This window comes from Dermacentor andersoni, chromosome 1 (genome assembly GCF_023375885.2).
Source record: "Dermacentor andersoni chromosome 1, qqDerAnde1_hic_scaffold, whole genome shotgun sequence".
Lineage (NCBI taxonomy): Eukaryota > Metazoa > Arthropoda > Arachnida > Ixodida > Ixodidae > Dermacentor > Dermacentor andersoni.
The window spans coordinates 114,651,562-114,795,740 of record NC_092814.1 but is presented as its reverse complement, the minus strand read 5'-3'; the positions used below and the strand labels follow the sequence as shown (position 1 = coordinate 114,795,740).

At 44.9% G+C, this 144,179-nt stretch overlaps 1 protein-coding gene and 1 long non-coding RNA gene across 2 annotated transcripts; both read right to left on the bottom strand.

The window, feature by feature from the left end:
* Positions 1 to 23,400: 23,400 nt before the first annotated feature.
* On the bottom strand, positions 23,401 to 26,860 carry LOC140215240 (uncharacterized). Its single transcript, XR_011892187.1, has 2 exons — positions 26,569 to 26,860; positions 23,401 to 26,386 (listed from the first exon to the last, which is right to left on the bottom strand). It is a non-coding gene; the product is annotated as an uncharacterized lncRNA (long non-coding RNA).
* A 17,934-nt stretch (positions 26,861 to 44,794) lies between these two features.
* Positions 44,795 to 123,916, bottom strand: LOC126545701 (F-box only protein 31-like). The gene is made up of 9 exons (XM_050193655.3): positions 123,746 to 123,916; positions 107,885 to 107,941; positions 104,842 to 104,918; positions 103,354 to 103,530; positions 102,057 to 102,128; positions 98,173 to 98,282; positions 89,025 to 89,184; positions 80,607 to 80,830; positions 44,795 to 47,516 (listed from the first exon to the last, which is right to left on the bottom strand). The coding sequence occupies exons 1-9, from the start codon at positions 123,885 to 123,887 to the stop codon at positions 47,360 to 47,362; spliced, it is 1,176 nt and encodes a 391-aa protein (XP_050049612.1). The 5' UTR covers positions 123,888 to 123,916; the 3' UTR covers positions 44,795 to 47,359.
* Between the last annotated feature and the right edge of the window lie 20,263 nt (positions 123,917 to 144,179).

Sequence of the window (144,179 nt, the reverse complement as noted above, 5' to 3'; positions counted from 1 at the left end):
GTGTGCAAGAGACCCACCTAACTTCCAAGCACACTAACTTCCTCCGACAATACATGACTTTCCGGAAAGACCGCGAGGATGATATCGCATCATCTGGTGGTGTAGCCATCATTGCTGATAGAAGTTTAGCGTGTACGAATTTGAAGCTCCAAACGGCCCTTGAGGCCGTGGCCGTTCGAGCCGTACTTTTGAATAAACTCATCACCATCTGCTCTTTGTATATACCACCACATAATCAGCTTCACAGACGCGACTTTGAATCACTAATAGATGAGCTCCCAGAGCCCTGTCTGATTCTCGGTGATATTAATGCACACAGTAGTTTGTGGGGCGATTCACGCTGTGATGCGCGAGGTCGTGTCATTGAACAGGTGCTTTTTTCCTCTGGAACATGACTCTTGAATACGAAGGAGCCCACATATTTTAACCTGGCCAACAAGTCATACTCTGCCATAAACCTTAGCACTTTATCGCCGACGCTTTTACCCTATTTTAAATGGAACGTGCTTAACAACCCGTATGGGAGTGACTATTTCCCAATAATCCTAACTACGCCGAAACAAGATCAACTTCCCCCGCAGGTCCCTCGGTGGAAGGTTGACTCAGCCGATTGGGAACGGTACCGAACTCTTACACACATGACTTGGACTGAGATGTCTGGTATAACCGTAGATGATGCTGTTGCATATTTTACAGCTTTTATACTTGATGCCGCCTATAAATGTATTACTCAAGCGAGCGGCATGGGTTCCAAGCGGCGTGTTCCCTGGTGGAACGATGCATGTAGGCAAGCACGGAGGAACCAGAACAAGGCGTGGGCGATGCTTCGCGATTCTCCAACAGCAGAAAATCTGGAAAACTTTAAACATGTCAAATCCCAGGCAAGGAGAACGCGCCGAAAAGCAAGACGAGAGAGTTGGGCGAAGTTTATATCAAGCATCTACTAGTAAACAGATGAGAGAAAACTCTTGAATAGAATGAAGAAAGTTAATGGGCAACAAACGTATTCCCTGCCTTTAGTAAATAGCCACGGAGAAAGCCTGGAAGGTCAAGCCAATTTTTTTGGTGCACATTTCGAACATATATCCAGCTCCTCACACTACTCCGAAACCTTCCTAAAGTACAAAACACGAATAGAGAAGCAAAAGTTAGAAAGGAAATGTGGAAAAAGTGCGGCGTACAACGAACCATTCTGCATAGCAGAACTGCAGGTAGCATTGAACTGTTGTAATACATGCGCCCCAGGTTCAGACTGCGTAATATATGAGATGTTAAAACAACTACCATCCGAAACACAGAAAACCCTCCTTTCCCTTTACAACGTTATATGGTTTTCCGGCGAGATCCCTTCTGTTTGGAAGGGATCTTATATTATAATTCCAATTCTGAAGCACGGGAAGGATCCTTCCTCGGTATCAAGTTACAGACCTATAGCGCTAACAAGCTGCCTCTGCAAACTATTCGAAAAAATGATTAACAGTCGCCTACTACACTTACTCGAGTCAAACAAATTGCTCGACCCATACCAGTGCGGGTTTCGGGAGGGTCGATCTACCAGTGACCATCTTATACGTATCGAGGTACGTATACGTGAAGCTTTTGTCTATAAGCAGTTTTTCTTATCTGTATTCCTGATATGGAGAAATATTATACTACGTGGCGGTTCGGGATATTGAGAGACCTCTCACACTTAGGTACACGTGGTAATATGTTCAATGTTATCGAAAGTTATCTGTCTAATCGCTCATTCCGTGTTCGTGTGGGCAATGTTTTGTCACGGAAATTTGTACAGGAAACTGGAGTGCCGCAGGGCGGGGTTCTCAGCTGCACGCTCTTTATAGTAAAAATGAATTGTCTTCGTCTACACATACCACATAACATCTTCTATTCAACATATGTTGACGATGTGCAGATAGGATTTCAATCAAGTTCTGTCGCAATCTGTGAGCGACAGGTCCAGCTTGGTCTTAACAAGTCTTGAGCTCACGCAAGAGCTCCACACCGGGTTCTGACAGAATCATGTATGAAATGATCAAAAACCTACACAATGACACCAAAGTTACACTACTCACAATTTTCAGCACCATTTGGGCTGCAGGATACCTTCCAACTGCATGGAAAGAAGCAATTGTGGTCCCTGTTTTGAAGCAGGGGAAAGACCCATCCATGGCGGCAAGCTATCGCGCGATAGCTCTTACAAGCTGCCTGTGTAAGCTTTTTGAAAAAATGATTAATCGCAGACTCATACATTTCCTTGAATTTAACAATGTACTTGATCCCTATCAGTGTGGCTTCAGAGAAGGCCGGTCGACAACAGATCACCTTGTACGCATTGAAGGATATATTCGGGACGCATCTGTACATAAACAGTTCTTCTTATCAATATTCCTTGACATGGAGAAGGCATATGACACAACATGGCGCTACGGCATTTTGCGAGACTTGTCGGGAATGGGCATCTATGGAAATATGCTGAAAATAATCGAAAGCTGTTTGTTGAATCGCATCTTCCGCGTGAAAATCGGCAACGTATTGTCGCGACCTTTCACACAAGAAACAGGTGTACCTCAGGGAGGCGTACTTAGCTGTACGCTCTTCATCGTGAAGATGAACACGCTTCGTGATTCTCTACCACCTGCCATTTTTTATTCTGTCTACGTGGACAATATTCAAATCGGCTTCAAATCCTGTAACCTCGCAGTGTGCGAGAGACAGGTGCAGCAGGGCTTGAACAAGGTTTAAAAGTGGGCAGACAAAAACGGATTTAAAATCAACCCTCATAAAAGTTCTTGTGTTCTTTTTACTAGAAAGAGAGGCCTGGTTCCAGATCCTTGTGTTCAACTGTGTGGACATCAAATACCTATCAACAAAGAACGCAAATTTCTAGGTATTATACTTGACTCCAAGCTTACTTTTATACAACACATTAAATATATTAAAGAAAAATGTCTAAGGACAATGAACTTACTTAAAATTCTATCCCACTCAACATGGGGTAGCGACAGGAAGTGTCTCATGCATGTTTCTAAGAGCCTAATTCGATCACGATTGGACTATGGTGCCGTCGTATATAACTCTGCCGCTCCGAGCGCACTAAAGATCCTAGATCCTGTCCACCATCTAGGTATCCGCTTCGCCACTGGCGCTTTCAGTACAAGCCCGATTGAAAGCTTGTACGCGGAATCAAATGAATGATCCCTCAATCTACAGAGAACTTACATCAGCCTTACATATTTCCTGAAAATACACTCCAATCATCAGCATCCATGTTTTAACACTGTTAACGATATGACGTGTACTACACTTCTCCATAATCGTCCCCCTGTAAGACAGCCTTTCTCGCTTCGTGTGAGGGAGCTTAGTGATGAAATACATGTACCACTCCTCGAGCTTCGCCTAATGCATCCAACCAAGTTGTTACCACCTTGGGAGTGGCAAGTCATAGAATGTGAGATATCCTTTTTTAGAAGTAACAAAACACGCACCAGAGATCGAAATCCGAACGCATTTCCTAGAACTCCAGCACAAGCACTCCTGCGCAGAGTTCTACACAGACGCTTCGAAGACTAATGCCGGGGTGTCCTATGCTGCCGTCGGCCCATCCTTCTCATAATACGATGTACTACATCCGGAAACAAGTATACTTACGGCCGAGACCTACGCATTACTGTCTGCTGTGAAGCATATAAGAAAATCAGAACTTCAAAAGTCAGCGATCCCTAAGTGTCATGAAGGCCCTGATGTCACTCTATACACACAAGAACCCAGTACTTAATGAACTATATTCCGTCTTGTGTAAAGCGTACATATCTAACCAGCATACCATATGCTGGGTGCCTGGCCATAGGAGCATCGAGGGTAACGTTCTGGCGGACGAGACGGCCACGTCAATCGCATCGCAAACTGTTAACCCTACCGCTGAGGTGCCTGTCACAGATCTGAGGCCTTTCTTGCGAAGGAGGCTGCGAGACCACTGGCAACACATGTGGGATGCGGAAACGGATAGTAAGCTCCACCTGAAAAAACCACAGTTAGGATTCTGGCCCTCTACTACAATACCGCGCCGAACAGATGTCCTATTCTGTCGTCTCAGAATAGGACACACATTTGGCACCCATAATTTTCTACTCACTGGAAATGACCCTCCAACCTGTGGTAGATGCAGGGAGAGGCTGACAGTCCTCCACGTCCTCCTGGAGTGTCGGGCAACCGAATCTGAGAGAATGAGACATTTTTCCTTAGCCTACAGGCAGCACATTCCTCTTCATCCTGTAATGTTTCTCGGTCCAGAACCGCTTTTTAATACAGACACAGTCCTAGGTTTCCTCAGAGATGTGGCCTTACATGTTATTAGTCCCATGCATTCGTAGCGCTTCCTCTCTTTAGAGGATGCCGCTGGGATAGTTGTACTGTATAGCACATGCCTCCAGGCCCTTGTGTTTCAAGGGCTCTAAGGAGGCAGTAGTGCTCTAGCATATCTTATAACCTGATATATTTTTACACATTGTATTATTTTTTCTTAAATGCATCCTAATGTCCACAGCAGACGTCATATGTCATCGCCATAATTTTATTATGCAGATTTTACGCACCTCAGCGCGACTATTTTTAAGGCCCCTTTACAGCCACGTCACACCAATTTCATAGAACTCATAATTACACTGCGAACTCATCACCAAGGACATGGCGCTCTTTGGCCATACCTGGCCCTTGCGCCATTAAACATCAATCATCAATCAATCCATGGTCTTAACAAGGTCTCCAAATGGGCTGATGAGGACGGGTTCAGACTGAACCCACAAAAAAGCACCTGTGTCATTTTCTCTAGAAAAAGAGGCCCGCACCCTGATCCTGAAGTTGTGTTGCATGGTGAGCGTCTGCCTGTAAACAGGGAACATACATATTTAGGCATAATTTTAGACTCGAAATTAACCTTTGTACAGCACATAATGTATCTTAAAAGCAAATGTATGAAAACAATGAATATCTTAAAGGTGCTGTCACGCACAACCTGGGGCAGTGATAGAAAATGCCTCATGAACTTGTATAAAAACCTCATACGCACACGACTAGACTATGGAGCCATAGTTTACCAGTCGGCTACTCCAACTGCTCTAAAGATGCTAGACCTTGTCCACCACTTAGGAATTCGCCTGTCCCCAGGCGCCTTTAGAACAAGCCCAGTGGAAAGCCTGTACGTTGAATCGGATGAGTGGTCACTTCATCTGCAGAGAACGTATTCGTCTTTCATGTATTTTCTTACAGTGAACGGAAACAGTCAGCACCCCGCGTATTACACTATAAACGATTTGCCCAGTTGTCAACTTTTTCGCAACCGGCCCACAGTGGCACAGCCTTTCTCACTGCGTGTTAGAGACATAGCTGAAGAAACAAGGGTTCCACTGCTTGAATACCGCCTTATGCCCCCCTGCTACACGGCCCCCTCCGTGGCAGTGGCAACCTATACACTGTGATATACATCTTTCGTAGCTGTTACAAAGCGCGCACCTATCGCGCATATAGGAATGTATTTCCTCGAATTACAGCACAAATACTCCTCTCCTGAATTTTTTACAGACGCATCGAAGTGTAATTCTGGCGTATCTTACGCAGCAGTCGGTCCATCATTTTCGGATGCCGGTGTTCTGCACCCTAACACAAGTATTTTCACAGCAGAGGCCTACGCGATATTGGCCGCCGTTAAACACATTAAAGAATTTAATACCCCAAAGGCAGGTATATACACAGACGCTTTGAGCGTCGTAAACGCTTTGAAAACTGTCAAGAAATATCAAAACCCTGTAATTCTATCTCTTTACTCAGCATTACTAACCCCCTATGCGTCCAAGCAGCATATCGTGGTATGCTGGGTACCGGGGCGCCGAGAGATAGACGGAAACGTGTTGGCTGACCAGCTAGCCACATCCGTCCACACGAACGCTTCCAACACTTCCACGACTGTGCTTGTAATGGACCTCAAGCCCTCAATAAGAAAAAAGCTAAGGGCTTTCTGGCAGCGCTTGTGGGACAAAGAAACAGAAAATAAACTACATGTTATCAAGCCGCATCTTGGCAACTGGCCGCCGGTATCAAAGAACCGCCATACAGAAGTAACACTTTGCAGACTTAGGATAGGACACACATACAGCACACACGCATACCTCTTGTCCAGTGGCGATCCATCCACGCGGGATAAATGTGGTGAGCCACTTACCGTGCTTCACATACTGCTGCAATGCACTGAATTAGACGCTCATAGGAAAAAGCATTTTCCGTTACCACACCGGCAACAAATTCTACTTCATCCTCTAATGATCATAGGCCTCTCGATCTAACCTCTTTTTAAATATCAATCCTTGTTCGAAGTTTTAAAAGATGTATATAGTTGTCATGTTATAGCACCAGGAAATCCGTAGCACGGCCTCTTAACTGAGGTTTCTGCTGCGGTAGATGCATTAAAAGAAAGCACCTGCCTTTGAGCCTTTGGGCTCAAAGGCCTCCAGGAGGCATAGATACTATTTCCATATTCTTGCATTTTAGCCCCATGATCACTTATCACGCGTACTATATCCATAGACCACTACATGTATCACTATCATAACTTTATACTATATATTACTTTACGCTTCCATGATACTGATTGATTTCAGGCCACTTTACAGCCATGTCACATCCCACCATCGCAACTCACAAATCAGCGCTTAACACAACATTATCAGTCATGGCGTTCTTTGGCCATACCTGGCCCTTGCGCCACTAAACAACACACATCCATCCATCCATGACAATACGAGGCCACATGTGGCAGTCAGAACCGCCGACAAGCTCCGGTAATTTCACTGGGAGAGTCTGGACGAAGTACCATACAGTTCGGACCTCACCCCTAGTGATTTCCACTGCCCCGATCCGCTGAAGAAGCTCCTGGCAGGACAGCGATTCACGTGCAACGATGAAGCCAAGACAGCAGTTCGACGGTGGTTCCACAGTCAGCCGGACAAACTCTACCACAGGGGCATCTCAAATTTAGTGCTGCGATGGGACAAATGTCTGAACCGGTGTGGGGACTACGTGGAAAAAAAGTGTAGAGTACGTAGAAAAGTACGTATACTTGTAATTACCTGTATGTACCTTATTTTGGCTAATAAAAAATATGGGGCAAAGACTTTCTGATTCCCCCTATGGTTTGTATCTCGTACCTGTGGTTTGACCGTGTAAAGAAAAGAAAGGAAAGAAATATCGACAAAAAGGCAACTATGACTGACTCAGGCGGCAAGAGGAAACAAGGTCGGCCTGAGAACAGGTGATAAGACAATGTAGAAAGATTTCAACACAAAGATTTCAACACAAACAAGCAGAAGTCGGAGTGCGTGACTTGTACAGCTAAGTGGAAAAAAACTCGTCAAAAACAGCAACCGTATAAAAAAATGGGATGTATCTGACAATAAAAGACCTTCTTCAAGAGCACCTCTTGTGCTCCTGAACCGCCGTGCTGCGTCACAGAACGATTGCAGCCCGAGTCGCGCTTGGCATCGCTGCGTGCGTATTATAATCAGATAAAATCAACGAATCAATTGAGGCCAGTTATTTCTGTTTACAGGGCTATATTAAATTAGGGGGTTTTACGTGCCAAAACCACTTTCTGATTATGAGGCACGCCGTAGTGGAAAACTCCGGAAATTTTGACCACCTGGGGTTCTTTAACAGGGCTATATTGAAATGTTAGAACCTGGAACTGGACTTTTATGAAGGTTTTCTGCAACGTTTCAAAATAAACGTGCGCATGTGTAACTAATATTAATGGAGTTAATTAATTTAATTCGTTTTATTATTGAATGGATAGCGCTGAATTTTATTGCAGATGATGTCCGCTTGTGTAGATAGAGTAACTTTTGCGGGCTTTTTTTTTTTTTTTTGTAAGTGTTCGAAGGAATCTGTGAATCAACGTTTTTCCTGTACAGATACCTCAATAATCTACCAGCCAATTTACTTTCTTCCATTTTTCTCAGTCGTTCTTCAGACTCAATTTTACTGCGAGCTTCCCTCACTTCAAAACTAGTCGAGCCCATATCACCCTGCACAGCTGAGTAGCGCTACCGCCATCTGGTGAGGCTGAAATGAACTCGCTTCGGCGCAGCCGTGTCCGCGGAGATGCGGCAGCCGCCACGCCCCTTTCAAACGTGTTCTAAGGGCCCCCGTAGAGAGGCTAGGCGCTTTGACGACCAGCGAAGTTAAGTTTCGGCTTGCTGAAGTAAAATTATAGAAATATTAGTAAAGCGCTACATGTGGTTATCTATGTGAAGCTGAGCTTTAATAAATGGGTAATGAAATATCATGCAACTAGATGCGATGCGTACAATTGCGTTCATTTTCATCCTGTGCAACGTGTAATCTCAGGCAACGTGTATGTTTATGCACCGAACAGGTCACAACATGAACCACATGCAATGTTTATGTTTATGCTCTCTGCTTACAAGTTGGGCCGAAATGCTCCCACCACATCAGGTGGATGCACAGTGTGAGACGCCGACGCAGCGATGGCACGAGGACGAAGGCGATGTGTGATATTTGTAGAAGACACGTGCGTAAATACAATCAAGAATTATATACCCTTTGACCACAGTGACACACACCCATTTTGGAGGATTGGCTCAGAATGGACACGTACCCAACGGAAGTCGTACGCAGTAGTCCAAGAAATGGGTAGCACATACATGAGTAAATTTAAGAAAAATCGAAAATTCCGTTGAACATCATGCTTCATTCCATTAAGAGGTCTGTTTCTTAAGAAATACCTATGAGCTTACATTTTATGTACACGGTTTACATAATAAATTATTGTTTCACTACGCGGACCAGAGGTGCGTGGTACCATACTTTGTCGGCCAGCAGGCAGTGCTACCTAAGTTGGGTTTTTTGCCTGATGGGCTGGCGTACCGTCAGGTGAGAAACCGACGCCCCACGCTAAACACCAGGACTCTAGGCAAAGAAAACTTGGTTTTGAAAAACAAGCATAATTACGACTGAAGCAGCTCTTGTAGGCCTCCCACATCTCTTGCTCTCTGTAGTGAGCCTCTATCTAAGCTGCGAACCTTCCATCGCCGAACATATATCCCTTCAGAGAGGATTCCATTGACGCTATTGACTGCGTGTGTTTGCATATACCAGTGCGGCATGCAACACCCGGCTTACACCGTAGTGCATATAGCAGTGAATCGAACAAGGCGCACAAAATGTTTTTAAGAAATGAATCTGTTCCCACTAGGCCGACTCGCAGTTATGCTTCATAGATTAGAGGGCAGGCTTTAACAGAGGTCGTTGAACTGAAAGCGCAGTAGCACTTACTTGCACAGCCTATACAGGGTGTCCCAGCTAACTTTAGCCAGGCTTTAAAAATATGCGAATGCGACGTAGCTGGACAGAACCAAGGTAATGTTGTTTGCCGTCGCTTGGAGATACTCAAGCACGTATCGGGCAACAGAAAGCTGTATCGGGGGTTTTTCATGGCGCTCTACAATTTTCTCATTGAAATTTTCATCTAATTATAACATTTGAGAAGTTGATTACATAATTAAGACTAATTACATAATTAGGCGGAATGAAAAAAGTAGTTTGAGTATCTCCAAGCGACGGCAAACAACATTTCCTTGGTTTTCTGTCCAGCTACGTGGCATTCGCATATTTTTAAATTCTGGCTAATGTTATAGCTGGGATACCCTGTATACTAATGCGATGATAAATTCCCTCCATGCTGAATAAACTCTCCCTTCTGACAAAGGCCTGTCGTCCAATTGGTTGAGCATGACCGAGAGCGATTGTCACTGTACTGTGGGAACTAGCACAGAACATAACGTATTGTTTCCTCGTCCCAGCAGTAGTCACAGGCTGCTGTGTCGTCTATCCATATGCGGAAAGCGTAGGCACTGGTAAACGCAACGCTTTTCTCTTTTTTTCATTTTGGCCAGATAGAAATATGGCCGCCGCGGTCGGGGATCGAACCCACGTCTCGAGCTCAGCAGCGCAACGCCATAGCCACTAAGCCACCACGCTGGGTGACCGCGTCGCGTCTCTTCGGGGAAGTCTTGATGGGAAACGAAGGCTTACAGCAGGATCCAGGAAATATAATCGGGCATGCCTGAAAAGCGCTTCCTTCAATTTCCAACGTGGTGCATTGGGGTGCAAATATGCGGACCTTCCTTGCAGCGTCTGTCCTAGAATGCCGGACTGAAATGTGGTGGCATTGGCATGGCATGGCATTAAATGTGGTCTTCTGCATGGGCTAAACGATGCAGCTCGACTGGCTCTCAGAGAAGTTGCGTCGCATTGAGATAGACCAGGCGGTAGGCGAAGGAGCAATCAAGGGTCAAGGGAGTACAAGCGTATTGACAAAATGTATTTTGTTGCACTGTATTTATTACTTTAAATTATTATCAATTTGGTATTTGTGCAATATTACTGTGGCATGAAATCGAGGGCTTGACAACAGCTCATTTGGTTGGGAACTAACTTTGCATAAGAAAGACACTGACTACAGTCAAAGTGAAAATTTTGCGGTGGTTGTTGCCTTTCCTGTGCTTTTGTAAGGGCACGTAAAATCAACCTTCCAGGATTGTAAACATGGTAAGTAGAGCTAACTGTAGCACCTGCGAAGCTGAAACAAGCGTGGACACTGAATGTCTGCGCCGCAACTACAGCTTGCACGTCACAGTCTATGTCGGGGCTGCGTCGACTTTTAGGCGCTGATGAATGCGGTTTCCCTCTTGGGAGACACCCAAGGAATTCCCTTGGCCGTGTTGAGATGTAACAAATGTGCACAACCTCAACTTTCGATATACATGTCGTCCAGGTGTGGTGATTTCCAGTCGGTGCTTTAGACCTTGGTTATGTCCCTCTCTGCTTCCTCCTGAGTTTGCTGAGGCAAATGCATTTACGGTGTATCCGCACAAGTCTAGGTTCAGGAAGGCCTGCAATTTCACACATGCCATCATTGCCGATAGCTTATAGTTCCTGCATTTGGCGTTTGTTGAACGCATGAAAATTATATCCATTTGCGGCTTCTTTAATTGAGCCACTTATTGAGGGAGTGGTCGCAAGTTAGTGACGCTCTTGGTGCTTTAATATAGGTGTAACGGAGAACAGAGAGAGAGAAAAAAAAAACGTTCGTGCTGACAATTCCGCGTTTTTAACATACAAGATGGCAGTCATTGAAACAAAGTAAAATAAATGGACATATGGAGCCTCTGCAAATCTTAGGACGTGTGTGATGAGGGCAAGTTAATTTTTCAGATAGGAGACATGCGATCTCCAGGAGAGGTCGCGATCTATTATTACTCCTATAAGGTGGTGAGTCTGCTCGCAGGCGATTACTTGTCTATTAATTGTCTATTATTAACCGCAGAGCACAACTTCAGACCTCGTGCTCGAAGATAATCTGACGTTAATGTGGCCACTTTCTGGAGTCTGGCACGGATTTAGGGACGCGAGATTCCAAGTGCTCAAATACAGATATCGTTTGCGTAGATCAACACATAAATGGGTTACCGAAGGGAATCAACAAGGTCGATGAGCGCCAGGCTAAAGAGCGTGAGGCTCAAGACTCCATATTGAATGAATGAATGAATGAATGAATGAATTGCAGGGTTTTACTTGCCAAAACCACGATTTGATTATGAGGCACGCCGTAGAGGGGACCTCCGGATTAATTCTGACCAGGAGGGGGTCTTTAACGTGCCCCAAATGCACAGGACCATTGGCGTTTTTGCATTTCACCCCCATCGAAATGCGGCCGCCGCGGCCGGGATTCGATCCCGCGACCTCGTGTTTAGCAGCCCGACACTATAGCCACTAAGCCACCGCGGCGGGTAAGACTTCACATTGTACACCATGGCAGGCATCATGTCGTGTCGTCATACCATCTTCTGTTTGCACAAGGGACCTCTCGTTCAAATAGCTGAATATGCATCTAAAAAGAAGGCCACCAAGCAAACACACCCCAAGGCGTCAATGTTGTCGTAAGCGCCTTTAGCCCAAAAGAACGTCCATGCGGACAAGCTTTCTAGTTTATTTTTTCCTTGCTGACCGGAATAAAGATCAATAACGTTGTCTATACATGAACATCCTCGTCGAAATCCTGCCATAGTGCTAGGGCTTGCAGGTCCAAGCGATGAGAAACGTCTGCACACTGCCAGCGCCATTTGCAAATCCTCGATAAAAAACAGATTGTCCGTACGAAAATCTCGCAAGACTGGATCTTCACACATATCAAGTAAGGTGAACGAGGACAGTTGGCTGGTAACCTTTTAACATAAGGCTTCGTCTACCAGCGTTACGTCAATCTCTGCACGAGCACAGAGGAGGGGAGGGATGTTGCTTGCTGCAGGCGGACCCAGCCTTGCAAAAGTTGGCGGCAATTGCTCCGCCTGAAGGCAACTTATCAACCGCGATACGGTCTGAAACACTTCTCGCTACAACTAAAGACACCAGGTTCCAAAAACAAGTTGACTCGGATCCTCATACATTGCGCGTTTTCAGAACCACGGCGACCCATGCATACGGCTCACCATCACTTCCCAACCCTGTATTGGTTCACCATTCACTTCCCAACCCCGTATTCAGGGAGGATCTTTAGGAGGAGCCGAAGCACCTCCCTCCTAAATACCCTATGTCCTCGCGGGAACAAAATGTCACTTGCACTGGAGTGTGGTGCCGTCTTGCGCTTGAGTTCATCTATTAATTTCTTACGTTCTGCTTCAAATTCAGGACACTTTAGTGCATAATGTTCAATGGCACAAGAGCTTGACAATGTACGCACGACTATGATGGGCCAAGTCTTATTTTGCACCGCCAAGTTGGAGTTTGCGCTGACCCTGTGCGGATGCGATACAGGAGAGCGCCATCAGTTATGTTAGGCCCTTTGTTACACAAGGTTGATGAAGGGGAGACTACAACGAACGGAAGTGGCTTAAGAGCGCCTTCTTGCGTCGCTTTGTGTGTTCTAGGGAGCCTTCTTCGTTGGCTTGAATTGCAGCGCTTTACGCGCAAGACTGTCAGCGGTCTCGTTGCCTGCTTCGCCGATATGGGAAGGTACCCATTGGAACGCGAAGGTAAGTCCTATTTTCTGTAATTCTTTAACAGCATGTAATGCACGCTGACTGCACTTCTCGGGGGAGACCCGTGCAGTAATAGTTGCAGCATAGTCTTGCTGTCTGAAAAAAATAACTACAGGCTGAGGCTGATAGGAATTCAGTTTCCGCAAGGCTGCTGCAATGGCGACACTCTCACATGCCGTAGAAGACACTACGTGGTCAAGTCTAGCAGCCTACGTGACATTGAGGGTCGGTAACAGAGCCGTCGGTGTACAACTGCAGCTGTCTGTCATACATTCTGTCGAAGTGTCCTACCACCAAAGATTTTACCTCTGCTACACGTGCACGTGGCTTGGTGCGAATATGCTGAATGGTAATTTGACACTCAACACACTTAATTCATGTACTTGGCCTGCAATTTGCTAAAAAATTAGACCGTCAGAAACTACTGTGGTCATATGAGAGTGTGTACCACCGTGGTGGAAAGCCAGAGATAAGGGTTTGCACTGTTCTGATTATGTTCGAAGACCGTGCACACCACAGGCACCGACTACGGGGAGGCTCCGGGGCCTGAGCCCTCCTGGTTCCCGGGGGAAGGGGAGGCAGAGCCCCCTCCAGGGCGATGACAAAGCCAACCCACCCCTTAATGTCTCATTACCAGATTTATGTCACCGACATCATTTGAGGTTTCTTTTGAGTTGCCTCTATCTTTTCACTTCAAATTTTATTGTGACTAGAAGCTTACTGCATCATTATTGGCGCGGACGTGCACGGCTTTTAATTCATGTTTTCGTTTCATTTCTGCAAATCCTGACAATAGGAGGACAAGCACATTAGAAGCACCAGCGGCGGCTACCTCACCCGTATTTTCTAACTTCAACGTTGTTTTTTTAGTTTCCACTGTAAACACCATGCACAACACAATATATTTAAATATATACGCAGGACAAAGTTTATTATATTTAAAGACAAGGAGATAGTCAACTAACAATTGTTTCTAATGGTATGAATGGCCTATATGCCTAGAGAATGCATATGTTGCTGTATGTTCACCTCGCTTCAAATTGTTTTGCGTGCTTTCAAAGCGCAGCAGGCACCCGTTCCTGCGGCGAGCGTCGGCGGCGGCGTAACCGAGCGAACGAGCACAGCGAAAGATGAAAGAGCGAACGCGGAGCGAGAAATGAAAGACGCGAGCCACGAACGGCGGAGACCAATGAGAGCGGCCTCTCCAGTGATGTGCCCGCGGGAAACTGGTATCATGCGGACCCTCCCGACCGCTCGATGCGTGCTCGTATGTGGTCTCAGCCGGACCGCTCGTTTCGTACTAACGTCTGCTCGCGGCAGCTTTCGCTCGCGCTTGTTTGGTTTGCTTGGTTTCGTCTCGTTCGCGCTTGTTTCGATTGTCATGGTTTGAGATTGTTGTGTAACCCGATTGTATGCGTGTCTAAAATTGTGTAGTACTTCCTGGAAGCCATGCGGAAACAGCGATTACACTGGAACCTTCGACGAGTCATGTTTAAAAGCCGACGAGCTTGACCCGCAGATCAGATTTTGACGATCGCCGACTCTGCTACATGTCTCTCTAATTCTTTGCCTCAGTATATCGCTAAATGAAAACACGCATAGGGCTGCGCTCAAATTTCGCGTTAGGGAGTATCGTCGGTGAATTTTTTGGCCCTGAAAAAAACTTGCTGACTTCAGTGACCCCTTGGCAGTCTTTTATCAACGGCGTGTGAAATGCACGTAAGTGATATGTGCCTCGGTATTGCTTCTCTTTCCAATAAGCAATGCTAACGACTCATGAATAAAGAAAAGAAAAAAAAACTAATAATTTAGAACATTTATTAGGGATGGAAACATCGCCACGCATTTGCATGCAGAGGTAATAAAATAGCCGGATTCACTCGAAATCAGAATCAATAGCAGTCATGCTCAGCAGCGCTTATACTCGGTCTCAGGAAAGGAAAATGAAAGAGAGAGAGAGAAGATCATATATATACATACATATACAGTCTAGCCCGGTTATAACGAAGTCGGCGGGAATCGGAAATCACTTCGCTATATCCGCTATTTCATTATATGTGGACTATAAAAAAATGCTAACATGGGCATACCGATTTATTGCCGCTGAAAGAAGTGGTCCAGCGTCCCCTGAACACGTTTCGCGAGTGCGAACTTCAGGATTGCGGCTTCCATACCATCCAACTTCGAACCAAAGATCTGGTCGAACTCCGGACTCCCGAGGTACATCCGTAGCGTGTCAACAGCTGCGATGGCCGCTGCGGAGGTGACCGGCGTAGGGGCACAACTAGCATCGTCGCATTCGCTGTCGGAGGCGCTGTCCGCCAAGGTCTCTTCCATGACACTCCCGGCAACTTCTTCAGTCGTGAAGTCCTCGGTGGCAACAAGGTCTTCGTCGGCGAAATCGAAGTTCATGTGGCTTAGACCCGCAGGCACAAGGTTCAAGTCGCTAGCGGAATTCCTAAGCTGCATGCTGCATCGATGCTGCCATGCGATGCAGTGAAGCAACCTCTCGCTCCGCGGGAGAGCAGACGACGCCATGAAAGGACGCCGTCAGCCGAATTTTGCTCTTATTTTCGCGGAAAAAATCACCTCAACGACGCAAAAATGTGTTGATTGACAGATCATTTTTCGGTTCGTATTAAATCTCTTCGTTATATCCGCTGACGCGCTCTTATTAACTTCGTTAAAACCGGACCCAAAATGTATTGAAAATGCAAAGATGGGAATGGGAAATTGAAATCCCTTCGTTATAACCGCTATTTCGCTATAAGTGGCTCCGTTATAATCGGGCTAGACTATATATATATATATATATATATATATATATATATATATATATATATATATATATATATATATATATATATATATATATATATATATATATATATATATATTGTCACGTGGTAGCGACGGTGAAGAAAGCAGCCAAACTGAGAAAGACGAAACTACCGTTCTATTGGGCGAACTTGTGCCCTCAAAAACAGGGTATACACTCGAAGAACGGCGACAGCGGCGAACACAGTCGGCGATCGTCGAAAATCTGATCAGCGGGTCAAGCGCTTCGGCTTTTATACATCAGTCGTCGAATGTTCCAGAGTAATCGCTGGGACCCGCGTGCCTTCCACAAAGTTCTATATTATTCGCGTCGCGCACACATGCGATCAGATTACATATCATAAGGTTCGGTCACAGACAGCGGATGGAAGCATCGATAACATTCCAGAAACTGCCGATACATGCAGGCGCGTCCTGCGCTGTGCGATAACATTTGTTAGGCGGTGGAACGTGTCGCCCGATAAAGACGAACAAGTACACGTGTCAATACCCCCCTCTTAAAAAGCATCGACCCGATGCTGCAAACGAAAGTGATAAAGAAAAACACCAGTAGCTAAGAGAACAACAAAATAAGGAAGTTCGTCAGCGTGCGTAAAAGGGTTTCAGACGCACCACGTGGACCACTTCAGATCGTGCGCGGCGCCGCTGTGAATGCGAAATGCCGTCTGGCACGACCTCATAGTCCAGTGCGGCAATACATCGAATGACCTTGTAGGGTCCGAAATTGCGTCGCAATAGTTTCTCACTCAGTCCTCGTCGGCGTATCGGGGTCCAAACCCAAACACGGTCGTCGGGCTGGTATTCGACGAAGCGTCGTCGGAGGTTGTAGTGTCGACTGTCGGTACGCTGCTGGTTCTTGATCCGTAGGCGGGCGAGTTGTCGGGCTTCCAGCGCGCGCTGGAGATAGGTAGCGACGTCAAGGTTCTCTTCGTCAGTGACGTGCGGCAGCATGGCGTCGAGCGTCGTCGTCGGGTTCCTGCCGTAAACCAGCTTAAACGGCGTGATCTGTGTTGTTTCTTGCACCGCCGTGTTGTAAGCGAATGTTACGTACGGCAGGACGGCATCCCAGGTCTTGTGTTCGACGTCGACGTACATTGCTAGCATGTCGGCGAGAGTCTTATTCAGGCGCTCCTAAGACCATTCGTCTGTGGGTGGTAGGCAGTTGTGCTCCTGTGCCTTGTCTGACTGTACTGCAGAATGGCTCGGGTGAGCTCCGCTGTAAAGGCCGTTCCTTTGTCGGTGATGAAAACTTCTGGGGCGCCATGTCGCAGCAGGATGTTCTCGACAAAGAATTTCGCCACTTCGGCTGCGCTACCTTTCGGCAGTGCTTTCGTTTCAGCGAAGCGGGTGAGGTAGTCCGTCCCCACGACGATCCACTTATTTCCGGTTGTTGAAGTCGGAAAGGGTACCAACAAGTCCATCCCGATCTGCTGAAACGGTCGGCAAGGAGGCTCGATTGGCTGTAGTAATCCCGCTGGCCTGGTCGGTGGTGTCGCGTCGCTGACAGTCTCGGCATGTTCTTACATAACGGGCGACGTCGGCCGTCAGGCGTAGCCAATAATACCTTTCCTGTATCCTCGATAGTGTCCGGGAGAATCCGAGGTGTCCAGCGGTCGGATCGTCATGTAGGGCGTGCAATACTTCTGGACGCAGCCCTGAAGGGACAACAAGAAGGTAGTTGGCGTGGACTGGTGAGAAGTTCTTCTTTACGAGTAGGTTGTTTTGAAGCGAGAACGAAGACAATCCTCGCCTAAATGTCCTAGGGACAACGTCGGTGTGCCCTTCCAAATACTCAAGAAGGTTTTTCAGCTCCGGGTCTGCTCGTTGCTGTTCAGCGAAGTCTTCCGCGCTTAATATGCCAAGGAAGGCGTCGTTATCCTCGTCATCTTGCGGCGGCGAGTCAATGGGGGCGCGTGATAGGCAATCGGCATCACAGTGTTTTCTTCCGGACTTGTAGGTTACAGTGATATCATATTCTTGCAGTCTTAGGCTCCACCGCGCCAGCCGTCCTGAAGGGTCCTTTAATTTCGCTAGCCAACACAAGGCGTGATGGTCGCTGCCGACTTTGAATGGCCTGCCATATACGTAAGGGCGAAATTTCGCTGTAGCCCAAACGATGGCGAGGCATTCCTTTTCTGTTGTGGAATAATTGCCTTCCGCTTTTGACAACGACCGGCTAGCGTAAGCTATCACGCGTTCAAGTCCGCCTTTTCTCTGGACTAGGACGGCACCGAGGCCTAGGCTACTGGCGTCAGTGTGGATTTCGGTATCGGCGTCCTCGTCGAAGTGCGCAAGTACTGGGGGCGACTGCATGCGTCGTTTGAGCTCTTCAAATGCGTCGGCCTGCGGCGTTTCCCACTTGAACTCGACACAGCAATGGGTGAACAGTCCTTGACAAACCGCCTGTAGTAGGCACACATGCCAAGGAATCGACGCACTGCCTTCTTGTCGATGGGCTGTGGGAACTTTGCGATGACAGTAGACTTCTGCGGGTCGGGGCGAACTCCAGACTTGCGGATGACGTGGCGAAGTGGCACTTCTCTGGCTTCAGAGTGAGTCCTGATGACTTGATTGCCTCTAGTACTGTCTCAAGCCGCCTAAGGTGATCGTCGAAATTTCAGCCGAAGACGACGACGTCATCCAAGTAAACAAGACAGGTCTGCCACTTCAATCCTGCTAACACCGTGTCTATGACGCGCTGGAACGTTGCAGGCGCCGAGCACAGTCCGAATGGCATGACCTTGAACTCGCAGAGGCCGTCTGGGGTGATGAAGGCGGTCTTTTCGCGATATCTCTCGTCGACTTCTATTTGCCAGTAGCCATACTTGAGATCCATCGACGAGAAGTATTTTGCGTTGCAGAACCGATCTAATGCGTCGCCTATCCGTGGAAAGGGGTATACGTCCTTCTTCGTGATCTTGTTAAGTCGACGATAATCGACGCAGAAACGTAGGGTTCCGTCCTTTTTCTTCACCAAGACTACAGGAGATGCCCACGGGCTTTTCGACGGCTGGATGATGTCGTCGCGCAGCATTTCGTCGACTTGTTCTCTTATAGCTTCACGTTCTCGCGTCGAAGCTCGGTAAGGGCTCTGGCGGAGTGGTCGAGCGCACTCGTCGGTGATTATGCGATGCTTTGCGACTGGTGTTTGTCGAATCCTCGATGACGTCGAAAAGCAGCCTTTGTATCGTCGGAGCAGACTTCTGAGCTGTTGCTGCTTAATCATGGGGAGACTTGGATTTATGTCGAAGTCTGATTCGGAAACTATGGTTGTCGGGGTAGATGCGGCAGAATCCGAGAGGACAAACGCACTGCTGGTTTCCAGAATTTCCTCGATGTATGCGATCGTCGTGCCCTTGTTGACGTGCTTGAACTCCTGGCTGAAGTTTGTCAGCAACACTTTCGTTTTTCCTCCGTGCAGTCGAACGATCCCTCTTGCGACGCGAATTTCACGGTCTAGCAGTAGGCGTGGGTCACCCTCGATGACGCCTTCTACGTCGGCAGGTGTTTTGGTGCCGACGGTAATGACAATGCTGGAGCGAGGCTGGATGCTGACTTGACTTTCGAGCACGCTTAAGGCATGGTGACTACGAGAGCTCTCCGGCGGTATCGCTCGATCTTCCGACAGCGTTATCGGCTTCGATTTCAGGTCTATGATTGCGCCGTGTTGGTTCAGGAAGTCCATGCCGAGAATGACGTCTCGTGAACACTGTTAGAGGATAACGAAGGTGGCAGGGTAAGTCCGGTCATGAACGGTAATTCTTGCCGTGCAGATTCCAGTCGGCGTGATGAGGTGTCCTCCAGCGGTCCCAATTGACGGCGTGCGACGGCGGCGTATGTCATCGCTTTTGGCTGGGGCTGCGGTAAATGTGGTTGCATCTCAGGAACTCCAAGCGATCGCTGCACCTCTTCTTTCACGATGTCGACGATCGAGGCCACTTGAGGCTGCGACGAGGGCAAGACCTTGCGCAGATCTTCGCGCACAATGGCCCTGATGCTCTCTTGCAGATCGTCCGTGGCCAGTGATTGAATTCCTGCATAGCTGGTAGAGTTCGTACGGCGGTTGAATTGCCGGTTCCACATTTCGAGTGTCTTGTCGATGCTGGTGGCCTCGCGAAGGAACTCTTCCACGGTCTTCGGTTGCATGGGCTTCGTATCATTGCGCCGAAAAGTTCTTCCTTCACACCACGCATGAGTAGGCCGACTTTCTTCTCCTTGGGCATATCCAGGTCGGCGTGGCGGAACAGACGGCTCATTTCTTCCGTAAAGATGGCAACGTTCTCGTTAGGTAGCTGCACTCGGGCGTCCAGCATAGCTTCGGCCCTTGCACACGACGCTCGTAAAGGTGCGCAGGAAGCCGCTACGGAACAGGTCCCTTGTTGTCATGGTCGACTCCCGGTTCTCAAACCACGCTGTGGCGGCGTCTTCTAAAGCGAAGCATACATGCCGCAGCTTGTCGTCGGAGTCCCATTTGTTGAAAGTCGCGATTCGTTCGTATGTCTCCAGCCAGGATTCCGGGTCTTCAGTAGCCGCTCCATGGAAGGTCGGTGGCTCCCAAGGTTGTTGCAGGATAACGGGGGACGCTGGGGCAGCCATTGGGGTTGTCTTGGCCACGATCTGCTTTGTCGTCTCAGGTAGAAGTCCATGGTCTGGGGGCAGTCCTTGCAGTCTGTGGCTAGCCCGCTGGTCTTGGGCGATGTTGGTTTTGTCCTCGGGCTTCGGGCTTGGATCGCGGCTTCGCGGGGGCGTTCGGTAGATGAACGCACAAGCACCTCCACCAGATGTCACGTGGTAGCGACGGTGAAGAAAGCAGCCAAAGTGAGAAAGACGAAACGAGCGTTTCATTGGGCGAACTTGTGCCCTCAAAAACAGGCTACACTCAAAGAACGGCGATAGCGGCGAACACAGTCGGCGATCGTCGAAAATCTGATCAGTGGGTCAAGCGCGTCGGCTTTTATACATCAGTCGTCGAATGTTCCAGAGTAATCGCTGGGACCCGCGTGCCTTCCACAAAGTTCTACATTATTCGCGTTGCGTGCACATGCAATCAGATTACACAAGGTTCGGTCACAGACAGCGGATGGAACCATCGATAACATTCCAGAAACTTCCGATACATACAGGCGCGTCCTGCGCTGTGCGATACGATTTGTTAGGCGGTGAAACGTGTCGCCCGATAAAGACAAACAAGTACACGTGTCAATATATATATATATATATATATATATATATATATATATATATATATATATATATATATATATATATATATATATATATATATATATATATATATATATATGTATAGAGAGAGAGGGGGGGGGTAGACAATTACTCGAAGGAAGATTATACCACCGAGAGACGCCAGATTTTTGGCGGCGCGAGAGAACTCAATCAGGCTGTGAAATTGAACTTTCTCTACCATGAGGTCTTCTAGATCCCCATATTAGACACACACACACAGATATAAAATCATTTCGGCTGCTGAAGTGCAGGTTGGCTGGGCTCGAATAACCATTAAATAGGAGGCAGGCGATCCCAGCCAGTCTCCTCCTTACTGATAAAGTTCCAACCAATCAGCGGTGGCCGAAATGGACGGTCCACTAGGTGGACACTTACAGAATACCTCCCTCGCATCAGGTGTCACGAGATCCATGAGGAGCACTGCGAATGTTTTGGGATGATGAAAAAAAGTTAGTTTCGCCCGACAGGCGAAACTTCTATTGATTGCGACAGCAAATTATTAGACAGCTATACGGATTAAGGTTAGTCGCCTTATCAGCTGCATAAACTGCTGTAAACATTCGATTACTAAATAAATTAATAAGCACGCTGTCACGCGCGCACACGAAGACACGAACGCATCTCACTCGATCACCGTGGACACTCACTCGGAAGGCTGGCATAATAAATAACGACAGCAGCAGCGAGTGAATTACCTTTCATGCTGCCTTTCTCTTCAATGCGAACTAGGCGCGCGAGAACACAGCGTATACGAAGCCATCACCTTATCTCGACCCGCCTATAGCTTCGAACCCACCGCGGTCTGGCTCCAAGATACGGCGCGCGCGGATGCACTCAGCCAGTCTAGGTGGCGTTGACTCAGCCGGAGCAGATGGGGCGATGCGCCACTAACCTGCCCCCACCCCAACTTCTAGCCCGCGCACGTCTCCCCTCTCCCCAAATTTCGCGCGTGGGAAGACGGCGCGCCTTCCTCCCTCGAACGCGCAAGACGCCGAGCCTATCGAGTCCGACCGTGCTCGCACCTACAGCATACGGCGCGCGGTCGCGATGTTATCGCACTTGCGAGTTGGTGCGGAACATCACGGCGACGCCGACGGCGGAAATGCGCCTGGAATGTCCATATAATTGGCATCGCAGTAAAACTCCACCTGTCGCTGGGATATTCGTTGCCAGAAATGTGCCTTTTGTCGCTCCGATACCGAAACTGGGCGCTCACACAGCGCTGGAACACCGCCCACGTTTTTCTCGGCGCTCTCGTGACGAACAGCTCGCTGCGATGACCCGCTGAAGCGCCCAATCCATCGTCGCGCGTTTGTCGTCGGCCTACCGCAAGCGTCGGTAAGACGCCGAGACACGATTTTCGCGAGATGATACGAGGCGCGCACAGTCGGTCAACTCGTTGATGTAAATAAATCAAATGGGGCGGGAAGCTTCACCTGGGTAGTCCTTCGGGCGCACTTCGTGCGCCCAGTTTCGATATCAGAGCGGTCGGAGCGACAGAAGGCAAAATTATGTCAACGAATATCTCAACAATGGATGGCGGTTTTAAAACCGCGCAAATTGTTTTTGCCTCCTGCGGAGTCCTCCTTCAATACTACCATTGCAACAGTAATGTTAAAATGAGTAATTAAAAAGTTAATTATCCATTCTTAACTACCGAACGGTCTTGACAGTTATTCGGTCTACCAGCTAATGTCCGCCGTGCTGAAGGAGCGAATAGTGAATTAAGCATCGCCGCATCAGTCAAATCCTTTTTTTTTTTAAATATGTTTTCATTAAAGTAGTTCACACGTATATTCACCAATGATATTAGAGAGTTTTAGAATAGGGGCCCCAATAGTTTGGGGCCCCAAAGAGCTTTACGGGTGTTAGCGTTGGGGCACGCAGGAGTGAAGAGCATAGAATAAAGAACAAACTTAGAGAAGGGAAACTGTACCTTCCGCCGTGGTTCGAAAATAAGCAGCGGCAGCGCATGGAACTTACTTTGGGGGACGCCAGATGACGTTGCTCAAACCGGAAGCGGAAGTGCACATTTTTTTTTTTAGAGCAAAATTTAATATGGCCGTTTTTTTGCCGGTCGCGTACGCTGGTACGCGCCGTGCTTGCCCTGCAGGCTATGCGGCATGCCTCAATGCCTTCGCTGCCGCGTAGGTGGTGCGTTCTAATTGCCAAGAGCCTCTACTGACGCCCATACAAACAAGCCACAAGTGAGTGAACAGAACGCGCGACTTTATTGGCAGAAGACAAGCAGTGTACATTCTCGTGCAATAGCAGAAATAAAGTTTGCATGTCGAGATACGCTGGAATCATTGACGCGAGCTCGTAAACGGCTCACCGTCGTCGTCGCACGTGGTGGTCAGGTTAACGAGCAACAACCAGCAGCGGAAACATATTGGACAGAGTGTGCCACTTGTTTGCAGCGACAGTCGCCGTTAAAAATGCCCAAATTGCATTGCGAAGCAATCGGGAGACGCAGGCATCTGCTACCGCAGCCTACACAGCGACATGGGCTACCCCAGATTTTAGCCATTCACTCCTTTCCAACCTGCACGTTTCTTTTCTTTCGGGGGCCGCTAATGTGTGGCTCACACTTGCTGTCTCACATTGTCTCACTATGGACAAGTCGCTTTCGTGGGCATCGCCTCCATCAGCTACTTTTGCGGGCCTTTCCAACCATCTGGCTATCAACTTCATACGCATCGGACTATGTAAGCACGTATGCTGGTCTCCGTTCATGCCTAATCGCGGCCGAGAAAGGCCAGAGGCACAATATGCCCATTGCTGCAGCAGGAAAGCGCGAACGGGGAGCACGAATCACGGTGCATGAAAATTGGGAGTCTATGTCGCTGTGCAGGCTGCAGGAGCGAATGCTTACTTCGAGAGACTGCTTCCCAGTGCAACCGACCAGGCCGCAATATTCTAAAAACATAACACTGCGACCATAACCAAGTGACATAACAGCAAAATTAAACAGCAATCAGTCACCGCATGAGGTTCAGACAATACATTATACATTGGCGACGAACCATATGGCAACAGTGAGCATTCACATACACGGGTCTCTTAGGGTACATTGAGCTGCCTACCTACAGGCGTAGTGCCTGCCTTCGTCGCACGTGGTGGTCTACTAACGAGCAACAACCAGCAGCAGAAACAGATTGGACAGAGTGTCCCACCTGTTTGCGGCGACAGTCGCTGTTAAAGATGAGCAACTTGCAGTGCAAAGCAATCAAGTGACGCAGGCATCTGCTGCCGCAGCCTACACAGCGACATGGACTACCCATCATTTTAGCATTGACTCCTTTCCAGCCTGCATGTTTCTTTTCTTTTGGAGGCCGCTAATGTGTGGCTCACACTTGGTGTCCCACATTGTCTCAATATGGACAAGTCGCTTTCGTGGGCATCACCTTCATCAGCCACATTTACGGGCCTTTCCACCCAACTTCATACACGTCCGACCATGTAAGCACTTATGCTGGTCTCCGTTCATGCCTAATCGCGGCCGACAAAGGCCAGAGGCACAATTTGCCCATGGCTGCAGCAGGAAAGGGTGAACGGGGAGCATGAATCACGGTGTGCGTAAATTGGGAGTCTATGTCGCTGTGCAGACTGCAGGATCAAATGCTTACTACGAGAGGCTGCTTCCCAGTGCAACCGACCAGGCCGCAATATTCGAAAAACATAAAACTGCAACCGTAACCAAGTGGCATAACAGCAAGATTAAACAGCAATCAGTGACCGCATGAGGTTCAGACAATACATTATACATTGGCTACGAACCATCTTACGGCATAATGCTTGCCTTTGTCACATGTGGTGGTCTGGTAACGAGCGACAACCTGCGGTACAAACAGATTGGACAGAGTCTCGCACCTGTTTGAACCAACAGTTGCAGTTGAAGATGAGCAACTTCCATTGCGGAGCAATCAGGTGACGCAGGCGTCTGCTGCCGCAACCAACACAGCGACATGGACTACCCGGCATTTTAGCGTTAACTCCTTTCCAACGTGCACATTTATTTTCTTTCGGGGGCTGCTATGTGTGGCTCACACTTTGTCGCAATGTGGACAAGTCGCTTTTGTGGGCATCACCTTCGGCAGCCATTCTTGCGGGCCTTTCCACCCATACGGCTATCAACTTCATACACTTCGAACCATGTGAGCACATATGCTGGTCTCCGTTTTGAGCAAATCATGGCCGAGGTAAGCCACAAGCACAATTTGCCCATTACTGCAGCAGGCCAGAACGAACGGGGCGCACCAGTTACGGTGTGTGTATACTGGGAGTCTATGTCGCTTTGCGGACAGCAGGAGCAAATGCTTACCCCGAGGGACTGCTTACCAATGCAACTGACCAGGCCCCCACATCTGAGAAACGTAACACAGTTACCACAGCCAAGTGTGGCAGCAAAACCAGATTCTGCAATCAATCACTTCACTGTAGCTTGCACAAAGACCCAGGCTATCAAGGAAGAGGAGCAATCATCAACGAGACTAGGAATATGGAAAATGAGAAAGCTTGCATTCAAGAGAGAAGCCACTCTGCTCTGCAAGCACTGAAGGCTAAAAACATCAAGAAAAGTAAAATGGTGCATAGCACATGTGCATAGGTTAATGCAAGACGCATGCCGATGCTGCATCAGCTATTTCAGGAGAGGAATTGCGCATGACAACATACACTAGAAGATACTGCTACAGATATGTTAGGCTGCTAGACAGTGACTGGTATTAAGTATCAGCGAAGAATCGGTTGACCTTTATATTTGGATGAGGATGAATGACCTCTAACAAAAATGGGCAATGAGAAAGCTTGCATTTATAGAAGAAAAATTACACTTGGCACAAACGGAATTAACATGGCTAGGAAGCTGATTAAGGGCAAACTGATGGAACTCAATCTTTTGGCCAGCGTCGTCCGTGCTTGGTCAGATGTTGCAGGTGCACCTGAAGACGAAGAATTTCTAGAAAGTCCTTCTTGAGTTACCTGGATGACTCAACCAAATGTCCGTGCTGGTGGAATGGTGGCTGAAGCTCTTTTCAGTCTTGACACAGTCCTCTGCAGACTTGATATCTCATTCATATTCTTCTGCATGTGCTTCTTTGTTCTTGGTGTAAAAGCCTTGCAAATTCGGCTCCAGCCCCTTCCTGTTGGCGCAGATAGGAGCTCCTGTGATGACCAAGATGTGCTTGGCATAGACTCTGTTGAGGCAAAACGGTGACACATGAGATACAGCACAGATTAGCCAATTTTATGTGTGTTTTATATGTTCGAACCAATTATACTGAACCATAAATATGAACAAACATTCATATCTGCTGCAAACAGCAAGCCAATACAGCATATATCAAACATATTTATTTCTGAACCATGTGTTGCTTACCTTGTAGTAGTAGCCAATGTCCACACAATGACCTTGTTGTAGCAGGCAGCAGCTTCTGTTTAGTGCGTGGAGTGTGTTGCTTTATACTGGTGCCGTCTTCATTACTGCATGTCTGGAACAGAAATTTTGACTGAATCAGAAATTGAAAAAGCAAAGTTTTAAAATGCAAAAAGGTGTGACATATATGTTGTAATGATTTGCGACTACAGAACACATGCAAATGTACACTGTCTGTTCTAGGGTGCTTAAGCAGCATGTTAAATAAATATTGCTATTGTCCATAAAATTGATGTCTGCCTAACTACAATGCATGTCAACAGCGCAAGTACTATTAAGATCACAAATGAGAACATTTGTGGGTTCATTTATACACTAGAAGTGATCACACTGCTAGTTCCACAAGCAAATGCATGAAAGTCATGAAGCTATTAGAACTGATGCATTATTTTTCTGCACGAACGTGATGCACCGCTTCACTACTGCAAAAATAAATGCCCTACAGTAAACCAATCTGAACAGCAAGAACATTTGGAACCAACAAGTACGAAATATGGGTGAATTATCATGCTTGCAACTGTTTAATACATTAAATTCTGTACTTTCACTTTATTTTACCAAAGGATTGTTCGGTTTTGTGGACGAAAGACGTTGCCGGCCGACTCGAAAAAAATTTTTAATATGTATATTGATAAGGCTACTCAGTCACCTACAACCACGGCTACAATAACATGAAAAATGAGACGCGCGTTCCGATATCGCTCTTTCTTTCCTGGTTGTGTGTGTAAACCAAACGACAGCCTCGCAAGTAAAGGTTTATTTAGGAAACAGCAACTGAGATCCTCACTGCCCATATGTAATGCAGGATCTAGTTCGTTAACTTGTGCCCGCCTGGAAGGTAATGACACGGATATTATATAACGATTCAAGCAGCGGTGCTAAACGACTCACCGTTATTGCCGTTGTCAGCCGCAGCAAAATCCAGCTCCCGTTTCGATGCAGACCTGTTCCGAATGGCTCACGACCGAAACCCAACTGCCGGGCTTACATGTCCGCTTGCAAACACGTAACTTCACCCCAAGTTAAATAACGCGAGACATCGAAGCGCAAGAAACTAGTTTTAGAAACAAAGCAGTCTTGAGTGTACGAACGAATGAATCCGTGCCGCCGTGCACTCGGAAATACCGGTAAAAATTTTAAATCCAGGCCAGAGGTCACGTGAAAGATCGATGATGCTGAACGCTATTTGCGTTTATAATGGCGAAGAAACAATAAACTTACTAACAAAGAGCACAATATCTAATTAGCAATGATAATTTTGCCCTGTTTTTATGTAAAATAAAATGCTTCGGTAATTTTAAGAGAAAGTTTGTAAGATAAAATTGCGCTTATTACGACGCCTCTACCGGGAAATGTTGGAACTAACGAACGAATCCCGAAAGTGATGCTACTACGTCGGCTTTGTTAGCAGCGGCGCGCGGTCGATTTTTTCGCCCTCTGTGGCCATTTGTTGAACTTGAGAGTGTGCTACCCCTGTGAAGAGCTTTAGAATAAAGCTTTGCGTTTGCGGATAGCGTCTTGGGCTGACAGCGCCACTACGGCGTCAAAGAAAACTTATTAGAAATAATTAAATAAAATATACCATTTTATTATAGCAATAGTAATTTTGACTTGCGTGTATTCGCGTTTAATTACAATTTAGAGGTTATTCTCTAAGCAGCAAACAATTAGTTGCGCTTAGTTTTGAGCTAACCAACTTTACGTGCCTTCACCAGTCAAGCATAGCCGTGTTAGGCCTATGATCCATAAAATCCACAATCAAATTCGGAATCAGCGCCGTCTAATGAATCAATCTTCATAACACACGCTAGCTGAGAGAAAGCGATAACCGCAGTCACTTCTTCTAGCTTGCGAACTTCACGCGTTACCACGAATCGAACCTAGTTTGGTACTAGGTTAGAGCCGTCGCTTCGATGGGTGCCACCATGTTTGCTGACGCAAAGCTTTTGGGGCCGCTATTTGGGCTCCCGCTAAATCGGTGAAATAGCGTTCCCAACGCAAAACCCAAACGCAGTTTGCATCTCGCGCATGCGCAGTGTCTTCGACGCTATTTCTTTGGGGCCCCAAAACGTTTGACGAACCATACATGGAATCACATAGTATGTACTAGCCGCCCCGATGATTTGACTGATTAGGCCACAATCGCACGCATCGTCACTAGCTCTTTGAGACGTCTGGCGCGTGCGTCACGTGTCAGTTTCTCGCACCCCTCGCGACAGCTAGCGCTTTCGCTCGCGCCTACAGCATAGGGCGCGCGGCCGCGATGTTATCGCACTTGGAATTTATGCAGAATATTACGGTGATGCCGACGGCGTAAATTCGCTTGCAGTGTTCATATAATTGCTATCGCAAGAAAATTAAAGTGCTATCAGTCTTCTATGGCCAATACAGTTACTCAAAATACTCGCCATCAGATTCCATTAACTTGTGCAATCTGGTAAACACTTTTAGAGACACGTTTTCTGTTTATTTTCTCCGAGTGCTGCAAGATAACTCTCGTAGGAATGAATAGCTTCTTCGGGGCTTGAAAACATCTTACCTTACGTGCATGCAGTGTTTCACTGTAGGGAACGGCTATAGGAATCAATTGCACATGGCCATGTCAGGACTGTAAGATGAGTGAGTGGTAAGTTTTACCTCTGTCGGCTCTAAAAACTTAAGCACGACGTTGGGTGTGTGTGCCGGCGCAGTGTCACGGAACAACATGATCTCCCTCAGTCCTTTCCTTCGCAGCCATTCTTGCAGCTTGCTGAAAACTTCGAGGCGGCATATGTACCGCTTTGCCGGTGTTAGATTCGTCGGACGATCCCACCGCTGTCAACCAGATGTAGGAGTCGTCAGACGATCTCGCCGCTGCCACCATTTGTAAGATTTGGAGTCGGGCTTGTAGGACGATCGGAGGAACTTGGGGCGACAGGACTACTTTGGACGACGGCTCTCTCTTCTTGGCTGTTCCAAGTTCCTCGGGACTCCTTTGGGTCGAAGGCTCTTTCTTCTTCGTTGTTCCCAGTTCCTTAGGACTTCTCTCGACGAAGGTTCATCCGTCGCGCTGCATAAGAGCAAAGGTTTACGTAGAACTAAACCGAAGGCTTCTCAACCACCAATACCCAAACACAACTTAAGCAGACCTTAACTTAAGTAACTTAAGTTCAGGAACAGCCTGTTCTTACCCTATCGCAGTGGCGTACTTACCTCATGTACGGTTGCCACTGAACCGTCTGGCCAACTCCACAGGTACGTAATCACAATCGCGCTAGCTTTGTGGTCCCTATTCCGAACGCGTACTTGCGTCATACACAAAGTTTTCATCACGCTTACTCACATTTGTTCCTTTAATCCACACAGGACACGTTCCTTAAACGAACAACCAAACTTGCGTAACTTACGCAACACAGAGGAACCTTCAAACAAATGTGTCTTCTAATAACTCGTTCTACGCACGCGTACCAGCGAAGTCAGAATACGGCCGCCCTAAACACCCTTCACTAAACAAGAACACCCTTCACCTTGAACAAGATCTTGGGACCATGGCCTCGCATATCGCAACCAGAAAAGGCCACAAAAGCTCTGCTGCGATATTTGAAAGCTACTGGATTGAGTCAACGTCTGTGATCCGGACTGTGTGACCGAACGATATCCCCAGTAGACTTTATCTTCTTCTTTTAATCTTCCCGTCCCCTTTTCCCTTTCCCCAGTGTAGGGTAGCCAACCGGGCTCAGTCCTGGTTAACCTCCCAACCTTTCCTTTATCATTTGCTCTCTCTCTCTGTAAATTGTTACGGTTCACTTTGTTTGGTAATGAATGCAACGGATGCCAAACGCCTGAGACACGACGTGCTTAATCGCCACGCTCATCAACATGAAAAGACTTGTCCGTCGGGTGTGTGCGACGGGATTATGAGCGGAATGTGCAAATCCTACTCTCCTCTGTCCTATATATAGTATACGTTCACCCCCACTACGCCAGGGAGTGGTTTGTTTCCGAATTCCTCTGTGTGGGTTGACCCGACGTAACCTACGTTCACCCCCTCTACGCCAAGGAGTGGTTTCCCTCCGTGTTCCTGTGCGCAGTCGAAGACGGCAGAAAAGTATAGACCTTTTCATCGGGCGAGGAGAAAAGGGCGCGCGGCGAGCCTTTCCTCCTCTCTGGCTTGCGCGATCCGGCGCGGCGCTGCTTGAAAGTATTGCTGTCGCGTGCTGCGGAACGATCTCGAGACGTTTTAGATCGTACTTTGTGAAATTTACGCAATGTACGTTCATATAAGGTCGTCAGGGAAGCCTTTCAGTGCATCGGTAACTACAGTACGAGGAAATATCCCTTGGGGGGCGCAAACACGTGACGCGCATTATCAGCCGCGGTGTGTGTATGTGTTGTGAAATTTTTCACGTATATCGGTTTTAATTCAACGAAGAGAACCGGTGTCTCTGTATTACCAGCATGGCATGATAAATCTGCTCACTATATGATCGCGTGGCGTAGGGAGTAAAACATAAAGCATAAGAGCGCATGCTCGTGTACGGCCAACCTAAGGCAACTACGAAACTTCTAAGCGGCAGGCGCTATCAAATATTTGTGATACATGTGCACCGGCGTCGTTCTCACGCATTTCAAGTCTAGTAGGCTTGAAATCACTATATGTCTGCGCTATAGCCTTCCTGCATGAGGCCGATGGCGCTGCTCAACACAGCGATCACTGCGGTTGGTGAACCAGCACGATACATACAAAGCTATGTGCTTTGGCATACCCTTTTTGCCCTGTAAAGTAATAATATATGAGAGGGATCGCATAAAAACAATGCGATGGCTATTTTTGAGGACAAAATTTCCTAATACGTGCGAGTGCATCGTAGAGAACGGAACGAACACAACCGAAAAAAAAAATCGGTTATCATCGTCTTTCTCGAAAAAGGAAGAGAAAACGAGTCACGCCACACAACGTTTATAGATCTATAAACGTTGATGCTGCATGCTTGGACCATGCGCTATGTAGGACAAAGATATCTGTAATCCAGCACCTACCACTGCTTATAGACGCTCGCGCAATTCGTAAACGGTCGCTTTGCTGGACAAGCTTAATCCAAACTGTAAGGTATGCTCTTATTACAGACCAAAACTATTTTGTTCATGGGTGGAAACCTCATCCACCGGACCAAGTAGTCACGCAATGTAATTTCCAGCATACAGATTGAACGCTTGTCAAAGTATAACAGCACAGCTCCCATCGTTGCAGAACGGTTCCCACGCTGTTACGATCATCGCGCATATTTCATTGCTCCTAAACCGCCGCTTAGAACTAGAGGATAATACTGCAATAAGGTCACATTAGTGAATGTCATTTTCAGAAATACACAACTGACCTCCGAGGCTGATTGTAGGCTCAAATGTGCGCGCGCACATCGCGCTGCGTGCTCCGTCCGCCTCAACGCCAGCAGAAAGTCCGGCCATACCGGCTTAAACCACTTCAGTACGTCTCACAGAACCGTGTACCACGTAGAAGACGCGGTCTGTTCTGCCGGAGATATTATTGCGAGTTCACGATGCACCACTTGTGCCGCGTGCGTTTATTTTGACCCGTGATCCGGCGACGAAAGATAGCAGCGAGCATCACTGACGCTATACGCTACGCGAACTGGCTAGACTGCAGGCTTGCGAAAAAAAAAAAAAAAAAAAACGTGAGAAGGAACGGAAAAAAGAAACTATCACATTCTTGAAAATAAGTTTGTGAAAACATAAAAGCAAAGAAATACATAAATCTTACGCTATTTACAACCAAGAGTATTTATTTAAAACGATGAATGAAGCATTTTCGTACCTTTCCTGCTCGATCGTCTTCTCGCCACAGGTTTGTAATGGGTTCGATAAATGCGGTTTTCTCAAGTACTTGTTAAATAGCAACTGATTCATTGTAAGCTCGGAAAACGAGTAGTTCATGTTCCGTGTACATGTAAGCCAACGCAAAAGCCATGCCGAGCTGCTCTTTCTTCTTTCGTCCCTTCCAATGAAGCTAAAGAGTAGACGACGCGCATCATTGTAGAAGGCTCGGGGTTATTTTTCTCTCGCGATCAGGCATGTGCTGTAGCATTCAAATTACAAGAGCTCTACGAAACCAGTTATCAAAGTACAAAAGTCTTTATTTATACGGAGAATTACCCGTTTTCGAAGCACGTTTTTTTTTACCGGGACCATTTTAGTCGCGGAGGCAATCTGCTGTCGCGCTTCGGTCATCTAGGCGGGACATCCCCTTTTTTCTAAATTTGTATCTGACTATAGGTGGGTTGGTGAAACTGGGAAATTTGCAGGCGCAAGTTGGAATCAGTTCGCGCAGGACAGGGATAACTGGAGATCGCAGGAAGAGGCCTTCGTCCCTGCAGTGGACATAAAAATAGGCTGATGATAATGAAAGCTAAGTGCACGGGCGTTCTCGTATTTCGCCCCCATCGAAATGCGACCGCCGTGGCCGGGATACGATCCCACGGCCTCGTGCTTAGCAGCCCAACACCATAGCCACTAAGCAACCACGGCTGGTAAAATAACACTATAGGCTGACACTCGTATAAAACTCCCCCCTGAACTGCATCAATGACCATTAGCAGCCAAAATCTTTCAATGGTGAGAATAAGAAAAAAGAAAAGTGATCGGCTTCTTTAATATTCTGTGCACTGTTCCGGATGCATGGTGTAAACGATGCGCATCATGTAAAATATTTTGCGGAAGTATTATGATTTAATATATTTTGTACAAATAATTTTCAGAACTGATAGCCAAGTTGAAACCCAACACGAAAGCTAGAAACATCTTTCACACAAAACGCATACATTATGTCGCGATGCATGAGAGGTTACAAATGAATTGACGAAATGGTAGCCCAAATTATTCTTTATTAATGAAAATAGAAACTGAGCTAAGGTGAGTGCCTCGTGGCTAACAAAATTTATAGCAAGAAACGTCAAATAACAAGAACAACCATGTTTCCTAGGAAATAGTCTATACACATACGGAAGGTTCAAGAAAGAATATCCTCCAATATGCAAGCCATGTTGCGTTCTCCAGGGTATAGCGTACCCCACCGCGGCCAAGTTGTTGCGACGCCTGTTTCTCGAAGCTCGACCGACGTTACTATTGGGTAGCGTGGCGTAGTCGGCGGGCTGCAGGCATCCGGTAAACCATGGCGACCAGGCAAGGACGAGACGACTTCTACTGCACGGTTTATTCAATGGTTGGTGAAAGATAAGAGAATGAAGTGAAAAAGTACATTGCAGGGCCCTTTAAGTAGGCCCACTAAAGTCGTAGGCGGGATCTTGCTCACGTCAACGTCATGTGATATGCACTGAGTTCCACGGTGCTTGCCGGCGGCACCCACTCACCCGGCGACCTTTCACGAGCTCGCCTCCGCAAGTGGCAACCAGCAGGTCCGGGATCGTAGGCGCTTATCCTTTCTTCTAGGCGACGTTGGTTCGCGGAAGTTCTCCTGTACAGCTTGACAGTTCGTGGAAAGGGCGTCTGGTTGTGGATAAGCGGCTGAATCATTCTCCCAGTTGACGTCTTCACCAGCGTGCCTCCGCTGGCGGCAGCCCGGGGGTCCTGTCTGGTTCGCGGAAATTCTCCTGTAGAGCTTCACAGTTCGTGGAAAAGGCGTCTGGTTGTGGATAGGCGGCTGATCCATTGTCCCAGTTGACTTCTTCACGAGCGTGTCTTTTCTGGCGAAATCCCGGGGGTCCTGTCTGGTTCGCGGAAAGGGTTTTCACGCACACACACAAAGGGGCCTGTGAACACCTCGGGGCGTCCGCCAGACCGGCATCCACTCGAGACACCCATGGCAAATTAGGAGTCCATTCTTCGTTCCACGTATGCATGCACACACACGAAGGGGCCTGTAAGCACTGCGGGGCCCTGCCAGACCGGTCATCCACTCGAGACAACCATGGCAAATTAGGAATCAATCTTTCGTTTCGATGAGGCATGATGGTAGAGCATCCTTTTTGCCTGGGGTGTTACAAGCCAACCGTAACAGCGACGAGACATCAAAATGTTGCAGTTCCTGAGATATGCCACTCTTTAGTCCACACATGTTTTACGTGCATATGCCTGACACAAATTAATTACTCGTCGTCATCTACACCTGCATCGCTCAATTGCTTGAACACAATATGCTGTGCTCAGTTCTATCAATAAATTTACTGCGATAGCAATTACAAAGACACCCCAGGCGCATTTTCGCCGTGCCCTCGCCGATGTCGTGTTGTATCGAACAAAGTCCAAGTGCGAGGAGAATGAGCGGGCCGCGCGCTGTATGTTAGTGGTCCCGTGATGTGCTGCGGGAGCGAGGCCGAATTGAAAAAAGTCGCAGTTTCGTCCGAAAGGGAAGCATCGATTGCGATAGCAAATTAGTAGACAGTTATACGAAGTAAAAAAAAAATATATATGGGATTTTTGTACCAGAATCACAATCTGATTATGAGGCACGCCGTAGTGGGGGAGTCCGGAAACTTGGACCACCTGGGGTTCTTCAACGTGACCTAAATCTAATTACACGGGTGTTTTCGCCCCCATCGAAATGCGGCCGCCGTGGCCGGAATTCGATCCCGCGACCTCGTGCTTAGCAGCCCAACACAGCCACTAAGCAGCCACAGCGGGTTAGTTATACGAAGTAATATAGTAGTTTTATCGGCCGTATTGTAAACAGTTGCTTAAGAACTGAATTAACAGGAATGGTGTCAAGGCGCACAGGCAAACATGAACAAATCACATTCGATGAGCGTGGACGCACTCGCTGTCAAAACGCTGGCGTGAGCAAGCGCGGTAGCAGCAGCGAGCGAAGTGACCTTCGTGCTGTATATCGCTTCAAAGCAAACAGTCGCGAGGAAACAGCAAGCACAAAGGTATGAGCCCTCTGCAGGATGGTGTTGCTGCAGATCGCTTTCAAGATACGGCGCGCGCGCGACCGCGCGCCGCCGCGTAAAGTTCGCGGTTGCTGGTGGAGTAGAAGCCGCCTCCCCCCCCCCCCCCTTCCTCCCGCGCTGCCTACCCACTTTCCTCCGTTTCGCGCGCGAGATTGAGCCGCGATCGTCTGTTCGCCTTGCGCCTGGTCGCGAAATATGCAGTTGCTGCCGGAGCACAACGTCGCACTCCCTACGTCCCTCCCTCCCTCCCATCCCCCCACGGCCTTTCGCGCGTCGGAAGACGGCGCGTTTGCTCTCCACCTTCGTCCCTCGCGCGCCAGATTCAATCGCGATCGTCGACTGCCCTAGCATGTGGACTCACGCATACAGCATATGGCGCGCGGAATCGCCCTTGGAATTTATACGCAACATCACGGCAACGGCCTGGAGTGTCCATATAATTGCTATTGCAACGAAATATGTTGACTTGATGCGCTCCATGGCTATAGACAGTCTACCGTGGCGCCGTCCTTTAGGGCGCCCGGTGTACCACCACCTTCTGGGTTGTGCTAGCAGAGTTGTTAGACCTTACGCTAGAACGTACGTGGTCGATCCCGCGCTGCCCAACGGCCAGGCCAGAGAAGGAAAGCGCACCTCTAGCCATTAGCCCTACCGTGGTTGGTCGTGGCTACGGGCACGGCGAAACGCATATACACGGCCCCGTGCCGCATGTTGGAGGTAATCTGCTGCGGGTACGAGGAGGGCGAAGTGCGAGTATGCACGGACGAGCCGAGAGCGCTGGTGGCTTCATGATCGCTGTCTTCCCGCGCAAATAATGATGGAGGTCGCGCAATCGTGAAGGCGGCATAATTCAAATGATGAAGCGAGCAGAGGCACGAAACGTTCCCTCTGCTACCAGCCCGCGCGCTCCCCGCTGCCGACGCTCATCATGTCGGTGTTGATAGCGAGTACTCGCTGTTATCAAGTGAGATCTAGTGTGTTTTACTGAGCGCGTGTGACACAAGGCCTGTTTAATTAGTAAGCGCATGTTTACTGAAATTTATATGACCTATACAACTACGAACCTTCTTCGTGTAATGGACCTTTCCAGATAATATGCGCGCACCAGTAGCGGCGGCCGCAAGGCAGTATGGGAAGTAGGAGCGCCGGCCGCCAAGGCCGTAGAGGGAATGACTTGTATAGGAGGAGACTGAAATGTGCAGCGCCGTAGCTGTCTCTCGTTGTGAGGACACCTCAACAGCACTGCACAGGGAAGGGGTAAGGGGAATAAAAATTGGAGGACGGTTAAGCTTCGCCTTCAAGAGTGGAACGCGACAGCATTCCCGTCGACCCGCCAAGGGGTGTAAGACAATGCGCTACGGAGCAGCGATCACTTACGAGGCGCACCGCATCGGACTTTGCACCCACCAATCACGCGGTGAGCGCCGAGCAACGCAGCGTTCGGCGCGACAATGAAACGTGCGCCTGAGCAAGCGGAACGAACCAAAGAACTCGGTGTCTCGGAGGGAGAAACGATCTACTCAAGCCAAACGTTGTGATCGGCACGGACAACCGGGCCGCGACGCGCCTCGCACCGGTACCCGCACGGCTGGCCCCAATGCGCTCAAACGAGACGAAGGCGAGAAGCGGGCGAGTGGCGCACCACCTGTCGGGGCAGCGCCGTACATTGCGAGGAGGGGGTCTTCTGTGTTTGCCGCAAGATGGCTCTGCGTGTGCGGCAAGCGCAGAAGAAATGTAGCGGAAATGACTTCGCTACGCGTTTAACTGCGATTTCTGCGACTTCACCTGCTCTAATTTTTTAACTGAAGTTTGATTGTGAATACAGCAATAAAAAGAAAGCAAGAGTGCAAGAGGAAGAAGAAAAAGCCTGTTACAATCTCAAAACAAAAAAGGTAACACCAATATCAGGAAAATGTCGCATAATGGGTGCTTACACACAAACGTGCACATGAAGCCAAAACCTTGGAAATTATTGGGCAATTTTCAAGGAATGTAGTACTTCAAAATTTTAATGCAGCCAATTATAAATGTGGAGTACTTCCTTTCTCCTCCTTAACTCTCCTTTCCTACTATGGAACGACTAAGTTTATAAGCAACGCATTAATTACCAGGGCCAAGTCACATTTCTGAACATTTCCCAAGTTAATTGTGCACCCTATCCACTCTCCCAACCTAACGTGCACGTATCGTATTTTCGTTCCTTTGCCTAATTTTTCTTTGTAATAACAGAAATGGCACAACTGAAGATGTACACTGTGCAACATACTATACACAGAACTTCTGAACAAGATAGGCTGCAAATGAAAGCTGCATAGGAGCTCACTAAGTGGTTCATGTGTGCTCTTATACATTTCGTGTGGCAATAACTTTCCGAGACATTTATCATCTTGTACTTTATCACCTTAGCCCATTATCGCCTTATTGCAAAATTAACTGCACTTCAAATTGACTCCTTCACACTATCATGGCTTTGTAATTTTCTTTCGAATCGTCAACAGTTCACAGTAGTTAACAATATTGCTTCGTCTCCTTACATTACATCTGGAGTGCCTCAGGGCAGCGTTCTGGGCCCTTTACTCTTCCTAATTTACATAAATGATTTGCCACTTAATGTTTCTTCACGCTTACGTATTTTCATTGACTGCATTATTTACAGATCAATTAATGGTACTGACGGCCACCTGGCCCTTCAAAATGATCTTAGCCTAATTCATAATTGGTGTAATACCTGGTTAATGGCTCTAAATGTATCAAAATGTCAGGTAATTTCTTTTAGTCGTAAGCGTGGCAACTCACATTTTTCATACGTCAATAATAAAGAATTGTTACATACAGTATCATATAAACATTTGGGTGTTCACCTAACCGAAAATCTCTCCTGGATATACCACGTTGCAGCCATCTGCGCAAAAGCTTCAGCGACATTAGGTTACCTACATTGTAATCTGGGTAATTCATCTTTCAAATTGGCCTATCAGACATTTGTTCGTCCACAGCTCGAGTATGCATCATCCATTTGGTCCCCACATCCAACCTACTTAATCGACATGCTTGAATCAGTCCAGAACCGAGCTGCCCGTTTCATCTCACGTAATTATAGCCACCACTCCAGCGTAACGCAAATCAAACTCGATCATTCCCTCCAGCCTTTGGTTCTTCGCCGTAACATCGCTCTGTTATCCTTGTTTCAAAATATGTTTATAATGCCACACAATCCACATTGCATATCTAGATCGCCTCAAACACGTCTCGCCGATTAAATAACCACTTAAGTTCTGCGTGCATGTACGGTATGAGACATGCTTTTCCGCCCTCCCTACATCCATTCGCTTGTGGAACAATCTTCCTTATAACACTGCTTCCGAGTCAGGTCAAGAAAAATTTCGTTATCTCCTACACGAGGATTTTTCATAATAGCACTTACAAATCACTTTATTTTGTTTCTTTTACTAGGCAATGTGCTTCGAACTTCTTGCAATGTTTTTATTTCTATTGATGCATTGCTATCTTGCTCTTATCAATTGGTATTTTATGCTGCGTCATGTGTTCACTTGTATGCCTTGTATATATTATTGCTTTTTTTGCGTCTTTTTCATGAAATTTTCCTTGCATTGCATTCCTTGATCTGTTCATTTTTCCTGTATTGTACTTTCTAGTATTAGTGCCTTATGTTAATTTTACTCGTGTTTTTTTCCTTGAAGTGTGCCTTTGTGGCATTTTATTACTTCAGTTTTTCCTTTTTCATGTTTTGATTTTTCCAGTAATGTTGAAGAGCCCTGTATTGGAAAGTATCTTTTGTACCATACTTCAGAAGGCTGCTTACTCTTTTTTCTTTTTTCATGCCTTTGATTTGGTAACCCCCCTTACACAATGCCCCCATAGGGCCTGTAAGGTATTTTAAATAAAATAAAAAATATCAGTGTGTTCCAGCCTCAACTTGACAAGATTTCTCAGTGATGAATTCAACACAGCTGAAAGTTTGTTGCACTGTCAGAAAAATAAAATCCAATGTTATTTCCATCTTGTATGTGGCAAAGTAAGGTTTGCTGCACAAGTTTGGAGACAGTGAGGATGACTCCTACACTAGAGCTATAAGTACATAACATTTCAATGTTGTTGTTAAAGCAAAAACAGACCAAATCTTACACACCTTTTGTTACAATTTCTCTTTTTCTTAATATGCCCTGTTTGTATGCTTCTTGAGCAACAAATTGACTTTGTTAAACTCAGCAATTGATCTTGCAACATTCTGTATGAAGACAGAACAAAATAGATCAAAAGCAAATTAGAAAACAAGCTCACTGTAGAATACAGCTACTGACTGACCTTTTGAACATATTCATAACAGTACCTTTACACTGCCGAAAGAGTCAGTATGTAATGACAATTGAAAGTTCATATGTCACACATCCTGTCCAATTTTTAAGGCATGATTTGTTCAATATAGCAAGAGACCAGAAACATTCAGATAGCACTTTTGTCTTTTGTGAGTCATAAACATGCTAGTTGTCACTATGCCTCACTAGTGGCACTATGTACTACCAGCCAACAGCAACTGAGCTAGAGATTAAGCCCATGTAATCAACTAGAAATCAACAGCCAACCAACCAGCTGACAGTGGCGAGTGCTGAATCAGAACAAGCTTGCATGGAAGCAGTTCTCAGTCCATCCTCACGTGCAACGCATATAGTAACAGCAAATAGCTGGAAAAGTATTATACAGTGAAATTTGCATTGCTTCAAGCAGTATCGATGGCAATATAAACATTTGCAGCAGTATGTGAACAATGTGCACATCATTTTTCATATGAAGCAGGGCCTTATATGTCAGCTTCCAATACAACAATACTTTGGCCTAAGCCATTTTTAAGCTCAAGACAAGGGAGAGTTGGAAAACAAAAGCCCAGGCCATAGGTTAGGCAGGACAAGGCCTTGAGTCGGAGCACATTTAGAAATGGGCAAATGTAGAAATAGCCACTGTAGAACAAAAATATTTAATAGGCAGATTAATTATTCAAGAAGAAATTTTGACAAAGAAGTGCAGAACTTTGTTTCATGGACAAAGATCACTGTTATTATACCTGCAATAAGTTACCGTAATACTCGTAGTTGTGAAAGCACCTGGTTTCATAGCTCACTTGGCTAAATTTGATAGCAAGTTGGGGCTGCATTCTCTGTTGCTATAATATGGCGGAGCTACTACTAAAAAGGCATAAATATAGAATACAGCCTAAAGGTCATGTTCTCACCCGGATAACCCTATGCAGCAGCATTTTGAAATCACTAGCATTGTATTCTAGAAGGCTGGGTGTCACATGCAATTCCCATCCCAAGGAGCATATTTTGGCAGTAAAATTGGTCCATTTCAGGCATTGCTTCAACCTAAGAGCCCTGCAACACAACTCTGCCTGCACATATCCTGTTGGAAAGCATGCAACTGCCCCTTGAACTGACAGCCACCTGCCAGACACCAAAGCCATTGGTTTGTCAGCGTTGCTTATTGCATTTGTCACCAATTAACAGTGTTTATGAGTGTTGCTTTCTTTTATTAACACTTAAAGATATTAGGAATAACTTGCATGTTCTTCAGGACTTTTCATCAGCAGAACAGGCCTTCCTAAGAAGCAAGGACTACTACCCATTGTTGCTGTGGTAATAAGATTGCAAAACCACAGTGCTCTGCTATGGCCAGACTTGCATGCAATGAATTTCATGTGATTACTTGCAATCAAGCATGTTTTTTTGTAATTTTTTAATTGATATGTTATATATTGTACATGGTAACATGCACTAATTTAGCTGTGTTCATCAGCAACCACGTAATACTGACGAGACATGTTGCAACAAGCGATGCCAGCTTTGGGCACATGAATAAATAAATCTGGCCACACTCGAAGCGCATGCACAGCAGCAGCTTGCCAATGACATGATGAATGTAGTCCTCACCACTTTTCACTGTACTTCATTCACAACAGCATTAAAGGGTATGCCGAGGACAATACAATTGTGGATTTTTCCAGCGAATTTTAGGGAGAAGTTGCAGGGTGCATCTCTTCAACCACACTCCTATTGCAGAACCTTTTTATTCTCAACCCCCTGCATTTTCATCTCAAGCACTAAGGATGTTTGTCATGGTAGAAACACAACATGCTTCTTACCACAGTTTCCCTTCAGCCCACAAAGTACTACTACTACTACCGGCATGCTTTGCAGCAGCGGTGGCGTAGTGAAGCTCATCATGAAGTCAGTCTACTTGGCAGTAACTAGCATGCCTGTGTCATGTTATACAGCAGCCTCATGGATATTCATATTCAGGCAAGCAAGCCCTGGCGCTCATCTTGACACCAGGTCATGTGGCCTGTATCGCTGTTCCCTCATTGGGTCTTGATGCTACACCAGTACTGCAATGTCATAATGCTCGTGTTTCACAAGTTTCCACTTTGCTTTTTTCATCCTCAAGGAAAGTTCTTGATGTTGGTTCATTAACTGGCCCCATCTGTGCCTCAAACTACCAGACACAGGTGTTCAAGGTGTTCCCCCTTCTCTCCAGCATGTACATTGAGAGAGTTTTTAGTGTTGCTGCTGAGGTTTTCATAATGACAGAGGATGACCACTGAAAATGTTTTAATGTGTGAGGAGCAGAAGAGAATGCATGAAGAGCCAGGCCAGCTTGTTCTATTCACTGTATTTATGCAATTTCTGTAAAAGTTGAGGAAACTAAAATAAAAATGATAAGTTGCTTTTAGTTACTGCTCGGTTACTTTCATGGTGTAGTAATTTGTCACTGTAATCAGTTACATCTTTAAAGTAATTGTAAATTATAATCAGTTACTTTTTTCTGTAGCATGTACATGTCTGGACATGGCGTTTATGCTAACATCTGGTGAGCTTCGACTAAAGCAAGTGGGGTCATGTGTCACGTTGTTGCAGGCTCTGCCAATATGTAAATAGACACGAAGAATTGCTTGCATGGTGCTATGGATCTCCAAAGCCCAAGAAGACAAAGTATCTGGGTAGGGTAGTGGAATAAGCTGGAAGTTAAAATTATCTATAAAATTTGCATTGCATATGGCATGACTGCAGATTTCTGAGTTATATTCACAATTTCAAAGAAACCACCACTGTTAGCTGCAGCATGGTTTTTGATAAAACATAAATATATCTCTTTGGAGCGATAAATGCAAAGAATCTGCAGCATTGCCAGTGCCTTTCCTTTTCTATGTATGCCTATTGCATACATAGAAAAGAACTACACAGTCAATAGTGGGACATTATCATGGCTGCACTGATCCCACAAAAGCAAATAGAAAGCACACATACCAGATACTGCTGCAAAAGTGTGCATGCAGCCAGAGGGTTTCTTACCTGTGCTGCCATTAACTTGCAGTCACAGCATATATGTGATTCATGCATGTTGCCACATCAGATAATTATAGATAATTATAGAACTAACTGCATGCCATTTGATTTAAAACAAAGCACATCAACAAAATTTTATCAAGATGAAACTTATGAACTGCCTGATTTTCCTGAAATTTTTGTGATCCTTGTGATCCTTTCATTGCCCAAAAAAGTCAGTCACTACCATCCGCCTGCATTCCCCGCATAGTTTGCTCCTTCTCCAGACCACCCATATATTTTAAAAATGCTCGTATCAATATACTATAGACTCCTGCAACAAACCAGACATATACATAACGATTGCTAGAGATGGATGAATCATCATCATCATCATCAGCCTGGTTACGCCCACTGCAGGGCAAAGGCCTCTCCCATACTTCTCGAACTACCCCGGTCATGTACTAATTGTGGCCATGTTGTCCCTGCAAACTTCTTAATCTCATCCGCCCACCTAACTTTCTGCCACCCCCTGCTACGCTTCCCTTCCCTTGGAATCCATTCCATAACCCTTAATGACCATCGGTTATTTTCCCTCCGCATTACATGTCCTGCCCATGCCCATTTCTTTTTCTTGATTTCAACTAAGATGTCATTAACTCGTGCTTGTTCCCTCACCCAATCTGCTTTTTTCTTATCCGTTAACGTTACACCTATCCTTCTACTTTCCATAGCTCGTTGCGTCGTCCTCAATTTAAGTAGAACCCTTTTCGTAAGCCTCCAAGTTTCTGCCCGGTACGTGAGTACTGGTAAGACACAGCTGTTATACGCTTTTTCTCTTGATGGAAAATGGCAACCTGCTGTTCATGATCTGAGAATGCCTGCCAAACGCACCCCAGCCCATTCTTATTCTTCTGATTATTTCAGTATCATGATCCGGATCTGCGGTCACTACCTGCCCTAAGTAGATGTATTCCCTTACTACTTCCAGTGCCTCGCTACCTATTGTAAACTGCTGTTCTCTTCCGAGACTGTTAAACATTATTTTAATTTTCTGTAGATTAATTTTTAAACCCACCCTTCTGCTTTGCCTCTCCAGGTCAGTGAGCGTGCATTGCAATTGGTCCCCCAAGTTACTAAGCAAGGCAATATCATCAGCGAATCACAAGTTACTAAGGTATTCTCCATTAACTCTTATCCCCAATTCTTCCCAATTCAGGTCTCTGAATACCTCCTGTAAACATGCTGTGAATAGCATTGGAGAGATCGTATCTCCCTGCCTGACGCCTTTCTTTATTGGGATTTTGTTGCTTTGAGATGGATGGATAGATGGATGAATAACGACTTCCAATTTTTCAATGGCATGAGTTGCTCACAGAAAGCTGTCAGCACTCAATACCACAATCTAAATGTTTCATGAATGAATTAATCACATAGTTTTCAAAACAGGGAATGTGAAAGGCTCAAGCAGACAGGGATATAAGAGAGGTGGGGGGTGAGCAGGAGAAGTGAGCAGTTGCATTTTGTGTAGAGTTAAGCGGGGTGCACCCCCACATGAGCTTCTGAAACCAATAAAGAATTCTGGACTAATTGGTGCAGGAATAATGCGGCATACAGCCTGCAAATACGGACATATTGCTGAAATGTCATGTCTGCAGTCCTAGGCTGTATGCTGCAGCAGCTTATCACAGCACTTTTCGCAAACCTGCTCAATGAGCCGGGAAAATTACGCTTCAGAATTGTCAGTAACAGAGCCACAATGCCCTGCCCAAAGTGAGTTAAGCACAAGGCATGTTCCTGCATCATCTTGGCAGACAGTGAGTGGTGGCAAGTAACTGCATGCATAGCCAATTACAAAGCATGGCAAAATGCGGTAGAGCTCCAGGTATGGCTTTACACTACAATTCTGCCACACGATAGAGTAGAGAAGCCTCAATTTTTAGTTTTTATTAAATCCTTTGCACTTGTATAGCCTTTTAATGAGAGAGAAGCACATAAGGAAAAAACAGAGTAATCACAATCAAGCCAAAAATGGTACAGAGCTGAATGAGGACTGCGTCAATAACCAGTCTTTTTCTAAACATGAACATTTTCTTGAGCAAACAAAACATAAAATAACAACAACAAAAAAGGCCAAAGTACCAGTTAAAGTTTTTTTTTTTTTTTCATGCAAGTCAAGTGACAACCACTTAGTACTCGTTAAAAAGTTTCATATTGCAAATTGGGTGCGCTATTTAGACAAAACACACATTAAAAAAAGTGAGCTCTATCTGAAACAAAGCATGAGATAAAAAAGAATGCTTACAACGAAATAAAGGAACCCAAAAAGTAACAATGCATTTTCATGTGTCCCTTTCTTAAACAAAATTTATGTAACAAAAAAGCTTGTCACTCTCCAAGTTGCACGTAATAAAGCTCATCATTAGCACAAACATAGTAAAAGGTAAAAGGATGCCTATGGTAAAACACGGGTGCTCTGATAGCAACAAAAACTGTTATAGAAGAATTGAGTATCACAGCACTACAAAATGGCATTCAGGTTGTAAAAGCTCAAAGAAAGCTCACCACAATGTACATATAACAGCAACAAATTCACATAGCTGGCGACATGAAGGACATTAGAAAGCTGTGCTTATTTTTCTAATATACTCATTCACCAAGTTTCTACACAAAATGCTGCAAGCTTAGACAGCCCCATAATAGCTTGCAAGGTCTTCGATTTGGCCACAGAAATGCACACAATTTCACATGATAGGGAACCATGACCACGAGAGAAATGACAGCAACCTGGTACCAAACAGGAACCTCATGAACTGCAGCAAACAAAAGGGAGTTCTTAAATACCAGCACATATTCGGTGATTTCAATAGGTACAAAATGCCCTTTCACATCACTTGATTTTGATTTTTAATTTTTGTACTTGCATTTTTTAATTAGAATTATATTAATTTTTTAAATTTTTGGTACTGACGATTCATATTCATGCAACTGTGGAGACACAACTAGGCATGATGGAGAAAAAAATCCTAAATGTCGTCTCAATCTTCCCACACCGCAATTTCGGTGCCTCAGGTACACATGGCAAAATAATTCACTTACGTGACCATAGTTGCATGTTTTATCAACCAAACAAGCTTAACTTCACTTTACAATAGGCCAATTCAGTGTCCCTTCAATACCTGTACTTGAGCCCCAACACTAGTAAATGTTTACAGCTAACCATGCACATCTAAAAGCACAAATGTAGCAGCACTATGTGCAGGCACGAGTTTTTAGGCCAATGTTGGCCTGCACAGTTCCGATCACACAAATATACACACAACTGTTGGTTTTCAGATTGTGATGGTAACATTTACAAATTGGCTTTAAGCTCAAAAAGCCTTTTGTTAAGCATGTGCTGCCACATGCAGTGTTTTTACAGATAGAAAGGTATATCGAGCTTGAAGGCATTGGTAAATGTAAATTTTCACTTCAATTTACACAGCTGATGTGTTCTGTACGAGTGTGACTGGGGCTGTATGCATAAAAGCACAGCCATTAGTCTTCCTTGTTTAGTACATTCACTCACAATACCAAACAATAAGAAGAAAGAACATGGCTAGACGTTGCAAGAGATCATAAACATCACACTACACGGCTGCTCACAACCAAAAATATATATGTATATATATATATATATATATGTACGTATGTATATAATTATATTTATGTACACATTCTTTGATCTTTTCTCCTGACAAACATAGGTCTGCAACAGCAGACAGCCCATGAACAACACTTTACACAAACTACCACAGGCTTCTAGTAACATAATTTCACCACATTGATTTTTGTGACATGCACGTATGCATATCATTTATAAAACAAGCAAAGGTAAGAATGATTTTTACTAAAACCTGGAATCAATGGCTCAATGCTCTAAAATGACCTCTGTAAAAAATGTACATTGTATAGCAACACTGGGCCACTGTTCCTGAAGGGGATCTCACGAGTGCAAAAAGCACACAAACACTCATACACGCACACACACAACATGCTATGCTCACAAATGTACTCTCCCCATATTGTCTGAAGTCTGAATGGCACTACCCACCACAGTTAGGACAGGCAGGTGAAATCAACAGACGACCAGAGTTGAGTAAAACCACAGGTGCAATATGTGGCATTGCACACATGAACAGGGTATCAGTAAGGCAGTGCCATTGCTTTCTGAGCACTACATTTAACATTTGACCTTTCCATAACAAGGCAAGAACTGCTCACTGAATGCCAGATTGTGACACAGCTCCTAGCAATCATAGCATATCAGTGGCACCAAGCTTTGCGGTATTCCCATATGTTCAGTACACCAACACTGCATGGCCACTTAACAGCATTCACAATGATGACTTTGGTAGGGCAGCTCTGGCACCAGTTCCTTAGCGGCTTTAGCAAGAACACACACAACAGCCTAATACCAACACAGGTCATTCCAGCATCTCAGTTGGAGGAGACTTCCTAGGCAAGGTCCTCCTTAACTCTGTGGTACATGCTCAACGAAAGCAGCTCCAGCCAGAGGAAGCCAAAGAGGTCCTCGCTGAAGACAACCCAGTGACCCCGTGAGAAGGATGGGTTTGTGTAACCATGTCCAGCCACTTGGCCCAAGCCATGGTACCTGCACAGGCAGCAAATTGCACATCAGAACCTGGCATGCCTTATTAGCAGATTCGGACACAACACCAAAGCCATTAAGGCAATGAAGAGCCACAAGCCAGTCACCAGTGCATAATTAGATGGCTCGCTTCTTGGAGGAAAAGTTGCAGTGGCCGCCCTAAGAAGTGTGCTGACAACAGTTCACTGATGACAGAGGGCGGTGGTGGGAATACCGCCCACTGCTGCAGTTTCCAGGTTTACCTCTAGCCTGTCTGAGGGAGTACTCAGCAATTAGATGGTCGACTTGCTCAAGATTTCTTGTATTTTTCTTTTTTTGATCTTCAGATGTGTCTTTATTACGTGTGGAAAAATTAGAAAGTGACGCAGAACGCAAGAAAAATTGCACTTTTCTAGTGCACTGTTGACATAGATCTGGTAGAAATCAGGTGTCAGGAGGTAGCATCGCATCGCAGAGTGCACGCCTTTCCATTGACGTAATGACACCATTTTGAAACCATTGCAAAGAGGAGAGATCTTAGCTTCAGATAGCCACAGCGGCGTATTTCACCATGCAGAAATAACAGCAAAATAAGCTAATGAAAAACGGAAAAGCTAGTGTCACGATTCATCACTGCTGCCAAGAGGACAGAGGAAACACTCCTACTGGCTGACGCAGATTTGAATCATCGGCGTACATTCTGCATCCATTTCAACAGCGACTAGCTGTGCATTTCTCGGTCCCAGTGAAGTTTGGCGGTTGCTGTAGGATGCGTTGCTGGCTCGCGTTAGTTTCACTAATGCGTCCAAAATGCAAAATCGTTGAATATACAAATCAAAATGGCAGGAGGATGCCAGAAAAAGAGAGCGAGAGAGAGGTTTAGTTGCGTGTATAATCCCCCCACCCCAGTCACAATATGTCCACCACACAAAACTTTCTTAAGAGAACCCTGCATAAGCCCCCAAACTATTGTGGAGAACCTGAAGCTCCACCAACACTATGCCAATGTTTAGCTGTATAAACTTGGTCCTGAAGGTAATTGGAAACAATACAGGGCTGAGCAATCCTTTAAAGCCGATCAACAGACCAATCTCGAGTTGCGCTGTGTCACCGCTGCCGCAGTGCACGCCGGTAGTTGTAGTACTCCGGCTGCATTGGCACATGAAGAGTGCATGAAACTCGGAATTCACCGAGCCTTTTTGATCATTTGCAACATCTTTTTATTAATGCATCATGACGGTGCAGTAAAGGAATAAACTCTTACGTGTCTGTGTGCTGCAATGAAATCTCAAAGAATGCCTTTAAGGAAGCTTTAGCTCGGGGCCAACTTCAAATTCAAATAGATGTAAAATGCAGAAGCTGAATCGATTTGAAGGAAATTGCTTGCATTTCACACAGAAAGCTAAATTTTAGTGACTACAGGAAACAAAAGTTCGATTTCGGGTTAGGCATCTTTTTACAAAACTCACCAAAATTGGTAAGTTAAAAATAAAATTGAAGTTCAAAGGTTATAAATGCTTAACTCTGCACTGCAAATAGATATCACAGTTCTCTGAGCAGCACCATTTAGAGCATCTAAAGCGCACTAACCTGATATATAAATTTACAGCTTATGTGAAACTGCTGCAATGTTTATGAGGGTTGTGCAAAAAACGGCAGCTTTCCCGGCGTTCGATTTTGCAAACTTTGGGCAGCTTTGGGTTGTCTTGGGATCCCAGCCCACGTGACTTCCTATCAGAACCGGAACTAGCTGGCTGCAATCTGGCTGCCAGCAGGCTGCCAGAACTCCGAAAACCGAAGAGGCCCACTGACAGCACTGGGCGCTGCTCTGAGATTGCTCACTGACCCTCATGCTGCCCAGTTCTGCCAACAGATTAGGCCCCTCGTGCTGGTCTTTGTTGGTTGCGTTGAAGTCATTCCTGGCCGGTTTCTCAGCCTCGTTTGACTCACTGCCGAAATGGAAGATGGCTGATCTGCCTGCTAATCATCGGCAATGCACGACATTGATGGTGAAAAGAAAGCGTGCAGCTATAGATTTGGAAATGAAGTGCTTCTAACCAGTGAGGCATTTGTCAAGAATGTGCTTACATCGGATAGCGATGACGGCAGCAATGACGCGGCAGGGTAGGCTGTCTCAACATTGATTTCGCGAGAGACCCTGCAGATGATTCAGTCCCTCCGGGGCTTCGTTTTCACAAGGGGCCTTCCGCTGCACTACATGGAGCACCTGGATTGCCTTGGAGAAGCATGTTGGCAGGCTTCGCGTAAAGCAAGCAAAGCTGATGGACATGGGGTTTTCTCGTGAAAGCCAGTGAGAAGTATGTGGCGAGATGCTTGTGGCAATCTCGCTCCGGCATTTCTTCTGGATTTTTGAAGCTGTGAGGCTGCCATGGCAACCTTCTCGCATTTTTTTAAAAGGCCCCTATTGAGATCACCAAAGTGATGCCTCAGCGGAGCTCACATGTCACTTGCCGCCCGTGACTCCGCTTTGCAGTTATAGCAGTGCTATTTTTGAACGCCAACAGCCGCACCTTGTTACATGAAATCAGAGCGCACAGGGAGCAGAGTTAAACAGTTAACGAGTCAACACGATCAGCAGCCGGATGGAGGACACCCACCATTATGGTTTTCGCACAACAGTTCTGCCATTCCCCATTTTGATTTTTTTTTTCATGCAACCCGGTTATAACAATGGAATTTTCATGGCACTTGAATGTTGTTATAAGTGGGTTTGACTGTATATATATGTAGAACCTCCAGAGCTAAAGCTTCCTCTTAAGCGTTTATATCTTTAGAAAAGACATGACAGCTGGCCACAGGAATGTGTGTTCAAGGTTAGTAAGGCAGATAAAAAATGATTGTGTGGTAGGTTTATTTTGCTTTTTGAAAGATTGCTGCGGCTCCTAGTGCATTTTGTAAAAATTTAGCGAATAGTAAGAAGGCATGAAATGTGGCAATGAGGCATTTGTGCCACAGTGGAGGCAGTTATGCCTGCTGCTCTGGATGAGTCATGTGCAGTGAAGTCTAAGCAAATTTCTTTAGTGAGAGAGGCAGTGACGAAATCCAACAATAGAAGATCCTATTCAGACATTCTAGACACACGAAAAATTCAATCTGAAGCACTGCTGATATGGCCAGTCACTTGCTTGCCACTTTATAGCACTAACCAAATCTTCGACCGTAGAAGATATACTCAAATTGTAATATAACGGCTAGATAAGATGGTTTCTTGAACTCCTGGTGTTGTTTATAGGTAGCGCTTTGGCTGCAGGACCGCAAGTGCATGTTAGGAAGCATGTCTCACGGCATATACAAATTGAAATCTCTCTCACACAACAAACAGTCAACTTCATGCTCGCATATCACTATTCTGTCCACACCTATTCCCATCGATAGCCCACTGTCAATGGCTGCAAATTCATATTTTGCTGCTTTCGGAGTGCTCTCAGACAGTTAGTGCCAATTATTGGGGCATGGTCAGTGCGATGAGTGCTTGTAGTTTCCAAGATGTTGTTGGCGTCGCACACTGCTCATGCGCAGAAATGATGCATTTCTACCGATTCCAATACATCTGCATGCAAGTTTTTGGATTTTGGAAGCAGCACTGATGCAGAAGAGAACTTTGGCTTGTCAGATTTTTGAAGAGAGTTTCACTTTCTTTGCCAAACCACTTCAAAGCTGCCGTACACTGATATAAACATATCCTGTATGTTACAAATGCCACAGTCCTTATCTGCAGGGTGTTAACAACTTTCAGTCGGGATCCTTTGCCTGCGGACGCGCAGTGAGTTTCGAGCAAAAGGCAGCCGAGAGTTGACCTTGGTATCGCGCTAGGGCTAGTCACTCGGGTTGACATTTTCTTTTATCTCTCTAGATAAGGTATACACAGAAAAATGATGTTTGCGGGAATACTGCACAAATTCTTTGCGTTGAAAATTTATATTCTGAAAATTTTTAAGTTTTTCTGTGCGAAGTAACATGACGTTTTTATAAACTTTTTCCTTAGAGCCCTTTTTTCAAATTCCTTTTAATAAACATGTTGTATGGGAATAGTACCGTTTAAAAGAACATTTCTTCTTCAGTATGATACTATACACTTCAGTATCAAGCTTGCCCTGTCAAAGGAAAGAAAGTATTTACTAGACTACCCAAAAACTACTGCTTTTTCCACCGGCAGGAAAGTGTTAATGAACGAAAAGCATACAAGAAAGCATAACCAATCTTTCACATAATTGGAAGCAAGCATATAAATCTGTCATTCCTATGAATAGCACATTCAATTGGCCATTTCCCAGAATTCTTACACATCTTTAATGTTGTTTACAAATATACTAAGGTTTATCATGACAACAAACACTTTGTAACAAAATGTGTACCGCAGCTTTGCTATTTCATAAAACTATCAACGCACTCGGAAACGACCAGTCCAATATGCCATAAGCTTACCACTTCCAAGGGCCATGTAGTGTCTATGATATTAACGATTGTAAAAACATGTTCATCCGGACAAATAAACGTCCTCAGAAAAATTTCAACACATGCCAGTATATTGTGTTGCAATATGTGCACAGATTAGTTCCTCAGTTGAGGCACTGATAAAATGTAAACACATGAGCACCACTGCTTCTATATGCAAAATGTAGTAATTTGAGAATGTCAAGCACAAATATTATTGAACAGCTACAAAAAGTAAGGATAGTAGTTTTATTGGCCATATAAACTTGTGAACATAGGCATACCAACTAAATTAACAAGCATGGTTTCACGTGCAAACAAGCAAACATTAAAAATTATGGGGTCTTACGTGCCAAAACCACTATCTGATTATGAGGCACGCCGTAGTGGGGGACTCCGGAAATTTAGACCACCTGGGGTTCTTTAACGTGCACCTAAATCTAAGTACACGGAACAAGCAAACATGGAGACATCTCCCTTGATGACCGCGGAAACTCGCTGTCAAAACGTTGGAGTGAGGATGCAAGCGAATTGACCTTCATGCTGCATCGAGCATCAACGTGAACTAAATCGCGGAAACACAGTGCACGGTGGACTCTGTCCCTGTCGCAGATCGCTTACAAGATACAGTGGCCCGGAGTAGAATCCTCCCCCCTCCACCCAGAGCCTTGCGTGCAACAGAAGACAGAAGACAGTGAGCCGTGATCACCGGCTCGCCCTTGCATGCTTTCACTCGCGTATACAGCATACAGCGCGCGGTGACAATTTTGTCGCCCTTAGACTTTATACGGAACCTCAGGGCGACGGCAGAAATGTGCCAGGAGTGTCCATATAATTGGTATCGTAATAAATTTTTCTTAGCTAAGTATTGCTAAAATGCACACACTCAATCCAGAAAACCTCTCCCAAGTGATGGTCGCTGGATCTAGCAGTGCCGCTCTCGCAACTTCCTTGACAGCTATACAAAGGGCGAGCAGTGCCATGTCGCTGCCGTGCCATTTGTTTGAGTGGTAAAGGTACAGTTATGCATTCATACACATCATGTCGCATATATTGACCTCCTTATAAACTGCAGAGTTCATACGGTGTCACTCTCGGGCATTATGCGTGCCCGAGAGTGACAATAGTCACTATCCAAGTTGCAGACTGGTCACTTCGGAGTTGGAATGATTCTGGAATCATTCCCCATTTTTAACCACCTGCCACAGTAATTGTAAGCAACATGGTATTCTGCACAGTCTAATCTTCTGAAAACCCAGAAACCTTTTGTGTTACAAGGTTGAAGTGCGTTTATATATACACAATCTGCATGCTCTAATAACCATTTACTGTAGGCCTGTACAACCAGGTGCTAGAGTGCATGGTGGCTCCTGCATTCCTACCGACAAGATTCTATGGTTTCGGGAGCTCACTTGCAATGCAGCAATATGCACAAAGAAGAGAACACTGCTGTGATGTAGAGCTCTAACACACTATTGCACCTCCGAGAAGACTAGAAGGAGTCATTCATGCATTGAAGTGAGTATAGGCACTGAATACAGAGGTGAAGTAAAACCAGGAAAAAAATGCTTATGCAATTGCACTGAGGTCAATTTTATTGCTTCGAAGGCTCGTTGCCTGCACAGGCACTTCCCTGCTGAGTGCTCATGGTCGAGCCTCTTTAGGGCCCCTTCAAGAATATTGCTGAATTGATGTATTCATTTCAAAATCCTCTATTGTCGCTCTCTACAAATCAGAACCGAGTTTATGCCTCATTTAGTTCACAGGAGACTGTGGAAGCCAGAACTACATGTGTGCCTTGTATTGCACATGAATATGGGCAGAAAATGGTAATTCAGGAATTCATTTAAAGATTCATATTTAACCCACACACTTCAAACTTTTGATGCATATTGCCCATAACAGGGTGCTTATTCATTCCAAATATAGAATTCCCAACACTTTTGGTTCTCCCAGGACAGTGGGAAAGCTTTGTAAGTCTTTGATGTATAACACCTCTGAACAGGCAGAAAACAAACATTTACAATTGAGCATCTAATCAGCACCCACACGTCATAATTAGACCCTTAGCATGTCCCTCATGTCTGCCAAGTATAAACTCTGAATAATCTAGTTATCTCAAGACACCGCAAGACACATGTTTTCGAGTGCTTCCATATAGAGGCACTAAACTCTTGGCTGTAAAACACAGCCCAGCACAAAGTTATTAGATTGGTTCAGTGTAATGCTTCAGCATGAAACTGTAAGCTGAGTTAAAGCAGTCTTTTAACTAAATGCAGTTATTGTGAGTTCACTCTTGACTCATTCATCGCTTGGATATGCCTAGACATATCCTGGCGTCCTTGCTCATTGCCTGTAACTGCCCATAATGGCTGCCACTATGATTAGATTGCCTGCCAAGTGACCAATTCACCTACATTTGCTCATTTTTTATGCGAATGCCAACTCAGCTAACCCTCAACATTGGCACTTGAACGCAGTAGCCATTTCTAAATTTTTATAGCACGCATAATGCCCGAGAGTGACACCGTATGAACTCTGCAGTTTATAAGGAGATCAATATATGCGACATGATGTGTATGAATGCATTACTGTACCTTTACCACTCAAACAAATGGCACGGCAGCGACATGGCACTGCTCGCCCTTTGTATAGCTGTCAAGGAAGTTGCGAGAGCGGCACTGCTAGATCCAGCGACCATCACTTGGGAGAGGTTTTCTGGTGGGGCTATGGAACTGAGCTGGTTCTAGTAATGTTGTGCCACACTGCAGTCCTTTTTACCATCCTTGTCCATTATGCCCATGACCTTATACTTGGACTCTTATTTCTCGGCGCATTCCGCCCCTCACTGATTGCTCTGCCTGCACCCTCTAACTCAACTTCCTGCTCCTTCCCGATTTTCTTGTCAAGCCCTTGAGCAATCTCAGTACTACCGGCTTCGTCCACCTGCCTGCTTAAGCCGCAACGTTTGTCTAGTTCCTCTCCTCTTCTGTCGTGCCCAATAGTCACTATCCAAGTTGCAGACTGGTCACTTCGGAGTTGGAATGATTCTGGAATCATTCCACATTTTCACCACCTGGAATGGAATAGGAATGTAATGATGACACCAGTCGGACAGATGGAATGGGAATGGAATGGGAACCTGAGATTCCAGAATGGAGTTCAAATGGAATGGGCACATAGTCCTGGACTGCTAAATGTTGATTTTAAGCAAGACTACAAAACTGGTAAATTTGCCATTCAGACTAAACTAGACTTGGCCAATATACTGTATTTCTCCTACGAGCTCTTTCAATACCTACCTATACATGCTTACCTCTGCCACAGTAATTGTAAGCAACATGGTATTCTGCACAGTCTAATCTTCTGAAAACCCAGAAACCTTTCTGTGTTACAAGGTTGAAGTGCGTTTATATATAAAGCAACTTCTAATTGTCAAGAATGATTCAGTTTAGTGAGAGCAAACTTGAGCTATGACACAAGGATGGAGGCCAAGAACGACGTCGTAAATGGTTGCACCCTGTGTGCGTCCACAGTGATTTGGAATGCGTGCCATGTTTTTTTGCCCATTGCCGAATATCCATAAAGTGCAATAAATGGAGGTCAGAGAAGTGTCCTGGAAAAAATGGTGCCCGTTAAAAGCCAGTAAAGGTGAAAAAAAGATAGTCCTGCTAAACATATCAATGCGTTTCGCTTTTATGTGTTAGTCATCAAAGTGACAGAATAATCTACAGCTGGATGCATGGCACGCACAATGGTGTGAGATTTGGAACTTTGCTTTAGTAGAATAAAAATAGTTTCTGCAGAATTGAAGATGGTTAGAAATACTGGATTTTCTTTAGAAGGCAAGCCTTGCTTGTATTGCAATGTGTGATGTGGTCGTGACCTGCTCAACACGTGAGCAGCTTAAGTGAAGCTGGATTCAGCAGTCGTAAGCAGGCAGCTGTAGGCTAGTTTTTGAAACATTTGTACACTATGATGTGAGAAATAAGCGTCACGTTTGGCTTAATTTTAAATTGAAGAAAAACTGCATAAACATGACAAAGCATAATTTCACTTGCGAAAGCCTCAATGAATACAGACATTTTTTTTATTATTGTGGTTTCCAAAAAGCCTAAAGAGTGAGCTCTTGCTCTGTCTCTGCTTTTTTCATGTAGGGACTAGGAAGGTACTTCGAAAGAGCAGACCACATGACAGGCTGCCACCACAAACTGACATGTTTTGGAGATTTCTTGATCACAAATAGAACTGAATATATTTTGCAATCACATCACATATTTGCAACTTCCAACCTGCACAGCTAACATCTGTTTGTTGACGCTATTTGACAAGCAAGACAATAAAATTTATGTACAGTCGAATCTCGTTAATTCGAACATCCAGTTTATTCGAACTGACGCTGTGCTCCCTTCAAGGTCTCTTTATTCCAATGGGTGAAAATGCTTGGTAATTTGAACGCGCAAGCATTTGCGATGGTTAATTTGAACGTACCACACTCCGAGAATGTTCTCAGCAGCATGCCAAATCACGCAGCGGCGCCTCCGACCAGCATAGAGGAAAAGATTCCCCCAACGCTGCAGACGAAGAAAAATGTAGCAAAAATGTCACCCTCTCTTAAATGGTAAGGTCACCGTTTCTGCGTCACGCTGCAATGCTCCAGCCGCACTAGCAGCAAAACGTGCGCTGCAGGAGGGATTGTTCCTGTGCCGATTTTTCCCGGCTCGCTGCGGTGGCAAGTGAGCCGCAAGTGGAGAATACTGACAACAGTGGCCCCTACAGTGACGTACTTGCAGGAGACTGGTGTCATGCAGATCTGTCCGATCACTCTATTCGTACTCACATCTGGATTCAGCCGGACCGCTTGTTTCGCACTGTCATCTGCTTATGTCAGCTCTCGCTCACACTTGTTTTGGTTGGCTTGGTTTGGTCTCTTCGTGCTTGTTTCTTTACTATGACACGTCTAATCCGAGATGTCCCGATGAAAAGGAAAAAGCATGCGAGCATGCAGACGGAAGCATCGGTAATGGTGGAGGCCCAGTTCGGCCTCGGCAACTCCGCTGCTTCGGTGGCAGAGGAAAGTAGCGCCAGCCATCAACCTGGCAGGAAAGCAAATCCACTTCCCTTCCGCCCTTCCTTGCAAATATGTTCTCCTCGCCCTCCCTCTCCACTCCCTCATAACTCCCTCACCTTCAACCGCGTCGGTGCCACCGGCCCTGCCGGCCCAGCGCCAGCTTTCTCCTTGAAGTTTCGTTTTCTGCCATTATAGGGAAGCGAGCATTGGCCAGCGTGGTCAGTTTTGTGGTCCTCGCTCGCTGTGTGCTTGCACACCACGATATTTCATGACTCGCATCATTTGTCATCATTTGTGCATCGTGCTATGGTGCCCGAATACTTCAAGAACAAGTCCTTCTTTTAATTCAAACTTCCATTAATTTGAACAAATTTTCGGGCCCCTTCGAGTTCGAATTATCAATATTAAACTGTATAATAATGTTTTCTGCATTTCTCTGTCTAGTCCTATTACATGTGTGATTGTCTTGAGTACTCACCCTGTGTATGTGGTTGTGAAATAAGGTACCTCAAGTATGGGTACTGTATTGACCACACGCATGTCCACTACCAGGAACAGGCATGTGCTCTACCTACCAAGTGTTTGTGCAATGCTTCTCTTGAGGGCTCATGATTGTTTTCACTGAACATGGGAGATTGTTTCCAAAACCAAAATTGACAAAAAGCTCCTTTTAGAAACAGTAGACAATAGGAACATTACAGGCAACATTGCACTGCACAGAGGGCAGGACATAAAACATGTTTCTAGTGTGAAAAAAAAATTATGTAACATTATTGCTATCGTTCTTAAAACTTAATATGGTTTTAGTTAAGAGTCATGCAACTGCAAGTAGTGAACAATTATACAGGGTGTTATTTTTTTACTGCACCAAATTTTTTAAACTTGCCTGTGGCGGATAGCACAATTATAACCCTTGATTACTCTATGAGGCGGCCCATTACTACTACAAGAAAACAAAATGCTTAATTAACTAAGTAACATAACTACGCTAATGAACTTTTTAATTAATTCCTTTACACCATATTTCAATCTGCAGATTGCAGCTAGTAAGTATACAAAGCATACTGACTTGGAACGAATTATCAGAACTAAGCAGATTTCGAAATAATCATTTTCAATGTGTCCGAGAGAATGCATTGGTGTTCCAGTAACTTTAGTGCTTCAATGCACAAAACAGTGTTTTCTTAAAAGAGTAAGTGGAACAACAGTACATCCTTACTGCAAGTTTGACAGTGCATATCTCAAAACCAGTGCCACCTGCAGAAGTGTGCTTCCTGATGCAAGGTGTGAAAGACCTCTTCGCCAAATTAATTCACAAACTGCCCAAGACTGTCGCGGAATTTACAACTGAAGTCACAGCTATCGCGAAGACCCTGGAAATGCACACAAGGCAATATAATCACCAAGTGCTCATGACAAAATGCAAAATCCAAGCAATAGGCTCTGATAACATAAGAAAGACCATCAGGGCCATTGTGTGCGAAGAACTGCGCAAGATGTTCCCTTCATCACAGCCTCAGGTGGCCTCAATTACTGACATTGTCACAGAGGAACTTCAATGTTCACTTGGTGTTTACAAGGTGCAGCCCGAATCATAGTAGCCCCTGCCGGAAGTGGTGACTTACACCGCCGCCTCTCGCCGTCATGTTATGCCGCCGCGCCAGCGCCAGGGCCCCGTAATGCTGCAATTTCACCGCTAGCTTGCCTGTCTATGAGCCCACGCAACACGCCTAGGAAAACAGGCATTTTGTGTGCCCCCGACTACTTCCAGCTATGCTACTACTGTGTAGAAGTGGCCCAAGTCTACTGCCGGTGCCCATATTACGAAATGGAGCTACGAGGGTTTGCTGCCAATGTTCTGCGTCCACAGCTCAGTGAACAACGTCGTGAGATCACCAACTACATCGCCGCCACTCAGTGGAACAACTCAATGATCTTCCCGATTGGCGTTACCAGGTCGCTGCATCTCCCCACATTACACTGACCCAACCCGTGTTTGGTTCATTAGACCTTATCCAGAAAACTGAAAGTCGCAACTGATGAAGGTGCAGTTGCCATTCGCCGAAATGCTGAAAATTCTCTGCCACTGCCACCGACGTGGCAAGAGACATATTGACAATGCCACAACAAAACACCGCCATCCAGACGACGCCTTGAAGCCAAGAAAATGGTGCCTAAAGATTTCATGACATTACAAAACAGCAGCGGGCTGATGCAATGAAGCTGTGACACGATGCCATGCCCTAACTGCAGTGCAAGACACCCGGAACCACTGACCTCAACGTGCTTCTCAACGGTCACAATGTTACAGCTCTATTGGAGACAGGAGCTGACTACTCTGCAATCAGTGGATCCTTCACTGCCAAGTTAAAGAAAGTTAAGGCTGCATGGGACGGGCTCTAAACCCGCACAGCTGCAGATCACCTAAAACATCGATGGGAATCTGTACGGCCAGACTAACAGTTCATGACCAGAGTTACCCTGTGACCTTCGTTATTCGGCAACAATGCTCATGAGATGTAATTCTCGGCATGGAATTTCCAAGCCAACACAACAGAGTCATCAACCTGAAGTCCAAGTCGATAATTCTAACTACAAAGCAAGCAATACCACTGGAGAGGACTCTCAGGCATTGTGCCCTAAGTGTAGTTGAAGATGAAGTCAGTATCCCGCCTCAGGCCAGCATCATCATTTCCGTCAGCGCAGAAGCAACCGTAAACATGAAAGTAATCATCGAAAACGACCAACAGCTGCTACTCGACCATCAAATCAGTGTCGCAAGGGGTACTGTTCAGTTGCATGAAGAAAAAGTCAGGTAATGACAAACTTTAGCCAGGAGTATAAACACCTGAATAAGGCCACACAAATTGCATCCACTGAGGAAGTTGCTGCCGTCAGCAATGCATTTGTCCTCTTGGATTATTGCCCACCTACTTCAATGATCGAAGTTTCTGAACCAGCTTTTGATGTTAATTTAAGTGTTCTTAGGCACAACCAAGAACAGGTCAAAGGCCTCCTCAAGCAATACAAGGATTACTTTTCGTCATCATCAAGGATTCGACAAGCACCCAATAGCAAAGCATTGCATAATAACTGAAGAATGCGCTCGAACACTACGTCAGAGCCCTACCGAATTTCAACATGAGAAAGAGGTACTTTAAGGCAACGAGTCAACGAAATGCTGCACAATGAAATAATCCAGCTGTTGAAAAGATCATGGGCACTTCCTGTTATCTTGGTGAAGAAGGATGCAACTCTGTTTTTGTGTCTATTATCGTAGCCTCAACAGTCACAAAAAAGGACGTATACCCCCTCCCACATATAGACGACACACTAGACCGAATCCGCAACACAATATGTTTAGGAGTGTGCGAATATTAAGATCTCTGAATACAAATCGAATATGAATACTTAGCATAGAATATCAAATGGAATATTAAATAATAATATGCACATGCATTCATTAGCAAGTTGGTTTATTTGAACATGTCAGAACATAGCAATTACATTGTCATTGGTAAAAAAAATAAACTATTAAGTCTTTATAAGCCGGGATACTAAAAGATTGTATTTGGCTCAAGTTAGCCTTGGAAAATTGAGCAATTAGCGCTAGTTGTTTGTTCTCACCAACCTCTGCCTTATTACATCGCATCAATTTCCAGTAAACTCAGGTATTTGACCCTGTACCAGTTGTTACTTATAGCATTTGCTGTCAGGCTCAGGATTGGGGGTGGAACCTGCAAAAGAGTGCACTGCCACGGCCGCTCGATGCAAAGCAAGGTGCGGCCAGCTATGTCGCGCCGTGGAAAATAGGCGGGCGCATCTCGGCGGCCGAGTTTACGGTTGCGACCGCTTTTATTGGTGAGGGCGCCACTGCTCGGGGATGCTTTCGCGACTTCGCGCCGGGGCTAAGCGGGCGTTGGTTCTCGCGTCAGAACGTGTTTGCTTCGTGCTCTATGCACTAATCTCGTGCTTTTTCGCATGTGTGTGTGTGAGCAAGTTGGTTCGCGTCAGAACGTGTTTGCCTCGTGCGATATGCATTAATCTCGTGCTTTTTCGCGTGCGTGTGTGTGAGCAAGTCGGCTTGCGTCAGAACGTGTTTGCCTCGTGCAATATGCATTAATCTCGTGCTTTTTCGCGTGCGTGTGTGTGAGCAAGTTTGTCTGTGCTTGCTGTGCTTAGTTAAGGCTCTTCGGTGTGCGTGTGTGCCGTAGCCAGCCTCGTTCATTTGGCGCGATGCTGCGCAACTGTTGTGTGCCACTCTGCGACACAAATGCCAAAAAGGACCCGACTGTGAAATATCACGAGTTCCCCTGCGACTTAGAGCGTCGAGAAGCGTGGCTAAAAAATATCTCTCGCAAGGAGTGTCGGGAAAAGGAAGCAAGTGGGAACCGAGCGATAGGTCTCTGGTATGTTCCCTGCACTTTAAAGAAAGTGACAATAAAAACAACACGAAACTTAGGCTCCTGCTTCCGAATGCGGTACTGACAGTGTTTTGCAAATATCCACGGTACCTGCAAAAAGATCATGTGCAGCCCAAAAAATGCCATCGAAGAAACTTTACTGATCACACAGTAGTTGAGGCAAGCGATAATTGCGGCAGCTCAGGAGAAAGCCCCAACATCAAAAGTGCCTTGCAATTTCTCAGCGACGAGGTGGAAGCTCTAGTTCCAGAGATTACCTTAGAATCGTGCTCTGAACATAGTTTTTCTGTTGACCAGGCCTGCCAAACTACATTAGATATTGTGGACATCCTAGAACAGTCAAAGAAAGCAGTCAGGAGATTGAAAAAAAAAAAGTTGCCCGTCAAGGAGACGAGTTGAAAAAAATTGCAGTCCGAACGGGACGAAATGAAAAACCGCCTCTTAGTTTATGAAAACAACAAGGGAATTCAGTCCTTTGTTCAGGTATTACAAAGAGTGGAAAAAGGAGACAAAGCTGCTGTTTTTATCAGCAACCAAGTGGCCACTTCAGCGGAAAAAAAAAAGAAACCTGCCTACAATGAAAGAATCCTGCGGGAATGTGTTTTATGGAAAGCGTGCTCAAATAAAGGGTATGAGCATGTTCGAAGCAGAGGCCTTTTGAAGCTTCGTTAAAAGGGGCCCACTTCTTAGATAACCTCTAGCATCACTCAATATGCTTCGTTTTCATGAGAAACAATCTACTGATGATTACTTGCAATGATAAGCGTTTTTATTTCATCCAACTTAGATTGCATTACTTGGGAAACTCTGTACAAGTTCTCCCTATGTAAAGTTTTTACTTTGCGTACGTGTTCACGAGAAGTGAATAAAAGTACTGATAGATTGCTTCAAGCAGAAGCTTTCGATGGAAGTGCGCCACCCGGTCGTGCATCGTACGGGCAACCGTCACGGATAGCGTTCAGGCGTATTCCAGAACAGGTTTCCACCCGTGACAATCTGTTGGCGTTTGTGGCGTAATCAGCACTTACAATGATGACTTAAAAGATTTTGTCTTCAATTTCCAAATATAAAACGCATTATTTACGCCTTGACTGGAGTGGAGAACGCACGTGCCGACGCAGCTGTGAAGGCGCTCTCTATCAGCAGCCATCCCCGAGCGGTGCCGCCGCAGCAGGCGCACGGAGAAATAGGCCCGAGACACTGTTCAGGCATGACGCAGCGGGCCGCACCTTGTGCTTCTGGATCGAGCAGCCGTGGCACTGCTGAGACTCAGTAGCGTTTAGGCAAGGAATCCCTCGTGCCATATGGATGAGTACGTCCGAGAGTAGGAGTGAAAGGGGTTTATTTTACATCATTTACAAGTTGAAACAAGTCGTCAGATTCTAGTCAGCGCTCACACGTCTGCATACATCAGGACACCTCAGCACACCCTTTCTCTGCACCAAAGGTCCGCTCTTTAAAATGTCTTTCCTTCCTATTTCCCTACACAATGGAATTTAATGACCTTGTTGCAGCCAATCAGAGGTGTCATATAATTCACAGAACTCCGCCACTGATATCTAACCTTCGAAACAAGGACGAGACAATCCGGAAACAGATATTGTTCGCCTTCCTTCCACGAAACAGGTCACGCTCCCTTCACGAAAGTCGTTAACTGGGTTCCTTGCTCTCCATGATGGTCATCTTGTCAGGGTCGGGTGATTAATCTTAACGCTCGTTACCACTTCCACGAAGGGCGGCGGACGCTGTTGATTCTAAGCGAGTCTCTTCGTTCGCCCGTCACAGTTGGTGTCGAGCACTGTTGCCATCTCGGCTGTGCTGATGAAAGGGGGCTGCCTTGGAGGAAACATCCAAAGAATGTGCACTGCTGATTTGGGGCGCAACAACATCCTCGCTGTTTGCAAACCCATGCCCCTTCCTACTGAGAGACTGGGTTTCCTGCATAGCTTAGACAACCAGTGACTAAATATGCTTTACAGGCAAAGTTTTACCAGCAGTATAAAATTATTGCAAAATTCGTCACAAAATCACACTTTCTTAGATTAGATAGAAATAACTGCTAAGAACTATGTTTGCTCCCACACAGCCAGCAATATATTCGATTTGTTTCAAATATTCGTACCCAATCAAATATTCAAAAATTTTTGAATACTTAGTTTTCGAATCGAATATGAATATTAAAGGTATAATAGTATTTGATAATATTCGCACACTCCTAAATATATTTTTTGTCAATGGATCTGAAGACTGGCTACTGGAAAATCGAAGCTGACAGAAGGGGCCAAGAAAATACAGTCTTTACTAAGCCGGACGGTCGTTTCGAATTCAAGGTCATGCCATTCAGCCTTTGCTCGGCGCTTTCAACATTCCAACACGTGATGAACACGGTGCTGGTAGGTCTAAAATGGCAGGCGTGTCTCCTCTACTTGGAAGACACCATCATCTTTTTCTGCAAACTTCGACAATCACATCAGCCAACTTGAAACTGTACTAGAAGCGGTCAAGTCATCCGGACTCACACAGGAGCCACAAAAGTACTGCTTCACATAAAAAAAGAGATTATGGGGTTTTACGTGTCAAAACCACTTTCTGATTATAAGGTACGCCGTAGTGGGGGACTCCAGAAATTTTGACCACCTGGGGTTCTTTAACGTGCACCTAAATCTAAGTACACGGGTGTTTTCTCATTTCGCCCCAACTGAAATGCGGCCGCCATGACCAGGATTCGATCCCGCAACCTCGTGCTCAGCAACCCAACACTATCGCCACTAAGCAACCACGACAACTTCAGCATAAAAAAAAAAAGCTCCTGTTCCTGAGCCACATCATCAGCACGTCCAGAGTCCGTTCCGACCCACAGAAGGCAGCTGCTATAGCAAAATTCCCATAGCCAATCGACAAAAAGGAAGAGCGCAGATTTTCTGGCCTCTGTGCCTACTATAGTTGCTTTGTCAAACACTTTTGTTGCATCGCTGGCCACTGACTCGTCTCATGAAATCGGAAGTCGAGTTCAAGTGGGAAGCACCGCTAGCCAAAGCATTCCAAAAGCTTAAATGACGCCTGCAGTCACCACCAGTACTCACCCACTTGAGACGAAGATGCCGATACCGAAATCAACATTGACATAAGCAGCGTAGGCCTCGGGGCTGTCTTAGTCCAGAGGAAACACGTACTTGAAAGGGTCATATCTTACACTAATCAGTCGCTGTCGAAAGTGGAGGCCAATTGTTTTACGACAGAGAAGGAATGTCTTGCCACAAATTGGGCTACCACGAAATTTCACCTTACTTATATGGAAGGCTATTCAAAGTTCTAAGCAACCATCACACTTTGTGTTGGCTAGCCAAATTATAGGACCCTTCAGGACGCCTAGCATGGTGGAGCCTCAGACTGCAAGAATTAGACATCACCGTTATGTTGCTTAGTTGTAGTGATTGACTACAACTGCATTTTAGATGCAGCGGCAGGAAGCCGCGAGTGACACACAATGTGGGAGAACAACTTTGCAGGCCACGAATGGTCTAGTCTTTATTGTACAGTAGTAGATGTAGGTGGCGCTAGTAACTATACATAACGTGCCCATTTTTATGTAATGATTATTGAAATGATAGACACGACACCCTACAAAGTTCAGTCCTTGTACCTCAACCTTCGCATTTTCGCAATTTCCCACTGGATTAAAACAAAGAAAAACATCCGCATGTTGATAAAATTGCATAAACAGGCCTGGAGTATGGCCTGATCCCAGTGACCAGGACCGGTAACGCACTCTCTCACCAGAGCAGACCAGAGCAGGATTGGCCACCCTGGTGCAGTACTTGGCCACAACCTCCTATATGAATACAACAATCAAACCCCGGCCCTCAGTCCCAGGCAGCTGCAAAGCAACTGACCACAGCGGCGGTCAGACCTGTGACGCAGCTGAGGGTGCTAAGAATACCTGGGTCCGAACAGGCTGCCATTGGAATCTGAACCTGGCAACGTTTAAGGCTAGAACGTTATCTAGTGAGGCGAGTCTAGCAGTGCTATTGAAGGAGTTAGAGGGCAGTAAATGGGATATAATAGGGATCAGTGAAGTTAGGAGGACAAAAGAAGCATATCCAGTGCTAAAAAGCGGGCACGTCCTGTGCTACCGGGGCTTAGCGGAGAGATGAGAACTAGGAGTCAGATTCCTGATTAATAAAGATATAGCTGGTAACATACAGGAATTCTATAGCATTAACGAGAGGGTGCAGGTCTTGTTGTGAAACTTAACAAGAGCTACAAATTGTAGGTCGTACAGGTCTACGCCCCTACATCCAGTCATGATGACCAGGAAGTCGAAAGCTTCTATGAAGACGTGGAATCGGCGACGGGTAAAGTCAAAACAAAGTACACTACACTGATGGGCGACTTCAATGCCAGGGTAAGCAAGAAGCAGGCTGGAGACAAGTCAGTGGGGGAATATGGCATAGGCTCTAGGAATAGCAGAAGACAGTTATTAGTAGAGTTTGCAGAACAGAATAATATGCGGATAATGAATACCTTCTTCCGCAAGCGGGATAGCCGAAAGTGGACGTGGAGGCGCTCGAATGGTGAGACAAGAAATGAAATAGACTTTATACTCTGCGCTAACCCTGACATCATACAAGATGTGGACTGGCTCGGCAAGGTGTGCTGCAGTGACCATAGGATGGTAAGAACTCGAATTAGCCTAGACTTGAGGAGGGAACAGAAGAAACTGGCACATAAGAAGCCGATCAATGAGTTAGCGATAAGAGGGAAAATAGAGGAATCCTGGATCAAGCTACAGAACAGGTATTCGGCTTTAACTCAGGAAGAGGACCTTAGTGTTGAAGCAATGAACGAGAATCTCATGGGTATCATTAAAGAGTGCGCAATAGAAGTCGGTGGTAACTCCGCCAGACAGGATACCAGTAAGCTATCGCAGCAGACAAAATATCTTATTAAGAAACGCCAATGTATGAAAGCCTCTAACCCTACAGCTAGAATAGAACTGGCAGAACTTTCCAAGTTAATCAACAAGCGTAAGACAACTGACATAAGGAAGTATAATATGGATAGAATTGAACATGCTCTCAGGAACGGAGGAATCAGTGAAGAAGAAACTAGGAATAAGCAATAATCAGATGTATGCGTTAAGAGACAAAGCCGGCAATATCATTACTAATATGGATGAGATTGTTCGAGTGGCTGAGGAGTTCTATAGAGATATATACAGTACCAGTGGCACCCACGATGATAATGGAAGAGAGAATAGTCTAGAGGAATTTGAAATCCCACAAGTAACGCCAAAAGAAGTAAAGAAAGCCTTGGGAGCTATGCAAAGGGGGAAGGCAGCTGGGAGGAATCAGGTAACAGCAGATTTGTTGAAGGATGGTGGGCAGATTGTTCTAGAAAAACTGGCCACCCTGTCTATGCAATGCCTCATGACCTCAAGAGTACCGGAATCTTGGAAGAACACTAACATAATCCTAAGCCATAAGAAAGGGGACGCCAAAGACTTGAAAAATTATAGACCGATCAGCTTACTGTCTGTTGCCTACAAAGTACCAGGCAGGATTCCGTAAAGGCTACTCAACAATAGACCATATCCACACTATCAATCAGGTGATAGAGAAATGTGTGGAATATAACCAACCCTTATACATAGCTTTCATTTATTATGAGAAAGCGTTTGATTCAGTCGAAACCTCAGCAGTCATGGAGGCATTACGGAATCGGGGTGTAGATGAGCCATATGTAAAAATATTGAAAGATATCTATAGCGGCTCCACAGCCACCATAGTCCTCCATAAAGAAAGCAACAAAATCCCAATAAAGAAAGGCGTCAGACAGGGAGATACGATCTCTCCAATGCTATTCACAGCGTGTTTACAGGGGGTATTCAGAGACCTGGATTGGGAAGAATTGGGGATAAGAGTTAATGGAGAATACCTTAGTAACTTGCGATTCACTGATGATATTGCCTTGCTTAGTAACTCAGGTGACCAATTGTAATGCATGCTCACTGACCTGGAGAGGCAAAGCAGAAGGGTGGGTCTAAAAATTAATCTGCAGGAAACTAAAGTAATGTTTAACAGTCTCGGAAGAGAACAGCAGTTTACGATAGGTAGCGAGGCACTGGAAGTGGTAAAGGAATACATCTACTTAGGGCAGGTAGTGACCGCGGATCCATTCATGAGACTGAAATAATCAGAAGAATAAGAATGGGCTGGGGTGCGTTTGGCAGGCATTCTCAGATCATGAACAGCAGGTTGCCATTATCCATCAAGAGAAAAAGTGTATAACAGCTGTGTTTTACCAGTACTCACGTACGGGGCAGAAACCTGGAGGCTTACGAAAAGGGTTCTACTTAAGTTGAGGATGACGCAACGAGCTTTGGAAAGAAGAATGATGGGTGTAACGTTAAGGGATAAGAAAAGAGCAGATTGGGTGAGGGAACAAACGCAAGTTAATGAAATCTTAGTTGAAATCAAGAAAAAGAAATGAGCATGGGCAGGACATGTAATCAGGAGAGGAGATAACCGATGGTCATTAAGGGTTACGGACTGGATTCCAAGGGAAGGGAAGCGTAGCAGGGGGCGGCAGAAAGTTAGGCGGGCGGATGAGATTAAGAAGTTTGCAGGGACAACATGGCCACAATTAGTACATCACCGGGGTAGTTGGAGAAGTATGGGAGAGGCCTTTGCCCTGCAGTGGGCGTAACCAGGCTGATGATGATGATGATTACCGCTCCATTCATCGCTACTTCGTTGCATGTGAACTGTGCCAACGCCGAAAGAAACCATCTATGCCTCCTGCTGGCCTCCTTCAGCCCCTTGATGTCCCATCTGACCCCGTCTCCCAGAGTTGGTCTTGACCTCCTCGGTTCTTTACCTGCCTCTGTGCTACAGACGCTGCTGATTTCCTGCTACATGATGCCATCTTACATTATGGAGCCCTTTGTCAACTCCTCACCGACCGTGGCCGCTACTTTCTCTCCAGCATTATTGATGACCTGTTTCACTCCTGCATAATAAAACACAAATTTACGACAGCTTACCACCTGCAAACCAATGGCTTGACTAAACGATTCAACAGGACGCTAACTAACATGCTTTCTATGTATGTCTCTTCTGACCATCAAGATTGGGATGCTGCATTGCCCTTCGTTACATTTGCCTACAATTCTTCCCGTCACGATACCGCTGGTTTTTCACCCTTCTATCTTCCGTTTGGCTGCAACCCAACATTACCGTTCGACACTACCATCCCCACTGCCGACCATGTGCGCACTGAGTACGCCCGCGATGTCATTTCCAAAGCTGACGAGGCACGCCAGATTGCTCGCCAGCCGAGGTTCATGTTATGTCTTCTTCAGCGGCGCTCCTCTAGAGAAATATTACCGTAACAATGTTTTCCAATTCTTAAAATTAGCTAAGTATAAAATTTGTGTCGCGATAGTTTCATAAAAAAAGAATTATTTACATTACAGTCAACGACTCATTTTCCGGACATGCCCGATAATTCGGATGCCTTTGCGGCCCTGCCACGTACTGTTACGATCGGCCAGCAGGGGTAGTGACCTTCTAACCTCTCCTGCACCACTGCGATGAATAACTTCGTGAAGCTACCAATGTGTCCCCCTCGGACAGACCTGCGGGGCCAGCAAGACGAGACATGTTTGGCAAATTGAGTGTTGTTTGTTGGTTCACTGTCACCATCACGGACCAATGGGAGCAAGAAATTTCTGGAAAAGGGTGTCCTACGGTGTTTCCTCACAGACTCCGGTAACCACCATGGTTGTTTGACAGATGCTCCAGATATTTGCTGGTTCATCCCAGGAACCAAGATGCGCCAGTTTGAGCCAAGTGTGACAATTCCTGTCTGCAAAGCTCCCCTCCTTTCTTTGTGTTCAGTGAACAAAGGTGCGGGAGTTACTGTGTGAACCCTCACTTTCAACACGGGTCCTTTGACGACGATGGATGCTCTGATTAGATGAAGGTGGGGTGGTAGATTTCCCTGGCTTAGGGATCTAGGGTGCACAAAACGAAATTAAGTAGACTTTGCCGGCTTCTCAGTATGCTTCAATTCAGTCATGCTAGATTGATGAGACGTAACGTTCTCCATTCCTCATGTAGATATTGTAAATAAACCCAGTACTCCTCGTTCTTGAAGAGAACATGTTCCTCCCTTCAACAACTGCCTTAGCGTGGATGAGTTGGACGACAGCATGGGCCAGCTACCCCTTCTGACATGCTTGACCCCAACTCTTAGAGTACCCGATAGAGTCAATAGACAGGTTTAGTATAGCGTATACAGTCGAACCCACTTATAACAATATTCAGGTGCCACGAAATTTCCATTGTCATAACCGATAATTGTTATAAGCGGGTTGCATGAAAAAAATCAAAGTTGGGGAATGGCAGAGTTGTTGTGAGAAAACTATAAAGTCAGGGAGGCCAGTGCCCCTCCCCACCACCTTCCTCCATCCGGCTGCTGATTGTGTTCACTCGTTTAGCTGCTTCCTAGGCGCTCCGATCGTGTGTAACAAGCCACGGCTGTTGGCGTTAAAGAATGGCACTGCTATAACAATTGCAAACAGGGGTCACGGGTGGCAAGTGATACGCAAGCACTGCCGAGGCATTGCTTTGGTGGCCCCAAAAGGGGCCTTTTAAAAATTTCGAGAAGGCTGCCACGGCAGCCTGTCAGCTTGAGAAATCCAAAAGAAACGCTGAGGCAATATCGTCACAAGCATCTCGTCACATACTTCTCACTGGCTTGCACGAGAAAACCCTATGTCCGTCAGCCTTGCATGCTTTACGCGAAGCTTGCCAACATTCTTCTACAAGGCATCCAGGTGCTCCACGTAGTGCAGTGGAAGGTTCCTCACGACAACAAAGCCCCGGAGGGGCAGAATCACCTGCTGGGCCTCCTGTGAGGACAACGTTGAGGCAGTCTGCCCTACCGCGTCATCGTTGCCGTCACTATCTGATGCAAGCACAGTCACGACGATCGCCTCATCAGTTAGAAGCACTTAGTTTCCAAATCTACAGCCATGACCTTTCTTTCCACTGGCAACGTCGTGCATTGCTGATCATCAGCAGGCGGATCAGCCATCTTCCGTTTCGGTGGGGAGAAACCACGTGGCCAGGAACAACTTCAACGCAAACAACGAAGACGAACGCGAGCAATTAAGCTGTTTGCAGAACTGCACTGAATGAGGAGCCAGTGAGCAACATACGAGCAGCACAGTTGGCTTGGTCCATTCGTGTTTCAGAGGGTGGGGCGGCTTAGAGCTGTGGGCACAGACAAGCTGTGCGCGCAGCCCATTCATGTTTGGAGGGATGGAAGGGCGACGGGAGAGAGGCTCGCGGAGACTGCTAGAAAATGAGCGCGTGGCAGCTGTTGGAGCAGCGGCCCATCTTGCAGCGACTCGAATTTCTGGTTTTCTTTTTTTCTTTTCCAGGATTTCGCATTTGACCACCTTTCGGCTCAGACACCCAGCAGCCAAACTTCATCGTTATAACCGATAATGCGGCATCGCGGCATTGTAGTAAGCAGGTTAATTCACCATGGAAAACATGCAAAAGTTGACGGTGCAGCAGCTTCTCACTGTTATTACTGATAAATTGTTAAAACCGGTATCGTTGTAAGTGGGTTTGACTGTAGCAGCAAACGCAAGGAGTTAGTGTTAGCGTTAAGGCCAGACCACATGTATGCTTGAGGCTGTGCGTAAGTTCACATCCGCACGCCCATGCACGCGCAGACGGTGCAGCACGGCTTGTACGCATCGAAATGTGGCACGATCTCAATGAACAGCTCCTCTCTGTCGTCGGTCGCTTGGGCTGCCTCGCGTCGGTGTGCCTGGCTGCGCAGCTCAACATGGTACATTCAAACTCTCAGTGAAGCAGATTTAAATCATGCAAGAAAGTGCTTCTTCTTTCCTTTTTGTGCATATCTAATAGCTATAAAAATATAGCAATTATGTTTTTAGATATCAAAGCATTTTGAAACACTGTCAATAACAAAGTACAAAGTGGTGTCTGCCAAGGCATCTATGAGTGAGCACAGTGAGCGCGTGCTGTAGCGCATCTTTGTGGATACAAACCGCCATTTCGTGTCCGCAAGTGTACGTGTGGTCTGGGCTTTAGGGTTGCGTTCTCCAAACTGGGCATGCGTTGTACGTAAACAGTGCTGGATCTCTTACGTACGTATGTTATTTTCGGGATTTAGCGTTGAACACTAATGCACGCAAGAGGAGCCTTACGTACAGCAACATGGCGGCGCCAGTCGAAGCAAGAGCTGCCCACTTCCGATCTATCGAGATGTCAGCCCGCATTATCCGGCTCATTCATTCCCCACTAACCTCGTATTTGCTTTAGATTTGTGTGATGATGCTTTGACAGCGACGTACTGGTGATAAATGGACATTGTTTTTGAGATACGTTCTCAATTAATGGCACAGTAGGCTTGACAAGAGAGTTTGCTCATGTTTGCTGTAGCCGCATCGAGATGACGCCAAAGCCTGTCTTTTGTTCATTTGCTCAACTTAGGCTGTGTTGAAATACTTGCCGTAAACAGCAAAGCAGACGGGTAAGCGGGCAGTGGCCATCGTAATTCTCATTCCAATTCTCACGGACATGTCAAAGTAGACTGCTTCGCGAAGACAGCATCGAAGTCAAAAATACGACGCAGGCTACTTTCCTGTCCAAACAAGATGGCAGAGCAGGATGCTTGGAAACTCGATGGGAAGGTTGTCTGCACATAAGAAAATGTAGACACACTTTCCTATTCTCTTAATGTAAGTCACGTCATGTGCAAGGACTTGAAATACAGAAATAATGTGTACTTTTCTCAACATTTCTTTGTCACCATGAGGTGGCGTCACGTCGCAGAAGTGTCTTCCAAATGGCTCGAAACGTGTTCCATTACATGGCCTCGAAGCTGTCTTAGACGTAGATGAAGATGTAGACAGTCTCCGACACTAGCCAGAATTGGAACACACCATTAGTGAGGCACTTGCAGATTCGGCATTGGATCAGCTCGACATTTCGTATGGATTTGGCTTGCCAGTATACTTCGTGTTTTTACATCTATATGGTGCCGTATATGTTTGCGTTTTAGAGTTAGTGTTTTGCTGTGTTCCGCTATTGTGCCTAGTTTATGCCGTGCAGTGCAGCCTTTCTAAGCATTAGCGCTGCGTTGCACGCTAATGCTAATACAAGTGTTTTACACAATACTACTAAAACTGTCTAATGTATAAGAAAGTCTGAAATTTCTAATGCAAAAATCTTTTGTCGGCCGATTTTCAGACTTTCTGCCATGACCGCAGGTCCAAAACAGCATTAATGAAGCCACCATGGCTGCCATTTTGATTAAGTCGCTGCCTGGAACAGGCGCTCACGCACGCAAATCCACCGGCAGCCGTAGCCATCACCGCGGCAATGCTAGGCCTAGCTACGTCAATGTTCGCTACCAAGCTTCTTGCTATTCAGTGCAGTGTTTTTCATTAAAACAATTCGTCACTGTTAGCAATTGGCCTCACTCTGCCTTTGTAATTAATCCTTGCCAATGGCTTCGAAGCTCAGAAAGCACGACACGATGCATAATACCAGTTCCCGAAAGTACTCTTCGCCTCAATACGGCAATATTACACAGTGATGCATACGCAACATATTGGCCAGGTGCGGCGTATTACGTTGTAAATATACTTGTATATAGCTTTTCATCTGCGTCTTCTTACGTAACATATCTGGTGGAGGTGGACGTTCCCTGTACCTGGTCACGGAGCTTCGCAGTGGACGGTACGTCGAGCCTAGCTTCATGGCTCCCGGCGATGACAACTCGACTCAGCCGCCTCCGACACCTGCTGCCACTTCGACGACCTACATCACTCTCCCTGCTCCTCGTGATCCTGGCGTATTCTCGGGCAAAGATGGGGAAGACGTCGACGACTGGATCAGCCTGTACGAACACGTCAGCCGCAATAACCGGTGGGACCCTACTATCATGCTCGCCAACGTAGTCTTTTACCTCGGTGGCACACCTCGAGTTTGGTTTCGGACGCACGAAGAGGAGCTTACCAGTTGGGATTCGCTCAAGCAAAAGCTCAGAGACTTGTTCGGCAACCCCTACGGCCACAAACTTGCCACGCAGAAGGCGCTTTCCGGCCGTGTGCAGACGTCAACAGAGCCCTATGTCACGTACATTCAGGACGTCTTGGCTCTGTGCCGCAAAGTTGATGCACACATGACTGAGTCAGACAAGGTATCCCACATCCTCAAAGGCATTGCCGATGACGCCTTCAACTTGCTCGTATTCAACAACGTCGCGACGGTGGATGCTGTTATAAAAGAGTGCCGCCGCCTGGAACTCGCTAAAAGCCGACGTATCGACCAGCAGTTTGCCTGTTTGCCCAACACCCCAGCGACATCTTCCTGTGCCGACGCTCCTCGTCCCAACAACACTGGCGATATTACCAAGATCGTCCGGTGTGAGATTGAGGCCGCCTATCCGGCTGCCTTCGACTCCAGCCCCACCAACGCACCTGCAGTCACGGTTTCCCTGATCCAGGCAGTTGTCCGCCAGGAGTTCGAAAACATGGGCCTTCACACCATCTGCTCGGCCCATCGCCCTGATACCCATCCGGCTTCTTCGATTCCGCCCCGTCCCGCATCTTCTTACCCAGCACCTCCACCAGATATGTTACGTAAGAAGACGCAGATGAAAAGCTATATACAAGTATATTTACAACGTAATACGCTGCACTTGGCCAAGAGGCAACAGCCCGCGCTATCCTCCAATCGTCGTCGTCGTCTTCTTACTGCTCGCCTCTTCGTCATCGGTAATACTATTCCGTAGCAATATTAAAGTGAAACATACCAAGAATGGGAAGGGGCAATTGTCACGGGATACAGTTAGTATTCCTTGATTATACCCGCGGTCTCCCGTCACAGTCAGAGCACCGATATGCCTAAGAAGTGTACTGGCAGGCCTTGAGAGCCATTTCAGACGTACCTGTGGCTATTTGAGCCCATGGGGGCAGTATAAGGCATGCATTTCTCTTCTTGGACTGCCTGATCTTTTGGATGTTTTCGCAGCCCCTAGGGCACTCGAAAAATCAAACATTGACTTGCACGCAATGACGTTTGCAACTGGAAGTCTGATCAACTGAGGAGCTAGTAAATGACTGGATTTAAAGGGCCCCTCACCAGGCCCCATGGCAAATTTTGGTTATACGCTGGAAGTTGTTACATGTCCTCTAGGGAGCGTTCTACTGCAAAAAAGTTTCAAATTGGCTCACTAATAGCAGAGATAGAAATATTTTAATGCTGCGAACCCATGATTTCAGCAGGCGGGCTCCACTGCCAAGCAAGACGCTTTCTTCACTCGCCCCGTCTAGCCTTCGCAAGCGAAATTCCTTCCCTGCGTTCTCCCATGCCAGACCTCGAGGATTACGTGACGCTTATGTCACAGGCCCCGCCTACATTTCTTTTTATCCTCGCTTTTTTTTTTCCGGCGCTAAGCATTTCCGCTTACGGAATCGCAGGCTGTTGTCTCGTTCGCGCAGTGCACGATATTGCGCGCTGCGCACAAGGAAACATATCTAGCGGTATAATTCAGTGTTACACGAATACTGAGGCAGAACAAGCAGATTGCAGAGCATGATCACGAGCTGGAGCACGTTAGAAAATAGCATTGTTTCGGTACCTACGCATGTGACCGCACGACCGTGGGAACAAGCAGACGAAGTGGAAGTACATCTCTTTTCCTTTGGTGCAAAGTAAAACAAAAAACACACAGACATTCCATTTGTGTGTTTTTATTATTTCTCTAAACATCAATTCGTCAATTCAAGCAACAGATCGCATAGATAACAGATGTTGTCTTGAATTATTCTCGAAGTCACATGTCACCACAAGCGACATCACACTGCAGACAAGGCTACGTAGGCGCAGGGGCACGACTATGTCACCATCCGGCTTGGAGTGCGGCGGCCGCGAGGACAAGGAAAAATGGCGTCCTGTTTGAAATTTCAGGTCTTTCCGCGGTGCGTAGCAATGTAATACTTTGCAGACACGATCGTTATCGCTCAAGGTATGCTCTGCGCTTGTCAGCTCAAAATGGCCAGATCTGGTGAGGGGCCCTTTAAGAAAAAACCAGCCCAAAAAAGACGCACACAAGAAACATACAAGAGACAGGAAAGAGCCTCTTTCCTGTCTCTTCTTGTATGTTTCCTGTGTGCGTTTTTTTTTAACTGGCTTTTTCTTAAATACAATGCACCAACTAGCCCAACAACGTGTTTTAAGAGAAATGACTGTTTTAGCTTATCTGGAGCCCCATGACATTTAAAAAAAAAAATCCAGCATGTCACCAGATGCATATAGTGTTGTGATCATGCAACAAGTGCGGTACTGTAGCACCACACATTGTATAAAAGAATGCAAATATGGGGAGATTGATTAAAAAGTGAATTGCTCAGCATAAATTGACATAACAAGTTTGTTTATAAAGCCACCTAAAAGCAAGGTATTCTAATTGGATGACTAGAAATTATTGAGCAGCAGTTATTGATCATTGTGCGTTTGTTAATGAACTATCGCCTCTGCGCAACAACTGCAACTCTCCTGCAGCAAAATCATTCAAAACGGTCTTCACTTGAATCTATCTAATAAATGCTGTCATCCCCTCATGTTCAAGCAGAAATGAATTTGCAACCATTTCAAACACTGTATCCTCATATCAAATAAAAATCAAATAGCAAGGACAGTGATCCTTATTCAAATTTTCCAGTATTCGCACAACCCTAAAATTTAGCCAAGTTAAAGGATAAGCTACACATGTACATGCCTGAGGCATGATGTTGTGCATTTCGTGTATTTGAAAATGTAAAAACAGATAATCCCATGCCGTGTACCCACTTGACTTTTTTTTTTGTAATAGTTGATTGATATGACATGCGAATATAAGTTACTTGGGGTTGCAGGCTCCCGGCTGCTATGGTGTGTGCGAAAGCGTCTACAAAAAGTAAATATTTTTGGATAGAGCCAGGCTTTTAAAGGTAAACCTTTGCATTTTGGTCTCTTCTTTCTTTGGCATGTCCCTTATTTAAGCTCATGTTTTGCTGGATATCAGCTTGTAAGGCCAATTTGGTATGGCGACCTGCTACCCTGCATGACAACAATACTAAAGCAATAAAATCACAACAGCTCAGGATAACCAAACTGTCTTGCAATGAACCAATTTGTTACTCTTGTGTGTGAGAGACAAAGCATTCATCAGTTACGACTCTTTCCTACCATTTGTAATCTTACTCCAGTGTTCTCCACGTAAGTTCGCTACATCAAACTAACCATACTGTTTTAGTAATGTTTATTTCTTATGAGCACAAAAATAAAAGACACGATTGAGCCATCAGAAGTCCCTTGATGTCACTTGTCGTGCAAGTAAAAAAATTATGCAGACCCAATGCACATGTTAAAATATCTGAAGTGAAGCTTTCGTGAAGCGGTTAATGAACTACAGTTAAACCTCAAGATAACGAAGTCAGGAAAATTGGCAATTTGCTTTGTTATATCAAAATTTCGTTGTATTGAATTCGACCTTTTATGCAAATAAGTACAGTCGCCGATCGGTTTCTCTTACACGGAAAGGGGCCGCAGGAATTTGCGAATTATCTGGCAATCGAAAAAAGCAAATTTGAATAAGAAAACAATTTTGATAAATTTGAGAGTCGGCAACGAATGATACGGTTTTATTGCACGTATGTTGGTGATATCTTCACATTGGTGGTACAAATTAAGTGAAGCCAGCCACGCTTTCGTGCGCACTCCGCCCCGGCGGCTGATAGTGTCGCTCTCACTGGAACAACGCTATCAGGAAAAGTGCTGGCAGCTGGGAAGGAATGCTTCGTCTGCCTCTCACTCTAATGGGTCCCCGAAACTCGAGATTACGCAACCTCATATGCGCTCAGCCGTGCTTACAGCCATGGGCTGCCACAGCCGAGACGCACGCCAGCTTACACCTACCCATTCGCGCACACTTGATCACATTACCGCAAGCTCGCTCCCCTCCCTGTTTTCGATTGCTCGCACGGGAAGGCGTCACTCATGAAGCCACCATCTTTTTTGTCTCATCCTCGCACACCTTCATTTGCACCTAAAGCACACAGTGCACAGGGCTTGGACGTTATACGGAACATGATGCAGCTCCACTTTGGCAGTCGCTCTTGTTGTGCAGCCCGCAATTTGAGAAGTGCGTTTGCAAGCAGCCGCTTGTAATTCAATCAATTGCCCATCTGCGTCTGTGGAAGTTTCCATTTATTGTCTCGGTAGTCTTTTGCGGCAGCAGTGAAATTTTATTATGTTGAAATCACATACAAATACACTTCGTTATATTGAGGTTCTAAAATCATGGCGCTCTATGGACAACAGGTTATGAAAAGTTAAATACTTTGTTATATCATGAATTTTGTTATATTGAAGTTTGTTATATCGAGGTTTAACTGTACTATAAGTTTGTCCATTTCATTGCTGTGTCATTGGCATGAAGGAAACTAGTGCGCACATGTGCTCTTGCACAGGCGTGCCTAGCAATGTGACAAACCTTATACAGTCTAATCTCGTTAATTCGAACACACTATCGAAATTCCAGTTTATTTGAACTGATGCTGTGGTCCCGTCAAAGTTATGTATATTCCAATGAGTGAAAACGCCTGGTACTTCGAACGTGCAAGCATGTCCAACAGTTGATTCGAACATACTGCGCTTCAACAATGTTCTCAGCAATGCGCCAAATCACGCGGCGGTGCCTCCGACCAGCATTGCTCTGACCCCGCCATAGAGGAAATGCTTAGGAGAGACCCCTGAATGCTGCATGCGAAGAAAAAAAATTTAAAATTTTGCGGAAATTTCACTTTCTCTCAAATGGCAAGGTCGCCATTTCTGCGTCGCACCGTAATGCCCCAGCCACACTAGTGGCAAAACACGCACCGCGGGAGGGATCAGTCCTAAGCCGATTTTTCACGGCTCATGGCGGCGGCACGCAAGCCATGAGCGGAGGAGACCAATAAGTGGGAAACTGGTGTCATGCGGACGCACCCAACCGCTCTATTAGTACTCGCACCTGGCTCAGCCAGGCCGCTTGTTTCGCACTATGATCTGCTCGCGTCAGCTCTCGCTCACAATCGTTTTGGTTGGCCTAGTTTGGTCTGGTTCGCGCTTGTTTTTTAAAAATGATGAGTGTAAACTGAGACGTTCTGATGAAAAGGTTCTTGGAGACAGTGCGCCATATTCGATTCTGTGTGACTAGACCGACTCTGAATACAAGGACACGAAGGCAACACCCAGTATCTCATTCTCCTTGTTTTTTGAACACGATTCTCCTTTTTTTTGAGCGGCGCCTGCCCCATCGGCCCAGTGCCAGCTTGCTCCTTGAAGTTTCGTTTTCTACCGTTACCGGGAAGCAAGCGTTGGCCGGCGTGGGCAGTTTCACGGTCCTCACTCGCTGTAAGCTTGCGTGCCACAATATTTCACGACTTGCACCGTTCGTGCATTGTGCTATGGTGCACGAATACTTCAAGAACAAGTCCTTCTTTTAATTCGAACTTCTTTTAATTAGAACAAATTTTTGGGCCCCTTGAAGTTTGAATTATCAAGATTCGACTGCATTGGCTTATATTTCTTCTTCTTACTTATTTTAAATGCACTGGCAGCTTCTTTGACCAATTCCACGTTGTGGTTATGTGCCATAGTATGGAAATTATAATTGTCATCAAGACACAGCAATCATCTCAAAGAGCAAGTTGGCGTTCGCATGATATGCACCGCTTGCTTCTTGGCCAACCCCCTGTGGGTATGTGCCACTTTATGAAAATCATAATCATCATCAACACACGAGGATCATCTCGAAGAGCGAGTTGGCATTGGGCCAACATGTAATGCCCACTTCTTGGCCAATCCTCTGTTGTGGATATGTGCCATAGTATGGAAATCATCTTTATCATCACCAGGTGGACAGGCTTCTCAGCTGATCCCCCGGTCCTGGTGATGTGCCATAGTATGGAAATCATTATCATCATTGACATGCAGTGATAATTTCAGAGCTAGTTGGTGTTGGCATGAGTGAAGTACAGTTAAACCTCGATATAACGAAGTAGGTAAAATTGGCAATCTGCTTTGTTAAAGAGAAATTTCGTTGTATTGAAATTCAACCTTTTACCTAAAGAAGTACAGTTGCTGACTGATTTTTCTTACACGAAAAGAAACCGCAGAATTTTTCGAATTATCGGGCAATTGAAAAAAGCAAGTTTGAATGAGAAAAAAATTCATTTTGATGAATTTGGGAGTCGGTGACAAATGATGCGGTTTCATGCCACGTCGATGATATCTTCACATAGGCAGTACGAATTAAGTGAAGCCAGCCACGCTCTCGCGTGCACTCCGCACCTGCAGCTGGTAGCGTCGCCCGCACTGGAACAACGCTATCATGAAAAGCACCGGCAGCAAGGAGCAAATGCTTTGTCTGCCTCTCGCTGCCAAATGCACTTCTTTTTTCTTTCTTTTTTAAGAGTGAGAATTCTACTCAGCGAGAAATCAACCGGCCGAATGACCCGACCCTACACAGGCAAAACAATGGATGGTAAGCAAAGAATGTGTAGCTTTAAAAATCACAACACTAGTATGCAGTAACTAAATAACAAAATTCATTTGATTTGGCATGTTAAATTGCATGACCAAACTTGGACAGGACTGTACGGAAATTTGGCACCTTAAATTGCATGACCAAACTTGGACAGGACTGTAAGGAAAACACCATCAAATGAAGAATGCCAAAGAGGATAAAGTTTGAATCCTTCTCACATACCCTTGACATTAAATTAACCTGTCTGAAAAATCTGTGCCGCATCAGATACACAGATGCATTGGTGTACACTGATAAGGAAGGGTAAAGGTAGCAGACCAAACGTTCATTCACACAATAAAAATGGTGGGTCAGCTAGTACACGACAAATGATTTATATGCAGTGGTAACATTTAACTGCTCCAGAAATCTGCTGCCTTGTAACCTTTTATTCTGCTCTACCACAAAACCAGAGTGATATAGCAGCCGCTGCTGAACTGATGAATATGCTCAAGGCACAAATAGCAAATAGCAAATGCTTGTCATGGCCACACTAACCTGGCAATGCAAGTCCTGGGAATCTCAAGAAAACGTTCATGACAGTCCACTGGGACACGAAATGGCTGGGGCGTGGTTGGCACAGTGTTGTATGCGGTGCCACTTGCACGCACCTCGATGGCATCCAAGGCTGATATGGATCCTTGCTGCTGTGCTGTCAACACCATTGAGTACTGCAGCACCACCTCAAAAGTCACCTGGCCAGATGGTACATTGGGGTCACCCTGCAGAGACAGCAACCCCTTACGAAAATCAGTGATGCCCGAGTGCGGTTCTTGTAGAGAGTACATCATCATCATCATCATCAGCCTGGTTATGCCCACTGCAGGGCAAAGGCCTCTCCCATACTTCTCCAACTACCCCGGTCATGTGCTAATTGTGGCCATGTTGTCCCTGCAAACTTCTTAATCTCATCCGCCCACCTAACTTTCTGCCGCCCTCTGCTACGCTTTCCTTCCCTTGGAATCCATTCCGTAACTTACTGACCATCGGTTATTTTCCCTCCTCATTACGTGTCCTGCCCATGCCCATTTCTTTTTCTTGATTTCAACTAAGATATCATTAACTCGCATTTGTTCCCTCACCCAATCTGCTCTTTTCTTATCCCTTAACGTTGTACCAATCATTCTTCTTTCCATAGCTTGTTGCGTCGTCCTCAATTTAAGTAGAACCCTTTTCGTAAGCCTCCAGGTTTCTGCCCCGTACGTGAGTACTGGTAAGACACAGCTGTTATAAACATTTCTCTTGAGGGATAATGGCAACCTGCTGTTCATGATCTGAGAATGCCTGCCAAACGCACCCCAGCCCATTCTTATTCTTCTGATTATTTCAGTCTCATGATCCGGATCCGCAGTCACTACCTGTCCTAAGTATATGTATCCCTTTACCACTTCCAGTGCCTCACTACCTATTGTAAACTGCTGTTCCCTTCCGAGACTGTTAAACATTACTTTAGTTTTCTGCAGATTAATTTTTAAACCCACCCTTCGGCTTTGCCTCTCCAGGTCAGTGAGCATGCATTGTAGTTGGTCCCCTGAGTTACTAAGCAAGGCAATATCATCAGCGAATCGCAAGTTACTAAGGTATTCTCCATTAACTCTTATCCCCAATTCTTCCCAATCCAGGTCTCTGAATACCTCCTGTACACACGCTGTGAATAGCATCTGAGAGATCGTATCTCCCTGCTTGACGCCTTTCTTTATTGGGGTTTTGTTGCTTTCTTTATGGAGGACTACGGTGGCTGTGGAGCCGCTATAGATATCTTTCAGTATTTTTACATACGGCTCGTCTACACCCTGATTACGCAATGCCTCCATGACTGCTGAGGTTTCGACTGACTCAAACGCTTTCTCGTAATCAATGAAAGCTATATATAAAGGTTGGTTATATTCCGAACATTTTTCTATCACCTGATTGATAGTGTGAATATGGTCTATTGTTGAGTAGCCTTTACGGAATCCTGCCTGGTCCTTTAGTTGACGGAAGTCTAAGGTGTTCCTGATTCTATTTGCAATTACCTTAGTAAATACTTTGTAGGCAACGGACAGTAAACTGATCGGTCTATAATTTTTCAAGTCTTCGGCGTCCCCTTTCTTATGGATTAGGATTATGTTAGCGTTTTTCCAAGATTCCGGTACACTCGAAGTCATGAGGCATTGCGTATACAGGGTGGCCAGTTTCTCTAGAACAATCTGCCCACCATCCTTGTAGAGAGTACAAGCACTATCAATATCTTCAAAGTGTTACGAACAGCACATAAATATGTTTTTAATGGTTGTGAGCTCCTTATGCTAGGCAATGTGTAAGTTTGGCCTGATCAGTACAATGCAACCAAAACCATGAAAAATACGATCACATGAACGGTGCATCACTGTTCAATATTGTCCCGTAGTGATAGTCAAGAAAGCAGCAAAACTGTGAATGGCGAAACTAGTGTTTTATTGGGCGACCTGTGCCCTCAAAAACAGGCTACCCTCAAAGCACAACGATAGCAGGGAACACAGTCGGCGATCGGCGAAAATCTCATCAGTGGGTGAAGCGCAGCGGCTTTTATACATCAGTCATCGAAGGTTTCAGAGTAATCGCTGGTGCCCACGTGTCTTACAGCAAGTTCTACACCATGCCCGTCGCGCATACATGCAATCAGATTACACAAGGTTCAGTGACAACAGACAGTGGATAGAACCATCGCTAACATTCCAGACACTTCCAATACATGCAGGCAGGCGTGTCCTGCGCTGAGCAGCGATAACATTTGTTAGAAAACGCGGTCACCCGGTAAACAAGTACACATGTTATTATGGTAGACAGTGCAGACGATGAGACAAGAGAGATAAACAGGACAAATGTTCTCTGTCCCTTGTGTCATCATCTGCATTGTCCATTCTGTTGAATACAAGCAAACAAGCCCAACTAACACACACAATGGCACCAGTGCTTCATGCGTCTCCTTAAGGTGAGACCAAACGTACGCTTGCCGACGCATGCAAGCTTGCACCTGCCATGCCTTGCGAGGAATGGCAGTTCGCATCTACAATAGACTCGCGACAGCATGCGGTCACTCAGATTTCATAGACGCCTTGGTAAACACCACTTCGTACCTTATTAATGGCAGTGTTTCAAAATGCTTCAATATCTATAAACGTAATTGTTATATGTTTAGACCTGCTAGATCAGCACAAAAAGAAAAGAAAAAGCACTTCCTCTCATGATATAAATCTGCCTCACTGAGCGTTGATTGTACCACGCCGTAGCTGCGTAGCCAGGTGCTTGGGCGCGAGCTTTTGCACGTCCGCAAGTGTATGTGTGGTCTGGGCTTTAGTCGTGTTTCACTTCTTCCATGCTATGAATCTCAAGTCTCCTTACATTACTCCCTTAACCCTGTTGACTAATCAGTGGACGATTTCCGCCAAGGTTATGAGACGATGGTCCCAAATAGAACAGTCAACGTAGGTTTGAATGGTGTAAAGAATGCATCAATCCATTGCTGTTAACAGTTCCGAGTTATGCACTTCCCAACCGTAGGCTTTGAAGCAGCTGAGCAATTTGTAGGCATCAATAAAAAAGAGTTGGCCTCATAAATAACAGTTGGACACCTTTAAAGATACAGAAGAACCACACTGATACGATTCCATTATGATCGATTTCCCGCCACCAACGTTTATGATCGAGAACACAAAAGATGACCCAATACAGTTATGCTTATTTTTTATCAGTTCCTACGTTCCCGGAAAGCGCAATCTTTCGGCACCAACATTCAGCAGATTGCCACACTGCGATCTTATGATATGTTTTCTGGCCGCTATATCCCATGTAATTAATCAAAGGTGCGAGGTGTGAGCGATCCAGAATAGTAGCAGCCACCAGCAGCATCTTCCCCGAAATATTCGACCGAGCATCTCACGTGAAACTGCTGGTGCTCACAAGTTTCTTATTCTGGTACAGTCAAATCCACTTATAACAATATTCAAGTGCCGAGAAAATTCCATTGATATAACCGATAATTGCTATAACCAGGTTGCACGAAAAAAAAAAGGGGGGGGGGGGTGGCAGAACTGTCGTGCGAAAACCATAATGACCGTGAGGCCAATGCCCCTCCCCACCACCTTCCTCCACCCGGCTGCTGATTGTGTTGACTCGTTTCACTGTTTAACTCTGCTTCCTGCACACTTCGATCGCGTATAAGAAGCCGCGGCTGTCAGCGCTAAAAAATGTCACTGCTATAACTGCAAAGTGGGGTCACAGGCGGCAAGTGACGTGTGAGCTCCACTGAGGCATCACTTTGGTGGTCTCAAAAGGGGCCTTTTAAAAAATGTGAGAAGGTTGCCACGGCAGCCTCTCAGTTTGAGAAATCCAGAAGAAAAGCCAGGCGAGATTGCCACAAGCATCTCACTCATACTTCTCACTGGCTTGCACAAGAAAACCCTGTGTCCATCAGCTTTGCTTGCTTTACGCGAAGCTTGTCGACATGCTTCTCCAAAGCATACAAGTGCTCCACATAGTGCAATGGAAGGTCCCTCATGAAAATGAAGCCACGGAGGGACTGAACCATCTGCAGGACCTCTTATGAGATCAACCTTGAGGCAGCCTGCCCTACCGCATCATTGCTGCCGTCGCTGCTCTCTGATGTAAGCATGTTCGCGACGATCGCCTCATTGGTTAGAAGCACTTTGTTTCCAAATCTATAGCAGTGCACTTTCTTTTCACCAGCAACATTGTGTAATGTCAATGATTAGCAGGCAGATCAGCCATCTTCCATTTCGGCGGCAAGTCAAACGAGGCTGAGAAACCACATGGCCAGGAACGACATCGACGCAACTAACAAAAACCAGCACGAGTGGCTTAATCCATTGGCAGAACTGCGCAGCATGAGGGTCAGTGAGCAATCTCTGAGCAGTACTCAGCACTCTCAGTAAAGTTGGCACCCTCCAATCATGTTTCGGAGGGTGGGGCGGCGTAGTGTTATGGGTGCAGCCCATTCGTGTTCGCAGGGGTTGAAGGGCGACGGGAGAGAGGCACGCGAGGCTGGTGATGCGGAGAAGGCTGGAAAACGGTGCGTGGTTGCAGCTGTGGCTCGAATTTCTCTTTGTTTTTTTCGAGGATTTCACATTCCATTATTTTTCGGCACGGACACCTAGTAGCCAGACTTCATCACCATAACCAATAATGTGGCATTGGGGCATTGTAGTGAGCAGGTTATTTCCCTATAGAAAACATACAGAAGTTGATGGTACAGCAGCTTCTCATCGTTATAACCGATATATTGTTAAAACCGTATACCACTATTAGTGGGTTCGACTGTACCAGCAAATCTCCTTCAGGGCCGTTGCACACTGCATTCACAGCCATCGCCACCAACTCTATTGCGACAAGCATCTCCATTGATATGTTTCACAGCACATGGGCAGTGTCATTGGAAGCATACTGCACGTTTTTAATAGGCGACAACCCAAACATGCTGCGCCGCCGTTTCCTGCTGCAGGAAGCGCAAAGGGAGTGTCACATATTGCTTTGGTAGTATAGTATGCATGGTATTCTGGTGTTGCCCACCAGCTCGATTTCATTTATATTTCCCATCGCAGTCTTAAGACACTGCCACTGCGCAATAGGAAAACACACACCGCACCCAGGCCATATTTGAGGAGCGTAAACGTAAGCTTGCCAAAGCCATAATAACTACAATGCACGCCTAGGGTAGCTTGAGCTCCCCAACCTCAGCGTCTCATGCTGCACCAATTCGCACAACGCTTCGCTTTACGTTGATGTCAACTACAGCTAAGTATAAATTTTTTTTAGTAACTTCCAATCGTACGTTTTTTCAGTTAGTAAACGTATAATGGTTTCCAGCAGGTACGGACGCGAGCACAAGAAAGTAGAAACGGACAGGACAACACTGGTCCTGTCCGCGTTGTCCTGTCCGTTTCCACTTTCTTGTGCTCGCGTCCGTACCTGCTGGAAACCATTATACGTTCACCATGCACCAACTGGCCCAGCAAACTACTCTACTATTCAGTTAGTAAGTTTGTTTTTTTTCCAACCTTCTTTTTCCAAAACCGATGAATGAGGTTCTACTGTACTGGTACAACGTGGTGAAAAATCCATCAGTCACCCACTCAACATGCGATCATAGCCAATTTCCAAGGTGCATCTGACTCGAGCCTTTGAAGTCCTTGCATTGGCGCACAGAGACAACACAAAACTGGCAGAAATACGGGTGGACTTGGTAGCACGTAAGCGGAAGTGCGTGCAGCAATGAATCGACCACTTTTTCTTGGCATAGGGACATCAAAACATAAATAAAATAATCTTTTTTTATGGGGGGGGGGGAGATACATTCGTTTTTTCAGACATTCATAGTTTGGACTAATTTACGTCCCCTGTGGAGCCTGAATTATCGGTCATCAACTGTATTGGGTTCTCTTATCACACCTCCGATTTATAGCCTCGATGCTCTATAATGTGACTTCTGTGATTGTGAAATCTGCCATTTTATAGCATTGAGAATGAGACAGGAAACTCGCTACTTGTACTGTACTCAGCTTTGGTCATACATTGAGTAAAGTGTATATTTTCGAAAAAGCTGCATCTTTGATACCATCGTAAAGATAGCTTATACCTGACAGTGCTTAACAGAGTGTGTACAAGAGTTATGATATCACAGATTCTAATTTCAATGTAGTACAGTATTTTCATTCCCTCGTGTTCTGGGAATGCTAGGACATGGAAGAGTGTAAGCAAAAGAACAGGAGAAGCACTAGGTAATCGAATGCTTTCACTGAAGCCAGAGGTAAATGACACAAAGAAGTTAGTAGCAATCAAAGAGTCCAGCTTCAGAATCGTGAAACTTTTTAAGTTTACTTTGCTGTTACCTCAGATGTATGGCATACATTCCAAGCGCGGCATAAACTTCCCCAAATACTCCTATGCTGCAGCAATGTTATTGGCTGTTTCAGCTGGTAAACAACCATTCGCTACTATTTGAGCAACCTAGCTCGCCCATGAGGAATATTGTGAGCAAAAATTAAGGCCAAAGTTGTATGCTTAACATACAAAATCAAGTGCAACATGTGTGCCTTAATTTTAATATACACTGCGCACTTAGAACAGTTTGATAGAGGCTAACAAGGTTGGTTCGATAACTTAAGGCTCTCAACATTGTCTCTCAAACATCCTTAGCCCACTGAGAGCCAGCTCCAACAACCAGCAGCAAATTGGTGAATGGCTGTTTGGCTTAAGAACACAATGTATTCGTATACTGCAGTGAACTCTCGTTAATACAAGCTCAGTTAAACTAAATTCTTGCATATAACAAACAACATAGGAATGTTTGGTTTTCCATAAACTCAATGCAAAAAAAAAAAAAAACACTTAAGATGAACCGCCTCAGACATGCTCTTCAGTTAAGCCGAACATTCAGAGTGATCACCACTGCTGCCAATCCTGGAGGCTAGGGTGCCTCGATGCGCCGCACCCGCGGGTGCCCACATCAAGGCACCATACAGGAGGCCTGCGGCGCACATCGCCCATGGACAGAGGCAAAGACAAGAGGAGGAAACAAAAAAAGACAGTGACATTTCACTTTGTGAACGCGGGTCACACAAAAGCAGACGGATGCTACAGTGCATACGAAGCTATTGGCCATCGGTGCACCTAGACTATCCGCATCGCAGATCATATTCAAGACAGGGCTAGTATGGCCGCGCCATACACAGCAGGCGCCAGAGTAGAATGCGCCCTTGTAAACATTCACTCACAAACTACATTAACAAGCATGGTGTCAGCATGCACAGGCAAACATAAACACTTCACACTCGATGACCACGGACGCTCACTGTCTAAACGCTGGAATGAGCAATCGCAGCAGCAGCGAGTAAAGTGACCTTTGCGCTGTCTATCGCTTCAACGCAAACTGAGAAGCGAGAACATAGTGCACGCAAAGCTACGAGCCATTGGCCCACCTAGACTGTGCCCCCAAAGCATATGGTGTTCAAGGTAAAGTTCACGCAACAGCATGCAGCCGAAGTACAACACCCCCCTTCCTCCCCGGTGCCATAAGCGCTACTGAAGACGATACCCCCCTCCTTCCTACTTTGCACACGGGAGATTGAGCTGCCATCATCGGCTCGCCGTTGCATGCTTTCAGTCACACACACAGCATACGGCGCGGGAGGACGATGTTATGAGATGAACCCAGTACGTCCATATCGCAAATGAAACCTGTAACTGCCAGAGGACGTCAACCCAGCGAGCCTCCACCTATCTTACTCCTCTGCAACGCCTTACCTCGTTTCTATTTCCCCACTTCGCTCAATGTCACCTAGACTTCCCCTCTAGGTTGTGTTGCTTTGCCGCATGTTCAGCACGCTCCTTCCTACTTTCGTCAGCTCGGAGCCTGTATCGATGACCTGTGAGGCGGCAGATGCCTGCTTCAACTCCCTAGTGAACTTTTTCCAAGTGACAAGTGACTCATTTTCTATTACACCAATAAAATTACAGAATATATTGCTATTATAAGCTCTACATCATCATTACCAATGTACAAAAATGGTAACAAATTTCGAACTTATTTGTATTTTAACTTTGTTCCTCACCACACTTCAATGAACAACATATGTTCCCTCACACAGTTGTGTGCACTAAATTTCTCAAAGCACTTCAATTTAAAGGTCTTCCAGGTTCAAATTTTATGCACAATTTATGCCAACCTCAAAGCAATACAAGGAAAATGCAAAAATGATTGAGCCCAAAGATAATAAAATGACACCAGACAAAAACCTGAGGCTCGGAAATTGTGGTTCTACAAAATGTTTTGAGCTCACAACCATCATACTCTTTAGCATGTCCCCTCCTTCCCCACTATAACTACACCCCCTACCCCCCCCCTCCCAAGAGAGAGATATTTAAATGTGCAAATGTTACCGAAAGTTTGGAGGCCCGGAGCTTTGTGCAGTTGTCAATGTACTCTAACTGGATCAACTCGAGACCATGTGTGCCGTAGGTGCCCTTGAATACGCCAGGCTGAATGGGTACGCCAGTCAATGGGGCTTGCAACGTAACTCGCTTATACTGAAACGCATAGCTGAAATGCACATAAAGGATAGCATACTGTTAGAAGCTACACACAAGCATGTGGCCCGTGCTCAATGCAGCACACACTGTGGGCATCACAAAAATGGTCCCATGCATAGGCAAAGACAGCAGCAGAACCTTTGCCTCTAGCATGTAGTCCACCATGTTCTTGAGTGCTGCCACCACTGCATGGGAACTATTCCTGATCACTTCAGTGGGTCTCCTGATTTATCCAGTCATTTGACTTATCCAATACTACAGTGATTCACAATAGTAGCATACAAACTAAAGTCACAGTTACTTACAAGCTTTGGACACAGTGATAAATGCACATCAAAAAGACATTTTGTAAACGCACCACCCAATTACTATTCATCATGCTCCGCCTTACAATTCACCGCCCCCCCCCCCCCCCCCCCCCCTACCTTCGCCTTTGAAAATAGTGCAGTAGTGTTAGCGTCCACCTGGAGAATCTTCTTGTGCAACACCCACAGCTAAAGAAAGGTTTACTATGCCTTCCGTGGCACATTACACTGTTGTACATGAGAGGCATGGTGAATATTTTTGTTTTTGTTTTTTAAGGGCCCCTCTCATCAGGCCACACAGCGAATTTTTTGTTATATGGTGGAAGTTGTTACATGCCCTCTTGGGATCGGGAGCATTCTGCTGCAAGGATTTTTCAAATTGGTTGATTAATAGCCGAGGTATAAATATCACAGTGCCGCAAACCCATGATTTCAGGAGGCGAGCGTCATGGCCAACAAGGACACTCTCTTTACTTGCCCTGTCTAGCCTCCACAAGCGAAATTCCTTCCCTGCGTTCGCCCATACCGGAGCTGTAGGATTGCGTGACGCATACGTCACGGGCCCTGCCATTCTTTTTTCTCTATGGCTTTCTTGTTGCGCGGTGCACTTACACTGATGGTTGCACGTGTGAGCTGTTGTGTTTGTCTCATTTTGCGCAGCGCACGAGAACACCTGAATAGCAGTATAAGTCAGTGCTACAGGAACACTGAGGCAGACGCAAGCAGATCACAGAGCATGACTGCGCACTGAAACATGGTAGAAAATGACATAGTTTCACTCTCAGCGCACACGAGTGCACCACAAAATATTACGGACCACTGAATCTCAGAAAAATCGGAATATCTCTGCAACTTCACAACACAGTCTGGTATTTGCAATATGCTAACAGCATTATCGTATACAGTTTTAGTGGCTACTGCTACAGGCTACTAGGGAATTGAACATTTTCTGAGATACCGTAGTCCGTAAACTTTTATGGCTGGGTGTACATCTCTCTTGCAATGCGAAGTAAAAAAAAAACACGCAGACATTCAGTTTGTATGTTTTATTATTTCTCTAAACTTTAATTTGTCTATTGAAGCAAGAGATTACACAAATAACAGATGTTGCCTTGGATAATTCTCGAAGGGTCGCGTGTCACTATGAGTGATGTCACTGCATATACATGTACGCAGGCGTAGTTGCTGATATACGTCACCCCCCCGATCTTGGAGCGCGATGCCCGAGAGGGGAAGGGCAAGCGGTGTTTAGTTTGAAATTTCAGCTCTTTCCGCAGCCCACAGCGATGTATTCTTAGTGGACACAATCGTGAGTGCGCATTGTATGCCCTGTGCTTGTCAGCTCAAAATGGTCAGATCTGGTTAGGGGCGCTTTAAAGCAACGTTAGGATAATTACCCCCTTGATATCCCTGCAAAATTTCCATATTCTAGTGTGTTAGTGTGTTTGTTGCAAGATATCTTTGCACCTGTGACATCTGGCTGTTTATGTGTGCAGTGCGTGGCAGCAGTTTTGCTGCTGTGCCCCAGCAGTAGCCTCTATTTATATCAAGGTGGGCTGTAGGAGCATTATTTCTTGTAGCGCAGAGGGGCACAAACCAGGCACAGCACAAATTTGTTGCAGTTTCTCAACTCCTATCTTTTAAGCTAGTGCAGCAACAGATAAGCCAAGGAGTCAAAGAACTGGCTCAGGTGCCCAGTAAGGTAGCAACTGTTCCAGTTGCAGACGTGATAAATACAGCAACAGGCAACACCCATTCTACCTTTTGATTCTTGCAACAACAGTTTCCAGAAGCATAGACAGCCAATTCATGAAGTACATGTAATAAGCTTGAGTTCCTTTAAAGGGACACTAAAGAGAAATGCAAATCAGTTTAAACTAATAAAATATTTGTTCAAAAGTCTGTTGTTAATTTTGTGCTAAGCAGTTCATTATTACAAGAGAACAAACTTCAATTTTTGGAATTTCACACTGAAACACCAGCAACAGCATGTCACTGTGACATCCAGACTTCAAAGTATATTTTTTTGTATTCTGGCAGCTGCGGCTCAGTAAATGTTCTTAAAAGTTGCCAAGTTCAGTCAATGCCTCTTTTAGAATACAATGCAGTCAATTTTTACCAATAAGAAACTAACTACAGTCGGCTACAACTTAAGTCTGCAGTGAAGCCCCGCCCACACTCTCATGACCACCAGCCACTGCTCCTCCGCGAGACTGCAAATAGTTCGTACTTCAAAGTTTCCCTGTTACCTAAATAAAGTGCTAACCACAAAAATAAAGTTATAAGTGCGTAATTTTATACGTTTCCACTCGCCTATTATAGTCCCCACAAACAGTGAAAGCCTAATTCTTTATTCAACTGAAATAAAATGCTTGCGTCGCTGCAACTATTTATTGTCAAGTTTCACTTCAGTTGGCAGTGAAGTTTCACGAGTAAAACGGTGTCAGCAGTGAAATTATCTGTACCACGAACTTTCGAAGAGTGAAATTCTCAGACTCGATACACTTTCTCCATGTCTGTTGCACACCTCATCACTTCCACTGATGAAAAGACTCTTCAAAAACAGCAGATGCCCCAGAGGTATCAAGTACAGCGCCATTTTGAAATGGTCGCATGACAACAATTTAGTTTGCTTCTGTGATTGCCTGGCGAGTAACAACCCCGCGCGGTCTGTGTGCCTCAGTTGCCAACTGCTGTCTTTTCAAGTTGTACCTTACTATACCCCTGAGCACTGTCAAAATCCATGTCATGATGAACGGACGCAGGAACTTCAAGGCGGCATATTTCATTTTTACGTCTTTTCTGGTATACGAAGTCTCCTCTCACAGTAAGTATGGCTTTTTGGGCATTGTATCAGGGTAATTCAGTATTACATCTTAATATTTTTTTGTATCCCTCAACCACTTACATTAGTGCTAGAAATGTGCTTATTTTCAGTGCTTTTATGTTCGAACATTTTATTTCAGAACATAGTAGTCGCAACATATACTGCAATACATAAAATTATAGCCTGATCACTGGTGTTTTGAATGGATGTAAAGCAGTAATAATTGTTCCAACAGTTTTTCATAATTCTTATGCGAAACTTAAAAGGAGCACCTCAAGGAACACAAATTAAATTAATAATTTACTACTTTAAGTACTGTGAGTTAAAAAAAATTGGAAATATATAAAATATGCACCTGGTTCCTAGATCCCAACTTTTGTAAGTCAGATCATGCAAGAAAATGATAAAGGTTTGCTGGTGTCAATACTAGCCATAATGATGCCCATGCTATGCGGGAAAGCTGTAGCTACACAAATGTGAAAATGGGTAAGTCCCTATTGTACAGGGAGCACTTGTTTTTACTCATTGCAGCAGGCACCTGGTTCGTTTTTACTTTTTTTAGACTCGCGAAGCAATGGTCGTCATGTCAGGGAGCATGCAGAAGCCTCCTCGTACTTGATTATTGCATTTGATCAGCTTTCTGTGCAAGCAAGATGGTCTAGCGTGCGTTAAACTGTAACTAGAGTCTCCACATGCTTTGTTTAGTTCCTGTACAGTGCTGTAGCCGCAATGTGAATGTTGCACAATATTGTACAGTAATCAATAAGGGCACTTGCACAGGTGGTGTTCAAAATGTAAGAGATTAGACTGCTAGTCAAGCTTCGGGTGAAGGTTGGTCTGAAATCAACTGCGTGCGCTTGTATGAGTGAAAAGCCCACACAATGGGAAGTATTGCTCGTAATAATCTGCACATACGCTGTCTAAACGCATATAAACGTTGATGGATAAAGACAACCTGTGGTGGGAAAAACAAAGTTGCACTTGACATAGTTGACATCACTTGACATAGTTGAATCGTTACAACGGGCCCTGATAATCCGCCAAAAAATGCGTTTTATCCGAAGTGTCTCACTTCCAGAACTTTGGTCACGATGTCTAACAATATTACTGCAAAGAATGAGTGATGAACGTCCAAAGTAAAAAACAAACAAAAGAATGTCACAGTTTCGAATGCGATAGCAATTCACATCTCGCTCTATGACTGCAGAAAGTCGCTATAAAAACGGAGTGAGGAAGAGCGGCAGCAGCAGTAAGCGAATGGACCTTCGTGCTGTCTGTCGCTTAAACGCGAACTAAACGTCAAAAGCAGAGCGCATGCGAAGTGACCAGCACTGGGCACACTTTGTCCACATCGCAGATCACTTTCAAGATACGGCGACGTAAGCAGCAGCCGCCGGAGCAGAACACCCCTTGCCTACCCCATGCCTACCCCTTGCCTCACACGAAAGAAGACTGCGCGTTTCTGCCCTGCCTTTCTCCTTCAGGGGCGCAATATTAAGCCGCGATTGTCGGCTGACCCTTGCAAGACAGTTGTCAGCCTGTGTCGACACAACAAAAGTATGTTTTATATGCCTAATTTTGAAAAAATTTCCGTTAATTTCGTCTGCTGTAGCCGGTAGTCCGTTGTAGCATGGTCCGTTAAAAGTGAACTTTGTTGCATTAATAAAATAGGTAACGCAAACTAAGGTTGAAATATGGTCTGTTATATCCGAAAGTCTGTTGTACATGGGTCCATTATAGCAAGCATAGACTGTATTAGTCAAACACAATTAACAAAATAATATGCACTCATAAGCATCTACCGTTGCTTGAGACATCGTTAAAACAGCCCAGATGTTGGGTCACAAAATTAGACAAGCCGAGAGGAGCTTGTCCTGACTGCTGCTGTCATATAAACATGTTGCTGAGTCGACCAAAGCGCAAGCTTTGCGTCATTTTATTGAGGAAGGTTTATTGAGGCGCATTGGAGCCTAGCTTCGACGATACCTCTAGTCGAAGTTTTATTTTTCCTGACTCCCCAATCTGCCAAAAATTGTCAAATCTGACAAATAGTTAAAAGTTCAGTTGTCATTTCAGAAGGTGCATGATGCTGTTAGTAGAATTCCAATAGAAATGTTTAACAGCGCATACAAAAACACTAAATCAAATTGATCGATTTCTACAGGCGCGCCAACGAAGAAGTTATGCAGTACACCACCATGCACAAGTTCGTAGTCAAAACTGCACATTCTACAGGGTCCCCAAAGTTAAACTATTAGTAATTTTAATAAAAACACTATGGTAGTGACACAATGCCACTTGCACAGGTGGTCTGTGCGCTTTGGTGGGTAAAATTTTTGCAAACAAGTAGAAATAGCAAGTACATAATTAAAAAAAAATTTGATGAACTCCTAAAATTTTAAGATTATGGCATATGTTTATGCTAGAAACTTGAAGACAATTGTATTCAAAGACAACTCTATTTTATTTTACATTTCGGAAGCGCTTCTGTTCCAAGATATTTATAATCAAATTTAATGTGCAGTATGCCGATTTTGCACTTGGAGATGGGAGTTTCAATACAAAAACGAACCCCCCACGTGAAGCAGCCAATTGCAGAGGGAGTGGGGAAGCCAGCCTTGCATTTGCCAGCCAAGTGAAGGAGTGCAGCTGCTATCAGCTCCACCTGGATTCTAGACTAGTGTGCAATACTAATGCTTTATAAGTGTCAAACAAAATGGCATTCTCCTCCAGTACAGTTGTCTCAAGGTTTCTAATATACACATACACTATATCCTGAAACGTAAAAATTTAATAAAAAAGTTATTGTTCCTTACGTACTTGCTGACTCTACTTGCTCATAAAAATTATGCTCACTAAAGCGCATAAACCACTTGTGCAAGCAGAATTTGCACAGCTATCATAGTGCTTTTATTAACATTATTGATAGTTTAATTATGAGGACCTTGTATAATGTGCAGTTGGGAATTCGATGTAGTAACATCAAATTCATAACATCAAATGCAAAGTGTTTGCTCCCCTCTGCCTGCATTCATCATGATAGCATTGTCCCACTGTGGGTGACACAAATGTAGCTAACAACACTATTTAATTACCTAACAAAAGTAACCAACTAATTACTAAGCTATCTAACTGAACTAATTATCAAACTAATATTTAACTAAATTATTCAGTAACTAAACCAACAAACCTACTTAACTAAAGTAAGCAAACGTAACTAACTTAACTAATCAACTAATAAATAACTTACTAAACTAACTAACCAAATATAGCTATCTAGATTACTAACTAGAGAACAGTGTAAAGATAGACAACTGACCGAAACATTTTATGTGAGGAATGCTACTAGGAAGGGAGACCATGTAAATCACACAACTGTGCTGTGTATAAGCATCACACATTAAATTATTTTGCTAAAAGTTCTTGTTGCGTGTTCATTCTGCAAACATGCTGAAATAAATGTGGGAAAGGTGCCTCTTCTCATGAAACATTTGCATGATCATCCAACCTGGCCGTCTGGCACGGCATATTGATCTTCGTCTACTTATGCCAGGCCAGCACCTCTGCTGCCAACTTCTGTCCCCATATGAGACTCCTGGGAAACACTCGCGACCAGAAGGTGAGTATAAAGAACCCTGACTGTGCTCTCATGATTTGTCAGCAGTCGTCAGGGTGGCGAGGCAGGAAAATAAATTCAATGCCGCCTGCTAAGTGACATAAGATGCGAAGTTTGGAAAGCGAGATGCATTAAGGAACCCAAGACGTTGCTTAAAGTGCACCCAAAGCTCAGTACACAAACGTTTTTGCATTCTGCTCCCAGTGGAAGCCATCAATAAAACCCACGATCACATACTCAACAACAGAATACTGCAGCCACTGAGCCACAGCAGCAGGTGTCACAATCTGTGACATCACAGAGAAAAGTTCTGAGAATCTTTGCCACACGCCCTTTGCTTTTGCATGATCTTATAGAATATGAAAAATCTTTTCATGATAACAGTAACCAATAAGCTATTTCAATGTTGTAAACAGCCTAACTTTACTTACATCTAGATCCTTTCATGTCCATTTAAGGACCCAGACCTCATTAAAATTTAGCAAGCTTCATTCACTATGTCGGAGAGTACAGGTAACACACGACAGAGTTAGTGGCTGTATGAACCCCTTCAGGTGCCAATTAATGCAGTCTATTGAAAATTTAGTTTTATCGCATTTCTTGCATCTTCAGGATTATTAAAAGCATACAGTTGTAGAACGGATTAAGAATCTTCAATTCTTCTGCCAGTTCTGTCAAATTTACCGAATGTTTAATTCCTACACGGGCAGCTGAGGCCGAGCATGAACAGATGATAGTTGGCTTCTTCCAGAAGTACATAAATATTATCGAAATTCGAAAGCAAATTTTCGCTTACTTCAGCCTGTTTATTAAACTGTCAATAAATATACACAGTAACAGTAGCAAGAAGCGCACTGACCCAAACACGCTTCTTGATTGATGTCAGCTATTGGCCAGTAGCAGCCATATATGGGAATCTGCTACATTACAATATAAAGCCTACAGAAAATGGTGAGGAGCAGGCTTCTTTTGAAAAGAGCGTCTTAGAAAAGGTGACTTCGCACTCAGCTTGCAAGCTCCACACGCCACGCACAACTACAAAACTTGGCTGAGATGTTCACAGCAGCATACGCTATCCACGGACTATGTTTTTTCACCAAGCCTGAGGGGTGCTTCAGGACCCCTTTAACGTCGCAAGCGCCATCTGTCAAGAGATGGCATTGTGCATTCGTGTCCTATGCCCACTTCTTGCCAGCATGCTGCCGGAATCGCGATATGTGCAGATTACACTAGGAGAGCGGCGACTTTCGTTGATTGTGACATGGCAAGGCACTGCACATTAGGGCTGCCCACTCTCGAGTGGACGAAATCTAAAGGAGGAGGAGGACAGTTGAGAGGATGGTGGCAGCTTGTAAGGACCAGCGCTGACAATTCCAGGAGCCACCAGTTTGTACGTGCAACAAAGATTAACTATTTTTTAGCTCTACTGTATCGCAATTTAGAACACGATCAAGTACATTCTTGTGATCAAGATCAAAAGCTATAGTTGCCTGACTAACAAAGCTACCAATACGAATGGAGGTACTGTCAATAATTAAGACCTATAAGAGAACTGTAAACAAAACCAAAATGAGACCCCTTTTATGTTTATTCCAATGCTACAGAACACAAAAAAGGAAGAATGTGCAAATGAGCTGCCAAGCATTATAAAAAGAAAACCTGGTACTATAATTATTGTTAGTCAGTAGAAAAAAGAAAGCAAAAGTCTGGATAGTTGGCCACCTTGATTGGGTCAAGTATAGACACGAGGCATTTACTCAGAAGCCAAGACTGTCCCACTAAATTCGGGACAGTTGGCAACCCTAGTGCACACCCAACCGGACGAAAAGGACAGCCCTCACCTAGCGTAACCTTCTGCAACCATAGCGATTCTGACAGCACACTGGCAAGAAATGAGCGTAGGGGTAGGCACACAGCATAAAAGGCACATGCTCTATGTTAAAGGGCTCCAGAATGCAGTTTGGCACGTGCTCACAGATCTTGTATTATTTTGACCCTACCTGTACAAGTAGGCACAACGATTACTAAGAAGTGTAGAATAAACTTATTTAATATTCAACCTTCACTCCTGCTACTATTTAACTGTTCTTTCTTCATAAAGACAAAATAAGATTGCACCATTTATTACATAAGCCAGTCTAGCATAGAATAAGGGCCTTCTATGCATTTCAAGGTCACATTTTATGCATTTCAAACCATTCTGGATGACAGATCAACAGTAACACAAAAAACATGTAAACTTATGCTTACTCTAATTGCCTCAATATCAAAAATTTCATGAGCAGCAGCTCCTGGCTGTGTGGAAACTGGTGCATATCCAGAGGCACTGAAGTCTCTTCATGAATCCAGTCACGAAGTTCCTGAAAAGTCATTTCAATGCTGAGTAAAAACATTTACAACAATTACTGTAGCAATTTCAACAGCACAGCACACTTTCATAAGCTGAGTGCATGACTGAATAAATAAGCAAAACGTTGCCTACATATTCCCACAAAAGAAAGAGGTCAGATCTGTTCTCCTAATGACAGCACTACTGCATGTACAGCATACACCTCACAGGGTTGTGATACGCAAGTAGTTCAAAACATTCTGCAAATGCTTTACTCCCACATTTGATAAAATTGCTCATTAATTAAAATTTCATGGGGATAGCAAGAGAGTACAAATTAAATGCTCCTGTTGGGCTCAATCACACTGGCTACTGAAAGATTGTGCGACTGATCGTGACTAGTGACCAACGAGCGACTTACTGCAGCCGATGTCCACAAAGGCAAGCACAACCTACTCATCACCCCACCAACATGACCCAAAATATGTGCCCTCGTCACCCTGCTTGCACAACCATTGCAACATAAAATAGATGTCACCATATACTGATGTCCTGGTCCTGTTCCGCTGATTGGTTCAATAGGATTGAAACTGCAATCGGGAGACTGAAAAATCAAGCAGCCAAGTGACTGACGCAAAACAGTCGCTTTTCAAGCAGACGACCACTTGCACCAACTTGGTCGTGCAACCGCTGCAAACCGCCAGTGTGAATGAGCCCTTAAATTACAAAATAAATTGTCAACCACAAGCAGATATTTTTTTCAATTATACGGAAATCTGAGGCGTATTCAAGCCGCCATCGTAACCATGCTGTTCTGGTATAGACAGCGCATGCGCAGCCTGTGCAAGGAGGGTTAGAAGGCATAGAGTTTCTAAATAAATACCCCAAAGGGAAATGTGGCGCTAGTGTCTACGGCGGTTCTCCTGAGCATTGCCTCAACCTACATGGGAATGATGGGAAGCACAGGCTTCAGATTGACTTCGATCTTTAGACTGTGTTCAGACAGCGTTTGCTCGCAGCGCAATAAACAAAGCTACACTCAAATATTATTGCGAAAAATCTAATTTTATTTCTGCAGTGTCTTATATAATGCAGAACACGTTACATAAACTTTGTATGACTTTGAGATTGAAGCACGGTTTACTATGGATTTACTATGGTTTACTAGGACACACCAGGGTATGCATTCTTGTGCAATACCATTTCCAATTTAACGCCAGAGAATAATTATTTATTTATTTTTACAACAGCAATAACAACCATGCATGTGCTTATATAAAAATACTCATCAAGTACTTATGGAAATAAGAATTTTGTATAGTGAGAAAGTGTTGCGCCCTTGAGAGGTATGCTACAAGTGTCACCTGCTACGACGCCTGCTCACTGCGAACGCAATACTTTTCTCACAGACAACAGGCACTTGCGAACTCTCTCGCTCTTTCGAAAGGCTGCGTTGGCTATCATGATTGCCGAACATCCTTAAGTACTTTTAAGTACATCTGCTGCACTGCTAGCAGGGATGCTAGAGGTCTCCTACGAGTATGCTTCATTTTATTTTATGTTGACGTACTGCTTCCGAAACGTTACGGCGTGGCTTTGCACTTACCAATTTTGCGACGTACTGCTTCCGAAGCGTTGCGGCGTGGCTTTGCACTTGCCCATTTTACGACGCTAGACTACAGCCAGGAAGCAGCAACCTTTCCTACCACAAGTAAGTTTGTGCTCGCAAAGTCCGAAAACACGCATTTCAATGAGCACATAAACGAGCGATGCATAATGAAGCCCCCAATAAAATTTGATTGTCAAGCCACTAGAAGTACAACTGTCTATGTCTTGCATCAGTAGTGCCTTCTTTTTCCTATTCTTTCATAAAGTTTCATAAAGCACATAACGCTACAGCGCCAACCTAACACACTTAACAAACCAAGGACCAAATGGTCAAAACATGTTCTTTCAATGTTTACGATGCCGCCGCTTTCTCGTCAGGGCTTCGACACCACACTGCGACACAAACATCATCCCAGCCGCTGGCCCAGTGCGCTATCGCCACTCGAAGCAACAGAACAAAGGGAGAGAGCTTTGTGTTGCGCTGTCCCACTGCAGGTTATAGCAATTGCGCTTGGAGCGAAACCAAAACTGCCAAAAAATACTTGTAGACTAGTTTGCCAGTCAACAGAATGCCAATCTGTACCCTGTACTTCCCATCATTCCCATGATGGTTGAACGATTGCAGCGCCAGATTTCCCTCTAGTTATACTAATATGAAACTCTATGTTAGAAGGTCTCTGGAGGCAGACAGTGCATTTGGCTACAAAAGCAACGAAGCTAAGTGGATGCACCAATTGGCTCTGTTACAGCCAAGGAAGCGTTCTTGCTTCTGCTGCAGGCATGAGCAATGTGCACACACACATAAATGTTCCCGCTAAGCAAGCGGTATGCATACCATACTGTGGTGTGCATACACTGGCCTGAGCACAATAGAAAGTAAGTGTAAAGCTTAATCTAGCAAATTGTTGCAATCGGTGCTCACAAACGCCAATGGTTTTTCATCGGTCTCATCTCATGCACCATCAAGGTGCGACACCTGTAACACCACGGCCATTTAGAAACGTGACTGCACTCATGCTCTATCGTACCACAGTGCTCTCAACCGTGTTTCGAGTGAACAAAGTGTGGTTATTGCTTATCAGAGATGACAATGCCACATCATTTCTGCGCGCAGGCGCGGAAGGTGATGATGCACTGTGAAGTCAATACTGGGAGCGGCGGCTGCTCACTTCACCACGACACCCATGCACGCTCCCTCCAGTGGCTCGAGCCACCATTGAGAGTGCTGCAATATCACATCGCTTGAACGCAGTCATGTGTTTTCCTGATGGTTTTTTTCATATTTCATGGGGTTTATTTAAATGCTGGAAAAAAACACCATGCAGGAGGCATGTTGCCACAAAAAACTGGATTGGTTTTTTCTGAACCACTTCTATAAAGTAATGAAATGCACTTGGCCCTAAAATGAATAATAATGCTTACTTTCATTTTCTTTTGCTCTTCTTGAACATGAACATGAACCGTGCTTCAATTTCAAAGTCCTAACTTATCTTAGTTAATTAAATTATAAAGAAGAATTTTAACATACTCTGAGGAGTGCCACATGACAGTAAACAGTACGTCATTGCTTTCACCCAGCTGCGGTTTACTGTTGTTGTTTTTTTAAAGTCCTTGGCTCAGGTTACGTGAAACACCCGGTATACATTCTGAACAATAGTTTGGGTCATCACCTTTTGCTCCTTGAGCCCAAATCCTTGCACCTTCACATAAACACAAAATGTTCTTTTTCTGCAAGTACACATGCACTTTCCCCTTTCCTAGTGCACTTTTGACTCCTTCACACAGAGCTACCACACCTTCAAAGTCCTTTCTTTTTTCCTTTCTCTCCATTATTCAATCTGCCACCCATTTAACCATGTCCCCTTTTGAGCTTCAACAGTTCCTTTCCTTTGCTTTCTAGGTCACTTTATTAAAGGTGGCCTCATTTACTCACTAACCTTGTCTTGCTTCCATACCAATAGTGCACACCCATTTACACATAACATGCAAAAATGCCAAAGCTGCAGTCATGCAGAAATGCAACATTTCAGAAGAATGCACCACCATTTTGTGAACTTTAAGCAATAGGAAATTGTCTGATGTGTGATGGAAATCTTTACATTGCACAGCATGTGCAAATTCTGCAGAACCCCCCCCCACACACACACAGAAAACCATGAAAGAAATTTAAATTGCATTTAAAACAAAAACTTCATACTTGGTGTTTTCCATTTGGGTGACGATGGTGGCTTGAGTCACAACATTTAAACACAAACTCATCCTTGGAAATCTGAAATGCAAATATAAAGAAGGCTTTACCCATAGGCCCTCTGCCAATTTTCAGGTTAGGTAAACACTGTGGAAATTAGTGATGCAAGAGAAGTGCTAACTCAATGCAGAATTAGTATAGGTTACAGCAATGGCTGTTATAGCGGATTTCCGGTTGCACTTGTCAGTGCCACAGTATGCAGACACCATAGGTTAAATCTCCACAATATACTTACTACTGCCCTAGTGCTCTTTCAGAAGGCAGTAAAGATTTATAAAAGCTGTAGCAGTCAAAATGCTTACTTCCATTTTCTTTTGCTCTTCTTATCTGCTAATGTTTTAGCCAAGTTCGAAGTGATGCCCAGACCGTAAACTTATTGAATGGTATATTTTTCTTTTTCTCGTTCACTGTTTCCATGCAGGACCTACTGTCTCCATTCTCTTCAAAGAGCAACCCCCTACAATTGCTTTCCTCCGCAGTGCTCTACTTTGTTTAGTGTACATAGCCCAAGATATTAAAATTGCCTTTGACATTATTGATGTGGTTTTGAGCACACAATGTTTGTGTTGAGAATTGTCAAGAAATAAAGGTGCAATAGGATGCAATTCCGAAATTTGGATAATTCAGAACATAAGAAAAATATTTTGCACAGCTTTTTCAGATATTGTAGCACAAAAAGAACTTGTCACCAGATGCTACAAATCATCGCCACTGCAGGATTAGTGCTGTAGCTGAGCTTAACAGCAAGAAGCAGGTTTAAATTAAATTATGGTGTTTTACATGCCAAAACCATGATATGATTATGAGGCATGCCGTAGTGAGGGACTCCGGTTTAATTTTTACCACCCGGGGTTCTTTAACGTGCACCCAATGCATGGTACATGGGCATTTGTACATTTCACCCCTATCTATATGCAGGCGTCATGCCTGAAGAAGCAGATTTAGCAAGTGAACACAGTGATCAATGAGTACTGAAGATGCTAGTACAATGAGCAACACTAAGAAACACTATGCTTCAATGACAAAAAATTGAGAAGGGTCAATGTAAACAAGATAGAGCCATAAGGCGTGGTAAAAATAGCCTTCTACGTCAACCAAGTTCAATGAAACCTTGATATAGAAAACGCACACAAGTGAAAATTGTAGTCATGCAGAAAAATAAGCTTTCTGCCTTGACTAAACACAATGTACTAAGCATATGTGGAAACATGCTCAACAAGAAAATGTAAATATATTTGCACTGCACCTCTAAAATAACAGCTTGGTGGGGTCCCTTGTAGCCACCAACACAAACAACGTCATCTTCATTTTCCCGGTCAAGTGAAACGGTAAAGAGCAATTTCTTGCGAAGTGGCTCGGTGATGAATGGGTCCCGTGGAGGTAGCAACTCCTGCCCCACTATGGCTGCAAGTTCAGGGTCAAACTGCAAAAAGCAAAGCCAGCTCACCATCTATAATTTTTCTCTTAATGACTTCTGGATTTTTAATCCCCTCTCCTCCACACACACACAAGCACACACACACATGCGCACACAGGCGCGCTCTCTTTTTCTATGGCACCAACCACTTTGGTTTCAAAACATTTGCTGCTAGTGGCCCAAAACCTCAATGGATGTGGCAGACATAACCACTGGATTCAAAGCCTAGCCCTGCCACACAGCAAGAGCAAAAGAGGAAGAGAGTATCGCTGTGTAAAAGGTATGTATGGCTCAGGCACTTTTTCTAAAGGGCCAGCTGAGGCTAAATGCTACTGCACCAGATGTCTGTTGCTCTTCTAGACACGTCTGAACAAGTGCTTGTTTAGACTCCTTTAATGAGCCACTCACAAGGTATGGGCAAAGTACAGGCATCACAGCATAAAAAATATAATAATAATGAGCTTTGTGCATAGATGACTTGATGATCATGTCAGCAAAGTATTACACCAATGAACGCCACGAAAACAGGAGAAAATTAAAACAAGAGCCTGTCCCTCTTCACCTTGGAAAAGTCACTTGGACCACAAGCTTCTACATCACGCGCGTGCCTCCTGCAGCACACCAATAGCCAGCACCAGTGGGAACTTGGGTGAAATGTGGAGTGCACAGAACTTGGAAATGCACAACCCAACAAGAAGACAAAAAAATATATAATAAAAGAGGAGGCAGGAATGGAGAGAGTAGGTGCCATGACAAAAGAGAAGGGCAGGGTACCTTGGCTGGGAGAGGACATCGGAGAAGGTGAGTGAGGAATGTCACTTGCAGGCAAGGTCTGAAGCAGGAGGAGCGCGCCTCTACTGCAGGGAGGGCAACTCATCTCCACAAACAATAGCTGTATTCGCTTCTATTTCAGCTACTAATAAACCCTCTTTAATAATACCTGCAGTAGAATGCTTCCTAGATGGCACTTTAAAACTTCTAGTTTTAATGGGGCCTGGTGAGGGGCCCTTTCAATTAGGATTTGTGCCTATCTTTGCCACTCATGTCATTGAGCTAGCTTTATAAAAACTTGGCAGCCTCTAAAGGCATACTCCAAATAAGCTAAGATGTTCTCAACTGATCTGTCCCAGGAGGGGATACTCTTCACTTTCACATGACACAGCATAACATGCGACACCTCACTGGAGCGATGGGACATTCTGTCCACTGGCTCAGCCGATCAGTGCACGCTCAAAGTGATGTACCCAAAAGTGATCACCCCAGAATTTGGACACTGCTTTTACCCTTTTTTCAAATGTGAGAATTATGAATACTAACCAAGACTTGGAAAAGGCCCCCGTAAGAAGACACCTGTGGCTGCCAGAGGCCCAAGTAAAACCGGTACTTGTGGAGTACTGTCACATGACAAAGAAAAAAGAGCAGGTCATGATGCACTAAGAATGTGTGCACTAAGCATATTAGCAGTAACATAGACTATGCCCCCAAAAATCTTATCTGGCAAAATAAACAATGGCAAGAACCACCACCACCCGTATACAGTTTATGCGTATGGCAAAAATAAACCAAATAAAATAATATAGGGTTGTGCCCCAACTAAGCACATTTAAGTGAATGTATACTCCGATAAATAATCTGGTTCATAAGACAATAGGATTGCAGATGCTACCTTATGTGTACATTAATATGTCCATACTTAATTTATAAGGACATGTACAACAGAAAAGTACCTTATATGAATTCACTGAAGAAATCTCAGCCCCATGAATGTTGAAACTTCTTTCACGATGGAATGTTTAAGCGTGACTGAACGAGGACGTATAAATAAACAGATACGCAGAGACAGCACTTCTTTCACCTTCCTAGCAGACAATTCGTCATCAACTCTTCCAATAAAACCAGTGTGCCGTATGGCCGTGCCATCACTTCCTTAATCAAGACAGCATGGTAGCCTGCAGACCCTGAGGTCCGTCACATGGTGACGAGAAACCCAGGTCCTTCAAGATGATGTCAACCTCATCGACACATGGTATCGTACTGCAACGCGCAGCAACGAAGGGTTCATGATTGCAGCTGACCCATGGAATGGCGACTCCGGCAACACCAGAGCCTGTGCTTGCAACTGGATGGCATCTTTAACAAAGCGGAAGGCCCACTATGAGGGCAGCAAGAGCACTCAGCATCTCAGGTGAGCAACCTGCATGACCAGATCAATGCGCCCTACCTGCAGATCAAGAAAATTAATGAAAGCTTTAAAGACTATACACCTGATGAGCTGATTGAGAGTGAGACCTGAGACACAAGCAAATATGGAAACAAGGCTGTCACAACAACATCGAAACTGTGGTTCGAGCTTCAAAACAACCGCACGTCTCTAGCTTCACGCCCAGCGAGCAGTCAAATGTCGATCAGCGTCAAGTCTACACCACTGCAGCTAGAACTGATGAAGTTGGATGGAAACCAAAAACAATGGCAGCATATTTGGACTCAGTTTTCAATGGCTATGCACAATAATAAAGAGCTCAGCAGTGCTGACAAGTTTGATTACCTGAGCACTCTCGTCTTTGGAGCAACTGGAACAGGATGCAGTGAAAATCCTCAAGAAATGCTTTGGACATGAAAGTACTATTGTTTATGAGCACCTCTGAACTCTTCCATTCTGAGGCCGGTGTAGTCATCTTTGAACATCATACAACCTTGACACCTACAGACCAAGTCCAAGTGCATTTAAGGAGTTCCAAAGTCTTTGGCACGAGCCCCACTAATTATTGTTTCATGTTATGGGAGATTCTCTTGAGAATCCTGTCATCAGACTTGGTGCTGAAGTATCACAAGTTTACAAGAAGTAGACTGCATCCGTGGCTGGGCCAACGACTAAAGCAGAAGATGATGCAACTCAAGAGATGACAATAGCAGAGAAAGAACTAGAATGCATGTTGGAGTACTTTGATCATCAACTTCAGTGCCGAGGAGCTTTGGCTCAACAGTAATCTCCGAAAGCATCAGATGCCATTAAAAAACTATAGAGAACCTAAGATTTGTTCTGCAGCACAGTGTGTCATGAGCAGCGGCTCTACAGAGCGTGGTAGATAAGCCTGACCTGTGCCTGTTGCGAATCAGGCAAGCATAGTGCCAACATCTGTGACAACAAAGACATGAGTGTGCCTTTTGGATGTGCCATCTCTTGATCAAGACAGCGGGGTAGCTCGCGGACCTTGAGGTCGACAATAATGTATACACATAAAGTTCTCAATTGTAGGTGCTACTTAAAACAATTTTGATGGCTACATAAAAATGCAATGATTCGTAAAAGTGACTTTGTGTTATGCATAGTTCTGGTGCAAACAATGCATAGTTATGGTTCACCAGCCTTCATTCGATTTTCAGAGATGCTGAGTGTCCATCCTGTTATTCACTGCCGTCCAAGACAGCATGTTTTTATTAGAGGATTGCTTGCAGCAAAGTTTATGAGAGAGAACCAGTTTGAAAAAGAAGCTGCTTCAGGAAACAAAGTGGTAAAGTCACCAACAGGAAGTTGAGTGTGCCTCAGACACCCTAGCCTACAGCCACACATAGTGAAATACTGTAAACAAAGAAAGTGCACTGGGTAGGTTTCTTAACTAAAAGTGAGCTAAGCAGGAGCACTGGCCTCACCACTTATCTCAGGGGCACACACTAACAGCAAATTCAAGGTGACAATACTGTGCAGTGGCCAATTATCCACAAGCTTCATCAATGAAGGCACGAGATTAGCTGCAAGTCCTTCTTGGCTGTCTTGCACAAACTTATAGCACGTGGGCAAATGCGTGGGTGGACGGAGATGCCATAAGAGGGGGCCAAGAATTAATTTTGAGCACCTACCTAGGGTTCTTTAATGTGCACCAAAAGCTTGGCACATGAGTGTTCCCGCATTCTGCCTCTGTTATATTGCGGGTGCCATAGCCAGAAATTTAACCTGCAACCTCGAGCTTAGTGGCACATCCCCATATAGCCACTGAGCCACCAAGGCAAGTTAATTTGCGAGACATTAGGTTATAAAAGCAGAAAATAAAGTTGATATTGCCAGTGCACTGACTTTCTCACACAGAAATGCCTACAGACAATGCTTATAGTAGCTCCTGGAGGACAAACAAACAAGGAGAGCAGTGCAAGGCACAATGCTATATGCCTAGAGGTACAGTAATATGTATTACAAGATAAAGAATGTGACCTTTGAAATTCAGGCTGGTGCATGAAGAATGCAAGTGTATTCATGGGTAGGTGCATCTTAAAGCTCGGTTCCAACAATGTAAAAGTGCAGCATCATGGAGCAAAATAGAACACAGCATGAACTCGCACTGAAAAATATATGCAGACAACTTACACTTTGTATAGATGTCCTTGAAGACAAAATTCCCGTGTTTCACTTTCACAGAAAATTCTAGAGTGGATTGTAAAGAAGAAAAAGAATTACAAACCAAAACTTCTACACGTGCTACAAGCTGAAACATCGCAACACTGTCACAGCCACAATGTCATGAGCCACTGGCACAGTCAGTGTGCCTCCAATTTCTACGGTACATAAAAAATCGATCAGTTTCATTGACGGCTATTCCCCCAACACACTGCCAAAAACTAACTTCAGAATTCTTCGCCAAGCAATGCCATGCACTGTACGAACTGGAAACCACACATTTCTGATCACATTTCTCAATCTTTCACACTTCAAGACTACTTAAAAATAAATCTTTACAGGAGCCGCTATCAAAATTACCGTTCATCACGTCACACTTCACAAATCGAACAGTAAAATATAAGCTCTTCGGCCAACTAAGCTGCACATTTTTTTTTTTTTTTTTAATAGCAGTTCAAGCCTTACATTGCCCAACTTGCTGCTCCGACACCTACACTGCTTTCAGCATTGGCACATACTCTAGAGTGTGCATTGTTACAATTCTGATGATCTGGCATACCAAGTGCAATTTAATTTCTTCAAGCCAGTTTATTCATCAGTGTTTCAACAGCGTAAGTACAACATGTTATGAGAAATGCAACTCCTCATGTGCAGTTTTCACTGAGACAAAAGGACACAGTCAATTTCAGCTCAACCTTGCGCAGCAGCTAGGCTAGCGGTATTTCCTCTTACAGCCTTAACATAGCCCAAGCCAATGGCATTATTTTTACTAGGAATGCCAGATTTAACAGAGACCTTGCCGTCAGTTCAAGGTGCTTGGCTAGGCCAGCTTGCTTCCAGAGAAAAACAAAATGAGCCGATTCATTTTAGTGCAAGGCAAGCAGTGATGCAATTTACTTAAGGAATCCCTGACAGCCATTGTTTTAGAAGCATCAAAGAATGCAGGAAAAAAGGAACCTTCTAGAAGTTTGCTAATAGGAATGAAAGCAAATACTTCCTGCATGATTAGTGACATACAGCTATTTTTATCACCTCATATAGCATAAATCTAAACGAAATATATACATGAATTTTTTTTTTGTGTAGTCTAACTTATTAGATAAAAGCACAGGCTTATTGACTGTCGGTGTTGGTTGCATTTGTCGCTTTTCAACATTATGGGCCGGCGCAAAAGGCCTGCAAATGTTCTGACAATTATAAATGAAAAAACTTTGGAAAGTGCATAAATTCAAGAACTTGAATTCTGATTCAGAGAAAGAAGTTGATTATGAGCTGTCTTCAAGGGACAATGACGAAGAGTCCTGTTGCCAGTTCCTAATAAGCATGTCTTAAATTTGTTTGAATTTCCAGGTTAAAGAATTTTTAGATGTCCAGCAATATATCTCAAAAAATCAGCATTTCAATTTAAAGCCTGCAAATGTGCAACTTAGACAGACATAGAATTTGTTGCGCTTCAAAAAAAATACATCCGGCACCCAAAGACTTAAAGAACTGATTTAATCAGCCAGGTCATCAGAAGTTGATCTCAATGACTGGACAAGAGTAATTCCACAGCTTAAAAAGACTAAATGTGGGAAAATTTCAGAAAATTTACAACACTCCCGTCTTCTTTCTATTACTGCCCCTCCTTTCGCCTTGATCAGGTGCTGCCAAGCCATGAACCCTGAGGTGGAAATTGCGTTCATTAGATGTAAATGATACATCTGTCAGTAAATAGATTTACTGGCAGTTATGATGCACCCCCCCTCACTCTCCTAATCCCTTTTCAGAGTTCCGTGTGTGTGTGTTAGTCCTCACACTTGCCCATCTCAGCTGTTCGTGTGCATGGTACGCAACAATGGAATGTTGTTGCTAAACCCCAGGGTCGTCATATCTTTGTGCCTACGCACTTTGCAAGATTACTTTCCGAGAAACCAGAGGCACAAAGGCCAAGTGTGGCAAGCTTTTGTCGGAGCAGTTTCTGCATTCTTGACCCATCACTGACTGTAGCCATCTTCAACAATCTTCAGATTGGCTTCAATATGCCCCAGGCTCACCTTGGTATTACAGATAACACCTGAAGTAACTTGTCTTCACTCTGTCTGCTATGCATTCAACACAGCCTACTTGTCACACCATACCCCAGATGTTACGCTGCAAGTCCTTCAATTCGTTCAGCACACCTATGGACTCAATGTCCATATGGTGCAACTGAGTACCAGTCTCAGAATCCACAGGACCTCCATTCCATCATTTAAGTAGGGTGATAATCATGATCATGAGAGTTCATTGGCACCTTTAACGCCCAAACTCTGTCGACTGAAGCTAGCTTAGCAGGACTCTTTCAGGAGCTATCAGGCAATGTTTGGGATATCATTGGCCTTAGTGAGATTAGAACTGGTGAGGCTTATACAGTGCTGAATAACGGCCAAGTTTGACTAACGACAAAGAATGAAAGTGTCCAACTCAAGAGATAAGATAGAATTCACGGAACTGTCAAAACTAATCAACAAGGAGAAGATAAGGGATATTCGAAATTATAACTTGAGGAAGTGGGGTGCCATAAAAAATGGTCGCAGCATGAAATCAGTGAGAAGGGAAGTTGGCATAGGACATACCAAGATGTATGCACATAAAAATATCTTCAACAATCTCGAAGGTGTAGTAAAACCAGCGGAAGAATTCTATACTGACCTGTACAGTACTCAGAGGAGCCACGATACCTCCATTCGAAGCAGTAATGAACAGGTTGCAGAGACTCCTTCTATAATTAGCAATGAAGTTAGAAGGGCCTTGCAAGACATGAAATGGTGAAAAGCGGCAGGAGAAGATGTAATAACAGTCAATTTATTCAAAGATGGCGGAGACAATGCTTGAAACTGGCGGCTCTCTATACAAAGTGTCTACCGACTTCAAGGGTCCCAGAGAACTCGAAGAATGCAAACATTATACTAATCTACAAAAAAAGGAGACATTAAAGAATTGAAAAATTATAGGCCCATTAGCTTACTCTCAGTATTATATAAAAAAAAAAAGTCACCAAGATCACTTCAGATAGAATAAGGGCAACACTGGACTTTGGTCAACCAAGGGAACAAGCTGGCTTCAGGAAGAGATACTCTGCAATGGATCACATCCATGTCACTAATCAGGTTATTGAGAAATCCGCAGATTACAATCAGCCTCTCTATATAGCTTTCATAGATTATGAAAAGTCATTTGATTCAGTAGAGATACCAGCAGTCATAAAAGCATTGCATAATCAAGGAGTACAGGCCACTTACATAAATGCCTTGGAAAATATCTACAGAGATTTGACAGCTACCTTAATTCTACACAAGAAAAGTAGGAAGATACACGATCTCTCCAATGCTATTCACTGCATGCTTGGAAGAAGTATTAAAGTTATTAAACTAAAAGGCTTAAGAGTAAGAATCAGCGGCGAATATCTCAGCAACATTCGGTTGGAGATGACATTGTCCTGTTCAGCAACACCGGAGACGAGTTACAACAAATGATTGAGGTCCTTAACAGAGAGAGTGTGAGGTTGAAGATTAATATGCAGAAGACAAAGATAATGATGAATAGCCAGGTAAGGGAAGAAAAGTTCAGGATCACCAGTCAGCCTCTAGGGTCTGTGAATGAGTACATTTACATAGGTCAATTACTCACAGGGAACCCTGATAATGAAAAGGAAATTCCCAGAAGAATAAAAATGAGTTGGAGCGCATACAGCAGACATTGTCAGCTCCTGACTGGAAGCTTACCATTATCGTTGAAAAGGAAGGTGTACAATCAGTGCATTTAACCAGTGGTGACATATGGAGCAGAAACTTGGAGACTGACAAAGAAGATCGAGACCAAGTTAAGGACCGCACAAAGAGTGATGGAACTAAGAATGCTAGGCATAACGTTAAGAGACAGAAAGAGAGCAGGTTGGGTCAGAGAGCAAACGGGTATAGCCAAGATTCTAATTGACATTAAGAGACAAAAAAATGGAGCTGGGCAGATCATGTAATACGTAGGTTAGATAACCAGTGGACCATTAGGGTTACAGAATGGGTGCCAAGAGAAGGGAAGTGCAGTCGAGGGCGGCAGAAGACTAGGTGGGGCAATGAAATTACGAAATTTGCGGGCAGTAGTTGGAATCGGTTGGCACAGGACAGAGGTAATTGGAGAACGCAGGGAGAGGCCTTCGTCCTCGTTCTCATCGATTCGGTGCCTGCGCGATTAACTCGAGATGCATTCAGTTGTCACCATCTATTCCAACGTTCACGCACATCGCTGCTGCTTCGTTAGTTCAACCTTCTTTGTTTAGACTGATCCACGGACCAGGAAAGGGATTCGATTCATAGTCAGCTGGTCTGTATGCTCGAGGAACAAGTTGCGGCCAGAGAAAGTGCCAATTGGATTTAACTTTTCTTTTTGATTCATTATTTACTCGAATGAAGGCTCGCCACGACGCTGGCAGGTCCTCCGAACCATATACCCACAATATGGGTTAGATAAGATGGAAAATAAAATCATGTGAAACAGCGTCCATGATCAAAACCTGCAGTAACCCTTAAACCCATAAGCAATATGACTGTAACCCATAACCTCGTCTGGTTTATCCCTAACTGTACAGTACTTTTCGTGCAAAATTGCCAACTGGAAACAAGAATCGCAAGCAATTGAGAAATTAGGCAATATACTGAGAGAGCCAAGGCAACAGCCAAACAGGAAGGAAAAGCGAAAATTAACAAATTGAACCATTGTTTATGAGAATATTTACGGATCAATATCTTTTTATTTAACAAGGAAGTAGAGAAAACGCCACCAGAAGTGGAGAATGATTTTGTGTGTTTTGAATGACGCTTCTACATTTATCAGTCAAGCCGCCTGACGTAGCCACTTCTCTGCTGTGCTTTTGTGGGTATTTTTCTAACCTTCTACAGTGGGCACAGTACGTCTAGAACCCCAGCATCCTGCGCTCTACGCTGCTGTAAGGGACTGGTGGCCACGCATCATTATGCAATTTCCCAAATAACGATACGAGTCGGTTTTGGCATTTGATAGAGCAGTAAACGAGGGACCCAAAGGAACTGTCTTCCGCAAATATATATTTCTGCATAATTCTTCCTCCAGAGCTAATTCAAAAAACACTACTATAGTCGGATTACAACTTAAGTCTGCAGTGAAGCCCCGCCCACGCCCTCATAATCGCTAGCCACTGCTCCTCCGTGAGGCTTCAAATAATTCGTACTTCAAACTTTTCCCGTTACCCAAATAAGGCGGTAAATGCAAAAATAAAATTATTAGCATGTAACTTTATATGTTTTCCCTCGCCTATTATAGTGGAATGGCGAAAGCCTAATTCTTTATTGAACTGAAATAAAATGCTTCCATCACTGCAACTATTTATTGTCAAGTTTCACTTGAGTTGGCAGTGAAATTGATGAGTAAAACGGGTTCAGCAGTGAAATGAACTCTACCACAGACTTTTGAAGATTTAATTAATTATGGAGTTTTACTTGCCATAACCACGATCAGATTACGAGGCACACCGTGGTGAAGGACTGCGGAAATTTGGACCAACTGGGGTTCTTTAACGTGCGCCTAAATCTAAGTACACGGTTGTTTTCGCATTTCGCCCCCATCGAAAATGCGGCTGCAGTGGCAGGGATTTGATCCTGCCACCTCGTGCTTAGCAGCCCAACACCATAGCCACTATGCAATCATGGCAGGTAGACTTTCGAAGAGTGAAATGCTCAGACTCCATACACTTTGTATACACTCTGTTGCACACCTCATTGCTTCTGTCAATGAAAACACTCTTCAAAAACAGCAGACGCTCCGAAGGTATCAAGTTCGCCGCCATTTTGAAAAGGCCACAAGACGCCGATTTTGTTTGCTTCTGTGATTGGCTGGAGCAGTAACACAACCCCGCACGATCTGCGTGCCTTGCTTGCGAACTGCTGGTTTTCTTAAGTTGTATGCTCCTATAGAAATCTTAATTTTACACTTTCGCTTCTTTACTTGTTCTTGGCGCTGTTCTTCCTGCGCTCCTTTCCCACGCGAGTCCATTTGATGTGGTTCCTTGTTTGCCAAGTAAAGGAGAGGTGCATCACAGGGCGTACCTGCGAGATTCCCCTTATTTCATCTCTTTTTTGTGGGTTTACATGTGTTTATGGCAAGTGGAAGGCATTATTCATATTTGTACTAGTAAAGGTATTGATAAGTTGCCTTGAGTTGCCCCCCCCCCCCGAAAAAAATCCTGGGTACATGCCTGTTCCACACATTTGTTACCTAGGTATACAAATTGATTATCAAAAGAAACCTTTACCAGGTTGCTCTCCTAACTTGCCATCGTGTACGCTTTCCCTTTGATTTAGTCTTTAAATTCAACAGGATTTTCTTCAGTTGAGTATTGGCACAGAACGCCCCATGCTCTGTTTTGCTTCTTTCGAGCTTGTCTGCAATAACCGTTCCACCAGGGAACTTGTCTTCCACTTGAACGACTTTTTGTTTGAGGGATAAAATTTTCTAGTACGTCAATAATAAATATGGTAATATAAGCTCATATCAACGTAGGTTGATTCTTTAAAATGATCCCAATTTGCCGAGGCTAGTTTCCACCGAAGGGCATATAGTTAGTTAAATGTGGTTTAATGGCGCAAAAGCAGCTAAGGCTATGCTGCACCAAACACGAGGTGTTTTATGTACTGGATTTTATGTACTGGATCAAGTCGTTGGAGGTAGGACTGTCTGGCTGAGCCTTAAACCACGGAGCCGTAGTCTAAAAGGCTACACAAGAGACCGGTAAATACGTAAAAGACACATTCGGTCGGAACCCCAGTGCCTATGAGATAACACTTTGAGAATATTCAATGCTTTATTTGCCTTAATCTTTAGTGTTTTAATGTGGGCTAGGAAGTTTAGTTTTTTGTCAAAGATTACTCAGAAGAATTTATAACCTTGTTTTACCGGCAACGCGACATCATTCAATTTTAATACTGGGTCAAAGTACAACCCTCGTTTTTGCGAGAATAGCACTGTAACAGTTTTTGAGTAGAGAAGCGGAAGCCATTTTTCTGGAGCTGCCTTTCACATGTTGGCAAGTTTGAGGCGCGGCACGCTATTTGCAGATCATACACGTATATGGAGTGCATAACAGAGGGGGGAATGACTTTGTTAATAGAGTTCATTTTTACTATAACGAGTGTTGTGCTAAGTTCCGTGAGTAAGCTGGATGATCACCCTTGATTTTGACATATTGTGCGGGAGTATTGCAGTAGTCAGATGGATGGTCGTTGGCACTACACTTCGCGCATGTATCCTTTCCTCTGCATGATTGCGATGCATGTCCAAACCTCTGTCACTTGAAGCACCGCCTCGGGTTCGGTATGTATGGTCGGACACTGATTTTCAGGTAGCCTGCGTCAAGTGAACTGGGCACAATACTAGAACCAAATGTGAGTACTGCCGTGTTTTGTGGGGGTCTGTTGGTCGTTTCATCAAAGTGTTATCCTTTGTACCTTGATTACATTTTGCTCCTAAAATCCCTCAAGGAGCTCTTCGTCACTGAAGTTCAAGAAATCTTCTTCTGATATTACTCCTCTGCTGGTGTTGAGCGAGCGATGTGGGGAGATGCGACATTAACGTCACTGATACTTGTGAGTTCACCGATTTTTTTCGACTTGGTCTTTATTTGTCAGTTCAAGGAGGAGGTCTCCGCTTGCCATCTTTGATGCTTTATAGCCTGATCCGACCATGTTTGATAGGCATTTGGATAATAAGAAAGGCGATAGTTTTCTAATAGTTGTGTTGCCTTCACTGTGCAGGACATGGAACTTTGGGAAGGTGTCATGGATAGGTTTCAATAGGAACTAGGATGTTGCTTCGGTGCGCCCTCGTTTTTGAGGGCGATCTTGGAGGGGGGGGAATAGCATTTGCCATGTAAACACTGGAAAATTCGGTGGCGATGGTAGCCACCTACAACCGAGCCCAACTAGGGGACGCTACTAGGTTGGGAATAATACCTGGAGACGCCAGCCATGCATCGCCACTATAACCTAATATACCCAAGACTGGATATATTACACACAGTTAACCCTTGCCGCCAGGAAATATGGAAGTAATAAGAAGTAAAGAGAAGACAGGAAACATTGAAAGTGAGAGAGAAAGAAAAAGTTTGAAGAGGGGGACAGGAAAAGGCGACTGCCGATTTCCTCCAGGTGGGTCAGTCTGGAGGTGCCGTCTATGTGAAGCAGAGGCCAAAGAGGTGTGTTGCCACCGCTGAAGGTCTTGAAGGTCCAAACACCCAGCATCGGCTCAATCCCCAGGATCCCCCTTTCCCCAGACACGGCTAAGCCGCGCACGGCTACACGCGGGAGGGTCAAACCCTTGCGTGCTCGGGTACGTGGTGTCGCAACACACCAAATGCCTGCTTACGCAGACGCCCCTGTGGGGGAAGGGCATATGGAGGACATTCGTGTTACTCTATTAAGTTCAATGTTATTGGGAAGTGCTCACTTCCAAAAAGATTTCTTGTTACACTCCACTCTAAATAAGGTAGAAAGACCACAGAGCCAATCACTAAATCTAAAGAAGAATATGAATTATCAGGTTGTCTACCAACCAGGAATTCTCAAGGATTTTGAATAGTCTGGAAAAACTCAGGGAAAACTCAGAGAATTTGTGCTTCTATCAGGGAAAAGTTAGCTGTCATTTTATTTAAAGCGGATGAAAGTCGTCCTAATGTTGGCTCGAGTAAAAGAGGGGAATCGTAACAAGTTGTCTTTGACACCATGTCATCGGTTAAAGGAGTTGCCAGTGCACAGTCAACGACCGATTTTCCGGACGCCCGATTTTTGGGATATGCCCGATAATGCAGACGGCTTCGCGGCACCACCACATACCCCATAGAGTCAATGCATAAGAACGTCTGATTTTCCAGACTTTTTGCAGTGACCACAGGTCCGAAACGGCATTAATCAAAGCCAACATCGCCATTTTGATCATCTCACCGCCTCGAACCGGCGCTCTCACACGCAGATCTGCTGGCAGCCGTAGCCACCACCGCAGCGCAAGGCCTAGCTGCTTCGACTTCACTATTAATGTTCTTGCCGTTAGGTGCCGTGTTTTTCATTGAAAGAATTCGCCGCTGTCAGCAATGGCACCGCCTAGTAAGTGTACTGGCAGGCCTTCAGAGCTTTTTTGGACATGCCTGTGGCGATTTGAGCACTTTGAGCATTTTTGAGATTTAAGCAATTTTTTCGGACTGTCCGACTTTTCAGAAGTTTTAGTGGCTCCTAGGGAGCTCAAAAAATCAGAAGTTGACTGTACAACTGATCAAGAAGATGCTTCAAATGGTTTGTGGGGCAGAACGAGGATGACAACAGAAAGGGCAGAAAGTGAGAGAGGCATAAAGGAGGTCGCATTGAGGAATCATAGGGAAATGAACTGTGCCACCTCTTCTTTGAAAGAGCTTGAGCTGAAAAAGGAAAGTGTTGGCTGACGCCAAGGTGCAGTGGACCCTCATCCAAACCAAAATAAACTCTTTAAAGCAGTGAAATGCAACATTGAGGCATTGTGCGTGCACTGAGAGTATGTCAGGACAGATGAGGTTGATTTTCCAGCTGCTGGGAGACTCTCACTTGTGACAAAGTTCGAGTCTAATACCAATGAGCTTGCTATTACTCCATAGAAATAGCTCATTTTTGAAAATATTTGCTTCTGTATGTATCTCTTTTTATTTGTATTTTAAAATGTTCGACGGGATTTGCAATGGGCTTTACCATTTTTTAGATATTTCATTCACTGTGTATTTTACTACCCTTCCCTTCAATTTTCTATATTGAATAAAATCAGCATTACTCCTTACAATTCAAACTGGATTAAGTCGTCTTTTTTTTTTTTTAATTTTTGAACATGTTTAATAGACAGTGAGAGCATCGGGCGACATGGTGTCAGCCTGTCTTGACATAAAGTTCTGTGTGACAAAGGGAATTTTGCAAAGGCACTCAGGGAAAACCTGGAAAGCTCAGGGAATTTGAAAATGTCAACTTGGTAGACACCCTGATTATGACAGACATTGTAATAGGTAGGCTCTTTTTTATTAAATATGTAAATGGAGCAAATGGCTATCAGCTTGTCAAATAAAATTACCCACACAGATACAGCCTTGAGCCACATCTGAAGGGTAAACTGTTCGCAAACAACAGACTTATTTACACCTCCAAATGAGGCAGAAGCGTTGCGACGCTCTTTAGGGAAAAATGGCAAATTGTGTGAAAAAGTGAGACTGTGTAGGCTTTAAGTGTATTTATTGGACATACAGCAGCCTCAGATTAAATTTATATACGAGTTCTATGATGTTGTCGAGGTTACGAAGAAGTTCTAATGTTCCTCTGTGGCATCTGTGTATCCATATCGCAGAAGATTAAGTTTGCACTGTGTGTCTAGTATAAGAAGACTAATTCAACTTACAGAGCCCCTTTTGGGCTCTGTGATGCACGGTTTCTCTTTCTCGAAGCGGTCGAGAGATTCCCACCGCTACTTAGGTGCTGGCAGTGCCGGTTGACTGGAAGTCACATTCATCACTCTTGCGAGGTGCTGGACAGACTCTCTTATGAGCGGTTTGTTTGACGTGAAGCACTCATCTCAACGGATGAGACCTTTGAGGCCACCAGCCCAGAGGTTGATGGCCCCTTCTTTTGTGAAGGCGGAGCAGCACTGGCTGCCGCCTTCAAGGTGGCAGCTCACTGCAAGTGGGCCGGACAGCCGCCAGAAGCCGTTGTGGCGCTGCCCCCTGATGCACAACTTCGGCAAAGCTGTTCTTGGGCAGGCACAATACCCACCTGCGTGCTTCCTTGAATGATAGGTTTTCTTTGACTTTCATTGTGACAATTTATTTTTCTGTCTTCCAGGACAGGCAGGACCGTGAATATGCGGCATGATTGCCATTACAGCTCATGCAGTGCGAAGCGTTTTCGCACGTTTCAGAGGAACGTTGACAAGTGCTGCACTTAGCATGTGTCTTTCAGCCTACGCGGTTCTGTGAACTATGGCCAAAACGCTGGCATTTAAAGCATCAAAGAGGATTTGGCACATAGGGTTTTATCCGGATCTTTACACAACCTGCTTTGACTGTCTTGAACAGGATGTTTGAGCCAAAAGTGATAATAAGGTGTTTCGTCTGGATCTTTTTGCCGTCACGCCTCACCTTTATTCGCTTCAGATTGATTATATTTTGCTCACCTCAACCTTCTAATAGTTCAGCTTCAGTTAAATTCATCGTCATCATCAGAAACAACACCACAGGTGGTGTTCATCGTGCGGTGCAGGGATACTGTCACTGGGATGTCATCAAATGAGACTAGATTAGGCAGCTTGTGTCATGTTGTTTCTTATCATGGAGTTACAAAAGATCGCCACTAGCCACCTTCGATGCTCTGAAGCCTATGCCAAGTACTTCAGTCATACATTTTGAAACTAGGAAAGGTGAGGTCATTCTCCACGTTTTTTCGGGTTTATCAGAATGGATAACATAGAATCGAGGGAAGTTTTGCTTTTGGTTGCCAAAAAATTGGAAGACTTCTTCGGTGCGCCCTCGTTTCTGAGGACGATCGATGAGTTTGGTGAAAAAGTTGTGCATAAGTATACCTGCAGATTTTGGCAGTAACACCTGCCGCATACCATGGAGCCCAACAAGGGGACACTACAGGACTTACAAATAAACAAGTCCTTCGGACGCCAACTGTACGTTTCCACTACAACCACATATATATAGCCAAGGTTAGTTGGTTCCACAAAAGGTTAACCCTTGCTGCCAGGAAGACTGGAAGTAAATATCCAAGTAAATTTTTGCCGACGGCAAAAATTCACTTGGAGTGCCCATATAATTGATATTGCAATATAAAAAGTGAAGACAGGAAATATTGAAAGTGAGAAAGAAAGATGAACGTTGGAGAGAGAGAGACACAAACAAACAACTCCTGATTTCCCCCAGGTGGGTCAGTCCAGGGGAGCCATCTATGTGACGCCCAGGCCAAAGAGGTGTGTTGCCTCCGTAGAGGAGCCATAAAGGTCCAAAAACCCGGCATCAGTTCAACCCACAGGACCATCTTATTCCTAGACAGCGCCAAGCCATGCACAGTTAAGTGCAGGCGAGTCCGACCCCCATCTGCTCGGGTCCGTGGTGTTTCAACATACACCAAATGACTGCTTATGCAGACATCCCAGTGGGGTATTATATAGTGTGCCTTTGCTTATTATTTGTTTATTATGATCCTAATTACTGCCATGGTAACATGCTTGGTAGTATACACACGTAAATGATTTCAATGTTCTGGCCACTGCCTGAAGGACAAGGGGGATTACACAAGCAAGCTAAATTAACTTACACATTACACATTAGCCCTTGCACACCTATCCAATGGGACGACACACTGTTTGTCTGCTAAACAACGCAAGTGACATCGCATGTATGTCTTAAAATGGTAGCACATAATGCCATTTAAAAATATACTGGAAATGTGGTGCCACCAAGGTAGCTACAACGCTCCCATGTGCTTCGGCCCCATTGAGCATGCACAGCCTACAACTCAGGCTACAGTAGGGCAACTACACTGTTAGGTTATTGTCTTTATTCAGCACAATATTTCATTGTTTAGTCTTTCGAATGAACTCACCCTTTCCAATGAGCTCATACAAAAATCTGCTCCTGCAGCACCAATGTTTTCAATGTACTCAGGATTATTTTCGTGGCTTCATCAGACACACTGGGAAGTTGATGGCTGACCCAAAAGAGTCATCCTCTACTTTCTACTACCACTGTTCACCTTATTGTGTTTAAGACAATTGTTCAGCCAACTTTAGATTACGCATATATAATTTAGTACCTGTACACTCAGAAACATGTTAACCAAATTGAAAAAATGAAAAAGAGAGCGGTGAGATTTATTTATAACAGCTTTGGGCGAACTTCGATCACATCATTATTAGCAAAAGCCAACCTCTCAACGCTAATACAAAGAAATTGTGTTTTGACATTGAAATTTTGTTTTCAGTTAGTTAAAGGTTATAAGGTAGACATATCACAGATACTTCCTTTTTCTACAGGATATGCCACAATGCAGAGACACATCTTGACTATAACTCCTTTTTCCACTCAAAATAACACCTTTAAGTGCTCATTTTTTTCCTAGGGCAATAAGTGAATGGAATAAACTTACTAATGAACTTGTTTCACAAACATCTGTAAACCTTCTTGCTGTACACCTACAGCAGTGACTCATCTCGCATGCCGCCCTAAGTTTATTATATGCTTTTGTGCTTGGTTCCGGTACATCACTGTGTTTACATTGCCAAATTATGTTCTTCTTTTCCGTGTATTTCTTTTATTGTTACAGTTGTTTGTCAATTTGCAAAACCCAACAAATGTAAGTCCACTCTGCTAAAAACCTAACTCGGGGTTGCAGTATTTATAAATAAATAAATAAATAAATAAATAAATAAAATCCTAACCAACTGTATCAAAGATGGCCATTTTCCTACAGGCTCTGCTTCAAAGCAGAGGCTTCGAAGCAGCAAGCAGCTTTGACGGGATGCATTTATTTAAACTGTGCCTGAAAATAAGACCAGCGTTAACATTAACGAGTTCCACAGGTTGATCTGGAGCAAGCTTTCTTCATTGCACAGATGAGAAGGCATTTTGTTCGACTGCTTTAGTAGTACATATTTCACTGGTATAGCAAAAGCTGCTTAATATAAGTTGACCACTCAAATATTTGTTCTTGCATGTTATCCACCAAGCAAGCATGCCGGCTGATCAGAAAAGTAATAAAAAAAGCCTTTGGATAGACCAAAGGAACTCGCCACAATAGTTTCTACTAGTCCCATACAAGAAAAATGTTTATTCTGGCCATACAATTAAATTTGAATTTATAATATGTCAGGACTTTAAGTGATTCTTAAAGGAGTACTGACATTACATTTTGACTTGACATTATGCTACATGAAGGTCCAAATGCTCCAAATTCCAGAATATAGTGGAAAGTATCAGAGCACCCTGAATGATTCACTATAAAATGTGTTTCTATGAACCATCTTTGGTTTCGGTATGCAGGAAGTGGATGCATCTTGACGCAATGACAAATAACTCGTTCCTGCAAATGCTGTGGCAGCCACACATGAGCGCAAGCCACAAGACACATGCACCGCACTTTTGTCTATTTTTCATGATTAACGTTGTCGCACCTAACATATTGCTACACAACGACAGCAAATTTTGCTCTGTGCCATGATGTCACGATAATGCTGATGGCGCCAAGGCGGCATTTCGAAACTAACATTACTATGAAATCAAAGTATTTTACAAGTGTTTCCCAACTTTTGTACTTCCTAAGTCTCCTCCTTTTACGTGCAGGAAGTGTGTGGTATGGTTTCTATAAGTTCGAAAATATGTCTGATTACTTGTTTTGAGGTAAAGTGAATTCGCAATGATAAATTTCACACAAACACTGTTACTATCCCACGTTGCAAGCACCTGTACAATAGGATGGTACACCTTTTCAACGAACCCAACGAAACTCACAATCAAGACCTGTGAGTGTAGCATATAGCAGGGAGCTTTAGAAATAGCATACCCAAGCGGCTTAGCGTATGCAAGAACCCAAATTCAAATGTAGAACCTTTGCGCTCTTTTGTACACCCGGCAGTTTGCATTCGCAAACTTTCGGTACCCTCTTTCTTTCCCTATTATCAAACAAAGTGCAAGCAAATCTTCCAGTACCATCAATGTGACAGACCCAAACTGTGAAAACTATGGCTGTTTTCATTAAGTAGAACTGCATGCAACACTACAAAATATTATCATTGAGCGATTTCAACTAAAGTGAAATTAACTGACCAGTTCAAATGGGACATCTCAGTGGCATAGGTTACACATTTCTGCTAACACAATTAGGTGCACAAATAGACACACATCACGCAAGGAGCCATCGGACAGGATGAATGCAAAACAGCCGACATCTTCTACAGCTGGCACTTACCTTGTCCATGTCCCCTTTTGTGGTGTGTTGACCAGATTAATTTTCGGTAGGCAACAGTTTGTTTTGGTGGTTTCTAATGATTGTACCACCTGATCATATATGTAAATACAATACCACACAAAAAGTTGAACTCTCAATAACTTCAGCTAGGAACAGTCATGCCTTCTAGATAAGCCGTTTATTTGAACACTTAAACAAACGATAATGTTTCTCATCCAGCTTCTATTAGACAAAAACATTCACATGCATATGTCTGTCCGCCGAACACAAAGACATCTCAAAATACAAAGTGTACTTCAATTTCTTGCTGCTGGCAACCATACGGTCTACCGAAACAACAACAAAACAATTCTATCTGCACGGCTGTTGTTACACTACAAATACGTCAAAACTTGTAATTGCCACAGTCAACGGCCTATTACAAGTGCGCGCACCGAAAGTGAATTGGTACAGGTCGTTTTGGTAGATAAAGATGCGACACCAAGGTGGTCCTGTTTCAAGGACCTCTGTACATGGCTCCAGCATACGTAAAAACAACCGTGTGCAGTTCAAGTAAACTAGGCACTGCATTTATGTGGCGAGATGAGTGTTTATAGAGACAAAATGTCATGTTAAAGAAGCAAACAATGTCGGAGCCGAGGCAAGCTTTGAAACCGTTTGTGCCTCTTGCCATAAGAAAGCACAGACAGAACAGAGTTTTAGGAGAGTTGCAGCATCTCTTCAACTGCCCACGTCGTTTATGGGCAAAACCTGCGAAACCTGACAGCTCCGGGATGTTCGATATGCGAAGAGCGCATGTCAGCGCTGAAAAACTTACCTAGGGCACATCGTGTTCGCCAGATGTTTTCAATAAGACTCGCTTCATAAAATGAACGGCACACTTGAGCGATGGAGGCGATGTCTTTACCACTTAAAAAACTGAAGATTTTCGCCAAGAGTTCAGGAGGAAAGGACTCCATGGCGAATAAATTGATAGCACTAACGCTAACGCTACATTGCTGAACAAAAGAAAAGCATTTTTGGTTTCGGTCTTTCGATCACAGTGGTTTTAGTTTAAATTAAAATTTTTCTCGTATTTTATGCCATATTTTGCAGAAATTACCATTACTGCTTTTAGACAGATCAAAATTATTCAAACAATTTTATTTTCGAACGAAAGTGTGCACAGAGGAACATGGGGCCTCTGCACGTGAGTGCAGAAGTTTTTTTCTTTTATAGGTCGAAAATGGGATCATAGATGCATTGTAATTGTTTCATCAGAATCAAAAGTGAGTTGTTCAGCAAAAACACTTTTTTTTCTTTTGGAATGAGTGTTCACCTATTTGATTCATTCACTTGACACGACACTCCAACATGGCATATATTACACAGCACAGCAGTCAAGTAGAGTCAAACGCCAACGCACCGAAGAAACTCATTCAATCGTAAAAATGCAGTGTTGACTCATGACAGTGACCCTACGTGTTGTTTTCACACCAAAACAGCGTCAGTTACTCAATCTCTCTCTCTCTCTCTCTCTCTCTCTCTCTCTCTCTATATATATATATATATATATATATATATATATATATATATATATATATATATATATATATATAACTTCTTTCAACAACCTGTAGGCATAGGTCTTGTGCGGAAAAAGAACTTTACGAAAAACGAATCCTTCATGCGCGAAATACGGATGCCCGCGGGTAAGCGCCGTAGTACTTATCCCTTCATTCATCATTTCTCAATATTTTCTACGTGATTTACTTTTCATAAAATGGAACGGCATACCACTTTAGGCCGCTGAGACTAATTCCAGGAGTTTCCTTGAAAGAACCACATTGTTGACGTCTCACCGTGAATTCCACCTGCTCTTATTGGTTCAAAAAGTGCAGTCTTTTCTACTATTGGCTCCTTCAAAGGAACATGGCGGAAGGACAAATTTATAGAATAACATGTTGCACACTTAATGCACAGCATCATTTTTTTTTTTTTGCGAACATTATTACCACAATATTTATTTGTACAACATGAATATCTGAGCTTGCCATTTACTTAAGTATATAAGACTATATAAAAGAACGGTAAGTCAAACACTTCACCACGAAGTGTAGTAGCGTTTTCGGCTCTTAGGCAGTGCGAATACGCGAAAGCAAACGCACCGCGCATTTCGCTTAGTATGTTCGAAAAAAAGTTTTGCGCTTACCGCTGCACTGTTCTCGCTAAAATTTTGCAGAAGGATTGTATTTATGAGTCTACGTATGTCAGTGTAACTCTTGCCACAGTTAATAGGCTGTCTTTTTTTTTTTTTTTTTTAAGAGAAAAAGTGAAAATTTGCGTTTGCTTATGGGGATCCAAGCAATGAAAGCTGCTGCCGCGACAGCGTAATCATAAAAGTGTTTTGCCACCTGCCGGTGGCTGCAGAAAACAGCGTTTCAGGGAGGGGTGCCGCCTGCCGCGTATTAGATGAGCGGGCAACGCCTCCCCCCCCCCCCCCCCCTGACAACCACCCTGGCCAGCTGTTTTCTGTAGTTGCCGGCAGGAGGCGAAACAAGTTTATGCTTGCGCTGTCGCGTCAATGTCTCGCATCGCCATAAGCGAAAGCGAATTTTCACTTTTTTCTTAAAAACCCGCGGCAAGTGTTGCACTGAACAACGTGGACTCCCAAATGCAAAACTGCAGCAAGAACAGTGCAGCGATATGCATAAGATCATTTTTTCGAACACGCTAAGCGAAGTTCGCGTGTGTGTGTGCGTGTGTGTGTGTGTGCTTATATATCTTTATTTTTTAATGGTGAAGCTACTGATCTGTACTTTTAGTACACATCAGTGGATGAAACAGATAATTTCCGTTAGTTTAGCTTACTTTGAGGCCTTCGAGTACAGCTTACTTTGATCCCTCGTGTCACTAAAAGCGGTCAGGTGCTCCTTATTCGCCAGTTATTCGCTGCACGAGCGCTTCAAATTTTTTTAAGCAACTCTATGGTGTTTCCGCGACATGAAATGTGTATACGTGCATTCGGTCATGACGTCGTTGGCATGAGCGTGATCTGTCGCCTATCGTAGCAACTGTATAAACAGCCCGTTGCTAACGGTGTGGGAGATATGGATATGGGTTCGAGGGTATTGTCGGTTGCTGTGTGTATTTCGGCGGTTTCGGTACGCATGCGTGTGTGATTGAAGGTGGTGGCAGAGTATCCTCGCTCAACATGCAAAAGACAGGTGAGCATTCATTGTTTTAGCTCTTCACTTGACTCCTGTATGTGCACGAATGCATAGCACACTGATCGCTCAAGTATTTTAATAGCAAACGCCGTCCGGGTGTCGCGCGATTTTGAAAGATGCATTCGAGAGGCTATTAGGCTTAGTTTCTTTATCAAGTCAGAGTAGGTGCGAAGTGCGCACACTTTGAAGCTTCTGAATGATGCGTTGCGCCGGTGGTTGCATGAAAGTAAGTGCGTTAAGAGCATCCGCTGCATTTCAAACGTTTTCTGGTAGCTTCCTGTCACGAAGCGCCCTGTAGGTGTGGCTCAGCACGGTGCAAGACCCCGGCTATTGTTTGAAATCCGGGCTTTTCCACTGAACACTGCGCCGCCGCCGAGTTGTGTTGATTCATTTTTATCTGATTTCTGCCACTTCATTTTGAAATTGCATTTGTGCATGTTACGTCGCACTTAAAGCCTTCGATGTGTAAACGTGGAGGTAAAAAAATGCTGCTGTTGTGATTTTGCCGTTTTTTTGCGGTTCCTTGGAGTGGTTTGCTACCGAAGGACCGGTGCATTGAACGTTGGCGGAGGCTCTCCGCGCTCTGCGCTCTCTTTCGTAACCAGAATCTGAAGGAGGGGCGCGCTGCGCGATCGTAAATGAAGTTCCCGCCTTCCGACGAACATTACCTTGCATTTATTATTTCTCTTCTGCTCACTTCCTTATTTTTTTGTCGTATTTGGTGCGATTGACTTTGGTTGCGCTCGCTGTGAAATGCGAGGTTTTCGGTAAGCGTAACATTTGTGCGAATTATGTAAGACAAAAAGAAAAAAAGTGGGGAGAGAAACGAAAAAAAGAAGAAATAGCAGTGCCAAGCGTTGGAGGAATTTAGTAGCGGAAGGACCCTTATCGGCGCGTTGCCGGCGTAGCTCGTCTGTGGACCGGACGTTGGCTGAGACCGGATGGGCACCATAAGCAAAAGGCGCCGATGTCTTATTGTTTACGGAGTCGAGGAAAGACTGCGGGAACGGATACTGTTTAGGGGCGAGGCATTGCCCACATCGGGGACTCTGTGCGTGCTCCTCACTCGGCGAGGCCGGGGCATACGATGGGTAGCCTAGTTGCCATGGCGACGAGCGTCGGTTGCACACCGACTGCTCGAGCATGATTCACACACCCTTGCCCTGTGAACGATAATAATGAGGATGGGAGCCTGCCGTCGCAGGAAACTGATAGCTGTGAGCACGCAGTGAACAGCACTTGCAGGGAAAACAGGGACGAAATCGCAGCGGCTACGTTGTGACAGCATGCCCTCAGCTACGACGCGTCTCTCAGTACCGTAACGGGACCGTGAGCTAGGCTCGCCTGTCGCTTGTGTGCAGCGCGCGCGCGTCATATGCGAACGAGCTTGATGTGCATTTAACCGTATACTTCCTGTCGCGCTGCCTTATGTTCTGGCGCAATATTTCATTTTTTTCTGTGCCTTTCTTTCTTGCTTATTGTAACTCATCGCAATCTGTGTCGGCTCGGATGAGTACATTCTTATATTGCTTGTTGGGAAGTAGCAAGCATCGTTCGTCGCACGGGAAGTGGCGTGCGGTTTACGATTCTTCTTTTTTTTTAAACACTATAATACAAGAAAGCATGGCATAGGCGTGAGCTATGATCAACGTTTACTGTCTTACTAAAGTAGGCAGTCGTGTGCACTTGTTTGGGTGGTAGCAGTAGTAGTTTTTTTAAAAATATGGGTTGGGCATTACCTTCATCTCGTGTAAATGAAGCGCTTAACATCTCTTTGTGACTCACGGGTGTAATGTTTCACTTAAATAAAGCATAATATTTGGATGCGTCCATGTTTTGTTGGAAGTCAAAAGAAATTTAAGCTAACCATAGTAACTGGTAAAAAGATAAGAAAAAAAATGTTTATTGCTGGGCCGCTAATATTCAAACCTTGCATAAAGACCGTCTACTGCATCCTGGTTTAATAATGCACTTGTTGCGCTGCTGAGCTCGAGGTCGCGGGTTTGATCCCGGCGCTGGCTACCACTTTTTGACGAGGGTGAAATGCAAGAATGCTCATGTACGTAGATTTAGGCGCACATTAAAGAACTGCAGGGGGTCAAAATACGAGGGTGAATCGGAAAGTATGTACCCCTCTTTCTTATTAGCCAAAATAAGGTATATACAGGTAATTACAAATATATGTACTATTCTACTTACAATATTTCTCAACATACTTCCCACATTGGTTCAGACATTTCTCCTATCGCAGCACTAAATTTGAGAAATGTTGCCAGTCAATGATGCACGGGGTTTCCCCAAATGCTCATTGTCATGCAAGTCTTCACGGCCTTTTGCGAACTCGCAACACCACCACCTCACTCTTCTCAAAGCGAGACGCCTTTCCCCATATGTGGGCTGCATTTCTCTGGATTTAGATGGGCATTTGTCCCTTACCCCATAGAAAACGAAGCATACTTTGTTGCTCGTACGCTGTGGACGTGCGACACACAACCACCGTCTTCAACAACTGACAGCAGCGCCGTGCCTTGGAGCTACTGGCAGATAAGGCCTGGCCAGTCCAAGAAAGGTCTTCCACTGGGAATGGATATGTTTACTTTGCATTAACAGCCTTAATTTGGCAAAAAAAAAAAAAAAAAAAGGGCAAAGACTTTCTCATTCACACTCGTAATTCGGAGTTCTCCACCACGGCGGGCCTCATAATCAGATTGTAAAACTCCATAATTTTTTTTTCTTTAATAATGCATTTTGAATGATTGTTCTTATTCATTTAGCGTAAAAGAAAAACTGCTGTTGTCCACAATATTGGAACTCAAGAAAGTGGAACTAGTTCAGTGCACCTAGTGGACTGGCATAGTCACTGGCCTGTGGCACCCGTGCTGTGATTTTTGTATTGCTTCTTTCACTTTCCCGACTAAACCAGTAGCATGAGCATCATTGGTAAAGGAGCTTTACAGACAGGTGTCGCAGCCAGTCCACTCAGCTGGCTGAACTCCTTTCCTCGGATACAAGAGATGCAGCTGACAGTACTTCTTAATTTGTACCAGATGGATAAAGAACATACTCATGCCAAATGTATTATGATACTCAATAATTCGCAAAGTGTGGGTGAAAACTTTCATAATGGCATTTGGTTGTCAGCACATTGGCCACTGTGCAGTCATAGAACTGCAATATGACAAGTGGTACAGCCCCTGAGCTCATAATTATTGTTGTGACTGTGGGTATAATTATGTGAGATATGTCATCAGTTAAGGCACTTAATATACATAGCAGATGCATGAGATGTTTGAGAACACTTTGTTGACTTCAGGTACAGCTACCATATCTCCAACAAAAATATATTCCCATCAAAATGAGAGAACTGCTTGCGGTACTGTTTATTTCAAAAATTGTTCAATGAAGCCCCCCTCAGTAGCAGTCGCGATCCAATTCAGCTTCTAAAACGGTTGCATGCTCGGGTCAGGTGGCACTTGGAGATGTTCACTATTGATTTGGCAATGGTGTTATGTGGCTGTTTGTTAGTCCCCCTCTCAGTGACACCCCAGAAATGGTAGTCCAATGGAATTAAATCTGGAAAAACTAGGAGGCCACAAGTTGGAAGTGAATGGCCGTGGAAGTTCTCGGTCAGCCACTCTCAGGTAATGCAGGCAATATGGGCGGGAGCCAAATCCTGTTCAAAGACATGAGGCCTTCCTTTAGACACACCCGCCACGTACACAGCTGCCTTTACACAGAGCCCTTCTTAAAAGAAGTGCGGAGGCATGACATCACCTCCTTTGCTGACGACGTCTAACACTATAATAGATGACATAATTTTTGTGTGCATCACTGTAGGCACCTCTTCATGGCTTTTATAAAGCCACCTGTTGATATGCTAGTTAGCCTTTTGTTCTTGGTTGAAGTTTTTTCCATTTTGAAAAAAAAAAAAAAGGAACAACCCATATTCAAAGCATTTTACGCTCTTGGGGTGCTTCAGCTTGCTCAGTGGCCTCTTGGACTAGAGCAGACGATTCTGCAGAATTTTATCGGGCATGAATTGCAGTCTCCTTGTGACATAGGAATGGCACCTCAAGTCCTCATGCACCGTGAGAACCACAAGTCTGACGTTGACTCTGACCTGGAGCTCTTTAGCAATGGACCTCATTGACTTTCCTGGGTCATCATTCGCAATAGCTTGCAGCACCTGGGCAAAATCGGGCATTCTGACATCTGACTGCTGGCTGTGCTCATTCCTCATTGCCACAGATGCCACATCACCGCCAGATGACACAAGTTCTTTTTTAATCTTATAGACGAAGCATCTTGCCATGTTCAGGAAGGTGGAAATTTCCAACTCACTGTGGTTGGTAGCCAGGGCGACAAGGACTGCATGATGTTTCGTTTCCTGCATCAGACTGCACGCTGCCTTCATCAGTGATGGAAGTGCTGCACCGAACTGCCCAAAATTGTCGTTTATGGCATGTATTGCGCTTCCAACACTCGCCTTCTCCGAATTGAGCAGACAAAAAAAAATCTCGTTAAACTTTGTCGGTGCTCAAGTATATGAGCATATCTTAAGCAGGGCTCGGGACCCCCCCTCCCTTTCTGGATCCACCAATGTCTGTGGAGAATGTGACAGTGCCGTGGGGAAATTTGCATAATCGGAGCAGGTGCGAAAAATCTGTCAGCTGTGGGCACATTGCAACAGCACTGATACTTCGTCTAGTTGGCTAAAAGGCACATTGGTATTGCTTTTCTTTCTTTGTTTTCCATTACACCTATTCGTCACTGTGTACACTTCTGTGGCACATGATTTCTCGCTACAAGTGCTAAATATTTGCAGTTGCTTCGTGATCCATTAGTGGTATCTACACGCCTTGGATTAGTGTTTTACATCTGCTGTGTGTAGTTTAGAAATACTTATTTTATTTAATTATAGTGACGCACAACTGTGAGGGCACAGCTGTTCTACGTGCCTTTGCGTACAGCACATTTTATTATGACTAGGCAGCCGAGACACAGAAAAAAACATGCGAGAACCGGACAGAAGGAAGTAGACACAGACGCACAAGCTATCCAACACAGACGCCATTCTAGCTGTCGCCTGTGCCTGCAAGGACAACACCGAAAATAGTGTCCTTGAATTGGGCGGCTGTACGTTTCAACTTGCGGACATATGTTTAGCAGATGAATCGGATTGCTGCGCCAATGACGGCTTGGGAAGAATGAACTCCGTATTGGAATGCAGAATTAACTGCGAATTCGGATTAAACCATCATGTATCATCATCTTTTTATGTAACAAGACAATGGAACAGTGAGTTTGAAAAAAAGGTTTCATCTTAGTTTAATACATAATGAACGCAATTTTTCAGAAAGTCCTAACTCATACAGTGTCATTTTTCAATTTCTTGCTCCAAAGCATTGTATCTTTGCTCCAAACAGCAAATTTTTCTGCTCCTAACTGCGATCGTTTGCTGCTCTAAAAACTACTCCAATAGACCAAGTGCAGCTACCATCACTGCTTCGTGGAAAAATATTACAAAGCTGCATGCCTAGACAAATACATTGAGACTGCTGCTGGCACCTATTGCGATGTGTGATGTGTTCTCGAATACCTTGTGCACCCCGTATTTTTTTATGTATTGGTAGATGTTAATCGGCACATGATGACAGTTACATTAAAATGTGGCAAAATTGTGCTTAGTAAGGTTGAAATGGCCCTAGACTTGATTCTGCAAGACTTTTTTGGAGTTAAATATAGAGGTGGGCAAATAATAAAATTTTTTGAATGCGCATTGAATACGAATAGTCAAGGGCAGACACACATATTTACAGCAGGAATATGTATTCCGGTATAATTAGATACCAGGCCTATACTGACTAGTGTAAAAAAGACTGCTATGTCAGGGACTAAGAATCACTTTTAAACACATCACTAATTTGTTATTAAAAAAGCTGTGCGAATATTTCCTCAACCACTTTTAGAGCTTGGTTGCAAGCAAGCTCTCCAATAAAAAATGGATCCTGTATGACTAGCTTTCCAAAAACCCCAAATAAATCACAGCTGAAAAATCTGAAGTTGTGGAAAAAAAAGAAAGCTGTTAAGTCTTGTGTGCCTTATAACACTGATCTGTCTAAAAGGGCCTGTTGCAAGAAAAATGTCTCAGGTTGTAGAGTAGAAATCAAAACTTCTACTTGCCAGAAACACTAAATGATGGAATACAGATAAAAATCACCAGTGTTCATGTAGACTTCTGCTGCAAAACCTAACAGAACTTTCGTTACACGTTTTGTTTCTACATTGCTTCAAAAGCATTTGTGGTTGCTTCACTTCTGATAGTTTTGGTGCTTTGTTTAGCAGACAGAGAACACTACAAAATATTTGGTAAATTTTGAATGTTTGAGAAATGCCAAATAGTTCCTTTTTGAATACAAATACTTAGTGTGAAATATTCTATTTGTATTCAAAGCTTTGAATATTCACCCACCCCTAGGTTAATACTTTTGGCTTTGATCTTCCGCAGCGACTCAGCAGCAACCTGCTCCAAGCATGTCGTCACTGGTTTGTTTCCAAGCCTTTCCGGCCACATTCAGATAGGGACAGCATGCAAAAGCGCCTGTTTATCACTCTTTGAATGTGTGTTGAAGGATCTCAGATCATTAGAATTAACCTGGAGCCCTTCACTATGGTATTCGTGGCCTATGTGCGGCTTTGGGATATGTAAATTCATCAGTCACTTTTTGGCTTTGGCAGTTTTGTGCAGAGATGCTACAGGTATACAGGCACTGCCAGCAGCCACCAAGAAAAAGGCGTATCAACTAGCTCCTGAGTTGGGTGAATTATAGGCTGAATGATAGAGAGGAGGATTGATCTTATCTACGTCTCAATGGTACAATGGCATGTGCCTGGTGTAACAGACACAATGAAATGGGAGGACAGCTACTATTTGCCATGTATCACTTGTGAAGTTGTTAAAATTGCCAAGTAAACAGCTTTTTCAAACGCTGGTTTTGACTTGAGAGTGATTGCACTACAGAGTTTTAGGCATTGCCTGGCTTAAGCTTTCTATATTTAAAGCCAGTGATCTGTTACTAAATGTACTAAAGTAAATATAAACATTAATTGGTGTGTGTATTATCACACAAGCTTTCATGTGCATGTAAAGAATCGAATGGGGTCAAAACTAAACTGGAGCCCTCCATTACAATGTCCCTCATAACCCACTGCACAGTTTCAGGACATTAAGTAACGCAATTTAATTTTAAGCTTTGTTGTGCAAATGTTTCAGTCGGAAATATATTTTAGACATCTCATTGCAGTGCTTGAAAAGGTGTGAAATGTTGGTACAATTGGTTAATACTAAATCCCTACATTCACCTATAATTTGGAAATACATGGTCTTAATGTACAACAGGCACAGATGCCGGCATTGGGAATACATTTGAAATATTGTTTACAGTGTAGGTAAATTTCATGTTGGCACAAAATGAGCCAGTGTTATTTATTTCATTCATAAACTTTCACTTTGAGAGGTTTGTAGTTTGGAGAGCTCCAAGCATGCATTGGCTTGTGTGTCAATAATCTTTGTTTAACTCAATTTCACATTCTTTTGGTGTATTCATTCATTGTATGTGTTGGGACTGGCATTTAATTCACAATATTTGGATTGATGTGTAATTCAGTGGAACCTGTATTGATTAACTTATCTGCAGGGCATTTCAGCTAAGTCGTGCCGAACTTTAAAAAATGCACATGCGAGTTTCGACTATGCAACCAACTTAGTATTGTTCGCCGTCCTCTTGGGGCAACTCGAAGTATTCTCTACTATGAGCTTGGGAAGTAATGAACAATTATTGACCAACTTTCAAAGTATTGATTTAAACGCAAAATCTTCAATGTAGAAGTAGTAGAGTGTGTTTAGAAACATCAATTTCTTACACCGTGATAGCTGCCGTGTGTTAAATTTTTCCGGACTGCAAAGAAAGCGTACGAGATTTAAAAAAAGAAAAGAGTACCACGTGACTACGCGCTGACGCGCATCAATATTGGTGCCCTCAAACATGTCACCAAGGAAGGATCGACGCTGCGCGCAGACCGAAGGCATGAATAGGCTGCAAGCAAAAATAATAGGCGATGGCCACATCCGTCGCCTCTGGTGCATCGCCAGTCTGCTCGCCCTTTACGCGGTCTGTGAACATCGAAAACCCTGACAGAGCCTCAAGAATTGTTATGCATTATTTATGGCATATCCCATCAGTATACCATCGGATCACATCGGTTTTAGTTCTCGGGAGGAAAAAAACAAAGGATGACAGGGAAGCTACAAAGGGTGACCGGAAAATGCGAAATGTGTTAGTGTTGGCGCACTCGGCACTGCCTCGTATTTGTGTTGTATTTTCACATGGGATATTTTAATGTTTTTGTGGTTTCTAGATGAAGAGGCTGTAAAACTTGATCGAATCCCGGCCACGGCGGCCGCATTTCGATGGGGGCGAAATGCGAAAACACCCGTGTACTTAGATTTAGGTGCACGTTAAAGAACCCCAGGTGGTCGAAATTTCCGGAGTCCTCCACTACGGCGTGCCTCATAATCAGAAAGTGGTTTTGGCACGTAAAACCCCATAATTTAATTTTTAGGCTGTAAAACTTAAAACGGACACTAAAGAGGAACATTAAGTTGCACTAGAATGACGTTTCCAGAACGCTGGAGTATTGTGAGCTGATGCCTGATGAGCCAGAAAAAAATTAGTGGGACCGCAGCATTCATATGGGGACGGATTACCAGCGAAGCTGTTTAGGCTGCATACATCGTGAAATCATACATACTTTTTTTCATGCGGCACCGCACTACGCCGACACCAGCGCCGTCGCCACACTTTTTCCTCCCTGTCATTATTTGTCAGACAGGATTTAACACAAATAAAGCGCATGAAGGCAATCTTTACACTCGGTGCGCGCACGCACACACACGCACACACACAGTGTGTTTCTCTTACAACGTCGAATTTATGGGGTTCTATTAAACTTATTTTTGACGGAGTTGACGGAGTGTTTGACGGAGTGTTTGAAGCCTGCTTCACCTCCGCCGCGGGTCGGCGCGGTATTGCACTATGTTCGGCATCGGCCCATGCATTCCTGTCTAAGCGCTGGGGTACGGACGTAGGTCTGATGGACGTAGGTCTGACTTAGGTCGGGGTACGGACTAGGTAAACGGCTTCGCTGTGCAATAAATAAATAAATGAAAATAAAAAAAACAAAAATGCGTATAAACGAGATTGGCGGCGACACCCCCTTGAAGTTCCCACACTAACATCCCGCCAAGTTTCACAGCGTGTGCTGCGGTTTAGCTGACTATTTATCAACAAAGAAATATAACATTCTAGTAATTTGAAATTACCAAACACTCGACCTGGGATGTGTGATAACTTCTTCCTTCACTAAAACGGCCGTAACGCGGGAAAGCATCTTGAAATTCGTGACGTCACACTGACGTACCGGTGCTGTGGTCTGGGCTAATCAGCAATTTTGTGTCGTTGGAATGAAAATACTGAATTTTTAGAGAATATTTCCCCTGTCTAAACTAAGTTAGTGCCCCTTCAAGCGCATTGCTTCATTCTTTTTCCCTGTTTTTCTTTTTTCTCTTGTTTGTCGCGTTTCATAAAGGGGTTGGCGAACTGCGCGCCCAACCACTCACTGAACAGTATATAGTGTGAGATCCGCTGCCAAAAATCCCCGCCGCATGCTGCGATCGACGAGGTTACGCATTTCTGGGGCAGATTAAAATACTCGGTGTTCTGACGTCGGTGCTCAGTCGAGACCGCCAAGACCTGCAGCCTATGCCAACAACGAAAGACAGCTACACGCGCAGTCTGCGTCGCGGGGCCCACTTAAGGGGCCCCCCCGCACGACCTCTGTTATTATAAAGATATTTCAAGTGAACCCGCGCGCATTGCGTGCAGACAGTCGTTATGATCGTCTCAGCCTGGTGTCACAGCGCTCGGTGGTGGGGTTTCGTGCAGACGACGCTGGCAGAATGAACCTGCCAACAGTCTCTGGCCACTGAGCAAGGACATGGCACCGACTTCCGCAACGGTAGCGCTTGCACTTACGTTTATGTGTGGTCAAAACGAAACCAAAGATCCTTAAGGAATTCAGACGCGCGATCCCCAGCTCTCGGCGTCCACCCACCTCAAAAATCATATAAATATTTTCTCATTGCGAACAATATTGAGTTTGATTGAAACCACAGTATGCACTATCAGTTGTTTTTTTTCTGCTCAAGTTACAGTTGTAGTTAGAAACAAAGTGTACCTCGAATGTATCTGTCCGATTTTCTTTAGTATTTTGTACACATGTTCTTTTTTAACGAAAATAATAATCTATATCGCGACACTTGATTTGATTTCGGCATGTCTGTGTTGGTGTGCTGCGTACGGCCTGCGTGCCGAATTCGTGTAGGAACAGAAGCCTTCGTCAGGCCATCTGGCCTTTAGCCTCGCTTCTTTTCTGTTGTAAACAGGATAAATAAATTTATTAATTCATTCATTCATTTATTCGAAATTCATTTAAATCTGAGCCGCTTTTCGCGTTCGATGAAGGCTAGGCCCAGCGCACGTGCATTCCTTCTTCGTGTACCACCGATACCGGATGATTTGGGGTGAAAGGTTAAGCATTTAGAAGGAATAAGCGGTTTAGCGACTTAAAATCAATCAATCAGGTAGACGCTCTTCGCGTCATGGGTTGTTTTTACGTACAAGAAGCTATCAGCGCCGATTAGAACTCAATGGGCGTCGTGAACGGCTGCTATCAAAAGTGAACCTGCTCAAGTGGCAGCAGTCAGCCAAGGTCGGTAAGTGTTGCCCGCCACTCTTCAGCGCAATGACCTCGAGGTTGTCAGCTTACTGAGCAGCGTGCTTTAATGTGGTCGCGAACGGGTGTGAACGGGCAGTGGGACAGTACACCGACGTACATTCTTTGATGTTCGTGGATATCGTAAAAGAACAATTGTATTGTAGCCCTGTATTGGGCGCACATCTACCGACTCTGCTTGCTCCTTTGCGCTCTCGTTTGTCAGGCACCATCGAATATTTTTTGCTCCTTTAATTTTGAGAGAAAGCCGTTGCTCGGGCTCAATTTTAATTTCCCTGTTAAAGGTACTCGTCAAACGCTGAAGTTGTCTCATAAGGCAGCCGCCAAACCGATTTAAAGGGCATTTGTTTGATTTAAGAGAAACCGCTGAAATTGTAGCCGATTTAGGCTGTCCAAATTTCCGGAGTCCCCTACTACGGCGTGATACGATCGCGACCGGGTGAGATGGGGCTTCACAGGAATCGGGAAACGACGACGAAGCCGGGCATCGAGATGTTGAAAAAAAGTAGAAAAGGTTGTATTCATTTCATTGCTACATGGATGTAACTGTCATCTGAGTCTCGAGCGGTGATTCTTGACACATAGGCCAGCACGGCCTTAAATAACTTCTGGCGGTCCTGTCGTCGTCGCCGTTTTCCTCCGGAGCCTGTCTTTCCTTTTTTCCCATCCTTGGTGTCAGCTCGGGGAAAAGAGGTGACGTAGTCTTGACCTTCGGTTTCTTTTTCTATCCTTTTGCGTCAGCTCGTGGAGAACGAGGTGTCGTCGATTCGGAGAAGGGTGCAATTATGTTGGCGTCGGGAAGCCCGTTTGAATGCTTATCACACCTGACAGGTCGGTCATAACAGGCGTGCCTCATAATCATATCGTGGTGTTTTGGCACGTAGAACCTCACAATTTAATTCATACACAAGCATTCAGAAAAATGCTCCTCTACTTGGGATTTTGGTGCACGTTGAAGAACCCCTGGTGTGTCAATTTAATCCGAAGCCCAAAATTCTTACGAGGCTTGCCGTAGCGGAGGGGGGGGGGGGGGGGGGGGCGCTCTGGATTAATTTTGGTCACGCGAGGTTATTTACCCAATGCGTGGTACACGGGCGTTTCTGCATTTCGCCCCCCCGCCCTTATCACAATGCGTCTGCCGCGGCCGGGAATCGAACCCGTTACCTCGTGCTTAGAATCCCGAGCCATCCTCTACGGCTTCTTTCATAGCTCCGCTGTTGTTTTTTTGACGTTAAGCCTCGCGAATCGATTCAACCGACCGCAGTAGCAGCACTTGTGAGCAATACAGCAGCCAGACGTAGTTGTAAAAGCCTATAAAAACGCGCTAGAATGAAAGGTAAGAGGCGCTCGGTGTTTGTTATATCCATTATGAAGTTTGTTGTAAGGGTTTTCTTTTGCGTAAGAGTACGAAGAAAGGTTTTGCGTGTGCGATGTAGAGGGTAACTTGGCTATACACTGACTGGTCTGTCGTACTTGGATTTGACGGTATTACTACGTGAATTTTGTCCGCTCTAGAGTTTATATACTCGCGGACAACTTTCTGTGGCTATGAAGGGAAAGCTACGTACGGAGGCATAGCGCGCACAAGTGAGGGCGCTTTTGATAGGAGACCCGCGTTTTAATCCACGTTAGTTTAGGCTGGGAAAGAGAGAACATAGTCTTATTAGCAACAGTTAAATGAGGCAGAACACACCACTGAGTGTAAAGGTTTACTTGTTTTGCGGCTTTTCCCTTCAGCGTCTGTTCCGAGTAACCAAAAAGCACTGTCAAACGCTGCCGGACTACTTGGCGCGGTAACACATGTGCAGCAGCCACGCGCCCGTAGCTTTCCCTTCATTGCCACAGTAAGTTGTCCGCGAGTTTTGATAGGTGCTGTTTCTGGGATTGGTAATAGAGACTTTTAGCGTGTCCGGTATTCGGGCAAGCGCGGGCGGTTTTCCGGTTTAGCGGGGGCGTCAACGTGAGCGGCCAGATTGGTGGCGCCAGCTGGTGGCGCAAAGCTCAACCACACAAACACAGAGCTAATACTATATTCTGCTTAGCTGCTGGCGTAAATTTTCGACAGTGGCGTAATCGTGTTCACAATTACGCCGCTGCCAAAAATTTGCACGAGTGGCGAAGCAGGATATGGTGAGTTACTGCAGTTCTAGCTATGCGTTTGTCTGGTTGAGCTCTACAACACCAGGCGGCTTCACCGCTCACGTTTACGCCCCGACCATCCGGTAATCCGCCCAAACCGCTCCCGTTTACCGGAATAGCGTACAAGCTAAAGGTCGCTAATATCTGCCTCGACCCGCCGCGGTAACCCAGTGGATATATGGCGTTACGCTGTTGAGCTCGAGGTCGCTGGTTCGATCTCGGCGGCCGCATTGCGATGGGGGAAAAAAACGCCATTGTACTTAATTTAGATCCACGTTAAAGAACCCCAGATGGTCAAAATTAATTCGGAGTCGCCCACTAGGCGTGCCTCATGAATGCATAATCGTATATTGGTTTACCGTTACTCGATTATATTTATTTTTTTATATACAACGTTCATCGAAGTTTGGTAGAGGCACTACTTCGTGGGGCGCGTCTTCATTTGGTCAGTGGCGTCGGCGGGGCATGCCTCCGATTGTGCGGAGCAGATGTTCAAGCGCTTTGCGAATGGCTGGAAGTGGGCACACGCCGTCCGTCTACTGCCAGGGAGAGGAGTAGCTCGTTTGCGGACGATTGGTGGTGGCGCACAACTGTCTCTCCCTGCCGACGCATATCGCGTTTCTCTTTGGCAGCGTGCCACACGCTTTTTTCCCCCTCGGAGACACGCACCGGTATGTGCATATGCTATACACGTGGGCGCCGCTCGGTCTGCATCCGAGGCGGAGGAGGGGATCAGCGGGGCCTTTATGCGGCCACGCTCTGTTTGCGGAGTAATTTCACGCCGCGCACATTCGACCCGGGCGCACTGGAGCCGCGGCGGGATCCGGCGGTAATCTGGGCCCCCAGTTGCGCCACGCGATGGTCTCGCGTGCTGCTGCTCCCAGCGGAATCAAGCCACAACCCTCTTGAAGTTTTTTTTTTTTTTCCCGTGCTTTCAAAAAAAGCTTTCGGCGGCAGTTTATTTGCACAAAGGTCAAGCATTCAACGAAGCGATGCGAGATTCCAGAAATTGGCTTTTTCAGTTTCAAAAAAAAAAAAAAATCGTTACTGGCTTTCTGAAGGAGGGGAGAGAAGGTTTAAAGCTCCTCGCTGGAGGGCGCCCAACCGTTTTAGATCGGTCTGGCGTGCGCGAAGCCACACTCTAAAACAAAATCACACTTTGGATTGTATCTTGTCACAACGATAAACGTCATATCTCTTGTCCGCATTTCCTTTCTTTAACGCTGCGAGCCCGGTACTTCCCAGTAACGAACGGCATGCGCGTTATCAGCATGACATAGCATTCCCGACAAGAAAGTAGCGGGTGCGGCGTTTTCAAGAAAGGAAACGCAAGCAAGTCACATGGCGATTATCGTTGTGTGGCAGATACACACACCAAAGGGTGTACCTTTGTCTACACGATTAGAAAAATGTACACCCTTTAGGGCTTATCTTGTCCCACAACAATAATCGTCATCTGTCTTTCCCGCGTTTCCTTGCTTTAACGCTGCGAGCCCGGTACTTCCTATAGTCGCCAACGGCTTGCGCGTTATCAGTGTGACAGCATTCTCGACAGGAAAGTAGCGAGCGCCGAGTTTTCAAGAGGCGAAACGCAAGCAAGGAAGATGACGATTATCGTTTGGGGACAAGCCCTAAAGGGTGTAAACTTTTTTTAGTGTAAATGAAATGAAACGCTGCGCTCGCTTCCTGTCGAGAATGCTGTCATGCTGATAACACGCATGCCGTTCGTGACTTGAAAGTACCGGGCTCGCAACGTTAAAGAAAGGAAATGCGGACAAGTCGAATGACGGTTGTGTGGCAAGATACAACCCAAAGGGTGTAATTTTGTTTAGGAATGTATAACGCGGATAAACACTGACTTTTACAGCGAAGCTGTATATGGCGAACCGATTCGTCCGTCCGTCTGTCGCCTGTACGCCGAAAACTCCGGCGCAACCCCATGCGCATGCGCGAAAAAAAAAGAAAGGCGCGTGGTTGGCTGTGCCAGTAGTGACGCCGTTGCTCTCCGTCGAAGCCGAGCGCTCGCGCATCAGTTTCTCTCCGGCTCCGAAATGGGAAGTCCACGCGTCATACGTACTCTTGAGGAGCAGGCAGCTTTCGATTAACGCCGCGAGCAGAACCGGGAACGAGCTCGTCTACGCCGTGCCGATGCTGTAGCCCGGGCACAAAAGGCTCGTGCGGCCGAGCGCAAGCAGCAACTGCGTACCGAGGATCCGGCAGCCTACCAAGCCGTCGTTTAATGAACTGTCGGGATTAACCTAGTGATAAACACCCTGGCTGCACGTTTCAGCTTCGCTGGTTAACCATCTGTACAGAGTGCTTGGGCGGTGATTTTTTTCCTTGTTCTTTTTTTTTTTTTTTTTTGCGACGCGCTGTTGCTTGTGGGCGCTTTGCCCCGGTAGCTTTCGCTTCATTGCCACAGAAAGTTGTCCGCGAGTATAGCATGTTTGACGCTTTCCCGATGTTATTCCTTTTTATGCTTCGTCAGTGGTCAGAGCAACGCTCCGCCAGCGCTAATAAGTGGGATGAGCTGGTCGTGCACGGTGGATAGGAGTAACACATAGTATCCAGTGCGAGGCATCACTACAATACCGGGACCCAGTAAATACGAATCAAGTGCTCACGCCCAGACCTTGTCCCACGTCTCGCTGGGTCGTCAGCGTAATAAAGGTGGGCAGCCCTCATAACTTTACTGTCTTCAGTGGCAGCAATCTACAAACATAAGTCACACTATACTGTTCATTGTACCGGTGAATCATAACGTGACCTGAACAGATTAGTTTCAGATTAGGAGGCGCAAGCGGGCTTGCGAACGCATGCCTTTTGCTATCCCCTAATATGGGTGTCTCTTTTTTTTAGCTGCACCAAATTAAAAAGAAATGCCCGTGGCAGATAGCTCACTGCTTACCCTTGATATAAATTACTCGATTAGGCGGTCATAATTTCTACGGGAAATATAAATCCTTAATTGAATAGTTATCATAATTTCGCTAATTAACTTTTAATTAATTAATTCACGGCACATATCTTAATCTACAAATTGTAGCTAGCTAGTTTGCAAAGCGTGTAGAGTTATAAGGAATTTTGAGGATGGTGCTGGTTTCGAGATATGCGCCGTCAAAGTTCCGGCCAGCATGCACGGCTGTTCCACTTAGTTTCTAAAGAAAACGACTGTTTTATACATTGAAGCACAAAAGTAACTGTAACGCCAGTGCAATTCGTCGGACACTTTGAAGATTAATATCTCGAAACAGGAGCAGTCATGAGAATTCGTTCCAAGCCTCAACTCGCCGGCTACAATTCGTTGATTGAAATATGTGCCGTAAAATAAATTAAAATTTAATATGTGTCATTATGTTAATTATTCACTTAGGCATTTTGATTTCGTGTAGAAGCAATGGCCGCTCTATCGAGTAATTTAGATCGAAGGTTAGAATTGGTGCAGCTGAAGAACAACCTTGTATAAAGCTTCCTGTAAATAGGACGGGTCGTCGAAGCGGCCTTCACGTGGAGCTTCTGTCTGCGTTCGTTCTATGCGGCGACAGCCCGAAAAAGAAAAAAAAAAAAAGGCTTCGCGATCTGCACTTTTCGTATCCAGTCGCATGACTCCCAGCACGCGCTCGAAAACGCATATGGTGCGACCCCTGCTGACGCCGCGCAAGTTTTCGTCCACTTCGTCTCGCAGCGGGAGACGTGCGACAGCTGTGTGAGGGTTGCACTAGGGGCATGCGCCGTCGATGAGGTATAAGAATGTGTTGCATTCGAGGCGCTGCTTACCTTGCGTGCACCAAATTGAGAAGTGCGCCAACCAAGAGGGTGCGTGGTCGTTCTGGGTGGCTACGAAGTCCGGCACATTTGTTAGCGACCACCGTTTCCGACATTATTTGCGTCCTTATGTTCTTGTCTGTACGCTCTTGGGTAGAGAATTCCCGTTTCGTGCATAAAACAATAAAATAAAACTTATGTAGGCACATTGTATTAAATTCTCGAGTTTTATGTGCCAGAACGACGAACCTGAGGCACACCGCAGTGGCTGAATCCGGTTTAATTTTGACCACCTGAGGTTCTTTAACTTCCACTTAAGCACACAGTCGTTTTTTGCATTTCGCCGCCGTCGAAGTGCGGCTACCGCAGCCGGGATCGAACCTGCGACCTCGAGCTGAACAGCTCAGCGCCTTAGCCACTATGCTATCGCGGCCTGACGCGCAATAGCGCTTTCTTTGCGGTATTTCGCGGAAAGCTCGAAACAGTTGCCTTTTGCAAGCTCTCCTGTATAAAACAAGGCTCTCGCGTCAGCAGTTGTCAGATGTAGCGAGAATTCGGCAACTAGCGCTACTGCGGGCCTACTTGTCTCGTTGATGCTGCTCTCGAATCCCAGCCGGCATCCTCTTCAATTCGATACGTGCTGCCCCTGTTCTCGCGTCCTGCAGAGGGCGGAAATATTTTCCCCTTGAGTGTTGCAGGACGTTGCGTTTGCCTCTGGTGAACTGATGTGTATGCCGATGTCTAGCTTTCGTTAACCTCTTGTGCCGCGGGCTGTCAAGCGACGCGTTTGTGATCAGAGCGTGCGTGAAGTGTAACCGTGGCTTGTGAACTGGTTGTACGAGCTGGCGCGCAGTTTCGTCCGTATTCCGGCACCTTGCGTTCTCTCGGACAGTCGCTGTTCCTGGACACGTGCAACCACGGCAGATGGTTAGCATCCACTGCTGAAGCTGGTGAAGAGCACGTGGGAAACTTGACGTCCATGGTATTCAGATGCCGAACCCCTGGGCCTCAGTGAAGGAAAGTGCGAGAGGCGGCTGCCTGAAGTCTGGGGAAAGCGACTTCGTCCGCATGAGAGGCACTGAACAGGAAAGGATAATGCATGTGCTGTCAGCGGAAGGAAACTGGGCGATCTGGTCCGCTGGCTAAATATACTTAACGTTGCTTACATAAGAGCCCCATGTATTCGTGCATCTTCCAGTTATAAACTGCTCGCTAGTTAGCTCTCAAATTTCGCATGGAAATGGCATATCTCGGTGCATGCAGCTTAGGTGCATTAATTTTAAC

What these genes read in the sequence shown, in the direction of transcription:
- LOC126545701 (XM_050193655.3), bottom strand. Translation starts at nt 123,887, where the DNA reads ATGGAGTCCTTTCCTCCTGAACTCTTGGCGAAAATCTTCAGTTTTTTA. An exon ending in GGGGCCTTTTCCAAGTCTTG is followed by an intron (nt 103,531 to 104,841) that starts GTTAGTATTCAT and finishes TGCTTTTTGCAG; the next exon opens with TTTGACCCTGAACTTGCAGC. An exon ending in ACCCAAATGGAAAACACCAA is followed by an intron (nt 98,283 to 102,056) that starts GTATGAAGTTTT and finishes ATGACTTTTCAG; the next exon opens with GAACTTCGTGACTGGATTCA.